Consider the following 144,179-nt stretch of genomic DNA (forward strand, 5'->3'; position numbering starts at 1 on the left):
GTAAGAATAGCGCATCCCTACTTTATACAAACCAAAAATGCATCCAAACACCCCACCCTTCAGCCAACCACTCTACCTATACATTCCCAAACCTTAATCCTATTTTTCACCTAAACCCCCACCAGCCACCGCACCTTCTTCCTTATCCCCCACCACCGATTTTTCAAACACCATGGTAAGGACTCGCCCACGTCATCTCCATCTCCATCTCCACCATGCGACTCGCCCACCTCATCACCCTCCTCTTCTCCACACGACGCCAAACCTTCCCTTCCTTGCAGCTATGTGTGAACGACAATAACTACATGGGGAGTTTTTCTAAACCCTTTTACTTTCACCTATTTTTCTCTTTCCTTTTTCTTTCACATCGAGGACAATGTGTTTTAAGTAGGGGGAGGCATTCTTCATTATTTCTGTCATTTTATCTGCTGATTTTACTGTTGTGTTACTATTTCTACTGCTTTGTGCTCGTTTTTGCCCATGTTTATTTTTTTAGAATATTCTAACTCTTTTCATGCCCAATATTTTTACCAGGACTTGCCCACTATTTGACCTGCGAGCATGATTCTTGTCTACTGAGTTAGTTATGATTTTGCTAAGTTTGATTTCGTCTCTATTGTTTTATTTTTATTAGGCTAAAATAATTATGATTAATAGAGTTAACCCTATCTTGCTTATAGTAAAATTGATTAAATCTAAATACAAAGAGGACACTTAATATAATTGTATGCTAAAATTATGTTCATGACTATTAGGTGGTTGTTGAAACTCATTTTTGACACTTGATTGTTTTCCTAGTCCTCCTAATTAAAATTCTGTTTCATTATAATAAATTTTAATCACTCTGTGGTTATGAGTGTAGCTTAAAAACGTGACTGACTGAGTAACCGGGGTAAGGTGCTTGGGTTGTCATCCTACTTCGCGTCAAAAGGTTGTGTGACGTCTTAGGTAAAACTCCGCTAACTGGAATTAAACAAATTTTTTTAGGAATGTGTTGGACTGAGTAATCGAGGTGGAATGTTTGGCTATCATCTCTCTTCGCGTCAAAAAGTTCGACATGTTCTTAAGAAAAATATAATAAATTAGGAGTATGTTGTGCTGAGTAACCAGGGTGGGGTGCTTAACTATCACCTCTCTTCTCGTCAAAAAGTTCAATATATTCTTAAGTAAAAAAAAAAGAGAAAAAAATAAAAATAAAAAAATAAAAACAAAAGAAACGTATTAATAAAATTGCATTAGGGGACTAAAGGTGGAAACAAATAGGGTGTCTTGATAAGTTTTAGTAAATTACCTAATTTTCGTGAAATAATCCAAATCAATTTTGATTTTTGTATGATTAAATTGGAATACTTTTTTAGATTTACTTATAGAAAGCAAAAGGTTCTCTTTATTTTCATATGCATTAAGCCTGATTTTTATAAAACTTTGGAGTGATATTCCTTTCATGGCAAAAATCTAATTTTCATAGTGGATAGGAACCATACTTGAGGGCAAGCATGGGTTAAGTAGGGGGAATTTGATAATACTCTAGAATGACATATTTTTATGAATTAATTACACATTTATTTTGAGTATGATCCTACTAATTTGAGCTACTTATGGTTTTTTAACTTACAGAGACAAAATTGAAGGCAAAAGAAAATTTGGGGCCAAAAAGCGTGAATTTAAAGATAAAATGAGCTGGAATAGACTAGGTTTAAGTAGGAATAGACTAGGTTTCCTAGTACTATAAATAAGGGATTGAGTGACACACAAATTTCACTGATCTTTTCTGTAAACTCCCTCTCCCAAAAAGCTTAGCCTTTTTTCTTTTCTTTAATCAATAAAATTCTATTTTTATTAAGTTTATTTCTTTTTTCTCAAAAAGCATGAGCCACTAAATTTATCTAGCCAAAGGTTGTCGAAATTCCCCAAAAAAGGTTCATGAGGCTTAGATCCGTGCTTAGCCTTCTCAAAGAGTATTCATTGCTTCTCCGCATTATGGGACTGTCACTTTCGTCCATGTCCCTTCAAAAGTGATCTTTTCATCTTGTGCAAAGGCGACCACTTTGAATGTTTTGGGAAAGTTACACAGTCGATTCGTTAGCTTACTGCGTCAGAGGTTGGCAAGCCTAAGAGACAAAATGGTGTGGCATTCGCCATTGAGAAGTGATGATCTAGCATAAGATGGTCCCACAAGAAAGATTTTTGGCTAGAATCAGGTTCCTCTAAATCATAAGTCTAAAATCTTGGAACTAGTGGTCCTAGGTAGGGGTGAGCAAAATCCAATTCAATTTGAAAAACTAGATAAATTTTTCAAATTCTGAATTAAATAGTTGGAGTTATTTGACTTAATCAAGTTATTTTGATCAACTTGAATAAAAAAATTAAGTTCTTCGGTTTAACTCGAATATGAATTACACAATTCGAGTTATCTGAAAATCTGAATAAGAAAAGACAAAACTACACTATTTTGATAAATGTTTACCTTTTCTAAAGTTAAAAGTCAAAACCATTAAGTTAAAAGGAAAAACTACGTTGTTTTGATAAATGTTTAGTCATTAAGTTAAAAGGCAAAACCATTATATTATTTATATAGTTAAATAATTTTCTACTTTGTTTACTAGTTAAATAATCGGTTCATGTAAACACAAAATTGAGTATAAATAATAGGATTCGTTAACTCGACTCGACTTGACTTGAAATTTTTTGACTCAATTCGATCCAACTCGAAAAAAATTCAAATTGATTTTGGTTGCTAAAATAGGACTCGTCAACTCAACTAACTCAAATTTTTTTGATTCGATTCGACTCGACTTGATCAAATACTCACCCCTAGTCATAGGCGTCCTCTTCCACTATAATTGGCTTATTCTGTTTGAAAAAGATTACCTAAAAGCCGAGGATTGAAATCGAGACAACCGGAGGTTGGAATCTCTCCATAAAGAACTCTCTCTTACTCAACTCTGTCTTTCATTACAATTTTAATTTTAATTTTCATATTTTCAATTCGATCACACTTTTAATTCTGCTTTTTATTTTTATTTTTTTCTAGGTACGCAGATTTTCTTGGGCACGATTCTATCTCGGGATTTCAAAGAATAGGAACTTGTACAAATCCGGTCCCTAAGGATTTGACCCTGCTTCCCTTGTACTATTCTTTTCATTATTTTATAGGGATAGGATATTTTTCGTGCTCTTAACGATCGCGTCAAATTTTGGCGCTGTTGTCGGGGACTAGTAATGTACTAATCTTGTTTCTTTGTTTCTTATGACCAGATCTGCTCCAAGTATTCTTACGTTTGATTTAGAAATATAGAAGATTACAAGAGCTAATATCAAGGAGACAAAGTTACGGAAAAAGAAGTCAGGAGTGGTTGGGACTCAGAGTAACCCACTACCAGAAATCGAAGTTGACAACGAAGTTGAGTCTAGGGTTAACGAAAACCCTACTCAAACACTTGAAAGCGAAAAAGTAGAAGTCAATTCACCAGAAGAAGTGTTTAATGCTAGGGTTAACGAAAACCCGAATCTAGCACATCAACCAATGGCTCAAACGATTTAGCAACTGGCCGAAGCTCCGGCAGAACAACCGCCATTGTGCATTGCGTATCCTACTATGGATATTGATTTTGAACTGAAGTCAGGTTTAATCCAGTTGCTGCCAACTTTTCATGGGTTGCAAAATGAAATTCCCCACAAACATCTGAAAGAGTTTCATATGGTTTGTCTTAGTATGAAACCTCAGGGGGTAACTGAGGAACAAATCAAATTTTGTGATTTCCCTTTTTCCCTAGAAGATTCTGCTAGGGAATGGTTATTTTATTTACCCTCTAGATCTATTACAACTTCGGCTGATCTTTCTCGTTTGTTTCTCAACAGGTTTTTTCCAGCATCACGTGCAGCTGAATTAAGAAGGGAGATCGTTGGGATAAGGCAAAAAGAAGTGGAGTCTCTTTACGATTATTGGAAGTGATTCAAGAAGTTGTGTGCAAGTTTCCCACAACATGGTATAACAGAACAGTCTCTGCTCCAATACTTTTATGAAGGCTTAAAGCCCATAGAGGTGAATATGGTAGATGTTGCCAGTGGAGGAGTTTTGGTCAACATGACTCTTCAATAAGAAAGGGACTTGATATCCACGATGGCTACAAATACTCAACAATTTCGAGCCAATCCTGAGCCCACTAGAAGGGTTCACCAGCTAAGTAATTTAACCTTAGAAGATAAAGTTTATAGACTTACTAATACTGTGAATTCTATTTTTACAGAAAAAGTAAGATCAGCCCGACTATGCGAAATATGTGCTACACTTGAGCATACAAATGATGCATGACCTAGTTTGTATGATGATACTATGGCTCATTTGGAAGCTGTGAGAAATTTTCCTAGGCCACCACAAAGGCGATATGACCCTTACGTTAATACCTACAACCCAGGATGGAGGGACCATCCTAACTTGAGTTATGGGGCCAACCCATGTTAACCAGCCATATCAAAATTGGTTTCCACAATAGCTACGAGATTCAAGTAACTCTCTAGAAACCATGGTCAATAAATTAGCAGCTAATTTCCTTGATTTCCAGCAGCAAACTCTTAATTTCCAAAAAGAAACAAAGGATTTTCAATAGAAAACCGAGGTGTTTATAAGAGAATTGTCCACATCAATTGAGAAAATGAATTCTCAAGGGAAGCTACTGTCACAAACAGAACTTAATCCAAGGCAACACGTAAATGTAGTGATGTTACGAAGTGGAAAAGTATTGGAACCAATTCCTGGCAGAAATTTTGGCCAAGATTTTGCCTGAGAAAAGCCCAAAAATGATGAACAGGTCCGAGCGAAACCTCCATTGCCTAAAATTTAACCTCTATTTCCAGGACGATTGAACCAATGTCGAAAAGGTAAAGAGGATAAGGAGATCCTCGAAACATTCAGAAATGTCAAGATCAATATACCACTATTGGATGCCATCAAACAAATTCCGCAATATGCCAAGTTCCTTAAAGAGCTCTGCACCAACAAGCGAAAATTAACTGGTAATGAAACAGTAAGCGCTGGTGAGAATGTATCTGCAGTATTACAGCAGAAGATGCTAAAAAAATGCAAAGATAAGGGCATGTTTGCAATACCATGCAAAATAGGCCACTTAGGAATCAAAAAAGCTATGTGTGATTTAGGGGCCTCCATAAATGTCATGTCTTTTTTTATTTATGAATTACTTAACACATGTCTTTTGACAAAAATAGTTGCTATCATTCAATTAGCAGATAGGTCAATTGTGCATCCAGAAGGAGTCCTTGAGGATGCATTGGTGAAAGTCAACGAACTTAAATTTCCTGCAGACTTTTATGTAATAAAAATGGATAACATGGTCTAGCAAAAGATGGTCCCACAAAAGCAATAGTTAGCTAGAGTCAGGTTCATCTAAATCGTAAGTCTAAAATCTTGGAACTAATGGTCGTAGGCATCATTTTCCACTATAACTAGCTTATTCTATTTGAGAAGGATTACCTAAAACCCGAGGATTGAACCCAATTAGGATCGAGATAACTGGAGACTAGAATCTCGCTATAAAGAACTCTCTCTTACTCAAATCGTCTTTCATTACAATTTTAATTTTAATTTTCATAATTTCAATTCAATCAAACTTTAAATTCTATTTTTTTTCTAGGTATGCAGGTTTTCTTGGGCACAATTCTGTCCAGCATTTCGAGGAACATGAATTTATGCAAATCCGGTCCCTGAGGATTTGACCCTACTTCCATTATGTTATTATTTTCATTATTTTATAGGGATAGGATATTTTTGGTGCTTTTAACAACCGCATCAGTGTCAGTAGTTTATGAGCATCCTGATGTGTTTTCAGAAGAGTTACCCAGATTACCGCCGATCAGAAAAGTTGAATTCTTTATAGATCTTGTTTCAGGGACAACACCAATATCTCTAGCACCATACAGAATGACCCCTATAGAATTAAAAGAGTTAAACAGCACAATTGTAATAACTGACTGACAGAGGTTTTGCTCGACCTAGTTCTTTACCCTGGGGTGCACTAATTCTGTTTGTTAAGAAAAAAGGATATATCCCTATGATTATGTATTGATTACAGATAGCTCAACCAAGTTACAATTAAGAATAAGTATCCACTACCTCGCATTGATGATTTGTTTGACCAATTGAAAGGTGATATAGTATTTTCAAAGATTGATCTTTATTCTTGTTATTATTAGTTACAAGTGAAAGACTCGGATATACCAAAAATAGCATTCAGAACCAGGTACAGACAATATGAATTTCTTGTGATGCTGTTTCGCTTGACAAATGCACTTACAGTATTTATGGATTTAATGAATAGAATTTCAGATCGTATCCGGATAGATTTGTTGTGGTGTTTATTAATGATATTCTGGTATATTTTCGAGATGAAATTGAGCATGCTGTTCATTTGATAATTGTTCTGCAAACTCTGCGTGAGAAACAACTAAATTGCTAAATTTAGCAAACGTAAATTTTGGTTTCAAGAAATTGGTTTTCTTGGACATATAGTATCTGCTGAAGGCATTAGAATGGATCCAAACAAAACTTCAGCTATTGTTAATTGGAAACCACCGAAAAATGTATTTGAAGTCAGAAGTTTTCTGGGATTAACTGAATATTATCGAAAATTTGTAAAAGAGTTTTCGATGATAGCTTCACTGATGACAAGGCTACTATAGAAAGATGTAAAGTTTGAATGGACTAGTAAATGTCAGCAAAGTTTTGACCGGTTAAAAGCCTTATTGACTGAAGTACCAGTTCTAGTTCAGCCTGAATCAGGTAAGGAATTTGGAATTTACAGTGATGCATTTTGAATGGTTTAGGCTATATCTTGATGCAAGAAGGTAAAGTAATAGCCTTTGCTTCTAGACAGATTAAAACACATAAAAAGAATTACCCAATAAATTATTTAGAATTAGCAACAATTGTCTTTGCTCTGAAAATTTGGTGACACTATTTTTCAGTGAAAAATATCATATATTCACTGATCATAAAAGCTTAAAGTACTTAATGTCGCAAAAATATTTGAATTTGAGACAATGCAGGTGGCTTGACTTGTTAAAAGACTATGACTTGGTTATCGATTATCATCCGGGAAAAGCAAATGTAGTTGCAGATGCTCTGAGTAGAAAGTCTATATTTGCCTTGCGAGCAATGAATACCATATTATTATTATCTGATGATGGCTCAATTTTAGCTGAGTTAAAAGCTAGACCGACATTTCTACAGCAAATTTCCGAAACTAAGAAAAATAATGATGAGTTACAGGCTAAAAGAGTACAATGTAAGTTGACTTCCGATTTAGAATTTTAGATTGGACCCAATGATTATCTGTTATTAAAAATTTTAGAATTTCAGATTGTACCGAAGAATTCGAAGCTTGTACAGAAAATTTTCCATTAAGCTCATAGTGGTAACATGTCTATTCATCCGGGGAGTAATAAAATATATAATGACTTAAAACAGATGTACTGGTGGCCAGGAATGAAACATGATATTTCTAAATTCATATCTAGATTTTTGATATGTCAACAAGTTAAAGTGAAACATCAAGTACCTTCAGGATTATTACAGCCAGCCACGATACTGGAATGGAAATGGGAAAGAGTTACTATGGATTTTGTATCAGGGTTACCCCTATCTCTGAAAAAGAAAGATGTCATTTGGGTAATCGTCGATCGTTTGACGAAGCTTGCACATTTTATTCTGATATGTATGGATTTCTCCCTGAGCAGATTAGCAAAACTATATGTTTCTGAGATTGCCAGGCTACATAGAGTGCCATCTCCATTATTTCAGACAAAGATCCACGGTTCACATCCCGATTCTGGAATAAGTTACAAAAGGCTCTGGGTACACAATTACATTTCAGTATTGCATTTCATCCTCAGACCGATGGTCAGTCAGAGCTTGTAATTCAGATTCTTGAAGATATGTTTCGGTGCTGTATATTAAAATTCGAAGGCAATTGAGAGAAATATTTATCGTTAGTCGAATTCGTATATAAAAATAGTTATCATTCAAGCATCAAAATGACACCGTATCAAGCTTTGTATGGTCGTAAATGTAGAACTCTGTTGTATTAGATTGATCTCAGTGAGAAAAAGATACATAGAGTTTATCTGATCCGTGAAACCGAAGAGAAGGTGAAAGTAATCTGGGATAGTTTAAAAGTAGCATCTGATCGTCAGAAATCTTATGCGGATCTTAAACGAAAATAAATAGAATTTCAAGTTGGCAACAAGATATTTTTGAAAGTTTCACCTTGGAAGAAAGTTTTTCAGTTTAGCCGTAAAGGAAAACTGAGTCTACGATTTATCGGGCCATATGAGATTACTAAAAGAATTGGACCTGTTGCATATCGCTTGGCTTTACCGTCAGGATTAGAAAAGATCCATAATGTTTTTCATGTGTCTATGTTACGAAGGTATCAGTCAGATCCTTCACACTTTATTTTTCCGACAGATATTGAAATTCAGCCTGACATGACTTACAGTGAAGAACCAATCAAATTTCTGGCATGTGAGACAAAAAAATTGAGAAATAAAAAAGGTAGCTTTAGTGAAAGTTCTCTGGCAACGACATGGTATAGAAAAAGCTACCTAGTAACCTGAGGAAACTATGAGAAAGCAATATCCAAACCACTTTACTGGTAATATTTTAGAGGACGAAAATTCTTTAAGGGGGAGAATTGTAATAGCTCGTTTTCAATGAAATCGAAACAGTGGTTTCGGGACCACGAATCCAAGTCTGGAAGAAAAATAATTTTAATATTATTTCATGATCTACATTATGGTAAAAATGTCGTATGAAATTTTCTTAAAGAAAATTTTACCGATTACATGTTTAATTTGATGAAAAGGACCGAATTGCATAAAGTGAAAAAGTTAAATTCTAGTAGCTTAAGGGATCAAATAGCTATGGAATTCAAAATTAGAGATCCTTATATGGCAAATAGACCATTAAGAAGAGCTAGTAGATAAGTATGATGATTCATCCTTGGAAAATTTAATAAAGAAAAGAATGAAATTGGAAAGATAAAAAAATAAAGATGATAAATTAATTAAATAACAAAATAGCATCATTTTATATCAATTTCCCAAATAAAAATGCATGGAAACCCTAGTTATGGGTATTGAGTTCAAACAAGCTATTTTGGCTTAATTAAATCCGGACAAACTGAATATGGAGTTAGATCGAGGAAAAGAAAAAATATTGGATTAGATTTTGCGTACACGTACACTTGTCGAGGTCAGTTTGTGTAACTAAATGGTATTTATATATGTTTGAATTAAATGTTGTGATGAATGGTGTAAATGCCATATATGAAATTTGTATAAATTGCTATGTGTATTTATTAATTACATAACCAACAATGACCGACAAGTATTAAGTCCTGTTTGAATAAATAAAATTTGATGGATACGGGGTTCTCGATTGGCTGTGATCCTGCATGTGTTGCGGACACGCTATAGCTCTTACGAGCGTCCTGATATTTGGCTCTCATGAGCTTCTTGTTAATAACTCTTCGGAGCATCCTGATTAGTTGTGATCTTGCATGTGTTGTGGACACACCGCAGCTCGTATGAGCTTTTCGATGTATGGCTCACTGGAGTTTCCTATTAAATGGTTCTTGTGAGCTTCCCATTATGGCTCTTATGAGCTTCCCGATAATTGGCTCTTCAGAGCTTCTCGATAACTGGATATTATTAGTTTACCTATTAATGGCTCTCCAGAGCTTCCCGATATTGGCTTACTTGAACTTCCCGATATTAGCTCATATGAGCTTCCTGTTTAAGTGCTCGTAATGAGCATTCTCAAATATGAATTGACGGATTACAGATTTGAACACTTCATGTGTTCTACCCGTGTATCCATCGATATTATAAATGCTTCAACGGGCAAAGTTCTGACTTGAGATAACATGAAATTGAAATGAATTATACCAGTATATACCTAAAATATATGGAATTGATGTATGAACACAAGATTTAGAAAGTTTGTGAACATGGAAATTTGATATTTGATGAGCTCATACATGTTTCTTTAAATTCATGTGAAATACATGACTAACATATTTGCTGAGGATATGTGTATAAGCTATTGGCCAAATTGCTTTGGATGTACTTTTTATGCTTAACTTAAATGTAAATGAATGGTAAGTTCATTTCCTGTAATACCCCGAAAATTTTTACAGTAAAATATTATCCGTAATATAGTAAAATAAGGAAATAAAGTGACAAAAAGGGAATTTTTGAGTGATGTCAATATTGAGAAGTATATTATGATATATTAATTCAAGAAAGAACTAAATTGCAAAGATGAGAAAAGTCTTGTTGCACAAGAGTAAATACTCAAAATTTAAGGGGTTGAAGTGTAAATATAAAAAAGTTGAAGGACTAATGGTGCAAATATTTTAAGGGTGGAATGATCTAGAAACCAAGAAAAATTGATGAATTAGGACCAAATTGAATAGGTAAAAAATTATGAGGGACTAAATCGCAATTTTACCAAATTAAGTGATGACTCAAGGATGGAATTCTAAAAGATCATTAAGGGCAAAATGGTTAATTAGAAAGAGAGAGAATTCTAGAATGTAATGATTATGTTGATGATATTTTAAATTAATTAATTAGATAAATATTATTTTATTAATATTTAATGAGATGTTTATTATTATTATATTATTATTTATTTAGTATAAAAGGAAGGAAAGATGAAGAATTATCAACACATTCCCTTTCCCATGCAAACTAACGTAAGATAAGAAGAAGAAAAGAAGTTTGCTTTCTTTACAATTTAGTCCTTCCATCAAAAATTCATTATTTTTACCTAAAAATTGAAAGAATTTCCATAGCCATCAAGAGAGAAAGATAGCAAGGAGATGATGGGGAGCAAGAATATCAAGTTGGATTCAAGAAATCAAAGCTGGAGGAGAGAGAAAAATCAAGTTAAAGATTGAAGTCAATAAGAAAAGGTAAGTACATCAAGATTTCAATATGTTTTTAAGTTTGTTATTATTGATAAAGCATGGAAATAATGTTATAGTAGAGTTTTCTTACATAAGGTCCTATGTTCTTGATATGTTAGTGAAGAAAAAATAAGAGAAAGTGATGAGAAATGGTGTAGAAAAAGAAAATAAGGATGTTATAACATGGTAATTAATATCTTGTACCAAAACAGATTTGGACAGCAGCAGTAGTCTAAATTTGAAAAATCATCAAAAATTTTAGAAATCTAATTATAGAATGAATAAAATATGAAATTAAAGCTTATTAAGTATAGTTTCTTATAGAATAAATTATGTAAGCAATGGAATTCTAAATCATGAGATATGATGAATTTTGTGAGACAAGGTCAGAATGATTTCGGGTTCCCCTGTTCTGAATTTGTAAAATAAAAAAAAATTGGATAAAAATAATTAGGAGCTTAAATTTATATGTTTAGAATCCTGAATGAATATATTTTCAATAGAAACAAATATGAACATTATTCGAATTCTGTACAAGGAGATAATTAATTTTTAGTGAAGAAGGGTCACAACTGTCAGACAGCAGAATAGGGGTAACTTTAAAGAACAAACTGTACTTATTTACTAAACTAAAAATTCTGAAAATTTTATGGTAATAAGATATATGAGTCTAGTTTCAGGGAAAATTAGCGGATCTTAATTTGGAGTCCTATAGCTCCAGATATAAATGATTTAGTGACTATGACACAGATGGACAGCTTGAATATTCATAAAAGTAAATAATAAAGATTATAGATAATGTTACTTACAAGTGTGCTACATACATCAAGGATGTGGAATGAAGAGGAGGAGGAGGAAAACATATATGAATATTCATTAAGCATGGCTAATTTGCATATTTTAGGCTTAGGGACTAAATTGAATAAAAGTAAAACTTTATGGGTAATTTTGTAAAAATGTCAGAAATGACCAAATTGCATGAAATGGATTATTTTATTATTTAAATTACAAAATTGAATGAAATTATTAATTTAGTTCAAGATCGGGGGAAAACATGTTTTAGGGATTAAATTGAAAAGTGTTGAAATTATGAAAAAAATTCTGATATTTTATAGAATTCATGGATTGTTATCAATATATATGAGAATAATAGTTGGAAATAAGGATTAAATTGCAAGAATTTTATTTTCCTGACTCTAAGGATGAAATCATCATTAATTAAAAGTTTAGGGGCAAAATGGTAATTTTGCCTAGAGCATTAATTAAATGCATTAGAATATGAAATGAATGAAAATGATGATCAAATTTATTTATAAAGATCCGGACGACTCAAATATGAGACTTGATCGTGGAAAAGAAAAGATATCAGATTAATGAAATTATAAACACAAACAAGCAATGAGGTAAGTTCTTGTAAGTTGAATTATATTCTTAAATGCTTGAGATTGTATGTTATTTATGTGAATATGATTTGAATGTTCATTGTATGAAAATTTATGAAACATTGATAAATTTGATAAAAGGAGAAGAAATCCCGGTTGAATGAAAGGAAAATTCGATGGATCTCTGAAAAGGAATTGACGGTAAAAAGGATCTAGCCTGGACGGGTGATCTTATCCGATATAGCCCTCCGAAGAATATGTGTAAAATGGATTTAGCCGGACGGGTAATCCGAATTAGGGTCTGAATTTAGCTTTGGATTGGTAATTGGATCCAAGCTCATTAGAGTAATTGTCGTTGCAAGGGATTTAGCTTTGGTGGTAATCCCGACAATACTCTATGAGTTTATATTCTGAGGATTTAGCTTTGAATGGTAATCCAACTGTAAGGATGAGGTTCGTGGGAGTGTGCTCTCTGATATGAAATGTGTAAGACCATGGTTGAAAGATACCATGGCAACCTGAGTGTAAGACCATGGTTGAAAGATACCATGGTAACCTGATATGAAATGTGTGAGACCATGGTTGAAAGATACCATGGCAACCTGATATGAAATGTGTAAGACCATGGTTGAAAGATACCATGGCAACCTGAGTGTAAGACCATGGTTGAAAGATACCATGGCAACCTGATATAAAATGTGTAAGACCATGGTTGAAAGATACCATGGCAACCTGATATGAAATGTGTAAGGCCATGGTTGAAAGATACCATGGCAACCTGAGTGTAAGACCATGGTTGAAAGATACCATGGCAACCTGATATAAAATGTGTAAGACCATGGTTGAAAGATACCATGGCAACCTGATATGAAATGTGTAAGACCATGGTTGAAAGATACCATGGCAACGTGATATGAAATGAACAAGACCATGGTTGAAAGATACCATGGCAACATGACAGAAAATGAGTAAGACCATAGTTGAAAGACACTATGGCATCATGTCAAAGATAAATAAGACCGTGGATGGGAGACGCTCTAACATCATTGAACAATTGATATTCGGTAATATGTATCGGATGACGAATGGTTATATGAAATAATTATGAAGATAGATAAACGAATTAAGTATAAGTACATGAAATATAATTTATGTTAAGTTTGATATAAGCTATTCTTGGAATAAATATACATAAAATATATGGAAATGATGGAGCATGAAATATTGATATAATGAAATGAATGATATATGCTTATGAAGAAACGATAAGAGCATGATATGTTTCATGACATGTACATATATGACTATCTTTGATATGTTGATACAAGGAAATTATGTAATAGAGACTATTATTAAACTCAAGTGCGATATGTCGAGAAAATAGATATATCAATGTTGAATTTATATGAGATATGTGCAAGTAACAATGTTGCTGTTTGATGCTTATACAACTGTCAAACTGTTGATTGAATGGTAATATATTTATTTATATGATGCATTGAATCGGTAAGTTTTTTTTTTTTAGTGATCTGTAAATGGTAGTAATGCTCCGAAACCCTGTTCTGACAGCGGATACGGGTTAGGGGTGTTACATTTCCCGTTATACGAACTTACTAGGCTTTAAAGCTTACTCTGCTTTATTTTTCTCTGTTTTATAGTAATTTAGAAGCTCGTTAGGTTGGAAGGTTGGTAGAGATATCATCACACTATCCATCGGCCCATTTCGGTATATATAGAAAACTAATTTTGTTTATAATGGCATGTATAGGGAAATTTGACCAATGTAGGCTTATAAGTATCCATTGGAATGGTTTGTGATGGACATGGTTGATATGTGTTTGAAATGATTAAATGAAGAAAATCACGTAGGTATGTTGATGTTGGTTTTGAAGTAGTAAGTTTGCTATAAATAAGCATATATATATGTGTATGGTAATCTGGTAAGATTAGATACTTGAATATATGTGATGATATGTCATGCATAAGACTTAGTTTTCGCTTGATTTGGATGTTTTGGTATTGACTTGTGAAAGTGTTAAAGTGTTAATGTAGGTGGATGACAATTTGGGTGAGAAATGTGGCCTTAGAAATGGCCTATTTTCTTCCACACAGACAGAGACACGGGCGTATGTCTCAGTCGTGTGTGACACACGGCCTAGCACATAGGCATATGGTTTAGCCATATGTCTCCTGCATCTTTAAAATTTCAAAACAGAATACCCAAAAATTTTCACACGGCCTATCACATAGGCTTGTGACTTGGCCGTGTGACCACTGTACCTTATTAATACAAGTCAATATGCTCACACGGCCTAGCACACGGACATGTGGCTTGGCTATGTGACCCAATTCAGTGAGCACCCTAATTTGGACACAGTCTGGGACACGATCATGTGCCCTACTTCGAATGCCTACACGGCCTGGCCACACGGGAGTGTGTCCTCTGTACTTTGGAAAATTTTAAAATTTTGCGAAAAATTTTTTGAGTACTCGGTTTAGTGCCGACTTGTTTCTAGTGCATATTTTGGGCCTCAATGACTCATATAATGGACAAAATGATTGATTATGATTAGTTTTCTTATATGAATATTTAAATGATATTAAATATCTATTTTCATTTATAAATTCAAGTAATACTCTGTAACCCTGTTCCAACGACGAATATGGGTTAGAGGTGTTACGAGCGAGGAGACCAATCAGACATATACAATTAGGCTCTAGTAATTGCAATTATATCTAGAAGCATTCTGATAATTCACAATTACTTAATCATGGAATCAGTCCACAAGAAGTACCATGATTGAAAACTCCTTATTGTATACTCTTTATGAAAGTAAATCATCCAACTGTTTTGTCCAATGATCTCATCATATGTGTGCTATCCTCATATGATATCCTTAATTCCTTTGAATTAAATCCGTTCACTCAATGCAATCCTACTTTACCTCATTGTCACCATTGTTTATTCTTAATGATTAATATGATCATTGTCAACAAATGACTATGTTAAATTGCTTGTTCGAGAATAAGAAATGTTTGGCGTAATGTGTGTCATGCATGAACTTTAGTATTGGTTGGATGTTTGTGTATGAAATGCGTGTGTATGAATAATATGTAGAGTTGTAGAGGTCTGACGATGTGTGATTGAGACTGGAGACGGAGAAGGGATTATGATATGTGATTTGTCTCTGGTAGGGCATGTAAATGCAAACTGGAATAGGCGAATGACTTCGGCCTTGCGGGGAAGCACTTGTGTTCGAATTAACAAAGATGATTTGCGGAGGTTCGGGCGGGCTATATAAAAAATGTATATTATTAATATGTCGCTTTGTGGAGGTTCGACGGACTGTACAGAGAAAGATGCGCACCAATAATGAGAGCCCTTTTGAGACATACGAATGAATCCGAGTCCATGGCCATGACAAGATCCAAGAAATTCCATGAAATAGTTCACATTTATGAATCCGCCAGACGTGCCTAGATGGCATAATCCAGTGGAGATTCGCAAGATAAAATCGCGTATATAATCCATATATATATGTGTGTTTGCATCTATATCTCTACAAATATGGGATCCGCAAAATAAGTCCGCCACAAATGAGTTTATTCTCTTGTAATATATTATTATGTGCAAAACCAAAGGTGCGAGTTATCTGTGTGTGTAAGACCGTATATGAAAAATATGAAAATCTGTCATAACTATCTAATATGTATGATTCCACAAATAGGGGATTCGCTCTTAAGAATCTATCTACATGTTATCTGTTTAAAGAGAAGATCACCAAGAATGGGTTCTGTTATTGTGAAACAGAGGCAGGATGAGACAGACCGCCAGATCTATCTACTTGATTGAGATGAGTAGACTTTATTAATCCGTAATGAGGTCTTCCTTATGAATCTGCTGGTATGTTTCATAACGCATGAACCCACATGTTTGATTCCAAAACATGAATCCATGAGGATCGTAATACGAATCTGAGTCTGTTAAGACAAGCTGCTAATAGCAGTTGCAACAGGGACTATTAGCCAAGATCGATCTTATTTGGTTCTATAATTATTGATGCAAGGCGTACTATGGGAATTATCTATGAGTTATCTTTTGCAAGTTCACAAGTAAGAATCTGTAAGGATTTCCTCTTAAGGAAATAGATACATAAGAATTCACAAAAGCAACTAGTAAAGTTAGAATTCGCAAAGATAATCCATCAAGAGATCAATTGCAATTAAATTTGTATTCTAGTATTACATATATGAAATCTCACTAGTTGAAGTTTTATGTGCGCAAGGCTTCGCATAGCTGTACATGAAATCTTTTATTTTCAAGTCGTCAATAGTAGATCAAGTACAATCAAGTAAAATGAATTGTTCTTCAGGGTGCGTGAATAAATAAGCAATGATATCATTAAAGATGATATGCCAAGTACAAGTGAGCCAATTCATGTTATATAAATACTACGCCAATGAGATTGCCGTAACATCCTAATTCAGACATATCAAACGTGAATTCTGAGCCATGAAATACAAGTGTGATAGCGTTGGATAATAAGGTATGAAAACTCACTAAGTTCATTAGAACTTACGTGTGTTGTTATCAATTGCAGGTACAAAAAGAAACTCGATAGTACGAGAAGGGACCAGGCCAGAATCTGCCATGCTCAAACGAACATGATCTTTAGATGTAAAATGCATACAAACTTCAACTTTAAGTGCAATATTAATTTCGGTATTGATCTTGGATTGTATAATGTTTTTTTTACTTATTAATAAGTCAATTATAGCAATCAAAGAATAATTTCAAGTCACCAATCTTTCCTTAGATGATCAATTAACTCATAGAACAACTCAAACAATTAACCATTTCTGATCGAACAATCGTGAGATGCTTTTAGAGTTTAATTCACCAAAAGCCTTATGAATTAAAAACAACTAACTCTAGTCAATAAACTCAATTTTTCATTTAAATTAGACTATTCATTTTTATAGCACAACTCAATCTCATTATTTCAATAAAATTATGTCAATTTGTTACTATTTGTTAGAACAAAAAGACAATTACATTTCTATTCATTTTAACTAACGATTCATCTTAAATATCGACCAATAAACTCAAACTAGAAACAATATTAAGAATAATAATAGGTGTAAAAATCTAATCCTATAAATAGAAGGTTGAAAAAATATGAAGAGTGCTTTAATCTAATAATCTTAGAAAAATTGAAATATCTGACCAGAAAATAAGAAAATTAATCATGAATATCGAAATTAAAATATTCACTTTTAGAAAGGGTCTTCTCATTTTCTTTGGGAGATGCTGAATTCTTCCTTTAAAAAGAAGAGTTTTATCCAAACTTTCTCTATAAAAATGATAAAGATAATACAAAATAAAATCAGAAAATGATAAAATTATCAATAATAGTTGTACAGCCCAAATTTTGCCAGGGCCCATGAACAAAGCCAATCCTAAACCCAGACTAAAAACCCATCAGCCAATTACAAACCCAAAACCCAAACCTAAATCAACTACCCAAACCCAACTAAGCCCAGTTTCAAACCGTAGCCCAATACCTAAAACTAAAGAAAAAAAACAAAAAAACCCTAGGTGCGCCGCACCTAGGTCTGCCAACACCACCTGCCGCCACTCCTCTGTCAGCCACCTGCTCCACCACCATCAACTAACCTGCAAAAATGAAACAAACACGCAAGCAATAGATTAAAAAAAAAGGGCATTGTAAAATGGCTATAAAGGCCATAACATTTCGAATGTAAGGGGGATTTTTTTTAGACAATCAATACAAAAAAAAAAGGAGATTTAAAAAACACAATAGCAAATCCACAAAAGAGATTCGAAAAAAAAACAAAGGTTACTGTTATTTTTTCTTTTCTTCTTTTTTATTTTCTTTTCTTTCTTTTCTTTTCGAATCTATTTTATACATGTTTTCTCTAGTTTATCTTTTAAAAACAGTATATATATTTATATATAAAATATAAAAAATAAAATTTTACCTCGGATGACGTCGGTCCGGTGATCAGATTAGGGAGCGCGAGAGAGAGTGTGAGAGGGCTTTTGAATTTTTTTCCAAAATAGAAGCTGAATGAGTTTTTTTTTAATCAAAAATTAGCTTTTATAACCTAAGCAAAACGACGTCGTTTCACTTAGGGTGTTTTAGCGCCAAAACGGCGCCGTTTGGCATGACAACCCGAGATCCGACCCGCTCCACAAAGGGATCCTCGTGTTTTTGCAACTTTTGGGCTATTTACGCGATCAGCCCTTCTACTTTTGCGACGCGCCACAATCTAATCTTTTTTCTTTTTTATTTTTACCAATTTGCCCCTTTAATTTTGTTTCATTTTTATTTTAATCCGTCGCCTTGCCAGATAAAACACTGCGCATAGTTGCCAAGGACATTTGCTCTTTTGCTCCCTGGAATTTTCAGCGTATTGCGAATTGGTCCCTTATTCCGTTTTTGTTATTTCGAATGCTTACCTGAAGTTTTATTTAGATTCCAATTGAATCTTTTATATCCTTGCATTTATTTTATTTTAATTCTGGACCCTAAATTTCATTTTAACTACAATCAAGTCCTTATTATCTTAAGATTTGGACTCTTTTATTTATTTTATCCCTTTGTTTATTTAGTTATTTATTTTAAATATGATTTTATTTAATGTATTGTTTAAAATCTTATTTATTTATTTAATTGATTTCTCCTTAAATAAAATTCGTATTAACTTTTATTTATTTATTTACTCATTATTTTTAAATTAGCTTTTTATTTTATTTTTGCCTTTGCCATTGTCATTTTACTTTCCTTTTTATTTATCTACTTACTACTTTTCATGTACCTTCAAAATTTAGATTTATTATTATTGTTATTATTATTGTTATTATTATTGTTATCATTATTATTTCATTGTTATAAATATTGTCATTCATGCATATTAACTTTGTGATTTATTAATATTTAGGCTATATATGTTATATTATGCATACTGTGCTATTGTTATTTCAAATCTATGTTGCACTATCCTTATTAGTCACATATGACCCTCTTCTTGTTTGAAACGATTTCTTTTTAAGTATAATTAAATAATCTACTCGTATATCATTTTTAAGTATTTCACCAACTTTTACCAAAATTCATAAAAAGGATTCTTAAAAAAATAAAGGCAATATTCTGTTTTTTTGAGATTCGAGAGATCGTGCCCTAACGTGCTGGGTTTCGATTTTTTTTCGCTTGACCCAAATAACCGAATAACCTTCTAAAATCAAGGTGCATGAGTTTTGAAAATCCAAAGACCGGCTTACACTCGAGGGTTTAAAGTGTTGTGTCCTAACGTATTGGATGTGACATTTTATTACTTTGAGACGAGAAGGTCTTTAACATCTGCTTCGATTTATCTAAATATCTTTGCAAAATTAACATTAATAAGAAGAGGAATCGTATTCTAAATTCTTTTCGAGTTTTTAAATTTCGACATTAAGACATTAATTAATCAATTAGGCACCAATTTTGGGCGTTACGAGAGTGCTAATCTTTCCTCGTACGTAACCGACTCCCGAACCCGTTTTCTCAAATTTTATAGACCAAAATCGTTGTTTTAGTAAATCGAATTGTTTTATTAAAATGACCAAATTTCTAGGTGATCCGATCACACCTAAACAAAAAAGATTGGTGGCAACTCTCAATTTTAGTTTTCTTTTCAAAATATAGACTCGACCCCGTTTCCAAAAAATGGTTTCGACAATAGTACTTATCTTTCAAGAGGATTTTCTAAAAAATTAAATACAGAAGCATTTATCCCAAAATAATCTCCATAATCAAGCTTCCCTTTGTTGTCCACACCACATTGCCTCCATGTTTCGGTCTAACGTCAATTATTATTTATTTATTTATTTATTTATTTATTTATTGAGCAATATGAATTCTTTATAATTAACACTTTTTTATAATAATTTTTTCTCTCCTAACAAACCAATGGTGAAAACTTGTCCAAATAGATAAGAAACTTTATGTGAACCATTTAGACCCCACGAGGCTTGGGTTTTCGTTCAGACTGACCGTTTCCAAAACGCAAAAATAAAGTTTCTTCACTATGGTTATGAAATTCAGAACAGGAGTTTGAAGATTTGTGGCCATTAATATATAAACAAATCAACTCAGGTTAGGTTAGGTTAGATAGAACACATGCTTCTTCATAAAACACTAGACAAACATGATAAGAACAACTTTGACTTAGGGTTGATTTTCACCCTGACAAATATTCACGGGGGGGTGATTGGTAATATAAGAATATAAGATTTAGGATCCTTAATGACGCCCATGGTTCAAGACTTGACTGCTGGAACTTGCCTGATGTGGATATAAACCTGATTTCAAAGACTCTGAAAAGACTAGTTAAATAGAAAATTAATTATCCTAAACTAGAAAATGGAATTTTAAATAGGTACATTAAGAAGAAGGGTGTAAGAGTGTCATACATGGATGCATTCATGTGCCGGATGGAGACGTTTTGCTTCAATGTTGAATTGGGTCAAGCTCAACCAACGCAAGTTTCGTGATTTATCATGAAGCAATTAAATTTGCTGACTGCCTTCCCTCAACTTCATCAACACTTCACCTTAACCATCAACTAAACTTCATTAATGTTTACAACTTTTTCTAAATTTACCCTTTATTTATTCATTATTATTTAAAAAAAAAAAGATAGTATGAAATTATAATTCCAAATCCATTTCCAGTATGAAAATAACAAATTAGATATTTTTTCTTGATTTTTGACACATTTAATTAAATTTAGTCATTAACCTTTCACAAAGAGTCAAACCGATTTTATTCAATGTAAATACCGACTAAAATAATAATTTTATATAATAATTCATGTGTACTTAACGTTGACATATTGTAGTACATTAAATAAGAACTTAGGAAATATCACAACCCACACTACTAATTATTCACAATGTGTTTCATTAAACTTTACATAATCTTGGAAACATCCAAGTATAATTCGTTAAGAGTTACTGTCTCCATTAGATATATCCTAAAAGTTCTACTTAATTTCCCTTCTTTTCTTAAAAATGCTTCATTTTGGATGAACTCTAGGCTATATTGATATGCATGGATTACTACAATTGGGTTAATATTATAAAGTACTGTTAGCCAGCTTTATAAGTTGAGCATGGAGCAAGTTTCGCTACTTTTCACTATATTTGTTGACCAGAGGCAGTGAAAAGATAGTGAGGGCCCTCAAAATCAAGCTGGTCCAATAAGATTCCTTGATCTTCAGCACCTCCATCAATAAACCAAGCCGTGGAATTGTTCTCCGGGGCAAAGGAAGACGAATTGCAAAGAATTGAAACTTCTTGAGAAGATGATGACATACTGTAATTGTCACTTGCAGTACTGGTGATGCTATATTCCATAAGCCCTGGCAGAGTAAACTGATCAATCTGGTCCAAAACCAGCCCTGGATAATCATAATTTTGCTGGTATTTCATGTTTATCATGTAAGAAGACGATGTAGTAGTTGTAGTACTGCCATTAACAAGAGCCTCAGCTTCAATAGGAACCGAAGTGGTAGAGCTGTCGGTGATTGTTAATTCATGATTGTTGCTGTTTTGATCGACTCCACTCTTTGCTGCAAATAGTTTTTTCTTCAGCTTGGTGTTCCAATGGTTCTTTATATCATTGTCAGTTCTGCCTGGCAGTTGGGCTGCTATCAAAGACCACCTAAACCAAGAATATTGCAGTATTGGGTTATTTTCAGATATAAACAAATCCCCCATAAAAATTAGGTGTTGAATTAACACTTGCCTGCTTCCTATGCTACCATAGAGGGAGCATATAATGTTGTCTTCTTCGTCCGTAAATCCTCCGTGCTTGATGTCTGGTCTTAGATAGTTAAGCCACCTTAGGCGGCAACTCTTCCCACAGCGTTTAAGGCCTAAAACATAGAAATTAATTATCACATGAAAAAAAAAAAAGTACATACTTTATGTCCAAAAGGATAGTGTATACTTTGAAAAGAGCTAAAAGTATAATCACACTAATACTAACTGATTCAAATCACCACAAGTAAAATTAATCCATGCAGAAAAATCATGATTGGCGTTAAACCCCAAGCCCCAAAGTTAAAAGAAGAAAAAGACCTGCTTTGCGGGGAAGGGCAATCCAATTGCCACCAGTGCCATGTTTGGCAAGGTAGTTTCTGAGGGTATCATCTTCATCAGGTGACCATGGCCCTCTTTTCACGTTGGCTTTGTCACAGCATGGAGCTCTTCCCATGGAAGCCACCTAGTGTCGTGACCACACAAATTCAAGCAAAGCACAAAGAGAAACTTTGAGAGAGGGAGAGTGAGTGAGAGATTGGGAAAAGGGCTGAGGTGCTTGGTATGAGAGAAGACAAGGTCTTAAAGCTAGCAAGGTAAAGAACTTTAGGGAACTTGACTTATTGACTTGTTCATACATATAAAAAATGAAAAGAAACCAATAGGATATTTTTCTCCGTACAAAACAAATTTGGTTTGTTGGAGATGAAGGGAAGTGAAAGCGGGTGCATGAGAGAGCACGGAGATTTCATGCAATTGTTGTCAGCTGCAGTACAGACTCGTTGGCAGGTTTTTTTCTTACATATGCAGATATCATTCAGAAGACTCAAAACTCTTTTTATCTTTCTTCAACTTTCACGCGGTTTCTGCTTCACCATGTTCCCCATTTTTTATAAAACTAATTTTATATTTGGTAGCCTTTGCATTGCATGTATGTGAGTAATATATTACTTGCACAAAAATTTTACATCTCAGTGCATTGTATTATATTTGATAATTTTTATTATTATTTATGTGAATTTGATCATAATGATAATAAACATTTTTTTTAACTTTTATATCCGTTTTTATTGTTCATGGTTGGAATTTATAATTATTCTCATCAATATTATTATCTTCAAACTTCAAATTTACATTCTCAAAAAACGATTTTCAAGTGCTTCATAAATTAATTATGAGATTATAAAATCAAAATTTTGAACCACAACAAGTTGGGCCGAAATTATTAGTCCAAAGGCTAAGCTTATAGTAGACCTTGCTAATGCAACTGAGATGTTTACCTTCCTATGAAATCAAACCCATTAATCTGCCAAGATTCATCACAATGAAATGAACTCCACCAAACATAAGGTGGCTTAAGTTTAACCTTCGATCGGAAACCTTGGTTCAGCAAGCGCTGGAGTTACTATTCGTGATTCCAAAGGAAGATGGATGGCTGGTTGTCACAAGAAACTTCAACATTGCTAATCTAATTTTGGAAGTTGATGCTACTTTTGTCATTAGCCACATTAATCCAGTTTGCTCAAATTTACTTCTTTCCTACCCTGGTGAATGATTGCAGGATTTTATTGGAGAGTGGAGACCCGACTGCTCCACATTTTCAGGGAGGGAAATTGTTGCACAGGAAAGTAATCCTTGTTTGCTTTGTAATTTTAGTTCTAGGGACTCTTCCAAAGACTTTGTTGTTTATTTTCAGATGCCAAGCTTGATGCTCCATTTTGTTGAAGTCGATATGGCTGGCATTGCAAATTTTAGAACTGCTATTTAAGTTATGAATGAACTGACCCAAAAAAAAAGAAGAAGATGGTTTTAATTAAGGATAAATTACACCTAAGGTCACTGTACTATTCATAATTTATGGTTCGGTCGATTAATTTTAAAAAGTTACAAAATGATCAAGTCACTAGGTTGTTATAATCATTATTGTATGGCCTTATCTATTCATACCACATGCACCAATTGAAAACTCTCATTCCCCTCCCCTTCTACAATTCTGTCTTTTTTTCATGAAACAGTTTTAAATGTTATAAATATGTAAACCAAAATCCAAACTGCTGTCTTCCCCAATCCCTAACATTAACTATCAAATTAACTTGAATCTAAGTTATATTCTTCTACCTAGGGGTGAGCGTTCGATCGAATAAAAAAATTTTGAGTTAATCGAGTTGACGAATTATATTTTATCATCCTAACTTAATTTAAAATTTTCTCGAATTCAGTTGAGTGAGATGGAATTCAAATCGATTCAAATATATTTGTTTGAATTAAATTAAAAAAATGACTTTGGTTCCTTGTAGCTAGTGTCACCTACCGTAATCAAATTTGTTATTAATTTTCATCTTGTCATAATTTATTTATTAATATTTTATATACGGTTTGGCTTCTTTACTTGCTTAGTTACTTCAAAAAAAAAGTTTTTGAGGTTTGGTGGAAGTAAATGTTTTGGGGAAAAGTAAAAAGAAAAATATTTTTGGGGTTTGGGGGAAGTAAAAGTTTTGGGGAGAAAATAAAAAGAAAAAAGTTTTAGGAGTTTAGGGGAAGTAAAAGTTTGGGGGGGGGGGAATAAAATGAAAAAAGTTTTGAGGATTTTGGGGGAAGTAAATTTGTTGGGGAAAGTAGAAGGATTTGAGGGAAGGTTGGGGTGAAGTAAAGTAAAATAGTTTGGTATTTGGTTTATTGGAATTATTCAAGTTATTCGAATTCAAAATTCCAAAAAAAATCGAATTGATTTGATTAACTCAATTAATTTATTTTTAAAAATTCGAAATTCGAAAAAAATTTCAATTCGAACCAAATTTGCTCACCCCTATTTCTCTACTCGTTGATGGGTACTGATCCACTGTACCAATTGTCAAATCATTGCTTGTAGCTAACTAACTGGACCCTTTTTTTCTGAAAAAAGCTTAAAAACCCAATGACTTGTATAAAAACTTTTGAATAGTCCAATAAGTTAAATGAAAAGTTTAGAATTGTTCTATAACCATTTTGTAACTTTTTAAAGTTAAATGACCAAATCATATTAAAATATAATATTACGGATATATTAAAATTTGACGATTAGTATTGTTTCATCTGTTTTATATTAAAATTTAATTAATTCATGACATCAATTCAGTATTTAGTATAGATAATTTGAGGACTAGTCTTGTTTAGTCTGTTTTACAATTTTTGTTCACATACAAATAATTGATTCACGGGCATGGCTAGTTATCAACGTTTCTTTTAAAAAATGAAATCTAAAATTTGTTGAGAATTAGAAATTTAACATTTAAATTGGGATAAAATATATCATAAGTCTTTGTATTTTTTAAAATTTTGTAATTTTATTTTTCAAAATTTAGTATCTTTATTTTTCAAATTTTAAAATTTGTGTTCAACTATTAACATTATTATTTATTAAATTCATGTTCATTTCAACCTTTTTTTTGAAAATCAACTGGACTGATATAAAAAATCAAAGAGTACAAAATGGACTTTCAGCCAGAATTGGGCTTAAGACCATAATGAAAGAAAAACAAAATTAAAACAGCAACAAGGAAGTCCAAGCCCAAAAAACTTAACCCAAAGAATTCAAAATTCAACTAAATAATAAAAAATATAAAACTGACCCTCTGCCGAGTCTTTGTCTTTTCCTATCCACCGCCCAGCTTTTATGATAGCTTTTATGATAGTATCCTCTAAATCTTCTTGAATCTTCTTCATTTGATTCTCTTGACCTCTGTCGTTCCCTCTCCTGATGCCTTCACCTCTTCTCAGCACATTTTTTGCAAAAAATGGGCATTCTTGAATCTTCTTTGTCTGGTTCTCTTGGCCTCCGTCTCTCTCTCTCCAGATAAGTATATCTTGGATGCAGCCCCAACAGGTAATGTCCTTCACTTCTTCTCTGTAATAATCCGAATTTTACGGTTATCAGAAAAGTGTATTTTCAGTCTTCGTTACTAAAAAAAAAAGAATCCATAAATATTTATCAAAAATATTTAAAAAGTTCAGAGTGATTAATTAGAGTTTAATTAAATAAATTTAGCTTAATTAAGGATAATTAGATAAAAATTAAATTGAATAAAGTGTAAAAATTTAATTATAGATTAAAAGAAAATAAAAGGATCAAAATGGCAATTATGCCATTTAGCATAAGTGAGGCAGCATATAAAATAAAAATCTAAGATTTTTACTTATATTTTAATTAATATATATATTAGTAATAAATGATATTAAATTAATTTATTATAATTATATTATAAGATATTTATATGATAAACAAATTAATATAAAGACAAATGTATAGTAAATAAAATATACAAGTGTATGGATAAAAATACATACATTTGTAATACATGTATTAGATATTAAATAGATATTTATTAATTAAATAATTATATTATAAGATTTTATATGATAAATAATTAAATAATGACAAATATATGGTTATAAATGGATACAAATGTACTAATAATATACACATGAATAAATAAATAATACTTATTATTCAAGTATAAATACATGTGTGTATATATAAAAAGGAAAAAAGAAAAAAAAGGAGAGAAATAAAGAAACAAAGCAAACGAAACAGAAAGCAGGGGAAGGAAAGAAAGAAGAAAAGGGAAAATCAAAGGTCTGAAGTTTGGAAGTTTAATAGGTAAGTCAATTGAGCCCTTTTTACTTAATTTTGATTTTTTAGAAGCTTTGGACATGATTTTGATGAAATTAAGTTGATATTTTGAAAGTTATTAGATTTTTAGATACTATTCATGTTGAGTAAAATGATGAAATAAGGGTTAAATTGATAGAAATTCAAGTTAGAAATGAAATAAGGATTGAATTGTAAAGTAATTCATAAGTTTTATGTTGAAGGGCTAATTTGAGGAAATTTTGAAACTAGTTAAATAAGCTGAAAATTTAGTAGTTAAATTTGAGTTGGGATGGAACTTGAATAGAAATAGAGTATGAATTAAGTTAGTAAAATTAATGGAAATTGATTTTAGGACATAATTGTGAAAATGTTGGAATTAAAGTCTAGTGCTGAAATTATGATTTCTAAAAGTTGTAAAGTAGTTTAAAGTGATAGAATAAAGTATTAATTGAGAAAAATCAGCTCAATTGAGAGGCTAATTGAGTAGGGATGAAATTGTTATTTATTAAAGCTTAAGGGAAAAATGGTAATAAACAATTTGCACTAAAACAATATTTGACAGCAGCAGTAGACTAACTTTGAAAAATCACCATAAATTTTATAAATCAAATTAGAAGATGAAAAAAATATGAAATTAAAGATTATTGAGTCTAGTTTCTCATAGAAGAAATGGTGTAAGCAATAGATTTGTAAATCATGAGATATAATAAATTTTGTAAGACAACATTAGAATGATTTTGGGTTCGCCTGTTCTGATTTTGAAAAATCATAAAAAATTGGATAAATATAATTATGGGCTTAAATTTATATTTTTAGAATCTTTAATGAGTCTAGTTTCAATAGAAATAAATGGGAACATCATTCAAATTCTGTACGAGAAGATAATTAATTTTTAATAAAGAAGGGTCACAACTGTCAGACAGCAGAATAGGGGTAACTTTAAAGAATAAAATGTACTTATTGACTAAACCAAAAATTCTGAAAATTTTAAGGTAAGAAGATATATGAGTCTAGTTTCAGGGAAAATTATAGGATCTTAATTTGGAGTTCTATAGTTCCAGATATAAATAATTTAGTGACTATGATACAAATGGACAGCTTGAATATTCATAAAAGTAAATAATAAAAATTATAGATGATGTTACTTACAAGTGTGTTATATACATTAAGGATGTGGAATAGAGAGGAGGAGGAGGAAAAATATATATGAATATCCAGCTAGCATGGCTAATTTGCATGTTTTAGGCTTAAGGACTAAATTGAATAAAAGTAAAACTTCAGGGGTAATTTTGTAAAAATGTCAAAATGATCAAATTGAAGGGAATGAATTGTTTTATTATCTAAATTAGTAAATTGAATGAAATTGTCAATTTAATATCGGGTGAAATTGGGAAAATGGTAAATTACCAAAATGTCCCTAAATCTTGATATTTCTGCAATTTCGCTAGGTAAGTTTATGTAACTTGAATTATATTCTTAAATGCTTGGAATGTATGTTATTGATGTGAATATGATTTGAATGTTTATTGTATGAAAATTGATAAAACATTGATATATTTGATAAAAATGGGAAGAAATCCGGTTGAATGAAAGGAAAATTATTGGATCTCGAAAAGGAATTGACGGTAAAAGGATCTAGCAGGACGGGTGATCCTATTCGATCTGACCCTCCCAAAGAATACGTGTAAAATAGATTTAGCTTGAACGGTAATCCAAATTAAGTCCAATTTAGCTTGGACTGGTAATTCAGATCCAAGCTCATTAGAGTAATTGTCGTTGTAGGGATTTAGCACGGACCGATAATCCCGACAATACTCTATGAGTTTATATTACTGATGAATTTAGCTTTGGACTAGTAATCCCTTTGTAAGGATGAGGTTCATGAGTGTGCTCTCGATATGAAATGTGTAAGACCATGGTTGAAAGATACCATGGCAACCTGATATGAAATATGTAAGACCATGGTTGAAAGATACCATGGCAGCTAATGTGAAATGTGTAAGACCATGGTTGAAAGATACCATGGCAGCGTGACATGAAATGAATAAGACCATGGTTGAAAGATACCATGGCAACATGACAGAAAATGAGTAAGACCATAGTTGAAAGACACCATGGCATCATGTCAAAGATAAATAAGACCGTGGAAAAGAGACGCCAAGATATCTGTTGAACAACTAATATCCAGGTAATATGTACCAGATAACAAATAGTTATATGAATTGGTTGTACAAAATGGTTGTGTGAAATGTTTACAGGAATTGGTCATATGGAAATATATGTATAAAATAGTTGTATGAAATAATTAAGAAGATAGATAAATGAAATAAGTATAGATACATGGAATTTAATTTATGTTAAGTTTAATACGAACTATTACCAAAGTAAATATACATAAGATATAAGGAAATGATGATGCATGAAATATTGATATAACAAAATGAATGATATATGCTTATGAAGAAATAATAAGAGAATGATATATACATATATAATTATCTTTGATATGTTGATATAAGGAAATTATGTAAGTTGAGACTATTATTGAACTTAAGTGTGATATGTTGAGAAAATAGGTGTATCATTGTTGAATTTATATGAAGTATGTACAAGTATACTAACAATGTTGTTGTATGACGCTTAGACAAGTGCCAAGCTATTGATTGAATGGTAACATGTTTAATTATAAGGAGCATTGAAATGGTAAGTATTTAGATGAAAATATAATTTAAGATTTTGCGAAATTTTTTTTTATGATCCCGATTTAATTCCGGTTGGTTTTTAATGTATGTTTGGGGCTTCGAGGGCCCAATAGAGAAACGTTATGGTTATTTTCAAAATATGAATAATAAATGACTGAAAATTATCTGAAAATGTTTAGTAAACTCCGGTAATGCCTCGTACCCTATTTCGGCAATGGATACGGGTTAGGGGTGTTACATTCTCAGCGCTTCTTTAGCAACAAAATGGGCATTCTCATTTTCTGATTTAGGAATGAAATGAAACCCAATATTCTAAAAAAAAAAATTGCTATGGATATCTCTGATTATCGCCCTTATAACTGACTTATCTTGGTTTGCGGATTGACATTTCTTAATAACAGTTCTTGAGTCTCCTTTTATATCCAAAATATTTAAACCCATTGTAATACCTAACTGAATCGCCTTTAAACATGCATGTGCCTCCGCTGCAAACGGAGATGGTGCAGCAGAGATGGCATGTCGAAATGAATCACTGACTTAGAAGCCACGATTTTCCCTTCCGTATCACAAACAATCAAACCCGAAGCAGATCTTGAGGTTCTCCGGTCGAAAGTCGCATCAAAATAAACTGTCACCATCGTACTTCTTTCCATCTATTTATGGCCTCTGTCAATAATGGTAGTAAGTCATTTTTCCTTCACTCCATTTACTTCTGCAATGAAAATAATGACTTTTTTTGAAATATCCCTGCCTGTTGTAATCTTTCTCTCATAGATGAATCTATTTCTATGGTTCCAGATTGACCATAGCCCACAACAAAAAAGGTGACACTAGTCTTTATTACCCTACCTGAAAACCCAGATAAGTCATTCCCACAAGCTTTGAATGTTATTATTGCTTATCCATGCAAGATCTAAATTTAACCATACTTTTATTGATGTAGGACAGTACCTGAAGACGTGGGTGCTATCTTCATCGGAGATGTGACATCGGGGATAACGAGCTTCTACTACAACTTTTTTATTCTTTAGATTAGCTAGAGTTGGAATATAATTCCAATAAATTCTCCAACATGTAATTTTAATTTTTGGAGGGATCTGTAAATTCCATAATTTTCTATAGAAGTTTCTAATCTCAATCTGTATAAAATTATTACTAAGACCTGAATTAGTCTCTTGTAATAATTTATAGGCACTTGTGACTGAATACTCTCCTAACGGTTCTCCTCTCCATACCTGGAAGTCCTCGTAGGTTGTCTCTGCCAAAGGGATCTGCAGAATTTTCCTAGCAGTATCCTCATTAAAGGTACTAGAAACTAAATCTGTGTTCCATATTCTATTATTAGCATCTATCAAATCGGATACTAACTTGACATTCACATTGTTGGTCACATTCTGCAATCTGTCATTTTCAGCTCCCGAAATCCATAAATCATCCCAAACAGAGACACAATCCCCTGTTTCTATCCTCCAACATAATCCTTTCTCCAAAATACCTTTGCCCAGACACTTTTCCAGGTAAGCGAAGGTAAATTCCCCAATTGAGCATTGATAAAATTTGAATTTGGATAATATTTTGCTTTTAAAACACGACTTAGTAAAGAATTAGGAAAATTGACAAGACGCCAACCTTGTTTGGCTAATAATGCTATATTAAATTTATCGAGATTACGAAAGCCTAAACCACCATCTTCTTTCAAAGAGCATAAATCTTTCCACATACACCAGTGAATGCCTTTTTTATCTCAATTTTTCTGCCACCAGTATCTTGCCATAATACCTTCTAAGTCAAAACATAAAGACTTATGGATTAGGAAACATGCCATAGTATAGGTTGGAATAGCTTGGAGAATAGCTTTTATGAACATCTCCTTTCCTTATTAAGAAAGATGTCTTACACTCCAACTATCAATCCGTTGTTTCATTCTATCTTTCAGGATTTGAAACGACATTTTCTTCCTTCTACCCACCATATTTGGAAAACCAAGATACCTTTCCGGATTATTAGAGCTACGCACTCCAAGAACTATAGAAAAAACTGTTTTATCCTCTTCCTGTGTATTAGCACTAAAGAAAACTGTAGATTTGTCATAGTTTACACATTGTCCAGAACAATTCTCATATTCAATCAAAATCTGTTTAAGTGAATGAGTTCTCCTCTCTATAGCTTCCCCAAATAAATTTCAATCATCTGTAAATAACAAGTGAGAAACCTGCGGGCCACTTCTACTTGCCTTAACCCGTCTATGTATGTTACCTTGCATAGCAAGTCTTATAAGATTGGACAGCCCTTCCCCACATATTAAAAATAGGAACAGACTCAAAGGATCACCCTGCCTTAGTCCCCTTGTGGGAAAAAAATTCTCTCCAATGTGACCGTTGAAAACCACTGAGTACGAAACCGTAGAAACACACTTTATTAGAGATTCAATCCACCCTAAATCAAAACCCATACGCTTCATAATTTTTGCAATAAAATTCCATTCAACTTTATCATAAGCTTTACTCATATCCAATTTTACTGTCATATAGCCTTTTTTCCCCGTCTTCTTCAATTTTAAGGTATACAAGATTTCATAAGCCAGCAACACATTATCTGAAATTAACCTCCTCGGTACAAAAGCTCTTTGTGCTAAGTTTATACATATATCAATAACTACACGAAGACGATTTGCAATGACTTTAGCCATCAACTTATAAAGCACATTACATAAGCTTATAGGGCGAAAATGAGTAATATTTGAAGGATTTGGAATGTTTGGGATCAGCACTATATTAGTTTTATTAATTAAACTAATATTCATACCTCCATTTAAGTGTTGTAGACAAAATGAAGTCACATCCTCCCCAATAATTGGCCAGCACTTCTGATAAAATAAAGTTGAAAATTCATCTTCTCCTGGCGCTTTTGTTGGGCCCAATTCTGACAAGGCCACTTAAATTTTCTTATTTGTGTATCTTGCCTTCAATCGAGAATTATCCTCTTCAAAGATACAGCGATCAATTTCTGTCAACAGATGTTCATAATTTCCCCTCTTCTCAGCTGAAAACAGATTCTGGAAATAAGATCTAGCAATTCCTCCCATTTCACGAATCTCTTCAGTTTCTCTACCATCTTCAAATTGCAATTTCCTAATGAGGTTCCTTCTTCGTCGCTGAGTAGTTTGTTTATGAAAAAAAATAGTATTTCTATCTCCAAATTATAGCCAATTAACTCGAGCCATCTGCTCTCAGTATTGTTCATCCTTATCAATCTCAAAATTAAGTTGGATCTTTGTATCGATAAGTTCTGCCAAATTTTCATCATCCCTATCAGATTCCATCAACTCAACCAGTCTAGCAGTTAGCATCTCATTTTTTATCTTTCTACTATACCGAATTTGACTGGCCCACCTATCCAATCATTTTCTTACCTTTTCCAATTTTTGTATCAATTCCCCACCCCAGTTGAATTGTCCCATATAGATCGTACCTCCTCAGCAAATGATTCCTCCAAAACCTACCAAGCTTCGAATTTGAAATTTCTTTTAAGTCGCTCATTAACTTCTCTTTTTGTATTGATAAGAAGTGGGCAATGATCCGAAAAGGAATGTGGGAGATGTTGAATTATTGCCTCAGGAAATAGAGATAGCCAATCATCGTTAGCAACTTCCCTATCCAGCCATTCTTGAATGTTCGTTTCCGGTAAATTTCCTCTTTCCCAAGTAAACCAATTCCCTATATAACCCATGTCCACTAGGTGACAATCTACTAACACTGAACGAAATGCATCCATGCATCTCTCCTCTCTAGATAAGTCACCTCTCTTTTCATGACCGTAAATAATTTCGTTAAAATCCCCACAAACTAACCAAGGAAGCTCCTCAGCGTTACTCAAGTTTTTAAATAGATCCTAAGACTCATTCCTATCTTGCATATAAGGAGAACCATAAAACCCAGTAAATCTCCACTTATTATCTTCATTAGTTTCTTCGATGATCACATCAATATGCCTTTTTTAGAAGCTTCGAAGAATAATAGTAGCATCATCTCGCCAAGCCAAACATAATCCTCCTCTCGAACCATCTAAATTAACATCAATACCATTCTGAAATCCACAACTCTTTCGTATTATTTCCATCTAATTCCTAATTATTTTTGTCTTAATGAAGAAAACAATCTGGGGATTATATAACTTCAGCAAATGCTGAAGTCTCCGTACCGTCCATGGATTCCCCAAACCACAGACATTCCAACTTAAGATTTTCATTGATCCCGGTCGGCTTGCCTTTTGACAACCGCCGATAATATAAGGTTGTTGTTCACCATTTTCCTATCATTTATCATAAGTTTGCTAGAATCATTACTAAAAATATTAGGCATCAATTTCTCCTCTTTGCCGCTTTTTCCCCTCTTCACCTATTAGAATTCCTTCTTCATCATCATGATCCATTGTAAATTGATTTTCTTCTAGTGTTTGCTTTCCATCCCTCTTAGATAAAGTAGATGAGTTCCCTTCCAAGGAAAATCCTAAAGTGGGATCAATATGCGCCCTCTTTCCAAAATTATGCAACCCACCCCATGTTCTCCCTTCAACTGTCCAATTTCCAACAAAATATCCACCCCTTATTCCCTCTTTTTCCTCATGTAACCAGACACTGTTTTGTGTACGTGCTTTTCTAGATTACGCTCTTAAAGAGAGATCCTGTCCCATTTCAGTAATCTCCAATCCTAATGCCATTTTTTGCCTCACAAAAAGAATCACTATGTCCCAAACGACCACAATAAAAGCAAAAAATGGTTAATCTTTCATATTTGAATTTGACATAAGACTTATTTCCATAAAATATAATCTGCTTTTTCCTTTTTAAAGGGTTCCTTACATCCAGTTGAATTCTGACTCGTAGAAAATTCTGATATCCCTTTCCCATATTAGCCCAATCATACTCCAAGAACAAGCCTATGAAATCACCAAGTTGCTTTTCCAAAGCCTCAGAATAAAATCCTGCAGGAACATCATGTATATGAACTCAAAAGGGGGAAAAAATTAAGGGGACTCGTAATGGATCTTCCCCCCATTGTAACGAATGTAGTAATAATAAATGGTTGTTAAAAGTTCATGGAGAACCCTTGATAACTCTCTCCATATCCATAATGTGAAAGAACTGAAACTGAAATATTCTTTCCCCTAAATCCAAAATTCGAACACCTTTAACAGGATGCCAAAGATTTGAAAAGATTTGCCATAGTACTTTTCATGGCCGCAAAATGGATAACACTAGCCGTTAAAAAGTAGCCCACCAGACGGTAACTACCTTCTTGTATCTCTGGATTTGGAAAAAGATGGAATTTGTAAAATCTCTTCCTCCTCTTCATTAATAGATAAGCCAGCAAATTCAGTCTCCATGTATACTGATTCAATTACATACGATGCGAATGAATAATTGAAGAAAAAACGATTGCCAATAACCAAGCCGCCACCACAAAAAACAAATAAACCTAAAACTTTGTCAGAGAAGACAGACAGAAACGTGCTAGAATAGCAGGCTTTTTTTTTTTTTAACTCCTATTATTTTTTTAGTTATATAGTTACTAAACGAGTTTTATTTTTAAAAGTTTAAAATGTCACACCAATAAATTTAATTAAAAAATTATATTAACAATTAAACTTAAATTTTGAAATCTAAAAGTAGAGTATCCAAATTCCTAAAATAAAAATTTAAGAATTAAATTTCAAATTTTCAAAGAATATAGAGACTTATAGCATATTTTAAGTTTAAATCCCTTACTCAAATATTATTAAATGAATGAGCATTTTTATGAATGGATATAGAGTTTGGATGGAAGTGATTTTGAATATGAACAACCAAACTCATTACTTCATTTAGGATTTGGATAAAGTTGGTGCTTCAACCCAATTTTCTGACTTTTATCTTACATCAACATCAAATACAATTTTAATTTAAACATTTAAATCACATTCAATATAATCTGCTTATGGGACGCTTTTAATCTCGAGTTGGAGTTTTTTCTCTCTTCCATGTAGATATAGAGATTATCTTTTCTATTCTCGTAATGTTTGAAACTTTCCTAAAAATTAAATGTGTTCATTGGAGAAAATACGACTTGTATTGCATCAACATATCCATCTCTAATTTACTGATTGATGCTTCAAGTTTAGACTTTATTTCTTTGGTTACTTGTCATATTGCCATCTCAAAAGATTTACAACATGCTTCTTCTTTCGTCCATCAATGATGGATGGATTATGGATTTTCACTACCTTTGTCTATGTTGGGGTGTTTCTTTCGTTTTGGGGGTGGGATTTTCTAACTTTTTTTTTTTTATTGTAACTCATTATTTTCATGTTGAATAAAGCTTGATTTATTTGAAAAAAAAAAAGAAAAGTAAATACACCCTTACAAGATTTCGTAAGAGAAAGGATCACACAAAATCTGTATTTTTTAAGCAAATTTAATTATTTTATTTACAATCTGTTTAGATAGCACGAGTAATTGAATAAAAGTGTAATTATTAGGATTGTAATTACACTCTCGTAATTATAAAAAATTTATAATTTCTTAAACATGTTTGGCTAATGAGTGTAATTACATCGTAATTCATTATATCTTGTTTGGTAGTACACATTGTAATTGCACGATTACATAATTGATAATTTTAAAAATATTAATTACTATAAAAATTATTAGTATGATGAAAATAATTTCTAAACAAGTAATAAAATTAAAATCAAATCATATGTATTATGTTAGTCTAAAAGTAGCTAATGGTATGATTATTGATAAAATAGTAAGAAAAATAAACATTACATGCTATTTTTAGGGTAAACAAAATTCAATTCGATTTAAAAAATTGAAAAAGATTTGAATTTCAAATTATTCAAATCAAATTAATCGATTTAATTAAATCAACTCGAGTCCTTTTTTTAAATTTCGAATTCGAATCAAGTTAAATTTCAAATTCGAATAAACCCTTTTACTTCCCTTCCCCAAACTTCCCTTCAAACTCTTTTACTTTCTCCAAAAACTTTTACTTCCCTTCATAAACACACCCCCCCCCCTCCAAGAACTTTTTTCTTTTTACTTTCTTTCAAAACTTTTATTTCCTCTAAACCTCCCTAAAACTTTTTTCCTTTTGCTTTCCCCAAAATTATATTTTTGAATTTATGTCTACTGTCTATATTATTGAATTAAATTTCATATTTTATACTATTTATATTATTGAATTGTTTAATCACCTTAAATCTTTATCAATTTTTGTTAAAATTAAATTGTTGATAATGTCATAAAATATTCATATTAAAATTTTCTGTTCATATCAATTTTACATTTTATCTTTAAAATAAATTTTATTAAAAATCACATTTTTTACATTTAATATATTTTAATTTCAAAATAAATTGTGACAAAATTAGAAGATAAATGAAGCAACTAAGTAAGCAAAAAAGCTAACCTATATACAAAATATTAATAAATAGATTATAACGAAATGAAAGTTAATAACAAATTTGATTACGATGGGTGATAGTGGCTATAAAAACCCAAAGTCATTTTTTTAATTTAACTCGAACAAATATATTCCATTTGATTTGAATTCCATCTCATTCGACTCGATTCGAGAAAATTTCAAATCAAGTTAGGATGATAAAATAAGATTCGTCAACTCGATTAACTCAAAATTTTTCATTCGATTCGATCAAACACTCACCCCTAGCTATTTTTATCTAATTGTTCTAGTGCATATTTATTGAGTTATTCCCTCTTTAATATTTAACATATGCTCTTTTATCATCATTTGTTGGTCTTTAACCAAGTTTATCATCAGCTAAATTTGAATTTGCATAATTAAGATCATCAAGATTTCTTTCTTCCATATACTCTTTGAAGTATAAATCATTTCAATTCTACCTAATCATTAAAGTTATAAAATTTGCAACATGCTAAGACGATTTAACATTGTTTTCTTTTCTTTCCTTTTTTTTTTTATGTTATGCAGATGTTAACATGAAAAATATTTTTTTATAACAACAAACGTCTTCTGAATCATATTTTGAAACATTAAATGTTTCAGATTAAAAAGTTTGTGAACGGTTTATAGTGCTTGTGTTTAACACCATTCTCTCAAATAGTATCATACCATCATAATATGGTATAAGATCTTTTTTATTTGCATCATTAGCATTGATCTTGTAATATTTGAATCCATAGTCCAAATAGTTTGTACTTTCAATTATAAAAGCTTATACAAACTTAATTTGGAGAAAGATTTATTTTAGATTATATCAATTTTTATAATATGTAAATTAAGTAAAAAAAAAAAAGTAGATAAAATTTATAATATATAACCTTCTTTATAAAGGAATGGAACCTGATGAAAAATGTTGCCATGCCATTTGAATTAATAAGATGAAAAACGAAGGTTAGAGTTGGTGTTATAAGGTGAGTGATCACCAGATACATGTACTCATCATGGCACCATGACATTGTAACAATTTCAAGCCCACAGTTGTGTGTGTATAGACTCCTAGCTTTGTATTGAGAGCTGGGTTCTGATAGCGGAGACCAGAAAACAAATTGGCTGAACTTGAAGCTGGTTTTCAATCTGAAACAGAACATTAGATTCTGAGTAAGGAGATAAATTTACATGGTGCTGCACAATCACTTAGCAATTAGAAACATAAACCCATCAAGGAAAAAACAATCTCATTGATTTATCGTAAAGCAAAAGATCGAAGTTTACCAACAACAACCCATTGTGGCAACTTTATTGAACAGAAAACAAAATGAATAATGTTAGTTATTAAACCACAAAGTGAAAAGATAAGTCATATTTATACAGAAAGGTCTAAATGTTTTGCAGCAAACACCTTGTAATTTCATCATAAAAAAGGATCTCTTTCTCTTTGTCAAATCCCATTATTTCTCATCGGCCAAAGGGGAAATTATTTGATAAATTACATTACACCAACTATGCACAAACTTCAACCCTCAAAACTTAAAGTTTAAACATAGCTGGAATACAAGTAGTTAATCTTTACTATCAACAATTACCAGCTATCAAAGTGAACTTACAAGGAAAAACCCAGAAGCTAATTCAGCAAACTTTCTCAAATCTCTATGAAATATCGAGACCAAGCCCAGATTTAAACTCCAAATTATAATCTGATCTGAGCAAAACCCATGAAGCTGAACATCAAACTAAGAATTAAGATGCAAAGGAAACAGAGAAAAATACCTGGAAAAAGCAACAACCAAAAAAATAAAAAAAATTTAGACCATTTCTCGATTTGTGCATGTCATCCTTTGGCAGGGGCCATGCTAATCTTGTCTGTATCGTTCCAATTTTATCGGATGTCCCCGAAGGAAGAAGCTAACCCTGCTGCTGCGTTTATATAAAAACTTTCACTGTAATGTTCCTAATTGATGTGGGATATATAGTTGGTTCCCAACTAAGTCATGAACTAGCCTACCTCAGCCTAACTAAGTCCAAGGAGTGGGCTTAGGCGTCGCTCAAAACAAAATCCATGGGCTTGCGGTGGTACAGTGGGACCCTTTTATTTAAACATGGGCTGGTCACTTAACCCGAAGGAGGAAATTTTGATGGTTGCATTAGCATAGAATATATAGTTCGGCTTAGATTTCTGTCTAGGTATGATGATTTGCGGGTATTGCTACATCCCAACTCAACTCTGATAGAGCCCTCATAAGTTGATGGTGGGTTCCCAACTATCCAGTTAAAATAATTAAGAAAAAAGTAATCATTTTATGATATTATGATAACTGGCTCTGGTCGGAAGAATGGGGAGAAAAACATGGATCAAACCATATAATATCATAACAAAATCTTACAAAACGTATGCGAGAACTGAACTGAAGGTCTGAAAAGCAAAATATGTGGGGAAAAGCACATCATTGGTTGAGACACAGAATGTAACGCCAACAATGACCGGAGAGGAAACGCATAGCTAAGCTAAGCAAAGAAAAGGTAATGCAGCTAGTGAGCACAAGCAAGAGCCTCCATTTCTAACTTTTTATAGGTCCACATTCTTGGCAGTTCTTGAGGCATGCTGTTGAGATGAAATTACGTATGAGTTCTTTTTTTCGAGTAAAACTCAATTTGAAAAAAATAAAAATTATGTTCAAATCTTAAGTTAATTGAATTGAGCTACTCAATTTTTCTGACTTAATTCGAATTCAAATTAATAAAGTTGAATTTTAACTTGAAAAATATTTTTTGTAAATATTTGTAAATATCCTTAAGTCCTTGTCAATTTTGAAAATAAATAAATTAATTCTCTCAACACAAATTACAAAATTTTATAAAAATATAAAGAAAAATTATTAAAAATATTTAAATATATAAAATTTCAAATTATAATTTTTTAAAAAATTCAAAATGATAAATTTCATTCCTTAAACAAGTAAATTAGTAAATCAAATGTATCATACTAAATTATCTTTGTTTTCCTCTTATTTTTCCTTTAAAGTGTTTACAAATATATTTCACCTCAAATTTTTGTATTCTAACTTTGAATTTAGTCATAGGTTTAAATATGTCAAAAGTTTTGTACTCTTTTAAAATTTAAAATTTAGTCTCTATACTTTAGTTTTGAAACATTGAGTCCTTCTACTTTTTTATTTTAAAATTTTGGTCCTTCCGTCAATTTTTTTCGTTAGAATTGTTGATGTAATGGTTATAAAAAAAAGGTAAATTAACTTTTTAGCCTTTAACATTTACATTTTTTTCAACTTGATCTTTACTCTTTAAAAGTACAAAAAAATTAAAAATATTTTTAAAATTAAAAGCTTTTTCATATTTTCAATAAAAATATAAAAAATGTGAAATTTTAAAAAATTAAAAGAATAAAATAATTAAAATGATTTTAAAAATTATTAATTATAAACTCATTTAGTCATAAAGTCATTCCACTATAGTTTCGTAACTAAGCTCTCCCCAATTACATACCATTACAAAAGCTACTCGATCATAGGTGTGTTACCCTCGTAGGACATCAATAATCTTTTTAAGATAAATTTGTTCTCCCAATATGATTATATTTTATTGCATGGTAATCATTACATCTTCCTTCATGAAATGTCAATTACTATCAAATAGTAATTTAAGTCACTCGTCATAAAGACGAACGACCTGTGGTCATATTTACTTTTCATCTATCATATAATGTCAATTAGAGGATATCATTTACCCATATCTTGGGCTATGAATTCAACTATTGTGAATGATATTACATACTGCAGAAGTTGTATACCTAATGCACCAGCTTTCGGTTCTTTATCTATTCGAACTCAATATTTTACCTACATCAAAGTATACGAGTCATGCATACATAGTCTATCATCCACTTAGGATTAAGGTATGCCACATTATGAACATCACAAGTGAATAAATCCGCAAACAGATTCAAGATCTATTCTACTTGGGCCATGTCTGTTGTACTTTCAATCTAGTCAATCACATCTATGTCTTTATCTTTTGAGAGTCATCTGCTCCAATGGCCAAGACAAAGCATCTCCCCAATTGAACTTGATAGACAGCATATTAGTCTTTCAATCAGTTTGCTCATTTCTGATTAGACTAAGGGCACATGTATGTTCATCTACTAAAATAAGTTTTCATTATGTTTTACGATCTGACCATGTAATACCGCTTAGTATTAGTTAAACATTAGGTGACAAGTGAGTTTATATTTGCTTCTATTTTGCTTTTATTTTGCTTTTCATGCAAAAACCACGTAAGGGCAATATAAAAAGGGTATTAATGTAATTCATGAATAATTTAATTAACCAATCTCTTAAAAAAAATTACAAGTATACAAACGAATATACTACACTCAGGGCACCAGTTTATATAGTGAGGCCAATAATAACAGTTCTTTAAAAGAGCCAATGTACAATGCATACTTGGATAGCCAGCCTATCTTGAGTCATGACACTTTTTCATGATCTCTTTACGCAATTTCGCAAATTAAGGCACATAAAAATGATGCCCTTGAGCATACAACAAATCTCACTTAAGCCAAAATCGCCTCGTTTTCCCTTTTCTGACAAGCTCAATCAACATTTTGATTGTGAAATCATAGGACAACCCCTTTCTAATGTGCTCCATTAGGGAATTATCAGGATGACTGATTGTTGCAAATTCTAGCTTTCGACTTAACGCATTAGCTACTACATTGGTTTTCCCCAGTTTATACTCCATGTTGAAATCAAAATTTTCCAATAAAACCTACCAATGAGCCTATTTGGTAGACAACTTTTTCTAGGTTAGGAATTAACTACTTGCAACATTATTCGTAAATACCACAAACTTGGAACCCATCAAATAATGTCTCCAGTATGCAAAAAATGCACCACTATGGTCATTTTTTTCTTCTGAACTATATATCGTCGCTCAGTATCATTAAGCTTTTGACTCTCGAAAGTTATCGGATGCCCATCCTGCATCATTACTCTCCCGATACATAGTTTGATGCGTCCGTATGCACCTCATACAATTTAATATAATCTAACAAGACAAACACATGCTCTTTGGTCATTAATTGTTTCACCTTATCAAAGGCTTTCTGAAACTACTTGTTCCAATCCCACACCTTACTATTTTTCAATAAATTTGTTAAAGGTGTGGTGATTCTGGAGTAGCATTCAATGAAACATCAGTAGTAGTTTGCCAACCCAAGGAAAGATCGAAATTCTGTTACCTTGGTTAGTGGCTCTCAATAGACAATTACTCGAATTTTCCCCCCATCAATCCGGATTTTGTCACCTCCTACAATGTAGCCTAAGAAAGGTACCTCACGTTGAGCAAATGAGCATTTCTCCTCCTTGACATAAAGCTCATTCTCTCGCAAGGTTTAGAACACTTCTCTCAAGTGCTCCACATACTCCTCAAGTGACTTACTATACACCACAATATCATTAAGATAAACAACCATAAAACGATCTAAAAAGGGTTGAAACACTTTATTCATCAGGGTGTAGAATGTTGATGGAGCATTAGTCTGAAAAATAATGTACACTAAGTGTTTGAGTAAATTCTGTCAAAAGTATTCTATTACTTTGAAGGATAACAACTAAGTGATTACAAATGAAGGGAATGCCTTTATTTCTAATTGAGCTCTCTCAGATCCAATAGTGCAGATCGAATTACATCGATAACCGAGATTAGTTCCCATCTATAATAAAAGAGTCTTAAGGGATTTACAATAATTATTCTGGTAAAATACAATTTACTAAAGTGTTTACATTTTATCCAGAATTGAAATAGACGGACTTTAAGTTCTCTTCCAAGCAAGGGCACAATTCTGTCAGACCAAATGACCTTAAGAAAACATAAAGGTTCAATAAATGTGTGCATCAGTTGTAGGCTCCTTTACGCGGCCTACAACATTAGTAGCTTTGTTTTAGGAAATAATTTAGCCATGATTCAAATGTTTTTTTAATGGTTAAATTGATGGGTTACATGGTTGTTAGTCCTGTTAATTTAGTAGTAGTTGATCATGGTTAAGTTGGCAAGTATGATGTTATGTTTAATCATTTTTCATGTATATAAATAGGAGTGCTTGCTCCGATTTGATGCATCACCTTTCATTTTTAATTCAATCCAATTATTTATTATTCTTTCTCTTACTTTTCTTTCAAATTTTGTTTTCTTAATTTTTATCTTAGATATCATATTATTAAACAGCTCAATTAACGACAGACTTAAGATAAAATTATTAATGTAACATTAAACTATTAAAAGAAATAATATCTATATTTCATACAATCATTTCTCTTTATATAATAGTCTCCTTGCTACTTATATGGAGATAGAAATCTCAATTTCAATGTCTTAAATTAATAGGCTTATGTGATAAAAAGAAAATTTAATAAATTTGTAATTTTTTTAACTTTTCATTGAATAGATCCAACAAACAACCCATGAAAAATTATATTACTTTTATTTTGGTTCTATTAACTTTTGCTCTGAGAATTTTCGCATTAAGTAACTTGATTTGAGAAAAAATATAAAGAGAAAAAGTATATAATAAATATATTTATTAAAATTTATATAAAAATTAAATGAGGTTTTTGATAAAATGATAAAATTAAAGGTTTAGGTTAAAATTTCATTATGTGTAAATTATTTATTTTATATAAAAATAATTTAAAAGGATAAAAGTACCCTTATAAAAATGTAACTTACACTGTAGGTAATTTAATCATTTTAAATTGAGTTGATATGCGATTAACTCATGATACTAACTTAATTAGAGGCTTAATTATATAGCATTGACAATAATTCAATCAAGTTAATTGAATTTGGTTTGGTTAGTTTAACATTTATTCATATTTTGATATTAATGCGAAAAATCATGATTCCTTGATAACTTGTTAAAATAATGAAAAAGATATTTTATCATATGAAACACTTAATCAACTTGTGATTAAGAAGTCCAATAATCGGACAAATCCCCTAGAAGAAGGACTCCTAAAAACATGATGATTGGGATTTGAAGGTTGTAAATTTTACAACTCCAGAAGGCTTGAAAGTAACAAATTGCAAAAGAAAAAGAAGAGCCCAAACACTCAAAACACTCTTTACATCTCTCACAAACAAAAACAAAAAACCCAATATTTTCACTAAGGAAAAGGATAATTTTATTCATTTATCTCTAATTTGAGTGGCCAAACTTTCTTTGCATATGCAATTACATAATAATGTTTAAAAGAAATATAAACTCCTAAGAAAATATTACAAACTTCAACACTCTATTTAATAAATAAAGAATTTAAAACTCTAAAATTATTTAAATATTCAATTTTATAAGTTTTGTAAAATCAAACTCTTAAGTAAATGAATAAATAAACAATATAAAATTCAAAATGTTCAAAATGCTCAAATCCCATTCAAAAGTGGGTCGCAAGTTGGTTGATGTTCTAGATCCTCCTGAGTTTGTATAAAATATAATTTTTTTAATTGGTTAATTTGTGTTATTAGTCTATGTACCTTGCAAAGTTTTTATTAGTCTTTATACTTTAATTTGATTAAATTTATTCTTCGTAGTTTTTGAATTATAGAATTTTAGTAGTGACCCAAACAATAACAATTAAATTTGTTTGGTTAAATTTAATTACTAATCTTGTACTACACATTCAGTTGTTGATGCAGTTCATATACTCCTTGAATTTTGAAATTTCAATTTTAATGCAAATGACAATTGTTAATCTATTAAATAGATTTTTAATGAATAATATGTGAAAATAAATAACTAATTTGACATTGCACATATAAAAATATGTTTATCATATTAGATTAATTTTAAAATAGCAAAAGTTGATGAATTTAAAAATAATAATTAAAATACATGTATTAAATTCACCACTTTTATAAGATAAATAAACTAATAGTAGAATCAATGAAGTTTACCAGTTCCAATTAACATCCAACTGGTTAGTGCGCTCTATAATGTATTCCCAGTCACAACTCACTTCACCACGTATTTCCAGTAGAAAGGGATCCATTTTTACAACACATGAACAGGAATCTTGAACATGCTAGAACGATACATGGATTTTAAATTTCTTTAGCACGTAAGATATTTTTAGTGGGGAACAAGCTCACCAATCATCATATAATCGAAACATTTGACTTTTAAGTTTCTGACTCCACCTATAGCTGTTATTATTTAATTGTTGAGTTTTGAAAATTCATCTTTACTTATTTAATATATGGATTCTAAGTATTTTAATGTCATCTTAAATTACGTCATCAATTTATTTATAAAATTTTAAAAATATTTATAATTAAGATTATTAGGATAATATTTACATATTTTTTATAATTTTAAATGGAAGAATTAAATAATACAAATCCAATATCGTGTTGAATAGTATTAAAATATAACTTCGTTATCACCCCATATAAAATACATCGTGAATATGGTAAAATCTAATTTAAGTTAAGTTTGATCAATGACATCAACTCAATTACTTAATTATGAAATTATTAAATTATTCTCTCATATACAAATTAAATAATATTTTTACGATGACTTTATAGATATAATAAATCAATAAAAATTCAATTATAATAAGATTTGAACTCAAAATATCAATATTTAATTTTACAATTATAAGTAAAACATTAATTACTTTTTTATATTACTTTTAATAAATGTATTTCTTATATAATTTTTTCACCCATCTTGTGTGCGTACCATCAAATTCTGTTTATGTAATCTATTTTTCAAAAATAAAATTAATATTTAATAAATTTTATTATGTTTATCCTTATTATAATATTTCATAAAACAGTAACTGGTAAATAAATGAAAAGTCAATATCCGTAAATCGTTTTCAATCGATTTTAAAAAGAGCAATCCCACACTTTGTCATACGTTCATCTCGCATTTGCATTAAATATCTTCTCACTTTTCCTAAAGCACCAACTAGCTTGTTTATTAGTCAATGTGATGGCACATCAATGACCGTCGTTGCCAAATATATATATTTATTAGGCGTAAATTCTATTTAAATTGAATAATTTACTTAAAAAGTTTATTTCTAAGTATATTTACAGAAATAAATCGATTTCAGCATTATTTATCAGAATGGGTCAGTTTTGGCAAAATGCATTCACGTAGAAACATTTTAGGGGAAAATATCCAACAAATTGTTCCTCTGGAGGAGCGTTATTGCCACGTTAGCACAAAACACGCTGACGTGGACGCGCTTTGCTAACATGACAAAAATACTTCCCCAAAAACACATTTTGTTCTGTGTTTTTTACCCTAACGGCTACTTTTTTTTACCGTTAATTTTTTTTACCGTTCGGGGGTCCAACGGTAAAAAAAGTATAAACCCCGCACCTATTATTTCATACGATATTTCTTCAAATTTTAGCAAAAAAATTTTAAAATTTCTCCCTAAAGCTCTCAAATTTCTCAAAGCTCTCTTTAATTAGTTATTTACTTTATTTTTTTCTAAATTAGTATTACTTTTTTTATAATTTTAAAAATATTTGATCATGTTAGCAATGGTCAGGAAATTAATTCGTCTCAATCATAAACATATCACCGTCGAACAAATGAAAATGATAAGCGTTAATTTTAATTTTTGAATATTATTTAATATTTTTTCATTTATGTAATTTTAATTCATTTGTATTTTATAATTTTTTATATCAGTCTGTAGATCGGGTGTTAAAATGTTATATTCGTAATACGTCTGATCCTCCATTACCGTTGATAGAAAATTACTTAAGAGAAGCAGGTTTTTGGCACGCAACCACTATAAGCTAGGGGTGCAAGTTGGAGCTGAAACTCATCAGCGCATTAATAAAGAGGTGGGGACTCGAGACTCACACATTCCATCTTCCATGCGGAGAGTGCACTATCACTTTGGAGGATGTCTAGTTACAATTAAGATTGCTGGTGGATGAGACCGCACTCACCGGGTTCGTTCAATCTGCTAATTAGGGAACCATATGCTATCTTTTGGGTGTGATTCCAGATAATATTTACGGAGATCGAATCGAGATGGGCTGGTTACAAGACACATTCTCGGAGCTAGCGAATGATTTGACTTAAGTAGAAAGAATACGATATGCTCGGGCATACATCCTTGATATGATTGGAGGTTATTTGATGTCGGACTTGTCACGAAACCTTGTACATCTGAGGTGGTGCTGAAACTCGTTGATTTTAGAGCAGCTGGCAAATTAAATTGGAGGTCACCGTGTTGGCAACATTGTATCGAGAGATGTGCGGGGCGACGCCACCATATAAAGTCAAACTCAGAGGTTGCCTATCACAATTACAATCATGGGCTCAGTTTCGCTTTTCCTTTTTACATTTTCGAGTGAACCACCCATATACATTCCCACTCATAACGAGGTAAAATTTTTATTTGATTTTACAATTATTCCATAAATTTAAAATAAATTTGTAAGATGAAAATTTATTTAATTAGGTGGAACCATCCGACAAGTTATATTGGAATACCTATCGCTCTTGAAGATATACAGCTTCTATTAAATCAACAGTCGGAAGCGCAAGTAAGTATTAAATAATATATATACATAAAAAAGTCGTTTCATATTTAGTATTTAGTATTTAGTATTTAGTATTTAGTATTTAGTATTTAGTATTATGTATATAACTAATATTTTTATCACGTTCATATAGTTTCAATGGACACCATATGAAGATTCGGCAATACGGGCAGTAATTCCGAAAGAATTCTTTCAAATGTTTAGGTCTCATTGGTCAATTATGTTACTGTCAAGATGCACCAAAATAATAGAGTGTTGCGGCAATTTGAATTTTGACAACTGATTCTGAAAAAACCTGAAGTGCTCGATGACCAGCATAAAATCGACTTACGGTAAACAAATATGAATTGGGCGGTATTATTCTCGGTATATTTATTAAAATATGGAAAAACCAGTATGATCATATACCTGATCGTGAACCGATCATCATCCCAAAGTTAGCGTGCGCGTCGGATTACATGTCATAGTTTAGGATCCATGACAAGCCATATTTGCTGTCAGAAGAGTAGAGGTGTCGGCAAATTCGTGTCGAAAAGGAACGACGGGGCCCTTTAAATCCAAAAAAAATGATGGCGGCATGGGCCCATCAACAGCGCCCATATAATCATCGAGCTCAATGCCTCAATTGATGACACCCATAGCACAGCCCCTTCAGATTATGCCAGATGCGTATCATGCCCTTATATGTTTCCTTTTCCCAGTCCTATGCCAGGTTGGAATGCATTGTCTGGTACATCTCTTTTCTCGATGAATCCGACTCAATCGATGATATAGAGGCCATCGTCGCCGGAGAGATCGCACGAGGCACCGTCAGCGAGCTCATCTCATTATCAATCTCCATCGCTTTATAGGATTCAAACATCTCCGCCGTGGGTAATGCAGACACCTTAACATTTTTTATTCTAAGAAGGTGAGTCATCCTTCCAACACCCATAACTGGAGTAACCACAACCTCCACCGGAGTAACCACCACCCTCACTGGAAGTGCAACCAAGAAGGAATCTAGCACTTAGTCGTCGACCACCCCCATATAGCACTGATTCTGATCGGTATATATATTAATTTTTTTTAATATATTTGTACAAATTGTTTCTATATTGTTTCATTTAATAAAATAAAATTTATTTTTAATATTTTAATGGTAAATTAATTTTATATTTTTAATAAAATAGAAGTTCTTTTGAATAAGGCGGAATAAAAATAATGCAATATAGTTTTATTAGAGCAATTATCAACTATTTTAGTTTGGACATGATCGAATTGTATGATCTGAGTTTCTACACCATCCACACAACTTTTATTGGTTCGTTCTTTCCCAGATATCTTTATTATTACGTATTCTACTCGAGTAAGGTCGACCTTTTGGTTTGCGACGTAATTCTCTATCCGATAAAAACTTAAACGGAGCAAGCGATACAGATGACCACTTACGTTCATCTGGGACCGGTGGGAATACGTGTCTCCACATATTGTACATGTATTCTATTTTGTACACTTTGTCGACATATATTATGGGGTCTAAATGGAGATACTAACAAGCTGCAATTGCATGAGCGCATGGATAACGAAGTGCGTCAAACATCCCACAGTCGCAAGTCTTATTTATTAGGTGTATACGATATTGCCCGCCGGTAATACATTGGCTCAGTCTATCAAACTCCATCACACGAAATCATAGTTTGTCGCGATCGTGACATACTGTGTGTATCGTGTTGGCCTACGCCTTCACCTTGTTAATTTCTTGCAATACCTTCCGGAACCATACATGACCTCCTTGCATTTGGCCTTTATAACTCGCTACTCGCTTTGGAAATAGTGTCATCAAACGAAAATATATCTTTCGTACAACCGAGGTTATCGATAAATAACGCGTTCTTTTTAGAATAGAATTTATGTATTCAGCCAGGTTTGTAGTCATATGACCATATCGTAGGCTGTCATCGTATGCTTGTGTCTATTTTTTGAAAGGTATATTACAGAGGTAATCATTGATCGTTAACTGAACGCAAAATCCCCAACATCTCATGAAAACGGTCCTAATTAATCTCGTACCCTGCCAATATAAGTTGATAGCGAAAATTGCATACCAATATTCCATTCAGAATAAATTAAATATTACAAACGAAAGTATATTAATAGAGATTAAATACCTATGATAGTCACTTGCCGTCGTTCAGTCATAGACTGATATTACCCGTAATAGTTAGACACAACGTGCCTTAGACAATACTGATGGTGTGTGTGATCTCATAGGCTTCCCTGTTGCTCAATTGCGGCTAGTATTCTAGTGCCCCAATCCGATATAATGCAGATATCAAGTTGGGGGCATACATGCCTCTTTAACCTAGAAAGAAAGAAATCTCAAACATCAGCTGACTCCCCTAGTGTTATTGCAAATGCAATTGGAAGGATTCTCCTACCGCTATCCTGTACCACAGCTATCAATAGCCGATAGGTATATCTACCATACATAAAGGTTCTATCAATTTGTACCAATGGCTTACAGTACACAAATGCGTCCCGGCATTTCTTAAAGCTCCAGAACAGACGCTTGAACACTTGGCATCCACGGAGTACTCAGTAGTTGTAGCACACAGAGACCGTTTCAAGGTCTGTTATGCAACCTGCAACGTACATCTCCAGTACCTGACACCACTATCAAATCTCATTATATGAAGCGTCCCACCCACTATGCATCTTTTCCAACGCCTTTTGCTTAGCTATCCAAGCCTTACGGTAAGAGGGCATGTACTTCAATTGGCTATGAATACTAGCAATTATGCATGACACAGAAGTCTTAGGATCTGCCTTTAACATCGGTAGTATTAAGATAGCTATCATACCTGAATCCATCTTGGGATGATCTTGTGAAACACTTGTCAACAAAGTACGTTAAATAATATCAACATTAAGTAATAACATTATTATTCAAAAACCCTAAACACCTAGTGATACTATGTCGACAACACAGGTATATGGACCTTTATACTTTTTTCTCCCACAAGCCTGTCATTTTCCTAACAGAAGCCATGATTTTCTATGAACATGTACCGTCTTGCACTGCACACTTGGCCTCGAACTTCTCGGATTTGGATTTAACCACGTTGTAGTTAACCATGTGATTGATGCTATGTTGTTTCAAAGCACCAAGAAAACAATCCTTACTGGAAAACTCCTTACCAACTTCCATGTAACGCCCCTAGCCCAAATCCCTCACCGGAATAGAGTTACGGAGCATTACCGAAGTTACCGATTTATTTATTAGATATTTTATTTCATCTAACATTCATATTTGGAACCAATTAAAATCAATCATATTGTACCTTAAACATACTTAAAATATATTGAAATCTTAAAATAATTCTTACCTTGTCCCATTGATTTTAATCTTTAACTTGATTTTTCTCTCTCCTACAGCTTCTATTTCTTGAATCCAACTTGATATTCTAGCTCCCCTTAGTCTCCTTAACATTTTTCTCTCTTGGTAGCTATGAAAATTCTTTTGATTTTTAGGTAAAAAGGGTGAATTTTTTGTGGAAGGACTAAATTGTAAAGAAAGCAAAACTTTCTTTTTTTCTCTTTTCTTCTAACGTGAAATGCATGGAGAAAGATGGATGGTGTATATATATATTTTTTTTCCACACACACACATATATATAGACTAAATGAAATAATAAAATAATAAAATATATTATTAAAATATTAAATAAATAATAATTATCTAATTAAATAACTATAAAATATCACCAACATCATCATTACTTTCTAAATTTATTTCTCTTCCAATTGACCATTTTGCCCTTTGTGATCTTTTAAAATTCCATTCTTGAGTTATCACTTAATTTGGTAAAATTACAATTTAGTCCCTCATAATTCTTCGCCTATTCAATTTGGTCCTTATTCATCAATTTTCCTTGGTTTCTAGATCATTCCACCCTTAAAATATTTGCACTATTAATCCTTCAACTTTTTCATAATTACACTTTAATCCTTCAAATTTTGAGTATTTACTTTTAGGTCACAAAACTTTTCTCACTTTTACAATTTAGTCCTTTCTTGAATCAGTATGTCATAATATACTTCCCAGTGACATAACTCAATTTTCCTCTTCTTTTCACTTTATTTCCTTATTTTACTGTATTAAGGATAATATCTTACTGTAGAAATTTTCAGGATGTTACATTCCAATTCACCCGAATCCAATGACGACCCTGTACGGTCACGCGTTCGGTATGATAGATCTGGAAACTCCAACACATCATCTGCCAATATATCAAAATTATGCATGTGGGCTGGAGGCGAGTACGCCTTGAATCCCGGATCTTCTTCTTCTTCATTTGAACCCCTTTCAACATCTTCAAGTTCAGATGGAACAAGCTCCGGTTCAGAAAATAATACAACTTTTGCATCATCGGGGTTGGGCTCTCGAGGTAGATCCATATCAGACTCATCATCCAACCTACCATCATCTGAAAGTATGAGGTCCCCTTACCGGTGGACGTCGTAGGGAGTACATCATCCCTTCTTGTAGACGTTTCGTAACATCCTCAATCAGATATGAATTGCCAACCACTAGAAGTTGATGTCATTCCCCAATACGTATTTCCAACATCGAACATCAACCCATCGATGTGCATGTCCCATCTACTGACTGAGTGTCGTGTAGGAGTTGTGTTTTCCATACTGCCACCAAACACGGGCACTTCCATGTTCTGCCTCCCACTAATGGAGTGTCGGGTAAGGGTCATGTATTCTTTTCGAACAACAGTTGATGTTGAAGTCGCAAATGTTTCATTTGGCGATGAAAATTGAATATATAACTCAAGATAGAGTGATCCACTAACGAGATGAGTTTGCACCCTCGCCTCAAAGCTACGATTACCTTTGATATCAAATGAGTCATATGTCACGGGATCAATTGAAGCACAAAATCAATACTTAATAGAAGAAACCCTACTTGGCATCGTTCTGAAGATTTTACGCCTAATTCTTTTACGAAATCTATACTCTGGTTAAAAACCATTTACATTGTGTTTTCTGATAAAAAACCAACGCCGTTCTCGGTGTCACAGACTTATAAAAAATCTTAGGAACTAAGCATGCAAAAATCTTAGGAACTAAACATGCAAAAATCCTTAACCTATAAAAAAAACACGGAGCAAAACGCGCCCCTGAGGGAGCGTTTTTGCTACGTCAGCAAAGTGCGTCCATGTCAGCGTGTTTTGTGCTGACATGGCAAAAACGCTCCCTTAAGGGCGCGATTTGCTGAAATTTTTTTCCTAAAATGCTCCTACGTGGACGCGTTTTTCCAAAGCCAACCCTTTCCAGTAAATAATGCTGAAATCGGCCCATTTCCATCAATATATTTGGAAATGGACCTTTTTAGGTAAATTAGTCATTTAAATTAAAAATTAAATATATATTAATTTTGTAAATATTGATTAATTTATTTGAAAAAATATTATTGTAGGGACGCACAGCGGGCGACGGAATAATAATAAAATTAGCAAGCGAAAGATACTGAATGCATCCTGTCTGACCAAGTTGCTCAATCCGAGTGATGTTTTGTCGGTTGATGACGTGGCTTAATATGAAACGTCGATCATATTTTCTATCACATGTGTTTTTAGGCCCCGTTCGGCACTACTTGTGTGATGGGCTTTTGGCAAAAAAGTGATTTTTTTGTTAAAAGTAATAAAGAACAACCTTCATCTGTACCACTTTTTTCAACTTAAAAAAAGGACTTTTGCAGAGATGAAAAGGAGAAATTTTTGGCTTTTATCAGCCAAAAGTACTTCTTGGCAGTATTTTACTATTTTAACCTCTGCTTTTTCTAGACGTTAGAGGATATTATTTTCCTCTTTTCTTATCTGATTTGTTCTTTGGTTTGTTCTTCTCATCTTCACCTGCTGCTTTAAAAGATTTTTTGCAGAACCTATTTCCTCCATTTTAAGTAAAAAAAGCAAAACCATAACCAATACATGTCTCATCTGCTGTAATTCTTGCAGAAGTGTTTTGTTCCTCCATTTTAATTTTCAACAATATTTTCTTCTCTGGTTTGATCCTCTTCTCCACCACCGGTGAGTTTTTTCTTTTCCTTCTCATTCTTCTCTTTAATTTTTTCGTTCTTATCTTCTTCTCTGCTTCTCTCAGTTTGGGGCTTCGCTCACTCACTCTCTGCTTTATTGAAAGCTCACAAATCTTCCTTGCACTCACTCTCTTAAGCTCAAATCGCCCACAAATTTGGTACTTTTGATCTTGCTTTCCCATATATTTGATTCCAATCGATTGATCGTTATAGCAAAATCTTGCTCTCTTTTTTCCTATTGAATTTTGTTGTTAAGTATGCTTCATACTATTTATTTCTGAAAAAAAGGGTTCTTTTTGGGGTCTTGTTTTTTTTATTAAACTGTTTTAGTTGTTTGTAGATTGAAAGAACTATGTCTGTCTTTTATCTTTATAAAGATTTTGCTTCCAGTGATTGGTTAGTTTTGTTGATAATTTTTTGTTCAAGTTTGGGTAAGATTGTTGAAATTTGGTTTATTTATAGAAAGAAGGAAAGTCAAAAGGTTAGTGTTGCTTCAGCCCAACAAAAAATAGCAGAATGTTGCAAAACAATAGGCCACCATATTAGTTGTAGTCAAATAGAAGACAATGTCTTGAATCTACCAAAGATAGAGCAAAAATTAATCTAAAATTTATCAAAGATGTATGCCCAGATCTTAAAACACCTAAACTAGGATGTAATAGGAAAGACATAAATAATATAAATTATGAGTCGGAAGATTATTCAGATATTAACAAAATAGATAACATTAAAAGAAGTAAAAATATGCTTATAAGAAATATAGATACAAAGATTTTAAGAGAAATAAAAGAAGATATTCTAAAAGAGAGAAATATATGAGGAAAAATACTTTCTCAAAATAATATAGATAATGATAAAAAATCTATAAAAGAATGTAAATGTTTTAGTTGTGGAAAAATAGGATATAGCTAAATATTGTAGGGAAAAAGGTAGGATTAATGAGATAAATATTAATAATGAAATATTTAAAGGAAGAATTTACTGAGATAGTGATATTATATATTTATAGTATAGAATGACAGAGAAGTTCATACAGATAAAAGATAGAGGATGTAGATAAATTTGTACAATTATTAGATTGTCAAGAACAATTTAATCAAGAATCTAAAATTAGAAGAATTACATTTGATATGAATGAGCTAATTAAGTTTGTTGCTAAAGCTAACTTTGATTTATCACCTAAAATTATTTTATCTATGTTAATTATTTCGATACCAATTGTCGAGAAAATTCTCAACATGGCTCGCTGCTTGGCTGCTATCTTCTCCATATTTCTACTCCAACGTAAAGAAATTAATTCTATAAGCACTTTTAACCAATGCAAAATATTTCAGGTTATTTTATTAATCATTAATAATTTAAGCGTTAAACAGCCTCTCTATGTTTTATTAGTATGCTTGTTTTGTCATTGAAGTTGCATGGTTTAATTGTGTTTGATGTTATTATTAGTTGTGTTCTTTTTCTTGGTTATTATTCCGGTCTTGGAAAGTTGATTTTGATTGAGAAAAAAATCTTAGGATCCTATCTTGATTTCGATACACATCTAAAAAATATACTTTTGTGACATTTGATTTTCTTAATTGCTTTCTTGGCTGAAACGAATCGTTCAGTATACACAATAGATGAGTACGTCGGCGATTGAAGTTAGTGGTGAAAAAGTGAAAGCAATGTGGGATAAGAGATTGACAGAAATATTTTGTGATATTTGTATTAAAGAGATATTGAAAGGCAATAGACCTGGTACTCATTTCACAAAAGCTGGATGGTTGAAAATAATGACTAACTTTGAGAAAGAAACAGGCAAGGGTTTTTCACAAAGACAACTTAAAAATAGGTAGGATGCCCTAAAAAAAGAATAGAAAGCTTGGAAGAAACTTAAAGGCGAAGATACTGGTCTAGGGTGGAATCCTATAAAAAGAACCGTTAATGCATCGGATGATTGATGGGAGAGTAGGCTAAAGGTACATTAATAATTCCCTATATTTTTGTTTTTTTCTTATTTATGAGTTTATTGATAATTACTATTATTAAACTATCATTTGATATGTAGGTTGTGCCTGAAGCTTAAAAATTTAGAACATCGGGCATTGATCCTGAATTCGAAGGGAAGTTAGACCAAATGTTCATGGGGATAGTTGCAACAGGTGATAAAGCATGGGCACCTTCTTCTGGTACACTCCGTAGTGATATTTTTGAAGATGTTAACAATGAAATACCTGAAGAGAATGAAGAAGAAAATGTGAGAAATGATGTTCGCATTTTAAATGATGTTCACATTTCAAATGATGTTCACATTTCAAATGATGTTCAAATTGATGGAAACGGTCAAAAAAGGAAAAACCCTGAGATATCAAGTTCACATTTTAAAACTGGAAGAAAGAAATCCTCAAAGCAAATTAGAGGGGCTGCAAGATTGTCTAGTCAAATAGAAAAATTATGCAATGCAGCTGACAATATGAGTCAAGCCACATCTAGTTTGACTCCTGTTATGGATCCATATGGTATTCCACAAGCAGTCAAAGTGCTCGACAACATGTCGGAAGAAGTTCCAGAAGCTAGTCTGCTATACTTTTTTGCACTTAGATTATTGCTCAATAAGGACAAGCGAATTATGTTTTTATCAATTAATCCCAAGATTAGAGCTTTGTGGCTTAAGACGGAAATAGAGGATAGCTGAAAATTTTCTAATCTTCTAGGGTTAGGAGATATCTATTATGTGACTAAACAAAAATCCTAAACTAGTTTTATCAATAGTTATTTATGTTTGGTTTTTGGATATTGAATTTATGTTCTACTTATCTATGTGTAATCTACTTTTATTAATAGTTGTTTATGTTTGGTCTTTGGTTATTGAATTTATGTTCTACTTATTTATACTAAATTAGTTTTATCAATAGTTGTTTATATATGATTTTGGATGTTCAAATTTTTTGGCAGGTGATGAGTATAGTTGAGAATTACAGCAGTGATGACAGTGATGATGAAAGGGAAAAGAAAGAGATTTTACAACGCATGGAATATTTTAATCGATTATTTGTTGTTGCATCTTCTTCCGTACAATTATATTACGAGAAGTATATATTAAAGCAGCCATGCATGAATTCAAAACAGTCAGGTGAAACATGGATTCGAGAGATCCTTGACGGTCACGAGTCACGTTGTATGATTAATTTTAGGATGTCTAAAATGGTATTCACAAGTTTGTAGAGAGTTTTGGAGACAAGATACAACTTGCAAACTTCAAGAAACATATCTTCTAGTGAAATGTTGGGAATTTTTTATACATCTTGGGTACCGGTGCAAAAGTTTCCCAATGTCGAGAAAGATTTCAAAGGTCTGGATCAACAATAAGTCAGTACTTTGCAATTGTGCTTGAAAAAGTTTCAAGGATGGCCACTGATTTAATTGCACCCGAAGATCCTTTTTTTAGCTCAATACTTGAACAAATACGTAATGATTCTAGATATATGCCGCATTTTAAGGTTAAAATTTAATTTTATCTTATTATATTTTTAATATTTTTGGTCGACTTAAAATATGCACGAGACTAATATGATTATTTGTTCAAGATTGCATAGGTGCAATTGATGGTACTCATATTGCCGCTATTCTTCCACCAAATGAACAAATTCCCTATATTGGAAGAAAAGGTATCCCTACTCAAAATGTGATGGCAGTATGTGATTTTAATATGTGTTTCACCTTTGTCATGGCTGGATGGGAAGGATCGGCACATGACACTAGAATATTTCTTGATGCAATTCGATATCCAAAATACAAATTTCCGCACCCACCAAATGGTTAGATATTTTATTTATATGTGATTTTTTAAAAAATAAAGTATAAGTTCTTTAATTGATACTTTTTATAAAAAAAATCTTGAATTAATTGTTTGTTATATTATGACATGTAGGAAAATATTATCTTGTTGATTTTGGATATCCTCAAATGAAAGGTTATCTTGGACCATATAGAGGTCGGTGGTATCATTTACGACTTTTGTAGGGGTAGACAAAGTATCTCGGTAAAGAAGAGGTATTCAATCATTCACATTCATCATTACGTAGTGTGATTAAACGAACTTTTGGTGTTTTGAAAAAAATGGGCCATTTTAAGAGATATGCCAAGTTATAGTTTTGAAAAGCAAACGATGATCGTTGTTCTTTGCAATGACGATACACAATTTTATCCGAAAACATGCGGCCGAAATGATGCGATTTTATGGAATACGAAGATATTAACGGGCATATGAGAATAATATTGATTTAGAAATTGTGCATGGTCGAGAAAGTGATGATGATGACGACGACGACGATGATGGTGATGATGACGGTGAATCAAACAATTCAAGTGGTTTTGAAATGGAATTAACAAGAGATGCTATAGCTTCTAGTTTAATGAATTCACTTTAAATTGTAAATGCTATTGTAAAATTTTAGTATTTATATTTGGTATATAAATATTATCCCTTTTGAAACTTTAATCCAAATATATGTAATATTTTAATTTGTTAGGTTTATATTTTCTATGTTATCTAATATGAGTTTTACAAATGTGTTAAAAGCATTAATTAAAAATAAAAATAATTTTAAAAATAATACAATTATGTCAATATCTAATTACAAAGATTTAATTATTATATTTAAATATTTAAATATAGTTTATATATTCTAATTAAATTTAATAAATAATTAATATTAATTACTTAGAAATATTTAAAATTAATATTATATATTAAAATATTAACAATGAGTTATAATAAATTATTTTTTTATTATTGCTAAAATCTCATAATATTAACTAATTTAAAATTATTTAAATACATATTTGTTCTTTATAATATCATGTCTAAAATAGACATTTTACTTCTTAAAAGTTCTTTTTGACTGCAATACCAAACACTTAAAATTTTCAAAAGTATTTCTCAAAAGCATTTCTCAAAAACACTTTTCCACATTACTTCTCAAAAGTACTTTTCAAAAGCATTGTCAAACTGAACCTTAATTTTATTGATAAAAAGGAGAGGGTGTGATGAATGCATCCATAAACACAGCTCAACCGTTGATTTAAAACCACTCCGATTTTCGCACCGCTAATAAAAAAGGGTCAAATAAACTCGTCGGGCATGACTAGATGCTGCGTCAGTTTGACCCTACTTATTATAAGATACGTTATCCACGTAGTGCTGAGTCAGGTTCCTAATTCCATTCTTTTTTTCCCTTTAATGTTAGGATATATATTGGAGCAATCTTAAGGTAACCACATTCTCATTCTTATTACCTTACAACTTCCCATCCTAACCGCTAAATTTAAGCTTTAAAATATTAAAATAATAATAAGTTAATTACCAAATGTATTATTAAAGAAAGAAAACATTTTTTTAGATAAGATTTTGAGCCGGTTTACGTGTGATCTTATCGGACCAAATCCAGACATTTCAAAGTTGGATAAAAACCGCGTAATACAGTATTGTACACGTGGAATAAAAAGGTTGGAAAGTGAGGTTCACGCTCAATAAAAGAGAGTGAGTCCTTTTGGATTGTTGTCAACGTTTTTTTTTTGGGATAAAGTTAAAATAGCTGGGGAGGAGGAAAGAAAGTGGAGATTTATTTTTTCAGTTGAGGACATAAAACATTCCAATTGACAAGGAAGGACTTTCTTTTCTCTGATTTTGAGCATAAAAAAGTTTTCAATTGAGGACATAAAACACTCCAATTGACAAGGAAGGACTTCTTCTTCTTATTTTGAACATAACAAAGATTTTCAGTTGAGGACATAAAACATTCCAATTGACAAGGAAGGGCTTTTCCAATTTTACTATAAAAACCACCCCTGCTTTGCAACATCACCAACCACAACAACTTGAGCCCTTTCTATTGGTTCTTTTTTGGGTTTTCAGACAGTATTTTCTTGGGAGGAAAATGACTATCCTTATCGAGAAGCCTGAGCTAGGTACCAATATACCATTCATTGTTTTTTTTTTTTTTTTTTTTTTTAGAAAACAATCAGTGATTGCATTCACTTTCTTTTTTTTTTCCTTTAATGTTTAAAAGTGTCTCAATCAGACTGCCAGATTCATGTGGATGAAAGTAAGGAATTGGTGTTGGATGGTGGATTCCCAGTGCCGAAATCTTTGTCAGGAGAAGGATTTTTGGCACCAGAGGTCAATTCATTTGGCAACTCCTTTAGGGATTACAATGCAGAAAGTGAAAGGCAAAAGAGCGTGGAGGAATTCTACAAGCAGCAACATGTTAACCAGACATACGACTTTGTAAGCCAAAAGGCCTAAACATATATATTACACTACCAAGTGAATGGGCAGATTTATTTGACGGGGAAATTTTAATAATGCATGCAGGTGCAAAAGATGAGGGAAGAATATTCGAAGCTGAATAGAATGGAAATGAGCATATGGGAATGCTGTGAATTGCTGAATGAGGTGGTGGATGACAGTGACCCTGACCTGGATGAACCTCAAATTCAGCACCTCTTGCAGTCGGCTGAAGCTATTAGAAAAGATTATCCTAATGAAGATTGGCTGCATTTGACTGCCCTCATTCATGGTATATCATTATATATTTTTTTATCATATTGCATTGTACTTGGAAATTTCTACAGGAAAAAAATATAAAATGTTTTGTGGATATGCTAGATCTTGGGAAGGTTCTTCTTCTACCTAAATTTGGAGGGCTTCCACAATGGGCTGTTGTTGGTGAGTTTATATTATTTATAATCAAGCAAATTAATTTATATAATTATGATGGCTTTTTTCTCTCTTTCTTTTGTGTATTAATGTCAATATTTGTAGGCGACACATTTCCTCTTGGGTGTGCTTTTGATGAGGCCAATATTCATCACAGGGTAAGAATTATGTCATAAATTAAAAAAAGTTAGTTAAGATATAAACAATCAACTAAAAATAAATAAATCTTGTTTTTTTCTTTATTTCTTTTTTTTTTTTCAGTATTTCAAGGAAAACCCAGATTGCAACAATCCCTCTTATAACACTAAGAATGGAATTTACTGGGATGGCTGTGGCCTTGACAATGTTACAATTTCATGGGGACATGATGATTACATGTATTTGGTACGTTTTCTTACAATAATAATAATAATAATAATAAAATTAAGCAAATTTATTTCCCTCTCCTAATTATAAAAATAATAAATTAATGGTTTTGCAGGTAGCCAAGGAAAATGGAACTACTCTACCTTCAGCAGGGCTGTTCATTATCCGATATCATTCACTTTATCGTAAGTATATCGTTTTATTTATTTCATTTTGTAATATGCAATTTATTATATAATCTAAATTATATTTCAATAATAATTATGAAGCTTTACATAAGGAGGAAGCGTACATGCAGTTTCTTAATGATGAGGATAAGGAGAATCTGAAGTGGCTTAGAATATTCAAGTGAGTTTCAATTTTTTTCTAACTTATATATTTTACATTTAATAATTTTATGAAAACCTATATTTAATAATTATTAATTTCACAGCAAGTATGACCTGTACAGCAAGAGCAAGGTCGCTGTGGACGTTGAAAAAGTGAAGCCATATTATCTTTCGCTTATTGAAAAAGTGAGTAAAATTTTATTGAATAAATTTGTGTTGTAAATTATATTTTGTCTCTGAAATTTATATATGTATATATATATATATATATATATGTTTTTGTTTCAGTATTTTCCGGCAAAGCTCAAGTGGTGATAGGTTAAAGAAATGAAAGAAATAAACGGCGGCTTGGTGCTCTTCACTTTCTATGTTTGATCTAATTATGTAAAAATAAATTGAAAATTCTTTCCTCCTTTTGTATACATTTAAATATAAATGGAGATAATATAAATATTGTTCCATCGAAATAATCTCTATTAATTTTATTTGGGTTCTCATCATACTAATTACTCCGACTCTAAATAATTATGAAGCGTAATTTCTCTCAATTAAGAATATTTTTTTATTTGTTTTGATTCTTGATTTCATTTTAATTACTGATTTTTCATATATAATCGATTTAAAAAATAAATTATTATACTTGTTTATTTTTATTTTAAAAAATCATTTTATTTTTCACAAATTATTAAATTGATTCATTTTAAATATTTATTATTCTTATACCTTATATAAATAAATTTCAATTACTTCTATTCATTCCATTTTCAATAAATTTAAAGTCCAAAATGTCATGAATAAATTTTCCATTTATTTGGCTTTCTTCTATAAATAACTTACAATTAAGTTAGCTTAAATCACTCTCCATTTAGTTTAATTTCTAATTTTAAAGCTTCAACTAGGTAAACTATATCACTATTCATTAAATTATGATTAAATTTTATTTTGATCATTCAATCAAATAAAAGTTACAATTTAATCATTAATGTTCTCAAAATTATTTTTATCACCCAACTATTTAATCAAATATGTTTTTTTTAATCTTTGAGGATAACTCACAATATTAACAAAAGTATAAAAATATTGATTTCAATGTTTATCGGTTGTTCCATAATTTTATTTGATTGTTTTATATTTTTCATTAGTTTGTTTTTTAATTTTGCTTCAATTGTTATGCTTGTATTTGTTATTGTTTCGCTTATATAATTCAAATTTCCTCTTATTTTCCAATTCTTCCATAACTATATTTTTTATTTCCATATTTTATTCACATAATTTTAAAAAGTTTAGTTGTGTTTTAATCTTCTCACATATTTGCATAATTTTAATATATTTTCGTACTATATTTGAAATTGATTATTATCATCTACACTGATAATGAAAAGCAAGAATTCAATCTATTATAATTAGTACCACATTTTTTATTTATGTTTTTATTTTATTTTTTAAAATAAAACATCAAAATGCATTCATTGCAACTTAATGATGTGCAATACATATTATTATTATTGAAATAATGTACATAGTTCTTTATCATAATCTAATTAAAGTTGATGTGAAAATCGAATGTCCATAATAATAATGAATCACAAAGAAAGAGAAAAAAATAGAATACATCAATTTTACGTGGAGACCCTTTTGAATAAAATTACAAGTAGAGGAGAAGAAAAATTCACTATCTATTTAATTTAAATGATATAAAAAGAAGAGGTGACTACATTTATTTATAGATTTAAAAACCTTATTCTAATCAAAGTCTAATAAAAGCAATACAGTAATATTCAAACACCTTATTTAAATCAATATGAAATAGAAGAAGTGTGTTTCTATACAGATTTTACTTTAGCCCTCAACCTTTACCTTCACAGATCTACCTATCTTGTCACTTTTTTTTTTTTAACAGTAATTTGAGTTACACAACTCTAACAATTAAAACGACAATGGAAAGCTGATCTAACCAAATGCATTGATTGACTAAAGATAAGTTGTGTGGCTAAGATATGTGCAACGACATTTCCATTTCTACCTGTATGGCATAACTCACAATATTAGCAAAAAGTAGCAAATTGTTGGTGTATATCAGCAACAATGGCTCTTATCGAAAATAGATCATTTATCTAGCTTGAAAGCTTCCTAATGATTGCCAATGCCTCTCTTTAAAAAAGAGCATGTCTGTGTGTCTGTAACCTATATCCGCCACCAATCAAATCACTTCCAGACATGCAAATGCTTCAACAATGAAAGGATCACATACATTCAACACTTTGGAAGCACTAGTTATCAAGAAATCACCATTATGGCCGTTGAACCCACTCCACCTTTATGGGAAGTACTATTAAAATCTCCTTCGAGATTCGCTTTGACCATTATGGGTCTCTCTATTTCTACTTCCCTAAATCGTCCATTCTGTAACAAGGAAGATAAGGGAGCATTACTTAACTGAGTAAAGAACTCCTTGAAAGATCCACTGTTAAGAGCTTTGGTTATGATTAAGTGAATTCCGCACAAAGCCCAACTCGAGCCAAACATCCTTTACCGCTAGGCAGTGTTTCAGTGTCTGCAATGTTGATTTGCTACAATCACTTCCCCTAGGACAAATTGGGGAGGTAACAATATGCTTACGATGTAGCACTTCTATCGTTGGGAGAAAATTTTTATACACACATCGCACCATCAGCCAAATCTTACTAGGTAACTGCATAAACCATCAACGTTTATTGGAAACATCATATTGTTGATTCATATAAGTTAATGATTGATTTGAACTTGTTCCCATATCTATAATTTTCTTATGTCCACTGCTAATAATGTAAATTCCATCTTTGTTGTGTTGCCATACCCTAATGTTTGTTAAATTAGCTCTGTTAAGTGGAATGCGAGTGATCAGTTCAACTTCATATTCACTAAACAACGCAAAAACAAGGTCAAAAGTCCTACATATTGTTTCCTAATTAATTAAGTCACTAACCCATGTCACAAAGGAGTTGCTCTGATTATTAGATTGAACCCTACAAGTGGGAATTCGGGATCCATTTATCCCCTCACACTCTAATGGTAGAACCATTACCTACTACCATCGAACACTATCTTGTAATGAGTTTCTTGTGCCCCATATGTTATACATGTGTAAGAAAGGTTGGATCCAATATTTGTAGGTAAAATATATTCATTTTCACAATAATATTTAGCTTTAATATCTTACTAAAAAGGGAATTAGAGTTGTAAATAACCTCCATCCGTATTTGCTTAGCATTCTAAGTTGAAAGCCATCATGTCCTTGAAATCAACACCACTCCAACCCTCGGGGATGCATAGGCAAACCACCTTTACCAATGTATACCTTTTATCCATTTCCACCGGTAGTTGCAGAGCAATCTATTAATCAAATTAGAAACTATAATTGGTAAGCAAAATAATCCATATTATATATGGGAATAACTTGAAGAACTAGTTTTATAAACACTTGTTTTCCACCCTGGGGAAGATAGTGCACACTCTATGCTTTCATTTTAGCACTGATTCTACCTATAATTTTGTTAAATGCTTGACGTAACACCCTTATCCGACCCCTTTGTTGGATTCGATTATGGGCGTCACCACTGAATCGGGTTAATGTACATATTTAGACATTATTTTAAAATCGAATTGTATTACCTACTTATAAAAAACTTACAAAAGAAGTCAAATTATTAAATAAAGTTCGTTGTCTCAGCTTTAGACCCTAATGAAACCATTTTGTTACAACATATTCGCCTTTTGGTGAAGTCTCAATGGTATTCCCTCTCAATGTGCATAACACTTTCCAGATGAATTTCCTTGATCTCACATGGTCTAGTTTGGTCTCTTCTCGAACTCTTTACCCAATTAATCCTGCAATCACAAGTCATACTCTTGTAAGTTCGAATGAACATAATAAATTTCTAAGTTACACAAAACATGTCCCACCTTATTAGGGTTCAAATAAATAAAGCACAACCAGAGGAGCCCCTATAGCAAGGAGGGATTTTGAAAGATGAGCCTCCCGTTATGAGACTGACCATTATTGGCGAAACTACAAATGGTTTTTATGCTCCAGCTTTTCTCTTGATGAATCTCACCTTGGGCAATCTTTACTGTTAGCCCAATTAAGTTCTCTATTACATTCAAGCTTGTTTCTTCGTTACTCGATGAATATCATACACAAATATGAGCCAATCACTAACATTCAATTGCTCTTGGTAACCCTTCATTAGGAAGTGTTTCAAGCTTTTAACACTCAAGAATGGAGCGAAAGAAAAAAAGAGATTCTCATGCCACAAGTTAAGTTTGGACTTAATAGTAATATATTTTATGCTTTATTTAGTTTTGACTTAATTCAAAATATGGATATAAAATTTTGTCTAAATCTATTCATATTTACAAAAGATACTTAAATTCATTTTAGGTTGACTCATATTATTTTTATTTTTTAAATATTTATATTATTTTAATTAATATTTAATTATTTTATATATTTTATTGAAAATTTTATATAGCCATTTTATATTATTTTAATATTTACATTAGAGTAGTATTAAATATTTAATATATGTTTATTTTAATATTTTATATTTTGTATAATATATAAAAGTAACTTAGCCTATTCAATTCTAGTTAGGTTGGTATCAATATTATTACTTATGCAAGAGGACATGGGTTTGAGCGCTTTGAAGTACATTTATCCTCCTATTGAAGAGTTGGGGAGAGACTATGAGTAATTCTAGACAATTTGTATAAAAAAATTATAAACTTAAAAACAGGCTTAATTTTTTTTGTCTAAATTCATTTTTCGAACTTAATATTTTTACCTAATCCTCCTAAATATCGGACGAGTCTCCAAAATTAGACAAATAGTCTAGCCCGTAAACAGATCTAATGAGAGATGTTGAAAAAGAAAAAGTGAAGAAGGAGAGAAAATAATTTAATTTAATTTTTATTTATAAATAAAAATAAAATAAGTGAATTTTTAATGAATTTGGAAAAAAAAAATTGAAATGAGAAAAGTTGCAAAACTTAAAAGATAACAACATTGAATGGAGTTGAAACTCAAGTGTTACGTGGCAACGGTGAAGTGGGAACAGCTAACAAAATTTGAAAAAATAAAATGAATTGATCTTATCTAGTGATGAAAGACCATTCCAATCAATTAATAAATTAAATTACTGAAAACCTTCACCACCTGGCGAACAATTAATCAAACATGAATATTGGGCCATAGGTTCAGGCCCATAATGGCCTCAAGAAACCATTGAACTGACACGTGCCACCACGTGTCTAATTGTTCTACTTTCCCTATTGTCATTTCCTTTTCCATATACATAATTCCAGAAATAACCTCAAAACTTTCACATGTTTTCAGTTCTACCCTTCGTTCCACTTCAATCCACACTCTTCTACTCATAAGTGATGATTCCATTGCAATTTACTACACATTTTTACAATTAAGATTGTTTCTAGTAAGCCCAATTTGATTTTTCTCTCTGTAATGAGTCTTCCATCCTTTAAATGGCTCGATTTTCTTGTTATTTTTTCCTTTTACTCTTCATTTTCACCATAAACCCTTGTCTCGCCGTTGTTCAAATTGATGAATTCTCGATCATCGACTCGGACCTCCTCTCTTCTCACGGTGACTACTCTCCGCCTTCTCCTCCGCCGCCTTCCTTGCCGCCGCTTCCTCCGTCTCTTTCGTGTGAGGAAGATTTAAACGGAATTGGCTCACTGGACACTGTATGTGAGCTCAATTCCAGCTTCAGTTTTGACGGCGATGTGTATATAGCAGGAAACGGAAGCTTCCACGTGCTTCCTAATGTCATTTTGAGTTGCCCTATGAAGGGCTGCTCAATTTCCATCAATGTGAGTCGTGGGGAATTCAGTTTGGGGCAGAACGCCGGCGTATTTACCGGGACATTGTTTGTTTCGGCGAGGAATGCGAGTTTTTCTAAAGGTTCAGTGGTAAATGTAAGCAGCTTAGCCGGTCAACCCCCGGCTCAGACGAGTGGAACCCCTTCGGGGATTCAAGGTGCGGGCGGGGGCCATGGTGGAAGAGGCGCAAGTTGCGTGTCGGATAATATGAAACTGCCGGACGATGTGTGGGGAGGAGATGCTTACTCTTGGTCATCTTTGGATAAGCCTTGGAGTTACGGGAGTAAAGGAGGGACGACTAGTAAAGAAGAGGATTATGGAGGGGAAGGTGGTGGGAGGATAAGGTTAGAGGTGGAGGAGGCCATTGAAATTGGAGGGAGTTTGTTGGCAAATGGAGGTGATGGTGGTGTAAAAGGCGGTGGAGGCTCAGGTGGAAGTATTTATATCAAGGCTCATAGAATGTAATTTAATTTGTTTTCCCCTGCTCATCAGTTTTGTAGGTTTCACGTGAGTTGAACTTTAACTGCTATGATGATATAATTGTTTTGTGTAGTTGATTGATTTATGATGCTTTAGTTCGTCTTGATACTGATTGTCTTCAATTGCCGTAAATAACTTTGCCAAATGGTCCCCTTTTCTTAAGTATAGACTGAACTTTCTAAGCATAGTCAACACTGATACATTTATGCATTTATTGCAAATATGACATTGTATTTATTTTGTCGTCAAGGATGTTGTGGTTATAAATTGGGAGGTCAGGATGCTTCATCTGAGAAAAAGAGTGAGGATGAAAGTAAAAAAAAAAAAAAAATGAGAGGAAGTCAAAGTAAATTCAAAGTTTAAAGAAAGAAGATGCATAAGGCTCTGGAGGAACTTATGGCATTTTTAGAAAAGAGAGAGTGTGAGTGGATGTCTAAGATAAGGACTTTCAGAATTTGGCTACAAAGTTCAGTGATGATTTAAGTTACAGTTGGAATACCTTTGCTGGAATTTTCAAGCCTGCAGTTTCTAGAAATTAGATGAAATTTATATGTGGACCAACATGTTGAGAAATCCTATGCTTTTTCTCCCATACTTGTGGTTTTGAAGTTATTGTATGCTCCTTATTTTGAAATTGATTGTAGAGTTTGTTTCTCAGAATGTCACTTAATTCGGCTTCTTTACTGTTGTTTTATTATTGAAATATGTTTTCTGTGCATAAATTAATAATTTTATCACTTGTATCTGGAGAATCAGATCTTCATCTGTTACTGTATGATCAGCACATAAAATCGATTTTCTAGCAAATGTAAAGGTCATGTTCTCATTTACTCTATTATTAAATTCTTGTTAAACTCTTTGTGGTTGTGATTCTTCTTCTATCCGTTAATGTACTTTCATCTCTCTTCAAGAGGAAAAAGATGATTGTATGTCCGATTTTGCTCCATCTCATGTTTAATACTTGTATCTTCCTGCAGTATTCTCCTTTGGGGTATTTGTAGTGCATATCTGAAACTCTATGCCTAAACTTTTCATAAGTAAATGGATTATGGGTTTCCTAATGACAATCTTCTTATCTGAAGACAGGACTGGAAGCGGCTGGTTAAGTGCGTCTGGGGGGAATGGATTTGCTGGAGGTGGTGGTGGAAGAATTTCGATTAATGTTTTTAGTAGGCATGATGATACAGAATTCTTTATTCATGGTAGGTTTTCAGTTTCTATGTAAATTTCATATCCTTAAATAAATTGCATAGTAAACTGTGTGCCTATTTGATGATTTTAAGGAGAAGTTACTTGGTGAATTTTGCTAAATGGTCATTGTTTAGAATGCAGTAATGTGAGCTTGGGTTTTCTTCTAGTATCCTTGTCTACAAACCTCAAATCCTGTCTGTAATATTTGCTCTGACCAGAAGATGTAGTCTAATATCTTGTTATCTCCACTATGTCATCATTTTTGCAGGAGGAAAAAGTTTTGGCTGTCCCGATAACTCAGGTGCTGCAGGTACATATTATGATGCTGTTCCTCAGAGTCTAATTGTTAGCAACCACAACTTGTCCACAAATACTGACACACTTCTAATGGAGTTCCCTAAACAACCACTTTGGACAAATGTGCATGTGCGAGATCATGCCAAGGCTTCTGTTCCTTTGCTTTGGAGCCGTGTTCAGGTCATTGAAGAGCTAAATCTTGTTTTTCTATTTGAATATACTCTATGTTTATTGCCTTTTTTAGTTGATACATGATATTTGTTCCCAGATAACCATGTTTCGTTGGCTTATATCCTTCGAAAGCATGCATTGATGCAGTTGTTCTCTATCAGGAGTCATGTCATCTAATTTAAAATTGGTTTCTGTTTATCTCATCTCTAAAAGGTTAAATTAGAATTAAATTTAAATAAACTAGATGATTTATCCCAAAATAAGGGTTGAATTGGCTGTGGTAGCTTGAGTCAATTTTTGAAAATTAAATGATTAAAATGGTGTAGGAATCAGATTACATCACCCGATCCTGATGTACCATGTTGGAAACCAGTTGAAAATCTTAATTCTTATGGGTATGAAACTTAGATCCTAAACAGATAATAGGAATACTTGTCAGACATTGGAGTGGACACTAAACCTGCATCCCGTGACACTAGATCCAATCCAAGTTAGTGTAACAAAAGTTGAGAGTTACACTCACAGAGATCAGAGTGTGCTATATTTCATAATTTTGACTATGTAATTGGTCATATAGGTTAGGGGACAAATTCGCTTATCGTGCGGTGCAGTGCTAAGCTTTGGTCTTGCTCATTTTGTTTCGTCTGAGTTTGAATTGATGGCGGAAGAACTTTTGATGAGTGATTCAATTCTCAAGGCAAGTAATTATTACTTATCTACTCTAATTGAAAGCATTGCTTAAGGCAATAATACTGGGATCTGCCTTATCTATTTGCCATGTAAAATAGCTACAATATAGTCTGTCATTAACCACCGTGTTCTTATAGTCTTGAGGATAGTCTTCACCGTTCCTTCTTTCAATTCAAAATGATAGATATATGGGGCTCTTCGTATGTCTGTCAAAATGCACTTGATGTGGAATTCGAAAATGCTTATAGATGGTGGTGCTGATGCTATTGTGGCAACATCCTTGCTTGAGGCCAGCAATTTGGTAGTTCTAAGGGTAATTAACTGATAATGTTTTTTCATTTAACAAAAAACCATGATTATATTGCTTCGAGGTAAGATATGGTGATTTCTGGTTTTCAGGAATCTTCTGTAATACATTCTAATGCAAATTTGGGAGTTCATGGACAAGGATTTTTGAATTTATCTGGACCAGGGGATACAATTGAAGCACAGCGTCTGATCCTCTCATTATTTTTTAGTATTAAAGTAAGCTGAATGCTTCCTTTAGTTTGATACATGCATAGCCTTTTAGAATCAGACTTTCCCAGTTCAGGTTTGAAGGGTCTGGCTAGTCATTTTGGTTACATATAGGTAGATGGATAATGCGTAAAACAAAGTGTTCTACAAAATTGACAGCTATGGGACCCAAGTTTGGGGATAATTTGATTTAACTTTTTTAGAGGTGGAAAACTAGCGACTGCTAATATTTGAGATATTTTCCCTCTTTTGATTAATGAAATTTGAGAATTGAAAATGTGTTACTTAATTGACGTGGCAGTTAATTTCTACATTGGCATTTAATCTTTCCATTTGCATTACTTATTCATGTGCTAATTCTTCCTTCCTAATATGAAGGTTGGACCTGGGTCTATTCTGCGAGGTCCCCTGGAAAATGTCAGTGACAATGATATGTAAGTTATTGATCTAAAAGAATTGAATGCTTCCGCCATTATCTTGTTAGGTATTTAGTTTTGGTAACTGGCAGGGCACCACGGCTTTACTGTGAATTTCAAGATTGCCCTATTGAATTGCTTCACCCACCTGAGGACTGCAACGTGAATTCTTCCTTATCCTTCACCCTTCAGGTCTTCAGTTAGCCAGTTTGAAATCCAAGTCATCTTTGTCAGATTATAGTAAATTCGGCTGTGAAGGTTTTGTGTGTTCAACTTGTTAATGAATTGTTGGATTGGAATGGCATTGCAGATATGTCGTGTTGAAGATATTATAATTGAGGGCATTGTAACAGGATCTGTTGTACATTTTCACTGGGTTAGAACTGTTGTCGTCCATTCTTCTGGTGAAATTACCACGTCAGCTTTGGGTATGGATTATACCTAATTTCTGTTTAAAATTTCAATGTGGATAGTTCGTTATTTTAATGAGGAATAATGTTAGACTGTTAAAGATTCAATTATTTGCCCACGCATTCTGATTTGGACTGCTCTAGGATGCACTGGTGGGGTGGGTAGGGGAACAGTACTCAATAATGGTCTTGCTGGAGGTGGAGGGCATGGTGGCAGAGGTGGGAAGGGATATTATGATGGCAGTTTTATCGAAGGTGGTGTTTCTTACGGAGATGCTGAGTTGCCTTGTGAACTTGGTAGTGGTAGTGGAAATGATAGTCTTGCTGGTGCAACTGCTGGTGGTGGAATAATAGGTAAGCTTCTGAATCTATTGAGGTTCCACTATTGTTATTAGTTACTTTTGTTGTATTTAGATGTGATAGAGCATGGAAAAAGGCTTAGTTGGTTGTTGCTTTTATATTTTAGATGACCTTGGTGAGTTGTCCAAATACATAATTTTCACCTATGTTTTAGCCATAGGGGTTGATTCCAGAGGCTTGAGGTTTGAATTGCTCCCAGTGGCATATGTATCTTCTGTTGTGAGGCTATAGTATATTTTACTGCTCTTTGGTACATTGTTCTACAGTTATTTAATCAACATCCGGACACAATTATTCCACATTATTTAACACCTATATACCTTTTCTAAGGAAATTTTTTGCATCACTTCTAGTATCATAAACTTCAATTTTTTATCTTTTAATATAACATATTCGTTGTAGTTTTATATTTTTGTTCTCTGTAGATGGGCTACCCATTTCTTTTTGACTTGCATAAAGTGACCAAAAGCAAAAATTTCTTTACACCAACTTCGATTCATTATGAGAAATTGTATTCAAATAAACTTTAACGGTCCTTTTTTAAAACAAAACATATATATATACATCAATCACTCAAGTTTTCCTTTCAATTACTATGATTAGCAACCTTAGTTTGATTCAGTTCTTTGCTCGTCGAAATCATATTCTGAGTGGTGGATATGTTGGGATAAGTTGAATTTAAGTAATTTTACAGAAAATGGTCGATTTTCGTCCCCCCTCTTTACAACAAAGTAAAGGCGAGTTATTTCTGTCAGTTTTTTCGCACATCATTGAACTTGGGAAATTGTTTTGCTGCTATGCTGTGGTGACTTCTACTGATGTAAGTTTGGTCCAGTGATGATGCTTCTATTAATATTTTGCTCATTTTTTGCCTGAACAGTAATGGGTTCACTGGAGCACTCACTCTCAAGTTTGTCTGTATATGGTTCCCTTAGAGCTGATGGAGAAAGCTTTGGAGAAGTTATCAGAAAGCAAGATCATAGTACCATTTCAAACATTGGTCCCGGTGGTGGGTCTGGTGGAACCATCCTTTTATTTGTTCATTCAATCATGCTTGCTGCTTCTTCTGTTATCTCAACTGCTGGAGGACATGGCAGCCCAAGTGGTGCTGGTGGTGGAGGTGGTGGACGAGTTCACTTTCATTGGTCAGATATCCCAACCGGGGATGCGTACCAACCCATAGCAAGTGTGAAAGGAAGCATTAATACCAGGTTTGTATCAGAGACATGTGGCTTGCTTCTTATGTTTTGCATCTGATGAATGATTAAGCCAGCTCTCCTATCCAACACCAACCACCCTGGAGGTCTTCTTCTCGTCACTTAAGTCACATAATAATTGTTTACGATTGTTGAAATTAATTTGGTAATAAAGTGAAGAAAATTTAAATGCATAATCTAATTAGGCTGGAAACAACTTATTTTATACTTATATTCTTTGAAAATCTGGATGCTAATAGGTGGTGATCATTCCCAAATTCATTTGCTGTGGTATGTGACCTGCAAAGCAAAAATGTTCCTTAATTCTTGTTCTGTTCTCAGTTTAACTAAGCACTGAGCAAAGGCAGATAGGTTACTGGCTTATATTGTCCTTCAGATGGCCCAGAAAATACAGGTCTTTAAAAGTGTGTTTGAGACATGTGGGCTTTAGTGTTATGGAGTATATCATGGAATGCTGGAGGCAGAAGAAACAAGGAGGAATCAAGGGGTAGTTACAATTTGCTGGCAACTTTGAACTTTTGTGATCACATCTCGATGAGTACTAGTCACAGAGGCGCTTCTGAACCTTTGATAATTAAGGGACCTCTTAGTTTTTATGTTGTTACAAAAGGACCTCTTCCTGGGCTGTTATGTTCATTAACTGATAGGACAGCATTTCTTGTCATCAGTGACAGAATTTTCCATTTGATGCTGTAATAAACTGGCAAGGCTTTCAGTTCCTTGCTTGCCGATAGGTGATTAACTGTGCTAGGTTGTGGATACTTGGTGAAATTATTCAGATTGCTAGTGCTGTTTGCAGGGGAGGCTTTGGCAGAGGTCAGGGTCACACTGGAGAAAATGGCACTATCACCGGAAAGGCCTGTCCTAAAGGGCTTTATGGTATCTTTTGTGAGGTAGATTTGCAAATTAATGTCACTTTATTTGGAGTTTGGACTTGTTTAAGTTTCTAACGAAGTTACCTTGCCTTCATTTTGGAAGGATACAAAGATCGGTTTGCTTGAGAGAACTTTCAGTTGACATAACGCTTTATCCGGTTTACCATATTACAATTTTCTTCATGAAATGTATATTTCCAGGCTTTGGAAAATTGACTTGTTCAGAGCTTTGCAACTGTTTCTAAATGTTATATGGTCACCTGGATAGTGTTAAATTTCTCCTCGCATACATATCTTCCAATGATCAATGGTAGAATTGGTTATTTGTTGTCACCTTTCATCTGGTTTTCTTCACAATTTTAGATTGTCTGCTGCAGGAATGCCCCCTTGGGACGTTTAAAAATGTCAGTGGATCTGATAGAGTCCTTTGTCATAGTTGCCCAGCTGATGAGCTTCCAAGTCGAGCCATATATGTTGATATTCGGGGTACGTTTAACTTTAGCTGCTTCTACATGTGGAAGGATGGGCATCTCTCATTGCCTGCATTAATGTGGGCTTTTCCACATATTACTCTGAAAATTTAACAGTGCTTTTGCCGGGTTTTGGTTTTTCTTCTTGCATTGCTGTCAATAATACATGGCATTTTGATCCTTGCAAAGTTTATGATTCTTTTTTCTTCACCTGGATAATAACTTTTGTTATTGGTCCCAACCTTATGTTTCTCAATAGGTGGTGTCACTGATCGCCCCTGCCCTTACAAGTGCATATCTGAAAGATATCATATGCCACACTGTTACACCGCACTTGAAGAGTTGGTATATACCTTTGGCGGGCCATGGTTTTTTGGTCTTATTCTTTTAGGCCTCCTCATCCTTTTAGCACTAGTTCTTAGTGTTGCAAGGATGAAATATGTTGGTGGAGATGAATTACCAGCTCTCATGCCTGCTCATCGTGGCTCTCAAATAGATCACTCATTCCCTTTCCTAGAGTCATTGAATGAGGTTTTTTTTCCTTAGTTTCTTCCATGTACACTTGATGTTTTATCTATCATGTTGATCAAAATACAAACCACTTACTAAATAGTATTCTCAAGTATCTAATTGTTATATCCACCAGGTTTTGGAGACAAATAGAACTGAGGAATCCCAGAGTCATGTTCACAGAATGTATTTTATGGGATCAAATACATTTACTGAACCTTGGCATCTTCCTCATGTTCCGCCCACACAATTAATTGAAATTGTGTAAGTTCTTATTTTTGCCTCCATGTGTGATAGCTTGTTGGTCAATTTTCACTTTAATAATAATCTATAATTACAGTTTTTGTTCTTCTGTATGAGCAGCTGTGTAGTGAGCTAACTATTTCCAAAGTATTGTAGGAACTTGGTTTATGTAAAAGAGTTTTTTGAATGTCATTTGCATGGCAGGTATGAGGATGCCTTTGAGAGATTTGTGGATGAGATTAATGATTTAGCTGCGTATCAGTGGTGGGAAGGATCAATCTACAGCATTCTTTCTATTCTTGCATATCCACTTGCATGGTCCTGGCTACAGCAATGCCGGAAAAGGAAATTGCAACAGCTACGTGAATTTGTTCGATCTGAATATGATCATTCTTGCCTTCGTTCTTGCCGTTCACGCGCATTGTATGAAGGACTTAAGGTACCTTGTTCCATTATATTCTTAAATTATTGTATAATTTTCCTTATGGATATTTTTGGCTTGTTATATGTTGGTGTAGTCTGGTTTTGGGGTTTAAAATAGAAACATATGCTTTTGCTGTTGGATGTTTATGGATGCAGTAACTGGATGAAGCTGATGGAAAATTAAACAAGACTTTCTATTGATTGAGATTTGATCTTTCCTGTTGGAATCTTTTTTTTCTTTAAGCTTAAGAAGTGCTGTGTCCTTTTGTTTCATGCCAATGGAACTGAAGGTTTTAACACTGGTCCCCATTGTGTTACTCTGCAGGTTGCTGCAACTGCTGATCTGATGCTTGCGTATGTGGACTTTTTCCTTGGTGGAGATGAAAAGATAGGTGACCTTCCTTTTCGTCTTTATCAAAGATTTCCAATTTCTTTGGTTTTTGGAGGAGATGGAAGTTACATGGCTCCTTTTTCTCTTCAAAGTGATAACATTCTTACGAACTTAATGAATCAGGTTTGTCATTAAATGGTTGTTTTGTGAAAAGTTTTTGATAGTTTCTTTTAGTGGTTGAGTGCTGTTGTTGGTGCCTATTTTTGCCTCTTTCTGTTTTGCAGTGTGTTCCACCAACCATGTGGTATCGACTAGTGGCTGGTTTAAATTCTCAGTTGCGCCTTGTTCGCTATGGACATTTGAAACTAACTTTTGGCCATGTTATTAGCTGGCTTGAAACACATGTAAACCCTACCATAGTTGCATATGGTGTACGTGTTGATCTTGCATGGTTTCAGCCAACATCTTCTGGTTATTGTCAGTACGGACTTGTGGTATCTGCCACCAGCAATGAGAATGTGCAGTACTGGACTGAAGGTCAAGATAGATATTTTCCTTCTATGGAGCAATTAAGGTATCAACTGTTTGATAGTGTTTTTCTGCCTTTAAGTTCAAGTATAAAATTTGGGTTAACTTTCATTGTTCTTTTTCTAATGGGGAGGGAGCTATTTGCAGTTGGTCTGGTGCTAGTAGGGGAGACTCAGGTGGTCGTCCAGGAGCTAGTGAATATTTAAGGATATTTGGAGGGATATTGCATGCAAAAAACTTACAAACACTTAAAATGAGGAGGGCGATTTGTTATCCCTTTTCACTTATAGTTTGCAATACCAAGCCTGTTGGTCATCAGGTTCATTTTTCTTCATTGCAGACAAATAATTATCTTTCCTTTCTCTCACACATTTGGTTGAAATTTTTGGAGAAAATCCTGACTCGTCTTCCTTATTATTGGCAGGATCTTGTCGGTTTGCTTGTCTCTATATTACTTTTGGGAGATTTTAGCTTAGTTTTGCTTACTTTGCTACAGATGTATTCTATATCACTGTTAGACTTCGTTTTAGTTTTTTTCATCCTTCCTTTTGCAATATTTCTTCCGTTCCCGGCTGGTATCAGTGCCTTGTTCAGTCATGGACGAAGACAATCAGCTGGCCTTGCACGTGTATATGCACTATGGAATATCACATCGTTGATCAATGTTGTAAGTTGTTTCGAGGTTATTTTAGGCTATTTCTTAATGTTCTTCGATGCATGGCTTGGAAAATAATGGTTGATGAAAGCGCATGTAAATGCTAGCAGCGAAATAGTTGTGCATCCAGCAATTCGAGAAGGTTATGCTGTTTTTGCTGTTCATATCAGATTGATAATGAGTGCCATTAAGAACATTTTGCAGCTAGTATAATTTTTCATGTTACTTTGCACATGGTGCGGTTAGTGGGAGTGATGTCATAATCTCCTGATTCTTTGGAGGAAATGTCAGGAAAGTTGAATGAATGACTAGTATTGCAAGTGCTTGTTCACACTGCTATAGTTGATTTATGAGACAAATTAAAGGGTTTATTTTATAGACAGTCAATATTGCTCAAACTCACAAGTTACTTTCAAGCATTTGTCATCCTGATTATTTCTGTAATTTGCGACAGATAACTGCCTTTGTGTGTGGATTTCTACATTACTGGAGCCATTCAAGCAGGAAACATATGAGCATTCAGTCATGGAATTTTAGCATGTAAGTATGTTTTATCTGTTATTATGGCTGTGGGTTAACTCTAGTTAAGTTATATTTATTATTAGTATTTTTACTGGTGTGGTGTGGTGTAGGGGTGATAATGGATGAAGTGTTTAATATTATATTATGGTATGTGGGTGTGCAGGGATGAAAGTGAATGGTGGATGCTTCCTTCTGGATTAGTTGTCTGTAAAATAATCCAAGCAAGACTTATTGATTTCCATGTGGCTAACCAAGAAATTCAAGATCACTCTTTATATAGCACTGATCCTGATGTGTTCTGGCAATCTTGAAGTAAAACCGTTCTTCCTTCTTTCTTTCCCTGAATACTTGAATCATAAGTAAAACAGCATTTAGGAAACCCATTTTTCTTTCCCCAATTTGGTGTGATGGATTTGAGTAGTGGAGGAATTTAAGTATGAGTGGCACTTGAATTTTGTAAATGATAGATACTTCTATATATGATTTATTTTCATATATATGCACATACACAACATTGTAAGAATCAATGAACCGAACCGTTGTTTGATACCCAAATCAATTAACGTGATTAAGATTTTTATTTTATTTTAAGTTTGCATACATGGGAAATGGAAGCCTTGATGATATATTTTATTTCATTCAGTTACATGGGTTGAAAGATGGGCGTATTCTAGAGGGAAACCAACCCAGATTTTCTTTCATCATCATTATGGCAGGGTTATTTAGATTTTTGATAGATTTTGATGTATTTAAAATAATAATTTTAATATTGTAAACATCATATCTGTATTAATAAATAAACACCTGATCAGGAAAGATTAGTAGAATATATATATATATATATATATATATATATATATATATATTTTACGGATTTTGATGTATTTAAATAACATTTTATATTTTTACATTTTTTTAAATTTTGATAATAATATTATTAATTTCAACTAATTTTTTCAATTATGGTATTTTTGTAATTGTTGAAATATATATTAGATTGTATATATTTTTCTGGATTTTTATATATTTATAGTTCTATTTATATTTTTAAAATGTTTATATTTATTTGATAAAAAATATATTTTTACAAAAGGACATCACGTGACGTATATGTTTTAAGTATTCTTTTGATATTAAATTGGGTAAAATAAAATTTAGGCACTAATATAAAAACGGATATATTGCAAATCGTGAATTTATATAATTATTCTTTTAACCTCTCTAATTCAATGCTTAATTTTTTGAGGTGAAGGTTGAATGAGTAATAATTCATCAATTAACTAATAATTATTAATTATTATTTAATTATATTTTTATAACATAAATTTACATCATTATCTAACCTTATGAAATGGAAAGAATTAAAAACGTCGTAATTTTTTATTTTCTGAAATGAGACTAAAAGTACACTGGTAAATGCTCAATTCTATACAAAATAAATGAAAATCCAGAAATCTATAAATTGTACAAGTGTTTGGTTGGAGACTTAATCTCTCAAACATGGTTATTTAATATGGTATGTTATTTTATCGTAAGTACTTCCTAAAAATTTTAAAATTAAAAAGAATTATATTATTTTATTATATTGTTTGAACTTAATAAGTATTTAAAAATAGAGTGCGTGTTCTCTCAAAATTAGTAAATTTTTTATTAAATTTATGATTTAATAAAATATAAAGACTTTAACCTCCAATTTTAAATTTTTAAATTGATTTTTAAATAAAATCAGGGTATGGTTCTACTAATTCAGTCAACAAATCAACTCCTGAAAATTTCAAACTCTGAGCATGACATCTTGTTAAGCAAACATCCCTTTTAAGGATATAGCCACACAAATCAAAAGATTGACGAAAAAATTAAATTATTAAATTACGTTTTAATCATTCAACTTCAAAAAATTATAAAATAGTCATTGAATTATTTAAAAATTTTCATCAAGTCCCTGAATTATTTGAAAGTTTTTATTTAAGTCATTGAGTTGTTATTTACAAAAAATATATATATCTAGGAAGCGAGTTACAAGCGACAATTTGATGATTGGTATGGTGAAAATCTGTTAACGAGTAGAAGAACATACCTTAGATCAAGTCTATCTGACTTAATGTTGAAAATTAAAGAAGAAAATTGTTTGGATTTTGACCTGTAGATTCATGACGTTCAAAGTTATCTCATAAAAAAACATATAAGTTGTAGAAGAGAAGGGGAATGAGAGACACCAAGCAGTGCGAACAGAAAAGGTCATACAACAACGACATAACAACCTAACGACTTAAATAAAAAATTTTGAATAGTTTAATGAACATTTTTGTAACTTTTTGAAGTTGAGAGACCAAAACATAAATTTATCAATAGTCTACTCGAATCAAAACTTCGTTACTCTCGTTACACTCAAACTGTTCAATATGAACATGTTCAAGCCCACAAACACTTTATAGCCAACCTTTCACCTGAGGAAGTATGATTGTTATACCAGATTGTAACCACATCTACGACCTAACACTAAAGCAGGCTACAACACACAAATTCCTAATCCCACAAGGCTCGAAGCTTAGCTAGTTGTTAGCTAGAGAGACTGCCACTTAGGATGACAAAGTAGCTACCTAGGATCAATAGCCTTGTAAGAAAGGACATTGAGCATTCAAGGTCGTCCAACAAATTCATAACTACGTAGACTAGCAAACCGACATGGCCAGACAAGCGTTGAAAGAATATTTCCTTGAATAGCCTAGATATAAGATTATATGTGAAATTCGAACATCAAAAATGATAATGAATCGTAAAGAAAGAGAGAAAAATAGAACATACAGATTTTATGTGGAAATCCTTTCGGAAAAAAATCACGGGCAGAGGAGAAGAAAAATTCACTAACTATTGAGTTTAAATGATACAAGAGGAGAGGCGACTACGTCTATTATAGGCCTAAAAACCTATTTCTAATCAAGGTCTAATAGAAGCAATGCAATACCCCCGATTGCAACCCCGGTCCAATTTTATGTTTAATAGGGATTTTACCACCTTTTTTTTTAACCAGGAATTTAGATCAAACAATCCTAACATTATATGTAACTAGTTACAACCCCTTTTTCACTATCTACATTCTCAGTTTTATTACTAGCTTAAGCTCTCTTGCTTTTCGACTAGACATTTTATTTATCTGAATATTGGAGGACATTTGGAATCACAAACTTTGACTCCCCTTAACTCACATTTATCTAACATAAACATCCCACCCCAAAATCCAATCAATGTACCTCACTAAATTGTTTTCCAATTGGATCCAATCATGTACCCCCAAAACTAATATTCCAATCTATTACTATTACATTTAAAATGATAAATAAGTATATGATATTTGCATTAAAAAAAAAGAAGAATTAATAGAGCAAACCACACATACCGGTCCTAACAATAATTAATAGAAAAAGGATATCCAAATTATTCCCTTTGTTTTTCTGAAAAAAACCTCATTGTAAGTGTCGTTGAAGGGAGGTTGGGTCTTGGATCTTCAGCAGAAAGTATTGTTCATTCAGGATTTTGTTTTTCTTTAGGGAGCACATCGATTGATGTAGATGCGACCTACAATCTCACAAGAGAAGTGTAAATATTGTTAGAAATTAATTATGGAAAGTGCATTTGCAGGGGACTGAGCCCTCAACCAAGGCAAGTGCAAATGCATAATTGATTCTTAACAATACTAACACTTCTTCTGTGAGCTTTCATGTCTTATCTGTTGGAAAATATGCTCATATTGTAGTAAATATGTAACTATTTTCTATGTATTTGTGTAACGCCTCCTTACCTGAGACCGTCGCCGGAGTCGAGCACGAGGCATTACTAAACTTATTTGAGCACTTAAACAAATTCGAACAAGCTGTCCAACTGCGTCACAGTTGCTTAAAAATTCATATCTCGAGTTCTGAAACTCGAAATCCAATTCCATAAATTTTTCCTTAAACTAGACTCATATATCTATTTACTAATTTTTTTTTAAAATTTTTGGTCAGGCCAATTAGTACAGTTTATTAGTTAAATTATCCCCTGTTTCAGGGTTTGACTGCTCTGACCTCTGTGTATTATGAATCAGATATCTCCCTGTACAGAGTTTCAATGACTATGCTGTTTGTTTCTAATAAAACTAGACTCAATAAGGAATCTGTAAATATAAATCATGACTTCTAATTATCTTTGTACAATTTATGGTGAATTTCCAAAGTTAAAACAGGGGATCTAGAAATCGCTCTGGCCCTGTTTCACAAAAATTTAAACATCTCATAAAATATAACTCATATACCTGTTTTGTTCCATTCATATGAAAATAGACTCATAATTATTTAATTCCATATTTTATTCATCATCTAATTATATCTATACTATTTTTAATGATTTTTCAAACTCACGTCACTGCTGCTGTCTTAATCTATTTTATGGTAAATTTTACCTATTTCATGATTTCCATGGAATAACTAGCATTTAGGCATACATAACACCAAATATGTCATTGATTAGCCATTCCAACAGCTAATCATTATCAAGCATTTCCATACCACTCAATAACTATATCATAAGACTATATACACAAAATGATTATAATGCTATACATGCCATGCTCAAAATATACAAACTGTTATACCAAGATGATACACGGATAGTGTGAGCGAGCCTCCGACCGTTCCTGATTTCCGAGCTGGCTTGTCAAAACTACAATGAATGAAAAGGAGGGAGTAATCATAAATGCTTAATAAGTTCACATGCAAATAGCAAACATAAAACATAAACTATATAAGCAAATAGCAAATAGCAAGTAACACAACTATATAAGCAAACATAAAACATCATTTTCATAATCATCACCGAGACATTCATATCACATTTTCATTTACAATCTTACCATATTGTTGTTATGTCGAGTTTTCAACCCGAGGGTTAAGTACAAACCTGTTCAAAGTATTCATTTCACGACACTTACCAATACGTCCCTTTCATCTCTAGTATTCCTCCATTTGAGTAGAATTTTACCCGTTGAACACATCGGAATATAATTCGGATACATGGAAAGTTTGCACATAAGTGCCACATATGTAGCCAAGCTACCATGTAACCCGCCTATAAGCGAACTCGGACTCAACTCAACAAGCTCGGGCGTTCGCATCTATAAGTGAACTCGGACTCAACTCAACGAGCTCGGATGCCTAGTTACATCTCTCGAACTCGGACTCAACTCAACGAGTTTCGGACATTCGCATCCATAAGTGAACTCGGATTCAACTCAACGAGTTCGGATGCCAAATATCCTAGTGACATGTCACTTGTATCCTAATCCATTCCTAAGGTTCAACGGGACCTTTTTCCTAATCATGTGTCTCAACCATCTCCTATGGAATGTCGTCTGATACTCGGTAGTATTTCACATTTTCCAAGTATATCACATAATTTGACATATTATCAAACAATTATCACGAGTATAATATTTCATAATAATTATCATATCATTTAAATAACATAAAAATATTTAAAATAATAACTATGTTACCAGCATTTACATATGAACTTACAGGTGATTTGTAGAAGATATTGAAATTTAGGGACTATTAGTAACTTTTTTTTCTCGTTCTTCTTTGGATTCTTGATCTATAATATAAAGTATTTCTACTCATTAGCATTTATTTGACTTCTATTTCAATTCAAAATTTATGCTGTTTAAATTTTGAAATTGCACTTTTACCCCAAAATTTGAGCTTTTTACAATTTAGTCCCTGCTCATTTCACCCATCAATTGAACTAATTTTTTTCTCAATTAACATTTTATTTTATCATTATAAATTATTTCACAACCTTTGATATTCTGAATTTCAACACTAACATTTAATTCACAACTTTTTCACAATTAGGTCCTAAATACCATTATCTATCAAAATGACTTAATAAAACAACCTTAATATGAAATTAGAACTTCAATTTCATAATAATTCATCATATACTGCCCTTACTCAGCCAGGGTAACTTCCAATTTCACCCACCAAATCAAAAACTAATGAATTAGATGATTGGACCTAATTGCAAAAGTCTTAAAAATACAAAAAATATAAGAAAAGGGCAAGAAATAAACTCACATGCAGTGAAATTGTGCAAAACCAGCTTAAAATCTCTCTCCCATGGCTGTCTGGCCGAAATTATGAGAAGAATGGCCTAGAAATCTCTTTTCAATTTCAATTTATTTGTTTAATTTTGTAAAATTTACCATTTTACCCTTAGTTCACCTGATTCCAAATTTTTTTCTTGCTTATGCCGCCTCATCCATTCCCTTTAGGCTAATTTTCCTTTTAAGTCCTCCCTCATTTAACACTTGAGCCATTTAATCATTTTATCAAGTTTTGTACCTTTTTCAATTTAGTTATTTTTAATTAATTGACTATCCAAACGTTAAAATTTTCTAACGAAAACTTAATACTAACTTATTTACACTCCATAAATATTTTTAAAAATATTTATGGCTCGATTTATGAATTCGAGGTCCCGATACCTCGTTTTTATTCTGTTTTGTCTACAACTTCCTATAATACATAATTTCATTTAATTCAAAATTATTTCTAAAACCACACTTAATATTTACTTACTAATATCTAAACTCACATGTCAGATTTAGTGGTTTCAAATCACTGTTCTGATATCACTAAAATTTGGGCTGTTACAACTTGAACGATGAATAAATAAATAAAGTTAATTTTACATTTCACTATTATATCTTTTGTATTTCTATTTTTCATGTTTTGCATACATAGCGAAATTGTGACAAACAAATGTTAGCTCATTGATTGCTAAGTTGAAACTAATGATAAGTGGCACTCTAAGAACGCTTATATTGTGAGAAAGACAACTTACTTCAGTAGATAATATAAAACGAGTTTATAATCCCGTAAAAGAATAAAAGTGAGTATGTGATTCAAATACTCAAAAGGGTTATTATATTGTTTACAATTTCAATTGTGGAGATAGCTAGCCTTGGCTATCGGAGCAGTTGACTCCACGGATAGAGACATAAATGTACTCATTGGAAGAATGATACATTAGACTAGACCCAAGTTGAATTAATTATAAATTCGTTTGTGAACTAATTCACTTGTAACGTTCATGTGACTTGCCTAAATCTTGAATTAGCCACTGATCATGCGTATGTAATTTATGTGCTTTGATATAAGTAGAGACTTATTCTCTAAAGATGATCGAGCTGATAGCCGATATCTTGGGTAAATGACTTGTGTATGGCATGATTTTACTAGCTGTAATGGCCTAAATTCAAGGTTATCGGAACAGTGGTTTCGTAACCACAAATCCGATTTAAAGAGAAATTTATTTCAATATTTTTGCTTGAAATTTTATATGATAGGAAAATCGTATGAAAATATTGATAGGAAAATTTTATCAATTTAGTGATTAGTTAGAAAAAGAAATTATTGAAGAAATTGGGTAAAATAAGGTATCGGGACCTCTATCTCGTAAAACCGAGTCAAAAATAATTTTATAAATATTTATGAAATGTTATTAATGTGGTATTAAAATTTCGTTAGGAAATTTTAATGTTTGGGTAGTCAATTAAATGAAAAGGACTGAATTGTAATAGGTGTAAAAGTTGCTAGAGTGATTAAATAGCTTATTAGTCTAATGAGAAAGGATATAAAAGGCAATTAGACCCAAAATTTATTTGGGCTGGACGGTAAGGGTATGAAATCAGCAGAAAAAATTGATAAATTAAGGGTAAAATTGGAATATTGCAAAATTAACTAAATAAAACTAGGACTAAATAGGAAATATCTAGATTTCTCTTCATTTCTCTTCAATTCCAGCAGCTAAAAAGGCCATAGGAGGGTTCTCTAAGCTGGTATTTCATAATTTTTGCACCAAGTGAGTTAATCCTTGCCTTTTTCTTGTAATTTTTGTGTTTCTAAGACTTTTACAACTAGATCCTACTATTAAATTCATTAGTTTTTGATTTCATGGGTGAAATTTAAAGTCACCATGGTTGAGTTCTGTAATTTTATGATGAAATAGAATGAAATTAAAGCTTTAATTTGTTTATGAGATGATTTTATTAGGCAATTTCAATGGAAATTGATTTTTGGGACCTAATTATGAAAATGTTTGGAATTAAAGTCTATTGCTGAAATTCTGATTCCTAAAGGTTGTAAACTAGTTTAAGGTGATAGAATAAAATGTTAATTGAGAAAAATCAGCTCAATTGAGAGGCTAATTGAGTAGGGACGAAATTATCATTTATTAAAAGCTTAGGGAAAAATGGTAATAAACAGCTTGCACTAAAACAGTTTGGACAGCAGCAGTAGACTAACTTTGAAAAATCACCAAAATTGTAGGAATCGAATTAGAAGATGAAAAAATATGGAATTATATCTTATTGAGTCTAGTTTCTTATAGAAGAAATATTGTAAGCAATGGATTTGTAAATTTTGAGATATAATGAATTTTGTGAGACAAGGTCAGAATGAATTCAGGTTCCCCTGTTCTGACTTTTAAAAGTTATAAAAAATTGAATAAAAATAATTAGGGACTTAAATTTATATGTCTAGAATTATGAATGAGTCTATTTTTAATAGAAATAAACAAGAACATCATTTGAATTCTGTATAAAGAGATAATTTATTTTTAGTGAAGAAGGGTCAGAACTGTTAGACAACAGAACAGGGGTGACTTTGAAGAATAAACTGTACTGATTGGCCAAACCAAAAATTCTGAAAATTTTATGGTAAAAATATATATGAGTCTAGTTTCAGGAAAAATTAACGGATCTTAATTTGGAGTTTCGTAGCTCAAGTTATAAATAATTTAGTGACTATGACTCAAGTAGACAGCTTTGAATGAACTATAAATAATAGTTGAATTATAGAGAATGTTGCATATGAACATGAAATGTATTAAATTGATAATTAAATTTATTTATTTAGATCCAAAAGATTCAAATCTGAAGCTAGATCGAGGAAAGGAAAAAGTTTGGGATTAATAGATTTTCTTGTTTACAAACAAGTATCAAGGTAAGTTCATGTAACTTGAATTATATTCTTAAATGCTTGAAATGCATGTTTTTGATATGAATATGATTTGAATGTTCATTGTATGAAAATTTATGAAACATTGATATATTTGATAAAATGGGAAGAAATCCCGTTTGAATGAAAGGAAAATTCAATGGATTTCTGAAAAGGAATTGACGGTAAAAAGGATCTAGCCCGGACGGGTGATCCTATCCTGATATAGCCCTCCCGAAGAATATGTGTAAAATGGATTTAGCCCGGACGGGTAATCCGAATTAGGGTCTGAATTTAGCCTGGACTGGTAATTCAGATCCAAGCTCATTAGAGTAATTGTCGTTGCGAGGATTTAGCTCGGATGGTAATCCGACAATACTCTATGAGTTTATATTGCAGGGGATTTAGCCTGGACTGGTAATCCCGCTGCAAGGTTGAGGTTCGCGGGAGTGTGCTCTCTGAAATGGAAATGTGCGCACATGAATATGAATTGACGGACCCGGAATTGTACACTAAAAGTGTACCTCTGAAAATCCATCGAAATTCCGATAAATTCAACGGGATAAATATGAAAAATAATAAGGGAATGAAAATCATGGTATTGATGAGTACATCAATCATGGTATATATATATATATATATTATTGATACATGGAAATTATTGTACTAACTTGAATGTTGAGTTTGTGCATGTTAGGGTAATAATGCATTGAATGGATATATGAATGTTTATTATATTGTATTGAAAATATTAGGTAAGTATAATTCTTGTTACATGAGCTTACTAAGCACAAAGTGCTTACCCGTTTTCTTTTTCCCTGTTTTGTAGTGTTAAGAGCTCGGAGGTCGGATTTGGTCGGAGACACATCACACTGTCAACCTCAGGATTTCGGTATATAAAGAAACTTTATTTTGGAAATCAATGGCATGTATAAGCTAACAAAGTAAATGTTAACGTGAAATGAATGTAAAGTTAGCCATTATTATGGTTAACAAACCAGTTATAGATATGTGATGACGTTATCTTATATAAATGCATGAATCTATCATGAAAATATGTTGAATTGAAAAAAAATTTAATTAAGTAAACTCCGGTAATGCCTCGTACCTATTCCAAGCAATGAATACGGGTAGGGTATTACATTTATTGGTATCGAGCTACGATTTAGCGGTTCTAGGACCGATGTAGCGATCACTGGGATTAGCTATACATGCCATTTAAATTATTATTAATAGTGTGATATCTCCTGACCATTTAAAATATGTTTTTCTTATAGTAATGTCATCCGACCGAGCTCAATCTGAGGAAGCTGGGAGTCATACTCCGGCTTCAGTACAAAGAGAACAAACTAGCAGTAGAAGGCCCGAGACAGAGGGTCGAGGGGAGGAGGCAAAACAACCTTCTTTCAAATGATGAATGAATGGTTTAATCAATACTTAAGAACTAACCCTATAGTGCACAAGTTTAAGCTCCCCTCCCGCTCCTTCACGGTTCGAGATCCCACAAGGTACAGTCTTGAATCATCGGAAAAGGAAAGCTCCAAGAGATAAAATTGAAAATATGGGGTAGAAGAATTTTGAGCAAGCAGTTGATGATGATTTGAGCGGGCTGAATTCGGTTAGAAAATACTACTCGGGTTCGAAAGAATTATCTTGTACACCGAAGAATGTCCGAAATGTGCCGTCTCACTACTAAAAGATACTGACTTACCATTGGTGGAATACTAAAGCTTGTTGTTCGAAGAAGAAATTACATGGGAATTCTTTCGCATCGAGTTCGAAAAAATATATCACCAGAGGTTCCTTGACCGAAAAGAAAAGAATTTCTTGAGCTAAACAGGCAATAGATCAAGATTCGAATATGAAAGAGAATTTGTTTGATTGAGTAAATATGCTCGAGAATGGGTACAGTCAGAAGTTGAAATGTGCAAACAATTCGAAGAAGGGTTGAATGAAGACATTAAGTTACTGATCGGAATTCTTGAAATTCGAGAGTTTGCTACATTGGCAGAGAGAGCTTATAAAGCAGAAGAATTGAGCAAAGAAAAGAAACAGGCTGAGAGGGAAGCTCGAATTTTTAGTAAAAGACCGATGGGAAAATCCCAGTTTTCTGCTTCAAAGAAATTGAAGAAATATCAGGATCATTCTACTTCAGCCATTGGGCATTCGAGCAAAGAACGAGGTTCTCAACGCACTAATCCAAGGCCTTCTACTCCATCAGTGACCAGTGTTGGCAGTGTTGGCACTCCTAAACCGAGATGCCAGTACTGTAATAAAGCTCATTTTGGTGAATGCCGATTTAAGAGTGGGGCTTGTTACCGATGTGGTTCTTTTGACCATTTCCTCAGAGATTGTCCAGAAAGGGTTGAAAAAGAAGTTGAACATATATCGAAGCCGAGTAATCTAGTTTCGAGAGGCAGACCACCTCGACCATCCGGTAATGTTAGTGGTAGTCGAGGAGCTACAAAAGATACTATAGGTAGACCTGAGGTACGAGCACCTGCTAGGACATATGCCATTCGTGCCAGAGAAGATGCTTGACACCGATGTTATTCTTGGTACATTTTCTTTACTTGATCCGATATTCTGCATTGATTGATCCCGGTTCTCACGATTCATATATATGTGTTAAACTTGCAATTGTTAAAATTTATCTGTTGAACCTCTGAATTTGAGGTTAAAGTCTCGAACCCCCTGGGCCAGTCTGTGTTAGTGGATAAAATTTGTAAAAATTGTCCACTGATGGTAAGAGGTTATTGTTTCCCGGCTGATTTGATGTTACTGCCATTTGATGAATTTGACGTGATATTGGGTATGGATTGGTTAACCTAACATGATGCGGTAGTAAATTGTAAACAAAAATATATTGTGTTAAAATGTCAGAATGGTGAGTTGCTCCGGGTTAAATCTGATCAGACAGAGGGGTTATCGATATGATTTGATAATGGCGACATGAGGTATGTCAAAAGGGGTATGATGCTTACTTGGCTTATGTACTCGACACCAAGGTATCGAGTCAAAGATACTGAGCGTTCGATGGTATGTGAATTTTCGATGTGTTTCGGAAGAATTACCAGATTGCCACCGAAGAGAAGTGGAATTCTCTATAGATTTGATTCCGGAACTACTCCGATCTCCATAGCTCCGCTTCGGATGGCTCCTATAAATTAAAAGAGTTAAAGACACAATTGCAAGAGCTTGTTGATGGGGTTTTGTTCGACCGAGTCATTCACCTTGGGGTGCTCCGATTCTGTTTGTGAAAAAGAAAGATGGGTCTTTGAGATTGTGTATCGACTACCGGCGACTTAATAAAGTAACCATAAAGAATAAGTACCGTTACCGGATTGATGATTTATTTGATTAGTGAAAGGTGCTACTATGTTTTCAAAGATTGATCTTGATCGAGTTATTATCGCCACGGGTAAAGGAGTCGGATGTGCCAAAATAGCCTTTAGAACCGTGTACAGGCATTATGAGTTTCTAGTTATGCCGTTTGGGCTAACTAATGCACTGCAGTATTCATGGATTTGATGAACCGGATATTTAGACCGTACTTAGCAGATTTGTAGTAGTATTCATTGATGATATTTTGGTTTATTCTCGGGATGAAGAAGAACATGCGAACATTTGAGAATTGTGTTGCAAATTCTACGAGAGAAGCAGTTGTATGCTAAATTTAGTAAATGTGAATTTTGGCTTCGAGAAGTGAGCTTTCTTGGACACATTGTATCTGTAGAAGGCATCGGAGTAGATCCAAGTAAAATCTCACTATTGTCAATTGGAGTCCACCGAAAAATGTATCCGAAGTTAGAAGTTTCTTGGGTTTAGTGGTTATTATCGGAGATTTGTACAGGATTCTCTATGATAGCTTCTCCAATGACTCGATTATTGCAAAAGATGTAAAGTTCGAGTGGATGATGAATGTCAACAAAGTTTCAACCGATTGAAAGACCTATTAACGAAAGCACCTGTATTAGTGTAGCCTAAACCGGGTAAGGAATTTGTTATTTACAAGTGATGCCTCATTAAATGGTTTAGGTTGTGTTTTGATGCAAGAAGGTAAAGTAATAGCCTATGCTTCAAGACAACGTAAACCACATGAAAGAAATTACCCAAGACATGATCTTGAATTAGTCGCTATTGTATTTATTTGAAGATATGGCGGCATTACTTGTACGGTGAGAAATGTCATATTTATCTTGATCATAAAAGCTTGAAATATTTGATGACACGAAAGATTTGAATTTGAGACAGTGGTGGCTTGAACGATAAAGGACTATGATTTGATTATTGATTACCATCCGGTAAGGCTAATGTTGTAGGTGATGCTTTGAGCCGAAATCTCTGTTTGCTTTTACGAGCTATGAATACCGGTTATCATTGGTGATGATGGTTCAATCCTAGCTGAATTGAGAGCTAAACCGACATTTTTACAGCAAATATGTGAAGCTCGGAAGAATGATAAGAAGTTACTGAGTTAAGCGGGCGCAGTGTGAGTCGGTAATGATTCGAATTTGATTGGTTCGATGATTGTTTATTATTCGAGGTAGGGTATGTGTACCTCGAATTCAAAGCTCATCTGAAGATTTTACGAGGCCCACAGTAGTACTATGTCCGTACATCCGGGAGTAATAAAATGTATAATGATCTGAAAAAGATGTCTTGGTGGTCGGGAATGAAACGTGATATCTCTCGAGTTTGTATCAAGGTGTTTAATATGTCAACAAGTTAAAGTTTGAACATTACGTACCTTCTGGGTTACTTGACCAATTACTATACCGAATGGAAATGGGAAAGAATCACTATGGATTTTGTATCGGGCTACCTTTGTCTCCAGGAAAAAGATGCTATTTGGGTGATTGTAGACCGATTGACAAAGTCACTCACTTTATTCGATGCGTATGGATTATTCTTTAGATAAACTATTTGAATGTACATATCCGAGATTGTCGGGTTACATGGAGTGCTGTCTCCATTATATCGATAGAGATCCCGATTTACGTCTCGTTTCGGGACAAATTGCAAGAAGCCTTGGGTACTCGGTTGTATTTCAAGACTGCATTTCATCCTCGAGACGGATGGTCAATCGGCGTGTAATTCAAGTATTGGAAGATATGCTCGATGTTGTATACTAGAGTTTGAAGGTAATTGGCGAGGTATCTACCTTTGATTGAATTTGCTTACAATAATGATTATCGATCTAGTATTAAAATGGCTCCGTATTAAGCTTTGTATGGTAGAAAATGTAGAACACCGTTATATTGGACTGAGCTCAGTGAAAGGAAGATACATGGGGTTGATTTGATCCGGAAAATAGAAGAAAAAGTAAAGGTTATTCGAGATAGTCTAAAAGCAGCTTCCGATCGTCAAAAATCATATGCCGACCTTAAGCGAAAAGAGATTAAATTTCAAGTCGGTGACAAGGTATTTCTGAAAGTGTCTCCTTGGAAGAAAGTTCTTCGATTGATCGAAAGGGTAAATTGAGTCCAAGATTTATCGGCCCTATGAAATCATAGAAAGAATTGGACCGATCGCTTATCGATTGGCATTACCACGGAACTTAATAGAATCCATAATGTTTTTCATGTATCTATGTTACGACGATATCGATCAGATCCTTCACATGTTATTTCTCAATGAATTAGAGATTCAACCGGATATGACTTACGGTGAAGAACCGGTCAAGATATTGCACGGAGACAAAAGAGCTTAGAAATAAAAGATAAATTTGGTGAAAGTATTGTGGCAAAAGCACAGGATTGAGGAAGCAACATGGGAACCGGAGGAGGCAATGAGGAAACAATACCCAAACCTCTTTCTTGGTAAGATTTTCGAGGACGAAAATCCTTAAAATGGGGGAGAGTTGTAATGGCCTAAATTCAAGGTTATCGAACAATGGTTTCAGTAACCACAAATCTGATTTAAAGAGAAATTTATTTCAATATTTTTGCTTGAAAATTTATATGATAGGAAAATCGTATGAAAATATTGATAGGAAAATTTTATCAATTTAGTGATTAGTTAGAAAAGAAATTATTGAAGAAATTGGGTAAAATAAGGTATCGGGACCTCTATCTCGTAAAACCGAGTCAAAAATAATTTTATAAATATTTATGAAATGTTATTAATGTGGTATTAAAATTTCGTTAGGAAATTTTAATGTTTGGGTAGTCAATTAAATGAAAAGGACTGAATTGTAATAGGTGTAAAAGTTGCTAGAGTAATTAAATAGCTTATTAGTCTAATGAGAAAGGATATAAAAGGCAATTAGACCCAAAAGTTATTTGGGCTGGACAGTAAGGGTATGAAATCAGCAGAAAAATTGATAAATTAAGGGTAAAATTGGAATATTGCAAAATTAACTAAATAAAACTAGGACTAAATAGGAAATATCTAGATTTCTCTTCATTTCTCTTCAATTCCAGCAGCTAAAAATGCCATAGGAGGGTTCTCTAAGCTGGTATTTCATAATTTTTGCACCAAGTGAGTTAATCCTTGCCTTTTTCTTGTAATTTTTGTGTTTCTAAGACTTTTACAACTAGATCCTACTATTAAATTCATTAGTTTTTGATTTCATGGATGAAATTTAAAGTCACCATGGTTGAGTTCTGTAAGTTTATGATGAAATAGAATGAAATTAAAGCTTTAATTTGTTTATGAGATGATTTTATTAGGCAATTTCAATGGAAATTGATTTTGGGACCTAATTGTGAAAATGTTTGGAATTAAAGTCTATTGCTGAAATTCTGATTCCTAAAGGTTGTAAACTAGTTTAAGGTGATAGAATAAAATGTTAATTGAGAAAAATCAGCTCAATTGAGAGGCTAATTGAGTAGGGACGAAATTATCATTTATTAAAAGCTTAGGGGAAAAATGGTAATAAACAGCTTGCACTAAAACAGTTTGGACAGCAGCAGTAGACTAACTTTGAAAAATCACCAAAAATTGTAGGAATCGAATTAGAAGATGAAAAAAATATGGAATTATATCTTATTGAGTCTAGTTTCTTATAGAAGAAATATTGTAAGCAATGGATTTGTAAATTTTGAGATATAATGAATTTTGTGAGACAAGGTCAGAATGAATTCGGGTTCCCCTGTTCTGACTTTGAAAAATTATAAAAAATTGAATAAAAATAATTAGGGACTTAAATTTATATGTCTAGAATTCTGAATGAGTCTATTTTTAATAGAAACAAACAAGAACATCATTTTAATTCTGTATAAAGAGATAATTTATTTTTAGTGAAGAAGGGTCAGAACTATTAGACAACAGAATAGGGGTGACTTTGAAGAATAAACTGTACTGATTGGCTAAACCAAAAATTCTGAAAACTTTATGGTAAAAATATATATGAGTCTAGTTTTAGGAAAAATTAACGGATTTTAATTTGGAGTTTCGTAGCTCAAGTTATAAATAATTTAGTGACTATGACTCAAGTAGACAGCTTTGAATGAACTATAAATAATAGTTGAATTATAGAGAATGTTGCATATGAACATGAAATGTATTAAATTGATAATTAAATTTATTTATTTAGATCCAGAAGATTCAAATACTGAAGCTAGATCGAGAAAAGGAAAAAGTTTGGGATTAATAGATTTTCTTGTTTACAAACAAGTATCAAGGTAAGTTCATGTAACTTGAATTATATTCTTAAATGCTTGAAATGCATGTTTTGATATGAATATGATTTGAATGTTCATTGTATGAAAATTTATGAAACATTGATATATTTGATAAAATGGGAAGAAATCCGTTTGAATGAAAGGAAAATTCGATGGATTTCGAAAAGGAATTGACGGTAAAAAGGATCTAGCCGGACGGGTGATCCTATCTGATATAGCCCTCCGAAGAATATGTGTAAAATGGATTTAGCCGGACGGGTAATCCGAATTAGGGTCTGAATTTAGCTTTGGACTAATAATTCAGATCCAAGCTCATTAGAGTAATTGTCGTTGCGAGGATTTAGCTCGGATGGTAATCCCGACAATACTCTATGAGTTTATATTGCAGGGGATTTAGCATGGACTGGTAATCCCGCTACAAGGTTGAGGTTCGCGGGAGTGTGCTCTCTGAAATGGAAACGTGCGCACATGAATATGAATTGACGGACCCGGAATTGTACACTAAAAGTGTACCTCTGAAAATCCATCGAAATTCGATAAATTCAACGGGATAAATATGAAAAATAATAAGGAATGAAAATCATGGTATCTTGATGAGTACATCAATCATGGTATATATATATATATATATATTATTGATACATGGAAATTATTGTACTAACTTGAATGTTGAGTTTGTGCATGTTAGGGTAATAATGCATTGAATGGATATATGAATGTTTATTATATTGTATTGAAAATATTAGGTAAGTATAATTCTTGTTACATGAGCTTACTAAGCATAAAGTGCTTACCTCGTTTCCTTTTTCCCTGTTTTGTAGTGTTAAGAGCTCAGAGGTCGGATTTGGTCGGAGACACATCACACTGTCAACCTCAGGATTTCGGTATATAAAGAAACTTTATTTTGGAAATCAATGGCATGTATAAGCTAACAAAGTAAATGTTAACGTGAAATGAATGTAAAGTTAGCCATTAGTATGGTTAACAAACCTGGTTATAGATATGTGATGACGTTATCTTATATAAATGCATGAATCTATCATGAAAATATGTTGAATTGAAAAAAAAAAATTTAATTCGTAAACTCCGGTAATGCCTCGTACCCTATTCCGGCAATGAATACGGGTAGGGGTATTACACTAGCAACAATGAAATTCATAGCTCAATTAAGGAGTTAACGACATCCTCTCATTGGTATTGTGTGAATTAATAAATATGAAATGTGACCACGAGTTGCTTGTTCTCGAACGAGTAATTTATCACAATCATTAGTTGACAGTAATCGTATTAATCATTAGGAAGACACAATGGTGACAATAAGATAAAATAAGATTGTATTGAGTGAACGTGTAACGCCTCCATACCTGACCTGATTGCTGAGTCAAGACATTAGGATGTCAAATTCATTGCCGAAACAACTACTGAAAATTTCAGATCAATTTATCATATTATTTAATTAATGTAGATTATTAACTCATTTTAGTAATTACAATAGAATTAATTATGAGTTAAATGAGCTCATTAAAACATCCACAGTTGATCAAAGGCTAAATTGTAAAGTTCATAAAAAAATTTGAGCTGTCATCGCGACATTGGGGTTTCCATGTCGTGACATGGCGAACTTGTCATTGTGACGTTGTCTCCATTTTCCTACAAGTTTCATGCTTTATTTTTTTTTATTTATTTTATATCATTACTTAAACCGTATTCAGCTGTCATAACCGCCACTTCATTTTACATATCATCCACTTACATCTATTTCTAATCTCAAGTCCTCATAAAAAAATTTTATTCAATCAAAGATAACAAAGTTTATAAAATTAACATAAATATTAAAGTTTTACAAATAAGACCATTAAGAACTTGCACTTTCAAAAGTAGTTTACCCACTTTATGTATATTTCATATTTATTTCTAAATTGTGACAATCAATTAAATTCTTCATAAAATTTTAACCAAGAATTCAATATCACATCTATTAACAATTATTCACTTATTATTTTATCAATTCGTTTAAATATACTTACATGTAATCTTTCCATCTCTTACAACCATTTCAAACATTTCAATTTCATCTACTATATATATATATATATATATATATATATATATATTCATATATTTTCCTCCTCCTCTCCATTCCACATCTTTTATGTATATATTTATTAGAATTTTTAGCTTTTAGTATATAACATTATTATATGTAATATTGTCTATAATTCCACTATTTACTTATATGTTCATATCAAAGTTGTCTACTTGAGTCACAGTCACTAAATTATTTATATCTCGAGCAACAGAATTTGAAATTAAGATCTGCTTGATATTATTGAAACTAGACTCAAATACATTTTTATCATAAAAATTTAAAAATTTATAATTTAGCCAATCAGTACAGTAAATTCTTCAAATTTGTCACTATTCCGCTGCTTGACAGCTTCGACCTTTCTTTACTAAAATTTAATTATCTCTTAGTACGAGGTTTGGATGATGTTTTCATTTGTTTCTATTGAAAATAGACTCATTAAGAATTTAAAAATATAAATTTAAACCCATAATAATTTTTTTTACAATTTTTGATGATTTTCCAAAGTTAGAACAGGGGAACCCGAATCCACTCCGACCTTGTTTCACAAAAATTAATATATCTCAAACTATAAAATTCTGTTTCTTTTAGCATTTCTTCCATATGAAACTAGACTCAATAAGCTTTAATTCCATGTTTAATTCAATCTCTAAATAAATTTTTATAATTTTGGTGAATTTTAAAATTTAAGTCACTGTTGTTGTCTAAACTGTTTTAATGAAAATATTTTCTTTTCCATGGTTCTTTGCACTATCTTTCATTCAATCAGACATAATTGTCATACTTTTGATTACTATACAATTTAATCACTTATGTTTATGTGTAGATTACATATTCATTTCTTAATCTTAGTACTTTTCACCATACAAATCACATTCTCTCTTACCAATTTAGTGTTTTAAGTCTCTATTCGTCATCAAATACTTTCTATTTCTAGTATTTAGATTAAATACATGTTTCATACATCTCACTCAAAACATCTTTAACTCAATCTATTGAAATACAAGTAGGTTTAGTATGAAACTTACCTCTTTTGTCAAGAATTCCTTCATTTCTTCTTCATTTCCATGCATTTCTCATCTTTACCACTTTTCTTCCTTTTTTCTTCTTATTTTCTCCACTTTCATCTACTATTTTCTTGCTTCTAAATTGATGAAAATATTTTCTAAAATCTCTACCTTATCTTCTCTCTTTAATATTGTCGAAACCATTTTTTTGAAAAAGAGGAATAATTGACTTTTTAAAACGAAAAGTGGGAGTCGCCACCAATCCTTTTTATTTAGGTGTGATCAGATCACCTGGTAATTCAATCATTTTAACAAAAATCTAAATTTATTAAAACGATGATTTTTGGTCTACAAAATCCAGAAAACGGGTTCGGGAGTCAGTTACACACGAGGAAGGTTTAGCACCCTCGATATGCCCAAAATTGATACCTAGTTGATTAATTAATGTCTTAGTGCTGAAAATTTGAGAACTTTGAGGATTTTAAAAGTACAATCCTTTGTCAAAATATTATTTAATTAAATTTTTTTGAGAAAATGGCGTATTTACGTTAATCGAGGAAAAGAACCATGTCCCACAAGTTAGGAGACAATATCTTAAATCCCCAAAACGAGGATGAACACCGAAAACTATTTATTTTTGAAAGATATTTGATTTTCTCAATTTTTAAAAAGAAATCATACTCCGTATGTTAGAATACGATTTTTCCTAATATCGAGATTATTTTAAAAACTTTTTAAAATACTCGTATGTTTGGATTTATCGAGAAAATCGAAACCCCGTAAGTTAGGGAGCAACTTTTCGAATCTCAAAATACGAAATATTACTTATTTGAAACAACACTTTATTGAATCGGAAAAATATAACGCGATTTATAGTAAAATGTAAAAGCAAATTATAGTGTTAATACACGTGGCAACATAACAATAGGTGCAATAATACAAGTAACCGTAATAAGGGCAAGTATATAAAATGAAATAAAAACAAGGTTAATAATATAAAATATAAATAAATAAACAAGTAAAAACTATCAAAAGTTTGAACAAATAAATACCAAAAAATGAAAAAAAAAAATAAGTAAGCAAATAATTAAACAAAGTATAAAATATAACAAAATAAAAATGACAACAATGATAATAATAATAATAATAATAATAATAATAATAATAATAATAATAATAATAATAATAATAATAAAGAGCAGCAAAAAAAGTACTAAAAATAATATTAACAGTAATAATAATGGTAATAATAAATAATAGTAAAAATAATAATAATAATAATAATAATAGTAAAATAATATATTAAATTAGTTAATATAATAATAATAAATAAAAATAGTGATAAATATATAAAATAATAGTAACAGTAATAAAATAAATATAATATAATAAATATAATAATAACAATAAGAATAAAAATAATATCACGTTACTAATGATAATAATAATAATAATTAGTAATAATATATAATAATAACGGTAATAAAATAATAATAGTGACAATATTAAAATAATAATCTTAAAATAGCAAAGTAACTAAAATAAAAACTAGATTGAATTGAAAACAGGAGTTTTGGGGCAAAATCAGAAAAAAATAAAAGAGAAAAGGACTGAATTGAAACGCGCACTCAACATGGAGGGACCAAACTGGAAAATATTCCCCCTCCAAAACGCATAGCTTAAAAAAGGACCGAATTGAAGTGAAGTCAAAATCATGGGGTAAAAATTAAAAATAATATAACCTCAATTGTAAGTTACAAAAAAACAGAGGGGCTAAATGCGCAAATAGACCTTCCTTAAAAAACACACGAATCCCAGGGCTAAGGCTCGGGTAATCGGGTCAAGCCCCCCAAAACGACGTCGTTTTGGGCGTTTGGGGAGCTGATCAAAATGACGCCGTTTTGATATTGTTATTTAAGCCCAAAATTTTTTTTAACTTTTTTTTAGCCTTCTTTTTTCAAAAAAAAAATAAGGAAACCTCTCTAAAAATTCTCTTAAGCCTCCCCACGTCCGGCTTAAACTCCAGTGCCGGACCACTGTGGCGCACCGACGCCGCCGTATATCGGTAAAAAATGTATTTTTCTTCCCTTTTTATTTTTTTACATCTTAATATATATAAAAGATTTTAAAAAGAAAATAAAAAAGATATATGTATGTAGTTCGAAAAAATGAAGAGGAAAAAAATAAAATAAAATAAAAGAAACAAAGAAATACCCTTTGTCGATTTAGATTCTGTCTTGCTGTTGCTTCTTGATTATTTCAATGTATGGGTGTTCATAAAAAAAAGACTATTTTTGTATTGAGTTCGTAAAAAAAAAAACAATGAATATTTGTGGCTTTTAATAGCCATATTTACAACCGTTTCTATTGATCTTTCCACCACTTTTACAGGTACGTGGGCGTAGATGGCGTGGGCGCATGGTGGAGAACGTGGGTGGTGGAGGCGTGGGTAGTGGCGGCTGAAGCGTGATGCGGCTGGTCAACGGGGCTAGGTTTTTTTGCTGAAAAGTTTTGTTGTTGTGGGCTGTTTGGGCTCTAGGGTTAGGTATTATTTTGGGCCTATTTGAATTTGGTTATTTTGGGTTGTAAGTTTGGTTATTTGGGTTTAGAAATTGGATTGGTAATGGGTCTTGGGTTCGGGCAAAATTTGGGTCATACAAATATCTAAGGAAATTTTCAAAACTTTTGGGTAAAAAGGTAGCTTTTCACGGAAAATGACTAAATTGAAAAGAAAAGAAAACTTTCTTTCTCATCCTTTCACTCACGTTGGAAGGAAGGATGATAAATTTCTTCATCCTTCATTTCTTTCTATACTACCATTTTCTAAATAAAATAATAATAAATATCTAAGTAAAATATTAATAAAATAATATTTAACTAATTAATTAATTAAAAATCGCCAAAATATCATCAACATCATCATTACATTCTAGAATTCTCCCTCTTGCTAATTGACTATTTTGCCCTTTATGATCTTTCAAAATTTCATCCTTAAATAATCACTTAATTTGGTAAAATTGTGATTTAGTCCCTCATAATTCTTCACATATTCAATTTGGTCCCTGCATGCCAATTTCATATCTTAGTAAATTGGATTATTTTCACTTTTGGTCCTTCAACTTTCTCATTTCTACACTTCAATCCCCTAAAATTTGAATATTTACACTTGAGCCAAAAACTTTTCACATATTTACGATTTAGCCTTTACTTTAAATCAATATACTAAAACCTACTTCTTAATTATTATAATTATTATTACTATTATTATTATCATTTTAATACTCCTCAATATTCTCTTTTATCATCTTTATATCATTTTCTCATTTTACCGAAAAATCAATTATACATTATTCAACTTATTACTACTTTTATTATATATCAATTTTAAGGATGTTACATTTATACTTGTGCCATAGAACTTTTGCATATTTACACTTTAGTCTCTTCCTTAATACATCATGTCATGCTTCTTTATTTAACTCTCTTTTGATATATTGCAACTTTCATTTTCTTTGATCTTATACCTTATTTCGCTAAGATTTTATCTCATATTATTTACGACCAATGGGGTTTTGAGGATGTTACAGAACGAATTTAACTCAAAGGAATCAATGATATCATATGAGGGTAACACACACATGGCGAGGTCATTGGACAAAGCAGTTGGATGAATTGTTTTCATAAATAGGATATAATAAGGAGTTTTTAATCATAGTACTTTTTGTGGACTGGCTCCATTATTAAGTAAATTGCGAATTATTGAAACAATACTTTTAGACATAATTGTAATTGCTCGAGCCTAATTGTATATGTCCGATTGGTCCCGCTGCTATCTCAACAAAAGCTCGAACGGACTGCATTTGAATCAGAAAAAAATTCTACGACTTTGGAAATAATTTAATTGAGTCAATTTATTCAATGTGGAATTAAATTAGATGATTGTGTGAACTGTTCAATTAGAGAATTTGATTAAAGAATTATCTTGAAAAATTAATTTGGAAAATTTTAGTGATTTTTGAGAAAATTAATTATAATCAAGTAAAATTAAAATAATCAAATTAATTAAAATAAATATGATATTTTTGAAAATTCATTTTCAAGTCAGAAAATGGGCTCGATGAGTAATTGAATTTAAAAATTGGATCTGAGAACCAAAACCCGAGACTGAAACCAAAAAGCTGGTTGAACCAGGCTTTGTGTATGAAACTGGGCTGATGATCCTACTAGAGCTAGACCGGATCGATCGAGCCGTCATTGGCTTAAACCAAACCGGTAGCAGTTGAACCAGCTAGGCCCATTTGGGCAAAACGATGATGGTTCGGGGTGCTGAGGGAGTCGCGTCGACATTGGCACCATTGAGCACGGTGGTTGTGACGACGATGGTTTGACGATCAGCGAATATTCGGCGATGGTGGTTAGTGGAAAAATTAGAATCCTAGTGGGACTCTACAAGGTAACTTGATTTTAAATTAATTTTTTCAAAGATAATATTATTTTAATGAATTTAATATTAAATTTAATTCAATATTTATCTAAATAGTATTTTATTAATTGAATATTAATATGAAATATTAAATTTAATTTAATATTTATCTAGATATTATTTTATTAATTTAATATTAATGTGATTAATTCTAATTCTAATTGAACTCTTTCTAAATTCTCCTTTTATGAAGAGAGAAATTTCAAGAAATTATTCTCAACATTATTCTCAACATTATTCTCATACACTTGAATTTAAGAAAAGTTTAGAGAGAAAATGCTCTAAAGAAATTATTTCAAAAATTTTCTAGAGATATTCTTGTTATTTACAACTTGACCCTAGAATTAGAGAAATTATGAAATTGCCCTACTAGTAATTTTGTGAAAATTTTTCTAATTCGAAGTGAGTCCATACTCGGTAGATGTGAGCTTGAGGATAACGAAGAAGACTACTCGGTCAAAGCGTTCATACTAGACGAATCATAAATGCACGATTTTAATTAAGTGTTTATTACTTTAGATAACACTACTAAGTTCTTATTTTTGAAAAAAAAAATTAATACTCTGGTTTTCCCGTAAATTTATTTTCCATTGCATTTTTTGAATCTATTTCCTAACAATTGGTATCAGAGTCAGGTTGTGTTTTATCTACAAGTATAAATAATTAATCAAAATACATTTCTCTTCTTCTTGAATGCTTCGATTACATAAAAAAAATGACATTTTTTAGATTTTATGCATGTTTGGAGTTTTATATGAGAATGGATGCAATATTATATATTTGGTATATAATTGTTATTTTTGTCAAGGTTCTGGTTTTTAGGAAATAGACCGTGCATTATCATCTTCATGTAGAACTGTTTTTTAATTCATAGAATTTTTGTGAGTCAGAAATGAACATAAAACTTAAATGTAATTTTTTCAAAAAGAGTCATTGACGATGAGAAGATGGAGCGATAGCGGTTAAAGACCTAAAGAATGATTTGTAGTGAAAAACTATGCAATTTTGTTTTTCATTTTATTTCTAGAAATAAAACCATGAAAACTTTGACCGACAATTTTATTTTAATTACCCATATCTTTTTATATCTTTTTTATAATTGTTTATAATATTTATATTATGTTATATTATAACTGTGATATATATATATATGTATAAGATGATCAACAGTTGATTGATTAAAAAAATAAAAAGTGTGGTAATGTGAAAATACATGTGTTTTATTGTTTCATTCACTTTTTTAGGTTATTCGATTGGTATGAGAAGTGTGGTAATGAGAATGTTAATGAGACGGTGCATGTCTAGGATTGACTTTGGAAAGGAAAGACTTTGTTTTTAAGTAGTCAAATAAGACTCACCTCCCTTTCCTGGGACCTTACTGGTGCACTGTTCACATTTACTTCTTTGGTTTTTCCCTTAAAAGAAAAATTGTGGAGAATCAATTTTTTTTTATGATTGATTTTTGTTAAAGAATGAATGGATGTGAATATTATTAAACTATCGTAGCATGCCATGCATATATTGGAAGCATGCCATATATATTAGGTAAGAATGTCACAAGGACTATTGTATGATCATTCTTGAAATCTGAGATTGAAAAAAAAAACCTTGCATGTTTTTTAAAATATTAAGTGGGAGAAGGTTCCTGAACAAGACCTAAGTGCTAACATGATAAAGTTTCGAGTCAGTTCCTACCTTGGCCCTACCCCAAGGTAAACTTTATCACGTGAATTCACTAGATGGGATCTCCTATTAAGGACCACTATTCATGCACAACTTTCAGTGAGATTATCCCAAGATGACTCACAATTGAAAGCATGTTCATGATAGGTATTGAGTCTGTAACGCCCCTAACCCGAATCCGTCACCGGAATAGAGTTACGGAGCATTACCGGAGTTACCGATTTATTTATCAGATATTTCATTAATCCGATATCTTTTCTTTTCCACGTTCAAGTCTCGTATTCGAGTCATTCGGATCTTTATAAAGAAATTTGATCGTCGTTTTCATTTATTTCATGTTGTAATACATTCAACTAATGCTCTAAACAAAATTACCATTTTACCCCTAAACTTTTAATTAATGACGATTTCATCCTTAGGTTAAAATAAAATAAAATTCTTGCAATTTAATCCTTATTTCCAGCCGTTATTCTCAAACAAATTGATAACAACCCATGAATTCTATAAAATATCAGAATTTTCCATAATTTCAACACTTTTCAATTTAATCTTTAAAACATGTTTTTCCCTGATCTTGTGCTAAATTAATAATTTCATTCAATTTTGTAATTTTAAATAATAAAATAATCCATTTCATGCAAATTGGTCATTTCTAACATTTTTTTTACAAAATTGCCCATAAAATTTTACTTTTATTCAATTTAATCCATGAGCCTAAAACATGCAAATTAGCCATGCTAGCTGAATATTCATACATATTTTCCTCCTCCTCCTCTCCATTCCACATCCTTAATTTATATAACACGCAACAAGTAACATTATCAATAATTTCACTATTTACTTATATGTATATTCAAAACTGTCCATTTGCGTCATAGTCACTAAATTATTTATATCTTAAGAGACAAAACTCAAAATTAAGATCTGCTAATTTTCCCTGAAACTAGACTTACATATATTATTACCATAAAATTTTCAGAATTTTTGGTTTAGCCAATAAATACAGTTTATTCTTTAAAGTTATCCCTGTTCTGCTGTCTGACAGTTCCAACTCTTCTTCACTAATAATTAATTATCTCATCGTATGAGATTCGGATGATGTTTCCGCTTATTTATATTGAAAATAGACTCTTTAAGGATTTTAAACATATAAATTTAATCCCTTAATTATTTTTCCCAATTTTTGATGATTTTCCAAAGTCAGAACAGGGGAACCCAAAATCATTCTGACATTGTCTCACAAAACTTATTATATCTTATGATTTACAATTCCATTGCTTACACCGTTTCTTCTATAAGAAATTAGACTCAATAAGTTTTAATTTAACATTTTATTCATCCTCTAATTTGATTTCTAAAATTTTTGGTGATTTTTCAAAGTTAGACTATTGCTGCTGTCCAAAATTGTTTTAGTGCAAAATGTTGATTTTCATTTTGCCCCAAATTTCACAGTTCATACAATTCAGTCCTTACTTAATTAACTCCTCAATTAAGCTAATTTTATCAGTTAATACTTTTCCTAGAAATTATAAGTTATTTCATAACTATTGAAATTTAGAATTTCCACATAAAACTCTAACTTCAAACTCTTTACAATTTAGGTCTCAAACATTCACTTTCTATTCAATTCTTTCAATAAAATCAGCATATAAACAATTTAAAGCTCTAATTCCATGCCAAATAATCATATACTTCCAGCACATATTCATAGAAACTTTCAATTTCTTTCATAGAATCAAGAACTAATGAATTCAACAAGTGGACCTAGTTGTAAACGTCACAAAAACACAAAAATTTCAAGAAATAATCAAGAATTGAACTTACTTGCAGTAAAAATATGAAAAAATAGCTTAATGGAACTCTTCCATGGTGTTTTTTCTGATGAGAATGCAGAAAAATAAAGAGAAATCTAGATAATTCCACTTTAGTCCTAGCTTTATTAAGTAAATTTTGCAATTTTCCAATTTTGCCCTTAATTCCCCTTATTTTCTTGCTGATTTCATGCCCTTACCGTCCAGCCCAAATAGACCTTGGGTCTATTTACCTCTTAATACTCTTTCTTTTATCGTTTAAGCTATTTAATCATTTCCCACAATTTTGCATTTGATACAATTTAGTCCTTTTTGTTCAATTAGCTATCAGTACTTTAAAATTTCTTGACGAAACTTTAATACTAACTTATTAACATTCCATAAATATTTATAAAAATATTTATGGCTCGATTTAAAATTTTTGAGGTCTCGATACCTTATTTTCGATTCTAATTATTTTAATATATATATTTTTTAGTACACTATTCACTATTTCAAAATTTTCCCTAACTTCACATTTAACTTATACTCACTAAATTAATGATATTTCCTACTCATTTTTCGAATTTAGTGATCTCGAATCACTGTTTCGACACCACTGAAAATTAAGCTGTTACAGAGTCAATGGTTACACACTTACAAATGAACGCATGTTCGTGAAAGCTGTGCAACTCTTCAATGTTTGATATGAATTTGTTGCGTGTCTAAGTTCTAAATATTTCAATACTTTAATAGAAACATAGAACGAGGAGAAAGGGAATGCGTGCTTCAAAATGCGTTTCAGAAGATGTGTTTTCGTTGAATAATAATGAAATGCTCTTTGGTGCTCGAAAACATGTTTTATAGATCAAATAATTTCATCAAACGGGTGCTTCAAAGGGTATTTAGTACTTCAAAACATGCTTCAGATCTTACTCGGGATTCCCGAGATCAGGGTGCTTTTTGGCAGATTTTAGTGGAAACGGTAAGAAAACTCGTCTAGCTGGGCGAGCTTTCTTGCTGATATGGTAGGAAAATGCGCCTAGCTGGACAAGCTTTCTTACCATTTCCACTAAAGTCTGCCAAGAAGTACCCTGATTTTAGGAATCCTAGGTAAGATTTGAAGCACAATTTTTAAATATTCGATGAAAACGCTAGTCCTGCGACACATTTTCGACCACGAGGATTTTTTCCTTTACAATCTCACCCTTCCCCCGCGGCTATAAAAGGGGGGCTTCCTCTCCATACTCCATCATCCCTAAACTCATCATCTCTCTCGACCTCCATCCCTCCACTTTACAATTTTACTCACTTTTAGTTTTTTTCCTTGGTTTAGTTATAAAAATTTTTGTTGCTAATAAAATTTCCAATTTGAGGTATTCTTGAGTCGTCGGTGATGTGATATCGCTTCGAGACACACATTTTATATATCTTTCCAAGATAAGACCATTACCTCAGAAACTTATCTTGTGAAAGTCAGGTTTTGGGGTGATTTTGCTTTATACAGTCACGGGTGGAAGTCTACGTAGAGGTCTCGCTTGATAGTCATTATAAGGTTATGGATCGGAGTATAATATGGGAGCTAGTTGATGATCATTATGAGGGCATGAGCTCAAACTTTTCGGATACCCGAAAATATTGCCTTATAAATACCATACAGAAGTTTTAGGGCATAATTATAGGGAAAAACTATGAGGCTTCTCGCTATAATCGGCATAATTTTTCTCTCCATTTCCACGCAACCAATATCTTTAACCTTTCTTTTTATCTGAGGGCTAGCACCGCTGTGGACGTAGGAGGACTCTCAGGCAGATAGTGACTGGTTGCGATGTAATAAATGTGATACTCTTTTCGGAGTGACAACGATTTTTGCTACTAAACAGCCTATTAATAACTACAACTGCTGCAGTGCCGACCCGAGTTTGACCTCTACTGTTCCGGAATATCCTCTTTCTGCCTAAGAGCCCTCTTGTGTCCACCTCAGTGTCAGTCTTCGGATAAGAATGAAAGGTTAAAGATACTGACTACCTGGAAATAAAGAAAAAAAATTACATTGACTACATTGGAAATCCCTCCGTTTTCCCCTATAATTATGACCTCAATCTTATGTATGGTATATATAAGGCATCATTTGTGGGTATCCAAAAAGTTTGAATTCGTAACCGCATAACAACCGTCACCTAGCCCCTGGTTATACTTGAACTCGTGATCGCATCACGGCTATTGACTGGGACCTCCACTTAGACTTCGACCCGTGACCGTATCAAACACTGCCACCCCGAAACCTAACTTCCATAAGATAGGTTTCTAAGGTAATGATTTTATCCCAACATGACATATGAAATGTATTTGTTCTGAGACGCATTATCACATTCCCGACCCTTTAAATCTACCTATAATCTTTCATAGTTTCACTTATAAAACCTTAACCCCTAATTCCTAACAAAGAAAAAAAATCCTTACTCTAACCCTAAAAAAAAAGCTAAAGACAAAGAGAGTGTGTATGTGAAAGCGCGCTCTAAAAAATAACCTATTTCACTATATTTCAAAAAAATAAAAGGCCTTTGGGCCAATTAAAAAAAATCAACATATACTACTAATTTAGCCAACAATAAATTTAGTTTTTAATATTTATATATTTTTAAATTTATTTTTTTCCAATTAAATTTGATTTCAACTTATAAAAAGTCGAATTTGATCATTAACCATTCAAAAAGAATTGATGTGTTGCTTTTTAACGAAAATATTGACTAAAACAATTAGCATGAAAATACACATGTACTTCATGTCTTATTTTTTTGATTTTTTACTTTCTTTTATTTTTTGTTTGAAAATTTTATAATTTTTAAAATATTTGTAGATGTGAAACATAAAATAAAGACTTAATATATAGAATGACCATTGAACTTGATAACATTTCTCATATTGGCCCTTGGACTTTTTCTGGTTTACATTGGTTCCTAAGGTTGGCATTCGTTACATAGATTTGTTCCTATACTAACACTGTTTGTTTTTTTTTTAAAGAATTTGTGATGTGGACGACCATGGGGCTAACATGTGGACAAATAATGAGACGACACGTGGATTCATCTTAAACGATTTTTAATTTTTTAAAACCTTAAAAATTCATTTTTTTAAATTTTGTTAAAATAAAAATAAAAATAACAAATTTAGTTAAAATTTCAAAAAATAAAAAATAAAAATTTAATAAATAAATAAATTTGGTTTAATTTTTTAAAAAGTTACAAGAAAATCGTAAATATTTTAAACATTAAAAAAAAAATTGACCAGTTAGCGTTGGTTAACTCATTGTTAAAATTAATCAATGTTGGTTAAGCCTAGTTAACTTAGGTCAACGCTGATCAAATTTTCATTATTTATTTTCATTTTTTTGTAAATTTCTAAAAATTGACTTATTTATTTATTTATATATATTTTAGAATTTAAATTTTTTATCTTTATAAGTTGAATATTTAAAGAGAAAGTTTTAAATGTTAAAATTTAAATTAATTTTTATTTTTGTACATATTCAATTTTTTGAATTTTTATAATTTATAATATCTCTTAAAATTTAAAAGATTTCTAATTTCTTTTTAAAATTAAGATTTTTTTAATTTTTAAAAATGATTAAAGATGAATTCAGATATCGCCCTTGTGCTTGTTTATGCCATCAAAAGTTTCAAAAACAAAAGGTGTTAATGTAACGACTTTAAAACTAATATGATAAAAAAAAGAAAAAGTTGAGAGCTAATGTAAAAAAGTTGTGAAGTTCAGGAGTCATCTAAGATAAATAATATAATATTTACATGAAAAAGAACAACTGAATTGCGACATTAACATATTTAAAAGATAATATTTTAATCATCATAATGGTTAAAATGAAAATGAGAGTCACCAAATTTAATTAAAAAAATAAAATAAAATAAAAGTGTTTAAAATTATGATTTATATTTAATAAACATTAATCCTTCAGGTTTGAATTAGAGCTGATCATGGCTAGGCGGCTCTGCCTACCAAGGCTCGCCTGAAAAATGGGAGGTTTGGGTAAAAATATAAGCTCGAAAAATGGGCTTGGGCAAAAAACGAGGTCTGTTTAGAAAGCGGGCAGGCCTCTGTAAGATTTTTTTTGGGGCCGGCCAAACCACCCGGGCCAAATTATATATTAATATATATTTTTGTATTTTATTTTTAATTATTTTAAATTTTAATATAACTATTTTTTATTATATTATTAATTTGTGTATTGTTTTAAGAATTGTTTTAGTATTATTTTTATTTGTTTTAATATTTGTTTTATGTTTTAAATATATTTGATTTATTATATTTTTAAATTTTTTATTTAATAAAATAAAAAATTTAATATGGGCCGGGCCGGGCCAGATTCGGGCTTAGTAATTTTATTTCCGGTCGGGCCTAGCCCGGGCCTAATAGACGGGCCTAAAAATTTGTATGGGCCCGGCCCGGCCCGCCCATGATCACCTCTAGGTTTGAAGTAGTAGTGAGTGTGATTGGTGTGAAATGTGAATCCAGCCATTTGAGTTTCCAGTATTTATAATTTATTGTTTCTTTGCTCTTCGTATTCTCATCTCTGTTTACAACAATCATTCTCTGCACCTTCTCTTTAAATTTGCTTAATTTCTCCCCTTTTCTTTTACTTTGATTTCCACTCTCTTCCTTTTTTACAGTAAAAGAAAAGCAAAGCTTCACCTTTATTTTCTTTTTTTTTGAATCCCCTTCTCTTTTGTCTTCTTTTATTCGGAAAAAGAAAAAACCTTTGTTCTTGTTCATTTCGACTTTGAAAAAGAATTTCTCATCAAGAGAAGACGATGAAGAAGAAGCTCTTAATAAATCTTGTGGTTTAATCTATTTGAGGTAAGTTTTGAGACATGAATCTCTTCTTTAATAATTTCGAGGTGATATAATAAGTGTAATTTCTAGAGTAACAATTACACGAGTGTGAAGTGGAGTCTGTGAAGATATCAATTAAGCAACTCAGTCGAAAATTTTGTTTATTTTCATTTACAAATTAAATAAATTCAGTGCCATATTTCCTTTTTCAATTCAATCCGATTCTCTTTTATCTGCCTCAACTTTTTAACAACTTCATTATTATTATTTTTTGGTTCACAGTTTCATTAATATCTTACAATGATTTCAGTGAGGTTCAGTTTGGTTCTTAGACAGACATTGCAAGGAAACGTTTAAAGTGTTGGACTGTTGGTAAGTTTCTATATACTTTCAAAGGAATAAAACATCATTGTATCATTTTTGTTTTTTCAATTCTCAAAGGAATAAGTTATGGGTTTGTCTCTTTGCTTAGCCAATTAATTTTAAACAATATTTTTGTTTATTGATTATTAGTATTGGTTTAGTGGCAAATGACTTGCATTGCTTTAATCCTTGTTGATATCAGGTCCCGAGATTATTCAAATATATATAACAAAAGGAATATGTATTATTCTCACTCGTTTCTTTCTACTTTCCTTCAACTATTTTTCATTTCAGATTTAAGAGTTGGAGCATTTTCTTTGGAGCAGGCAGAGCACCCTTTAAGCATCGCTTAATAATACATCTTCATCTTAATCATAAGTAGTGAGTCTCAACTTTTTCATTACTGTTTTTGAGTCTCATTTTTTTAGGCATTTAGTGCATATTGTCTACCATTTTGCTTAGGCTGAGCAGAATTGTTATGTGAATTCAGACTAACGACAATGCCCGAGTCTTTCTTTATTGGCGCTGCTACTAATGCCATGGGAACACTGATGGTAGACTACTTGGTGAAGCCAATAGAATGCCGCGTTCGTTACTTATTTCGTTTCCATATGATTGTTCAAGAGCTCCATGAGCAGCAAAACAATTTGAATAGAGAACAAACTCGTATACAAGAAGACATCAAGGAGGCTAAACTGAATATTCAAACACAAGTGATTGAGAAATACGTAGAGGACTGGTTGACGGATGCAACAAATGCCTTGAATAATGTACAGAATTTGGAAGCTAGAATTGAAGAAAATAAGAGATGCTTTCATTGGTGTCCTAACTGGAGTTGGCGATATCAGTTAAGTAAGAGCATGGACGAGGAGATATTAGCCATTATTAAACTCGTAAATAACTCCAAATTTGAACGAATTGGGCACTGCGCTGAGCTTCCTGGTTTAGAGTTCTTCACATCTAAGGGTCTTGTAGACTCCAAATCTTCAACTACTGCTTTCAATAAGATCATGAAGGCCTTGAAAGATGCTGAAATCAACAAAATCGGAGTATGGGGGATGGGAGGGGTAGGTAAAACCACCTTAGTCAAAGAGGTAGGCAATAAAGTCAAAGGATTTGGTCAGCCTATAATGGTTGTTATATCCAAAATTCCAGATATAGGCGAAATTCAAAAAAAAATTGCAGATGGCATTCACTTGAAATTTGAAAAAACAACCAAAGATGAAAGAGCAAAGGAGTTATGGTGTAGACTGAAAGAGGGAAAGTTCATCATAATCCTCGATGATTTGTGGAATGAGTGGAATGATGATGAAGATTTAAGAAAAATAGGGATTCCATTGGTTGAAAATGGGAAGGGCTGTAAAATCATTTTGACAACACGTCGTTGGACGGTATGCAAATCTATGGAATGTCAAGTTACTATTCAAATTGATGTTTTGGATGATGATGAAGCATGGGCTCTCTTCAAAATGAATGCTAACCTTGATGAAAACGTTTCAAGGAATATCATTGAGGAGGCTGAGAAAATTGTAAAAGAATGTAATGGTCTACCTGTAGCGATTGTAACACTCGGAAGGTCTTTAAAAGGTACTAAAACTCAGAAAGGATGGGAACTAGCTCGCAAAAAACTTGAGAGTAGTAGATTAATGGAAATTGGAAACATTGAAGAGGAAGAAAAAAATGCCTATATGTGTATTAAGATGAGCTATGAGTACTTGAAGAAGGAGGTGACCAAGCGATGCTTCTTATTGTGTGCTTTATATCCGGAGGATCACTCAATTGATGTGGAAGACTTGGTGCGATATGCTTTGGCATTGGAGTTATATGGCAAGGTTGACTCAGTTGAAGAGGTGAGGGTTCAAGTCTTGGAAGCCATTGATTACCTCAAAGATTCTTGTCTATTATTAAAAGATACGCAATGGTACGATCACCTTTCATGGAGCTGGTATTTTTAGTATTTTAATAAGTAGAAATGTCTAAAACACTAGGTAGAATTATCTAGCTTAGTCCACAAGCTCAATGAAACTCAAACAGACCCTCCTTTGGTTGAGCTTGAGAAATATTCTTTATTTATAGATAATATATTTTAGTTTTTAATTTTAAAATATTTTCAAAATATTAAAATATGAATATATAAAATATGATATTTTACTAATGGTTAAAATATTCTCTAAGTCCCTATACTTTTGCACATTTCGAATTCAGTTCCCTACTTCTATTTCCAAGAATTTAGTCCCTTACTTTTTGGATTTAAAATTCAATTTCAATTGCTAACACTGTTAAAAGTTTTCTGTTAAATTTATTAAGGTTACATTTTGAAATACAAAATACCAAAAAAAAAAAAAAAAAACTCACTTGATAGTCATGAGATATAAAAAAAAAAAAGACACAATGAACTCAAATTTAATAAAAGAAATAACAATTGGACCTGCATTTTTAAATCTAAAAGACAAGAGGGATTAAATTCCTGGAATTTAAACTACTATTTTTTATATTTTTTTGTAAGGACTGAAGTACAACAATTTTATTTGGGTGGGGGGCAAAACGTAATTTTTCCATTTTATTAGTTTATAATTTTACAATTTTTGCAAGGACTAAACTACAATCTTTCCATTTTGGATCCAAATCCCCTACCTGCCTCCACCCCTGTCAGCTCCCTTGATTGTGATTCATCGGAGGTATAAACTTGTTAAGAAAACAACATTGGTAAACAGGACATCTAGTTCTACCTATTAATCCTGCCTGTCCTTTGCTAAGACAAAGTTTTCCACATCTTTGTTTCCAAGATTTTATATCATACAAAACATAACCAAGATATATGCTATAGGTAAATTTGATATTTTGCTTTTGCATTTTTTATTATTTTTTCCTCCTATTGTTCCTTTTCTTGTTCTTTAACTTTTAAATTTCTAAATATTGTATAACAAAAAATATTTATTCCACATATTCACTTTTGTTTTGGCTTGATTAGGTACATTAAGTTACATGATTTAGTCCGTGATGTCGCTCTATGGATTGCATCCAGAGAAGAAAGTGGATTTATGATCAAATCTAGATTGGAGTTACTAAATGAAAGCTTTGAACCTTGTAGAGCGATCTCATTGCTGAACATTGAAGAAAAAAAACTTCCTGGGAGATTGATACCTTCGAACCTTGAGATCTTGTTGCTTAAGAACTGTGATGTTCAAGGTACATGTTTTCAATGGATGAAAGAATTGAAATCATTAAGTCTTACAGCTGACAAACATTGTCCTGTGGGGATGATTTCCTTGTATGCTCTTAGTTCTCTACCAAAACTTCGTGCTCTACGTTTGGAAAATTTTGAGGACTTCTCATTCCTTAGAAGCCTAAGGACACTTGAGGTTCTTAGTTTGCGTGGTTTAGGATTCGAGGGTTTGTCAAATGAATTATGGAGGTTGGAAAATCTGAAGATATTGGATTTAACTGATTGTACATTTCGCTCCAGATTTCCCCCTAACGTCATTCAAAGGTTATCAAAGCTAGAGGAGCTATATCTAAAAGGTTCAAACATTTGTGAGACAGTTGTTGATATACTTGTCCAGATAAATTTCTTATCTAGGTTGACTGCATTATCCTTGAGGTTATCATTAGATCATTTTACGGGTGACGTTGTGTTTCCTAAATTGGAAAGATATGATATATCCGTAGTGGATCCTTATAAACTTAAATGTGATCTTTTTTCCATTACGGAAAAATCCTGGAAAATTAAGGGACCGATTCTTTTGAATGTAGTTTCTCTCTTGCCTGAGAATTTGGAGTCTTTTGAAGTGTTAGATGACATAGATAAGTTTCTGGAATGCTTGATTGATAAAAGTTTGAGGCTCTCAAATTTGAAGCTGTTATATTTGCATAATTTGTCTAACTTGAGTTGTATTGGGGAATTGCCAACCCAACATGTAAGGCTTGAAGGTTTAGTTGATTTGAGGATAACAAATTGTCCAAGTTTGAAATCACTCTTCCCACTTTCTCTTGCTCAAAGTTTGGTGCTCTTAGAAATCCTTGAGATAGCTAACTGTCCTAGATTGAAGCAAATAGTTACAGAAATGGAAGGTGATGAAGAAAAAATATCTTCAAGCATCAATTCTCATAATTCTTTGGGTTTCCCAAATTTAAGGGAACTCTACATAGGAAACTGTTATGGTTTGGTGTATATTTTTCCAACTTTGATGGCACCGCAAGGGCTTCCACTACTAGAAAATCTTGCTATTCATCGTTGCCCTCAATTAAAACAAGTGGTCAGACCTAGAGAAGGAAGGGTGGAAAATGATGTTGTGCTCCAACAACTGCAGTTTTCGAAACCTTTGATGCAGTTTTCAGTGTCGGCTTGCCCTTTGTTAACTGATTCATTTGTTCATTTAGACGTTGAGAAGGCTTGCTTCAAGGTACTTTCTTTTTCTCCTTGATTTTGTTTATTCACTTAAGTTTTATGCGTGTAGTGAACACACATTTTGGTGATATGTTTACTCTAAAGCACATACAAAATCAATTAATCCTTAGTTTAATAAGTATTTATTACTAACCGGCACATATATATAATTTCTTTTTTAATTATGTCATGAATTATAATTAGGAGGTTCGATTATCAACATTCAAGGAATCATTCAGCAGTGCAAAACACCTTGAAGTACACTATGCAATTGAGGATCATAATCTCGTTCCGGATGCAAAGGGAGATGGACTAAATGGATTAACGTCCCTTCAACTCAGGGATTGCAAGGATCTTGAATGCTTGGTTGATATCACAACGGGGAATGGGCCAACTTTTGCATTCACTAATTTAAAGAGATTAAGTATAGAAGATATGTTTGGTTTTGAAACCTTATGCAAATGTCACCACCCTCCACAAGGTTTCCTCCAAAGTCTTAAGGTTGTAAACATAAAAGGGTGCAGAAAATTAGAAATACTCTTCTCACCTTCGATTACTCAAAGCCTAGTGTTTTTAGAAGAACTCACGATAGAATTCTGTCGTGAATTGAGAACCCTTTTCTCGGTGCTGGAAAATGATGGTGGAATAAGATCAAACAGCTGTTTTCCTCCTTTCTGCTTGCCGAAACTGAAAACTCTTTACATCAGATTGTGTTCAAAGCTAGAATATGTTCTGCCAATCACTTTGGCTCAAGGTCTTCCTGCTCTTGCATCGATTTCGGTCTTTGGTTGTGATGAATTAAAGCATGTATTCAGCATGCCAAAAGAACAAGATGGAGTTGAACTTCATGGTATCATGCTCCTTCCTAGTCTACAATATCTACGACTTTCAGGGTTAGAAAACTTGACTAGTTTTGTCCCAGAAAACTTTTTTATCAAGGCACCAGCTTTGAAAAGCTTAGAAGCTTACGAGTGTCCTAAAGTGATGAACTTCCACATTCAACAAGTTAACAAGCAGCTGACATTAAAGGTACATTCCTTTCTCTTTTTCTTTTCTTTATTTGATTTTCATTCTGTTGATTAGATATTAAAATGCGTCTTCAAATATTTTATCTTAAGCCAAGTTTATAAAGATATTTCTATTTTCCACATAAATATTATTTTATTTGATTTTTCTAATTAATAGCAAAAAATAGTTATGTGTAGAAAATTTTAACTGTTTATATAAAATTGAATGTTCTAAACTATATGTATTTTATTATGATTTAATTAACATATATTTTTAAAAGTAATTAAAAAGGCCAAAATTGAGAGAAATTGATTGCAAAATCAAGAATAAAATTGATGCTATTCTTTCAAGTCATGTACAGGTAGCGTGCTTGTTCTTCTAGTTATATGATTTAATTAATGACTCAATTGGTATCCCAATCTGTTATCATATTAGTATCCAATATCTACTTGGTTCCTTCATTATTTTTGTTTTGTGAATTTTCATTTGTATTTATGTGATGAATTATGATTAGGGGAATGGATTATACGTATTCAAGGAATTGTCATGCAATACAAATCTTATTCCAGATGTACATTCAAGACATCTAGATGGATTAACTTCCCTTGACATTTACCATTGGTGGGGTGGTGAATGCCTGGTTGATAAATCACAAGCAAAGATGGGTATCTTACAAAACCTTAAAGATTTGAGAGTTAGTTACTCTAGTATGTCTGAAGTATTCCGAATTGATGAAGGCCTTTATAATAGAGAAGAAAATCAAGCACCACAACTACTTTTAAATTTGGAGCAGTTGCAGTTAAAGCGTTTACCATATTTGAGATGGATAGTTCAAGGCCCCATCCATTGTGTCAATCTCCAAAGCCTAAAGGTTTTAGAAATAACCCATTGCAACAAATTGACATCTATCTTCTCAATATCCGTCGTTCAAACCCTAAGGTCGTTGGAAGAACTCAAGATATATGATTGTGATAAACTAAAAAGTGTTCTGATGGAGTTGGAAATTGACACTGAACCGAACAAACTTTGCTTGCCAAACTTGAAAACTGTGGAGATAGTGAAATGCCCAAGTCTAGAATATGTCTTCCCACTTGCTTTGACTCAAGGTTTTCCTCGTCTACAAAAGGTACAACTTGTTAAATTAAGAAACATGAGAGGTTTTGTTGCTGGAAATAATTTTGTCCAAGCACCAGCTTTGGAAATTTTAATTATCAAGGAATTATGTTCAGCATTTACGAATTTTGTCTTGCAAAAAGAAGTTAACAAGTGTGATCCATTAAAGGTACTTTTTCTTTTACTCTTTCTCTTAATTCCTTAGTTTTTTATTTTTACTTTAGATACTTGTGTTATTAATCACGTGATTATTCCAGTGTATTTTCAATTTCATTTTTATTGGTTATGTCTACCGCAAAGAATAAATCATATAGCGTGATTTAAATTTTTAAATCATATAATATGCTAAAATTTCTATACTGAAGTATACTTCTTAAATGAGGTGATATCATACAGTAAACTTGCATTTCATATCTGTTTGAATTTTATTAAATCTAATTTTCTTCAAAAGTATAGAAGAAGAGTCCTGTAGGCACAATTTATTAAAGACTTTTACATGATTTTACGTAAAAGAGTCAAATATGAGAGTGCTATACGTACTCAGTTGATATTATAATGGAATAACACTTGCCCTTGCTTTTATGCAGGAGTTGACCTTCTGTACGAAAAGTATAGATGGTGAAGATGTCGAGCCATGCAATATGGTAAACACTCAGTTGAGACAAAGATCAACAAATTTCGAATATATGACCCTAGGCAACTTTGAACAACTGTTTCAGCTTCAAGGTGCATATTTCATATCAAATCTAGAGAAAATGCAGCTTTCTAATATGATTTGGCTACGAGATATTTGGAAAGGTCCCATCCATTTTGAAAGCAATCTTAGAGAACTAGCAGTTTATGACTCCAATTGTTTGACATACATCTTTCCAGCGACTTTCATTCCACATTTTCCACATTTAAGTATTCTGAAAATAAAGGCGTGTGAGAATTTGAAGCAAATAATTGCCAATGATGACATTTCGACATCATCGTCACAAGGTCCTCAGTTGGAGAAGAAAATGGTATTTCCTCATATAAAGCAAATAATACTTGAAAATTTGCCAAGGCTCGAGAGGTTCGGTCTTGCGGGTTATCATATGGAATTCCCATGTTTGGATTTGCTTGATGTTAAGCAATGTTTCAAGATGATCACAAGTTTCACTGTGGATTATTTAACATTGACTGTGCATGCTAAATCTAATGAGGTATTTATCCACTCTCTACTCTTTACTTAATTTTTTACGGGTGCAAAAATGGTTTCCATTATGTTTCAAATATATATGAAATTGAGTAATTTACCCTTTATTTTTATCTTATTCTCAACAAAATTTCATTTGCCATGAAATGAAGGCATCGCAGCTAGATGATTTTAATCCCTCACCAGAAGTTATATTCTGGGAAAAGCGTAGACCCACCTTACTACCTCAATATGTAGAAGAAGCTGAAAAAGTTTCACCACTGAAGTGAAGAGCATTCCATAAGCATACTTGAGCTTAAATCTCATCTCTATTATAGTTAATTAACCAGGTAAGACATGATCATTCACCTTCTCATCTGTCTTATTTTTCTTGTCAGTAATGTTGGATATTGTGATGTCATGACTGTGTGCATGTAATCAATGTGTTTAGAAAGGATGAATCTAGGGAATCTAATAGGCATTTAACTAACATGCATGAATGTATTTATCTAAGATGCATGTATGTACTAGGTATACATTAATTATATTAGATGTATGTATTGAAACTAATAGTCACATACAACAATTATATAAAGGTTGTAAGCGACGAAGCCCTTGTTAGAAAGTAAGAGAAAGAGAATATGATATGAATAAAGTATTCATTCCATGTTGAGTGTCTTTTCCCTTCATCATTTCCAAAATCTCTCCAACAAATTGGTATCAAGAGCTAGAGATTCTTACAAAGTGAGTTTGTGAAAATAAAATTAATCATGACTTCCACAAGCATAATCTATAACAATGTTTAAGTTATTGTCTTAGATGGTGAAAATTATGATTTTTAGGCAGTCAAAATAGGTAGAAAAGTGAACAACATATAAGTTAGACATGTAAAATAAGATGTTATGATGAACTAATGGATTAGTGCTGTCTTTTCCCTTCATCATTTCCAAAATCTCTCCAACAAATTGGTATCAAGAGCTAGAGATTCTTACAAAGTGAGTTTGTGAAAATAAAATTAATCATGACTTCCACAAGCATAATCTATAACAATGTTTAAGTTATTGTCTTAGATGGTGAAAATTATGATATTTAGGCAGTCAAAATAGGTAGAAAAGTGAACAACATATAAGTTAAGACATGTAAAATAAGATGTTATGATGAACTAATGGATTAGTGCTACGTGATAGTGAATATTGAATTTCGTGTTAAATGACTAAACTAAAAAGTACGTGAAAGTTTTATGTGTTATTATTTGATAAGTGAAAAGATGTAAAGAATATGAAATATAATGTGTATTGTGAATTAAGAATTTACTAAATAAAGTTTCTTGATTATTGTAAATGAAATTAAAATTGTTCTTTAAATTGTGGAAAAATAAAGACTAAATTGAAGAAATGCAAAAGTGTAGTTAAATTGTGAAAATCGTGAAATCAATACTAATATGAATAAAGATCATAATTAGTCATGGAATGGAAGTGTAAAGAAAATGTTCTTAAAAGTTTTAATATTCGAAATTATATGTTCGTATAATATTAAATAGTAAACTAGAATGAAAGAAATGTGAAAGTAATGAAATCAAGAAAATCGTGGAATAAAGTATTTGTGATTAATTATTGTAAATTCAGTTATTTTCGAGCGCCTATATGGATTAGCATTGAACTTCGTAGATATAGTTGACATGTCATAGAAACCTGAGTGCTCATGTCTTATTCGTGATGTTAGTGATATTGCACTTTGGTGCCTCAAGTTTTATTATGCACTTTGGTGCCCTGTTTCCAGCACTTTTGTGCTTCATGTATCGTGACATGTTCTTTGTATCTATCTAGTTCAAATGTGCCTATAATGAGCTAAAAACGTCATCGTAAATGATTTCCAATAAAGGTTTCATTCCTGTTAATCCGTGAAATGATAAAATTAGTGAATTAAAGTATTAGTGAATTTTGTAAATATGGAATAATTTATTGATTATTAAGATATATTCATGAATTATAATAGTAGTAATGTTTGTGTTAAATAAAAATAAAAAATGGTAAGATCTAAATTCATGGGTACTTATTAAGCTCTTACAAGATTAATGTGTTTTTTTTCAACGCGTAGGTGAAAGATTAGATTTTAGTTCTCGTTCGAAGTAGCGATCTTGACACATCTCATCACTTCATGAAGACTTGGAAGAAAAGGGATATGAAATAAATTTCATGGTATAGAGTATGACATGTACATGGATGAATTAATGACTTGAAAGAAAGTGTCTAGTTGTTTTAATATATGAGTTTAATGTGTTTTGAACGGTAAATATGAGGTATTACATAGTTTATGAGCTTTGACTATTGTTTTGAATGATCATGGATAGTTTTGGTATGGTCTAGAGGAGTTTGAAAACAGAATTTTCAGGTCCTCTGTCCTAGGTCTCGAGACATACTAAATGTGTTTCGAGACACAATAACTTCAAAGCTAAAAAAGCTACAGTATCAGGGTCATGTCTCGAGACATTGGATTTTATCTCAATACATAAGCTCATTTGTTTTGAGACATACACTCATTTGTCTTGAAACATGACAACTTCGAAGCTAAAGTTCTACAGTAACACGACATTATCTTGAGACAAACCTGGGCTAAAACAGACTTGAAACGAGTTTGGAATGGAATTAAACTTTATTGTTAGTCTAAATATGCTCTAAAAAGTGTAATGTGATCTTGATAAAGGTCTAAATTATAAGTATATGATATTGTAAAGAATATTCGGTGCCAAATGTAACATTCATTACTTGGGTTTCTTGGGTAACGGATGTTACATTTATTATTTTTATTAAAGTATTTTTATAAAATTATATATTCAACACCCTTAACATTAAAAGTAATTTTAGTAACCTCATGATTTTTAGAATTTCTTTTTAATTGTTAATATTTATTAATTATTGTTAAATTTAGTTAAATATTTTGAATTTTTTAAAACAAATTTAAGAAACTAAATTTTTCTAATAATTTGTATACAAATTTTATTTAATATATTTTAATTTATAAATGCAATTAACTTGTGCATTGCACGTTATGCAAACTAGTTATTCATATAAATAATAGTATAGATTGTCCGACACTTATATATTCATATAAATAATCAACTATATAGTTCCCTCCAATATCCTCTCAAGAGCTTGAAACTTGTGCAACCAAAATTCATCGTGAGTTTTTTTATCACATAAGCAATGATTATAATTAGGCTTAATTCAGTAGGAGGTACCTCTCGATTGGAAAGGGGGATATTGTTATACTCCATTCGCGACAAGACACATGACAAGTCTAAGAGATTTCTAAATTGCCATTAGTGAGCTAGGAGGACACTTGTGAACTCACTTTTTTGGAGGGACTATTTGGACAATAGATGGCTCAATTTTCGTTGGGAACATGGAATCGTTTGGTCACTAAACATTACGTAGACTCAATTATTTTATCCCATCAGAGTTAGAGCGGAGGACAGGATTTGCCCTGTCACAAACATTTTCGTCTCATTAAAGGCATCCCTTCATGTGTTCCTTAATGATGTTTAGATGGCAAGTCTAACACATTAATGTCATATTGCATGGGACCCTTGCTTATAACTATTCTTAAGAATGATGAAGAGAAGATCTACCCTTCAAGAATGCTAAGTTATACTCTTTCAAGATTCTCCTAGCCTTCGGCCTTCAAACTCTTTCCACCATCATTCTTCATAGCCTTTAGCTCTTTGTCTTGATTGGGTGAACCAACCTTTTCAATGACTTTCTCAACCGTCATTCTTCATATCACTTTCTATTTCTTTAACATTATCATATTTTACTTTCTTTTCTTTTAGTTATGTTGAAATAAAATAAAAAAAGAAAAAAATGGTGACATTTAACCGTATGAGGTGACCATATATTGCACGATAACTAAGTACCAAGTGCTTGAGACGAAGGAATTGAATCAATTAACAATTATTTACATACATCGTATAAGTTATGTCCGGTACAGTGAAAGAACTTTGGAGAATATTGAATTCAATTTAGTTATTTTTTTTTAATTTACCAAAAATTTTGACAATAAAGAATACTAACACCAGTGTTGATAAAAAGAACAGGGAAGTAGGCAAATCAATGGTCAATCAACAAATGGTTCAATATGAGGTGATGATCCCTAAAACTAAGTTGCAGTGGATCCAAAGGTTAAACAAAAAGGTCCAAGCAGTTTTTGAAGAAGAGGGTTTCCCCTGCAAAGCTGGGTTGTGGAGTGGATTATCGATCATCATTCAATTCAACACCATTGATGATATGGTCTCAGTCCAATCAAATAGACTGGACTTTCTTTCAGCATTGGTTTGATTACTTGTAGCCATATGAGCTTGAAGATCATTGTAAGAACAGATGAATTTGGGTTGGGTTGATGGAAGTGGCATTGCATGTAAGTCAAAACTGATGATGTTACAAGGGAGACGAGAAAAACCAATGTAGCACGTATATTAATCATAGTTGATAAAAACTGATGATTACAGTTGTATTATTGATGATAGAAGCCAGAAATTTTTTTTTGAGAGAACAGAATTATGTTGTATATTTTTAGAACAATAAAAATGTAATTTCACTATTATAATAGCGTATAACTTTATAACTTTTAAAGGATTAAACTACTTTTTTTTTTATATTTTTGGGTCAAAGAACAATTTTCCCATTACTTATTTAAACTTTTAGAAATTATAAAAGTTTAAAAATATATTTTTTTATTTTAAGGAGATTCGGGCCTTACCAAACCCTAAGTCTGCCAATCAAAATTAAAAGTCTTTGTTTTAGTTGCACATATATTAACCAAAAGATACATATTATACATAATAAATTTATACTTTGAAAATTTCAAAACCCTGAACATAAACAAGTTACAAGTAAACAATTAAATATTGCTAATAAAAATAAAGTTAATATGTAATTCATTATAATCACTACATATATATTAAAATATTCTTGATCCCAACATGAATACTCAACATATTTCACAAAATATCCAACATTTTTCACAACAAATTTATTTATACTTAAATTTCAAATATTCACATATCTTGATATTTCAAAAAATTACTTACTTTCTTAAAAAAACCCTAAACCATAGTATTAGTAATAAACAAACAATATTTTTAACATGCATGCATTTTTACACAATAATTTTATCAATTACATAATTAATATAACAAAATAGTTATTAACTAGAATTTACATATTATATAAGACAGTTCTTTTTATAATTACAAAACCTTGCAAATCAAATAAATGATAAATAATTTAATAATCATATATTGCTCATAAAAATAGTATAACTATCTAATTAATTTAAATTAAATTTAGGAGCTTATCTAAATTTGAAAATTTTCTCTCAATCCAATTTGAAAAAAAATCAATTTTTTAGAAATTTCTAATTTTTATTTTATTTCTTAACTTTTTGAGAAACTTTTTGGAAATTTTTTGAATTGTGGGAAGAAGTTTTTTTAATGAAGAGTTGTTTTATTAGGAAGTATGTGAGATTTAGGGTGAGGAGGGTTTATATAGTGGTTTGTGGGAGGGTGATAGTTATTAGGGTTAGTTGGGGGTTAGTCTGTTTAATGTTTGATTGTTGGGGGTTGTAAACCCCACACCCGATCCAAATGTGTGATGTCACATTACGTTGCCGAAGTAACTTAGACTATTTCAAGTAATTTAATCAAACAAATTGACATTAATTTATAATAATCCCATATAATCACAATTATCAACATAAACATGATGATTCAATGTTATATGATTTTGTAAATAGTGTTATAGGTTTGCGTTCAGTCAAAAACAGAGTTAAGATTTGAATCAAAACTCGATTCATAAAATTTCAACATGAGGTCTCAAGACAGGTCTCCATGTCTCAAGACAAACTACAAATTAGTTTTAGAAATTTTGCTTTGATTTTGACACGTCTTGAGACATTGAAATCTATGTCTCGAGACATAGCTTTTCAAGTCTCAAGATAGGCCTCCTTTGTTTCACAATTTTAACTTCGGTGTTTAGATGTTCCCTTGTCTCGAGACCTGGAATAGGGTAAAATTTATTTAGGTTTAATTTTTACCCGTCTCGGGACAATGGGGTACTTGTCTTGAGGTCTACAATTTATTGTCTTGAGACTTATTCAACATGTCTTGAGGCAATTACCCTTGAAATGTACCATTTGATCTTTTTTGTTCATGCTATCTCGAGACATAACCAAAGTGTCTAGATACCATCTTGCCAAAATGTCAAAAATGCAAAATTTCCAACAAGTAATTGATGCCAAAACACTTCTTAAATCATATCAAACTTGTACCAAGCTAAAACATGTCCAATTGACAAATAAGAACATGATAAATATCTTAAAGTCATGTCATTTCACATAGTAAATGGATGGTTGAACTAACTAAATACATATTTAACTATTTAAACCAACAGCTACCAACACAACGACCAATTTAGCTTATATCAATTTAATGCACACATACTTAACTTGTATAATTGCATTCAACTCCTAAAGATCATATCATAAATTCCAACACAACTAACCTAATTAAACTAACTACTAACTTATGCACAACTAGCCATTCAACAAAAATTACTCCATTAAATCTCTCTCTATATATACCAAAAGATAAGTAGAATCCAAAATCACTCAACTAATCTCCAAGGCATGCATCAATAACAAATTTACAAATCAAAATGACATAATGACTTCAAAGCACTTCCTAATGACTTAAGTACATGCCACTTATAATTTAATATAGGAAAACATTACAACTGATGGCTCAGCTGAGCGCTGATGGCTTGGATATTGAGAAGATCATGAACAGACCAAAACCAAAGATAGGACTGCACATGAAAACAAATAAAATTGTATGCTACGTATTGAATACACAGAAATACTAACAAACTTTGAATTCAAATATAAAAATATTAAGATAGTAACACAAAACTAATACGTTAGATAAAAATGTTAATAACCTCAAAATATCATTTCGATATGATTATCGTCATATATTATACTCATAATGACCTTTCATAAATAGAATCAACATAGTATTTGTAACACCCTACTCTTGACCCGATTGTCGGATCTGTAACACCCCTAAAATCATCATGCTAAATCTGTAAAGTGTTATACTCGTAATATGTATAATTGATTTATCGAGTAAATGAAATAAGGTACATCAATGTTAGTACAGGAAGGTATTGGATACTGGAGAAAGTTGAAAAAAAAAAGTACTACATTGAAAAATATAAATATGAGGTATTGATTAAATTGTGAAAAAGTGAAAAGTTATGGGATCAAAGTGTGACTATTCAAATGTTGAGGGGTTTGAATATTCAAAAGTTGAGGGGTTAAGTGTAAATTTAAAAAGTTGAATGACTAAAAGTACAAATAACCAAAAATGGAAAGCACATAAATGGAAATATAAAATTTGACCAAGGGCAAAATGATCATTTAGTAAGAAAGATAATTTTAGAAAGAAAATTACCAAAATGCCCTTGAATTTGTGGATGAATTGTGGTTATTGGATTTGCTTAGCCTTGATGTGTAAAATATGAGCATTTGGATTGTAATAATGATGTTGGTGATATTTTATATTATTTAATTATTATTTTAATAATATTTTATTAATTAAATTAGATATAAAAGGATGAAAAAATGAAGAAATTTATCCACTTTTTGTAATGCCCTCACGCCCGAGACCGTCGCCAGAGTCGAGCTTAAGGTGTTACTAAACTTAATTCATTAATTTAACAGCTCAAACAACTTATTTTTAAAATTTTCAGACAAGCTGACCAACTGCATCACAGTCGCTTAAAAATTCATATCTCGAGTTCTGAAAGTCGAAATTAAGATCCGTAAATTTTCCTGAAATTAAACTCATATATCTATTTACTAATTTTTTTCTAGAATTTTTGGTTGAGCCAATTAGTACATTTTATTAGTTAAAATCTCCCCTGTTTTAGGGTTTGACTACTCTGACCCCTATGTATTACGAATCAGATATCTCCCTGTACAGAGTTTCAATGACTATGCTGTTTGTTTCTTATAAAACTAGACTCAATAAGGATTTAATAAATATAAGATAAAACTCCTAATTGTTTTTGTAAAATTTATAGTTAATTTTTAAAGTCAAAACAGGGGATACAAAGATCACTCTGACCCTGTTCCACCAAAACTTAAATATCTTACAAAATATAATCATATACCTGTTTTGTTACATCCATATGAAAATAGACTCATCAAGCTTCAATTTCATAACTTACTCATCATTTAATTCCATTTCTACTATTTTTAGTGATTTTTCAAATCTACATCACTGCTGCTGTCAGATTCTGTTTTATGGCAAATTTTTACTTTACTATATATTTTCATGGATTAAATAGCATTTTAAACATACATAACATCAAATATGACTTAGATTGGCCATTCCAATGGCTAATTATTTACAAACCCTTTTCTTGCCAAACCATAGCCATATCATAGGATCATTTACACAAAGTGAGTATTTTGCCATACATGCCACATTCAAAACACACAAGCCATTTTACCAATTTAGGCCTTCGGATAGTGTGGACGAATCTTCGACCTATCCTGATTCTCAAGCTGCTTGTCAACAACTACAATGAATGAAAAGAAGGGGGTAAGCATAGATGCTTAGTAAGTTCACATGCAAATAGCAAGTAACATAATCATGAAATTCCACATAAAACATCATTTGCATAAACAACACCAAGACATGCATGTTTCATTTGCATTTAATATCTTTCTACGATTTCATCATACTAAGTTCTCAACCCGAGGATTTAAGCACATATCTGTCAAATTTTCTCATTCATCACACTTACCAATATGTCACCTTCGTTTTAGGCATTCTTCTCATTCACTTAAGATTCACCCGTTGAACACATCGGAATATAATTCGAATACGCAGATTTCATGAACGTAAGTGCCATACCCGCAGCTAGACAAACTCAATAGCCTGCAGAACTTATGTAGCCAAGCTGCCATGTAACCCGCCCATAAGTGAACTCGGACTCAACTCAACGAGCTCGGACGTTCGCATCCATAAGTGAACTCGGACTCAACTCAACGAGTTCTTAACTCAAGTATCCTAGTGACATGTCACTTGTATTCTAATCTATTCCTAAGGTTCAAATGGGCTTTTTCCTCGATCTCACATCTTTTCCGTCTTCCACGGAATATCGAAACCGATACTCGGTGATAGTTCATACTCATCAAGTAATTCACATAATTACATATTATTATAGTTCATACTCATCAAGTAATTCATATAATTACATATTATTCAACAATAACCACAAAACATAACATTTCATGATAATAATAAGCATCATATTATATAAACAACATTAAATTGCTCGAAATGACAATTATGTTACTACATTTACACATGAACTTACCTCGATACAAAATATTAGCAATCGAGCCTATTCTTCGTAAACTTTGTTTTTCCCTCGATCGCGACTTGAATCTCGTTTCTCTTGATCTATAATGCCAAATTAATCTTGTTTAATATATACATTCATCAAAACATCATTTAATACAAACTTTGGCAAAATTATATTTTTGCCCCTAGGCTCGGGAATTAAACTTCATCCCTTATTCTTATGTTTTATGACATGCTGATCATTTTTCCCTTCTATGGCAACATCAAATTCACACTCTAACATGTACTTATGACTATTAGGTATTTTTACCGATTAAGCCCTTTTACTCATTTTCGCTTAAAACCGAGTAGCACAAGTTGTCTAACATAATTTAAAACCTCATATTATATCATAAAACACCAAAATACACAAATTTCACCTATGGGTATTTTTCCAAATATGAACCTAGGTTGAATTATTGCTAGCATAAGTTAATTCGAGCTATCGGGATTTCAAAAACATAAAAATCATTAAAAATAGGGCATGAAATCACTTACTATGAAGCTTGAAAGTTGAAGAAACCCTAGCTATGGGGAGAGGTAAAATTTGGCAGCAACAATATGGAGAAGATGATGATTTTGTGTTATTTTTCCCATTTTATTTCATTTAATATGCAAATGACCAAAATGCCCTTACTACTAAACTTTCCAAAAATTCCATCCATGTCCAATTTTTGTCCATAGACTTAGAAATTGGTCAAATTTCTATTTAAGACCTCCTCATTAATATTCCAAAGCAATTTCATACTAAAAACTCCTAGAATTCAAATTTTGCAAATTATTCGATTTAGTCCCTAATTTCAATTTAAGCACTTTAGGCATAGGATTTCATCACGAAAATTTCACACAATCATGAAATCATATCATAAACATCAAAATAATTATAAAATAATTATTTCTATCTTGAATTTGTGGTCACGAAACCACTATTCCGATTAGGCCTTAATTCGGGATATTACACTTTTCCATCATTCTCACCTCCATCCATGAAGAGAAGAAAGAAAGTTTTCTTTTCTTTTCAATTTGGTCCTTTTTCACCAAAATTCATTATTTTCACCTACAAATCAAAAGAATTTTCATAACCATTAAGAGGGAAAAATGATAAGAAGACTAGGGTGAATACGAATATCAACTTGGATTCAAGAAAAATATAAGTTGGAGGAGAGAGAAAGTCAAGAAAATGGTTGATATCAAGGGAACAAGGTAAGAAATTCAAATATTTCTTATAGAATTTATGTTTAATTGAAGTAAAGACATAAGAAAATGATTTTAGTGGGTTTTGATTATGTATTTGGTGTGTTCATGAAGTAGAAAAAGGGAAGAAATGATGGAAGTGTTGGAAACAAAGAGAAGATGGTGACAAAAGTGAGGGAGGAAGAGAATCAAAGGCAAAATAATGAAAATTTAACAAAAGAGAGGTAAGTACTTCAAGAATTTTACTATACCTATTATAATCCAAGTATAAAATATCCAAGTATAAAATATGTGAAATTGTTATATTAGTAGTTGTGTGATTAACTTAAAATATTTTTGTTTTATTTAATTTGAAATTGATTAAATATAGTGAAGATATCCATTTAATTTAAATTTCAAAGTGAATTAATGTTGTGTAAAGAAAATCTGAAATCGTTGATTAAATTGTAAAGTGTATATAATATTATGAATAAGTGCTTGAATGAAGTGTTTTATGGTATTGAATTAAATTTAAAGTGATATTGAAGTGGATTTATAGTGATTATGAAATTTCATATTGTTAAGGACTAAACTATAAAATATTCAAAAGTTATTATATGTACTAAAATATTGTAATAAAATGTTTAAATGAAGTGATATATATGGAAGTGAAATGTATTCTAAAGTGAGGATAAAGTGATTATTGAATTATATGTTAGCAAGAACTAAAATGGAAAGATTGTAAAGTTAAGTGTAGTGAAATTAATGTAAAGAGGAATAATTTGCAAAGAGCGTAAAGATTAGAAGTGTGAAACAAAAATACTTGAATTGAGAGTTTGAATGAAGTGTTTGTGATAGTGAATTTATTTCTAAGTGAAATTAAAGTGATAGTTTAATGAATATTGATTTTCATGAAAATGAGGACTAAATTGTAAAAAATGTAATGTTTTAGATGCTATTAATCAATAAGTGATAGCGATGAAAATGAAAATATAAATGCCCAAGTAGACAAGATATAAACATGTTGGATATAGATGGAATGTCATTAGGAAACTTTTAGTGCACATAGTGACAGTGACACTTATTTGCAAATCAGTGATCGTGGTTCTTCGGAGCATTTCAATGTTCTTTCTGCATATCTTTCTTGTTTAGTTGAGTCTACTATGAGATAAATGAAAAGTGTTAAGTGAAGTAATTAGTGAATCGGTAAGTGAAATATGGTAAGATTGTAAGTAGACATGAGCATTTAATGATCATTTAATTAAATTCATCGTGTTATATTTAAAGTATTAACATGTTAAATTTAATTAAGGAAATGGTAAGTTTAATTCTTGATGTACTTACTAAGATTTTATAAACTTAACGCGTTATTTCTCAACATGTAGGTGGTAGAGGCTTAAATTGAAGCTTTAAAGTGAAGATAAAATGTCAACTCATCACATTACATCTCAAATCTTGAAAGAGGGTATGGTGTTGATCTTTTGGTAATAGTTTATGGCATGTGCACATGTTTAAACCAAGTATGTACATGTAAGATTTCTAATGGAATCATTTGATGGACTTTGAACACCTTGTTAACTTTGCAAACTTAGCTATATTTGATTGAGTCTTAAGTTGAATTATGTGATGCTTGAGGTTGGAAATAGGTATCTATGAATGGTATGTTGGTTGAATTGGTTGAAAGGTTTTATATGGACATTGTTTTAAGTGCTGTGAATTGAAATATATTGATTTCATGGAAACAGAACACATGTCGTGACATCGAATTCTTCAGGTCGTGACGAGACATAAGTAATAAGTGACCCTGTGACCTAGTCACCTTGACATCACGATGTCAATCCGATAGATGAAAACTTTATAATTTAGTCCTTAATCAACTATTGATCATCAAAAAATCTTTCAACTCATGTATAGAGCTCGAAAATGTTTATAAATCATGTTATAAATGTGTAATGAGCTTAAAAACTTGAATAAAAAGTTGAATCGATATGTAATTATTTGTAGTTGTTTTGAAAACGAATATGATATTCTGGTACCTTGACTTGGTAGTAGGGTCGGGTACGGGGTGTTACAAGCTCTAAGATATCAGATGTCATATTTGTTGCCAAAGCAACTATAACTTTTAATTCAACATTCGAAGACAATTCGTGCAACCGTTTGAGTTTTAAAACTTTTATTCACATTAATTATTCAAATTTGGGTTATAAATAGGCTTATGAAAGCCCTTATGAAACTTCAATAACAAATGAGGGACTAAAACATAAAAATTAACTAATTTAATGTTGTTATTGTGACATCGAGTGACATCGAGTGGGTGAGTACCGCGACACTAAATGAAATAACTTGATGTCGTGACTTCAATATGAATGAGTCGCGACCATGAAAATAGCAATTCGACATCGCAACTTCGACAAAAGAGTGTCACGACTTCAAGGACAGGGAGCTTAATGTTGCAACACGTATAAAGAATGTCGCTATTGGAAAATATTTGTTTTGAAAACAGTTTTCTTGCACAATGAAAATAAAAATTTTGAAAACTGAGCAGCTTTTTGATATTTATAACAATAAAACCCTTACTGAAATCACACCTGTGTTTTCAGCTAGATAGGTCCTTGTTGTTCCCGACTTTCAACCAAATGACTTTCGCTATTCTCATACCACGAACTGCTTCGAGTGTGGGATCGAACGAATTTGAATCAAACACTGAACCAAAAATAGTTTTTCTTTACTTTCACTGGGAAATCAAATTCTCTCTCAATAGAAACCGACAGAATTGTTATTCCGGAAAATAGAATTAAAACTTCAGAGAATAAACTCTAACTATTTTTAGGCAGAATAACAATATCTTAAAATTGTATATTTAGCCCTACCGGTGCCATCTATTTATATGAAGAAGAGGTGCAACCCTTGTTGAATTGTAGAAGTCTATTAAATAGAAAAATGAACTTTTAGTTTAACTAGGATTAGGTGGGGCAACAATCCTACTTAAACAAACTAGGGTTTGCCATCCATTGCTTTAAACCTGAGGGGCTTTTGAGTCTCTTCCAAGTCGGGTCCAATTATAAGTATTTCCTAGGCATTTAACCTAGTACTTTATTATTCAATCCAACCCAATATTTGTTTTTCTATTTCTCAAAATAAAAATCTCAGATTAATTTAAATAAATTAACTTTCCAAATAAATAATTTTCTCAACCCAATTTTGATTCTGTTAAAATTATAAAGACTTTACCGTAAAAGAATCTATGAGAAAATATATTTAATATTTCTACATTCAATGAATTCACCATGACCAATAAATTTATTTCCATTTTCGATCTTCAATTATTCGAAAAATCATAAATTCATTTTCAGGTCATTTTCAATTTCATTTTCGTTTAAAGAAAACCACATTCATTTCTAAATCTTTCCTATTTCTCTAACTTTATCATTTTGATTTCCTCAATTGTCGGTATGTGAACACCGAGGCTGAGAAATCAACACTAACGCAATCAGAATATAAAGTGGTATTTGCAAGTGTGACAAGTCAATTGTAATATTTCTAATGTTCAATGGAACACCGGAGTATTCCAAGGATCGAACCCATAGGATTTGGCGATTAAGTGGTTTTTAAACTTCAAACATGCAATTAAATGAGTCTAGTTAACTACTCACTAAGCAATTATATTATGACAAGCCATACAAGAGGTTAATTACACACTTAAGGAGTTTTTTTTCTAAGAAATTTAGGATTTTAATTTACGTTTTTAGTAATTAGGCCTTAGGAATAAAAGTTAATAAAAATAAGTGTTTTCAACAGATTTTGTAGGTGTTGTGACCCAATAGGTTGACATGGGCCTTAGGTTGTGCTAATTGGTTCAATTAAGTGTGTAGGATGGAGATATAAAGCCCAATTGATGTGGAAGCAAAGTTCGAGTGATGCACAAGCTTCCCAGGATGTCAAAGCACCAAACAAATGACACAAGGTATAAATTGGTGTCCTATCGTGGCATGCAAGGGTTGTGGCACAACACACATAGACGTGCTCCTTAAGTCTATCAAGGTTATTTTTGTGCACGCAATCAAACTTATACGGAGACCTAGGACCTATCGAAGACCTAATTTGGGCTGCCAACACCACTATAAATAAGACATTAGGGGATTGATGTAAATAAGTCTTCTTAGATGCCTTAAAAAACCCTCGTAGTTTAGAAGTAATTGTAGTTTATTTTCTTTTTGCCTTTTCATAACTTTCTTGTTTTTCTTCTTGAATCAGTTTTGGTTCAAGAGTTTATTTATATTATTAAAGTATTTACAGTTTATGTTCTTTTGCATTTATTTTATTTTGTTATTCCAATTATAAGATTTACTTCTCCGTTCCCCATTCGATATTCAACCCACGATTATTCAATTCTCTTTTCTTCTTTGAATCGATCTTGTCTTTACATTGTTTATTCAATTGAGAGAAAGACCATGACTAACATGAGTTACAAAATCCCTTAGGGGAGATTAATGAGTGGATGGGGATGTGATTAACAGAGGATTTAGAGTTTCTCGAGATGAATTAGTTGGTATAAATTATGTGTTCTTAAACTGTTAGACTTGACAACCTTAATAAGTTACCATAGGCTAGACGAGGTCAGAGATAAGTCGAATCGAGTAAATCGTAATTTATCTTGTTTGAGAAAGTTGGGTTGGGAGATAGACACCAATCAATTAACTAATTAGAGGTCAGGATATAATACTTGGTTAAGCAATGACTAATCCACCCTAGAACCATAATCTAAAGTTAGTTGCAAACCCTGAAAAGAGTTAATCTTTCTGATTGGTTTATTGATTTATTTCGTTATTTATTTTTCTTTATTTATTTATTTATTTTTATTCCATCAATTTCTTTTATGATCTATCATAATATAGGAAATAATTATTACTACTTAAACTTATTGTTGTAAAATTGTATTCATTATTTATTCAATCCTTTCTTGGGTACTCAGGATACTTCCAAATTATTTTGTTGTACAAACTATATTACAATTTGACTTGTGCACTTGTCGACACCACCACTCTTAATTCTTATATTTTGGTGTGATATTTAAACTATAAATGATAACACGTTTATAGGCAATCATTTAGTTACATCAAACACCTAATGTCTTATTTATAGAAGTGTTGGCAGCCCAAATTAGGTCTTCAGCACATTCTAAGTCTTCATGTATAGTTGATTGTGCAAATGAAAATAGGCTCGGTATTCTTGGGCAACATGTCGACCTGTGCAATGCCACACGATGTCTATGGCATGACATGACATGCAACTTCCGCCTTATGTTGTTTGTTTTGTGCTTTGACGTCCTAGGAATCTTGTGCATCACTCAACCCTTACTTCCACGTCAATTGGGCCTTTAATTCGTCATCCTACACACTCAATTAAAAACTTTGTATTACCTAAAGACCGTGTCGACCTATTGGGTCACAACACTTATAAAATGTGTTAAAAAATACTTATTTTATTAACATTTAATCCTAAGGCCTAAATACTAAAAATGTAATATAAAATTCTAAATTGCATAGAAAACAACCTCCTTAAGTACGAAATTGACCTGAATTGACTACTACATTTGACGACATGTCAAATTGCGGACATTGCTTAATTTTATATATTTCTGGTGTGGTATTTTCTAGTCAAACGTTCACACATTTGGCAACAATCAAAGTAAAAAGCTAATTTTATGCTCCTTAATCAATTTCTCATTTTTGAGCATATTTTTCAAATTTTCTCTTTTCACTCACAATGCTTTTAGCTCTAACCATGTTTTTTATTTGCTCGCTTTGCTTTTGACCCTTACATTGCTTTTATTCGCTCATATTTTTAATTTTATGCACATTTTGTAAGAGTCTAGACATGCCATAATGAACCATCTCTTCACTATTCACTCAATTCATTTTTAAAACCTCCAAATTGTTTCTATCTAACCCTCAATGTTTGTGCCCTAACATCCATTTATAGTGTATTTCAATATTAAGGACTGTGAAGGGTCGAGTTTTCAACTCACTTTAGGCTTGAGGTCTAAAAAAAAGTAGGTTCATTAGAAAAGGATAATTAAAGGCTCAAGTCACAGGAACTAGGGATAACGTAGCATATAGATTGGTCGTTTAGGCTCTAGGCTCTACAAATAATGTCTTAGGTCATCCTTAACATTTCAGTGATTTCAAAACCAAAACATGTCTTTAATTATTTCCAAGAAAATGTTGAATTCTAATGCATATATGCTTATCCCGAGTTTAGGGATTAAATTGAATAAAAAATAAAAAATGTTTGGCTTTGTATTTGAATGAGAATTGGATGAATTCTGATATTGTTCCATTATTTAATTATTAATTGTAGCAAAAAGTGACGTTGGATTGTCGCAAGAGAAAGGAAAAGTGAGAGTCGTAGATGAGTTACCATGACAACCAATTTGTACGTTATGATTCGAGATCAATATAGTTGTTTGCTTATTCATTTTAATTGCATGATTAATAATCGAGGTCAATATATAATTGTCGTAGGAATTGATTCGTTGTGATTGATATTGAATATTGAGAAATTGGACTGAATTGAATAAAATAGAATAAGAAAAATATAAATTGATAAATATCTTATATTATGAATTGATGATAGAAATGGTACGAAAAATGGTGTTGAATATGTGATGATATGAATTTGATATAAAAAGTTATATGAATTTTTTGCGTTAATAATATTAAATGATATTGAATATCGATAATATGGACTGAACTAAATATAGTATAAAAGAGTGTGATATTATTGATATATGATATGTGATATGAATTATGCTATATGCTATATGATATTTGATATTTATATATGTTTATGAATTGATGGTGAAATGAAATGAGACTATGATATAAGGATGATTGATGCCTATGTGAACTTAGTAAAATGCTAGGACACAGTTGGCATGTCATTAGGGTCATATGCGGGCTTGTGTACGGGTTAGTTAACAATGTGGAAATTATGATATATTATTTAGGGATCCAACATTAGTTATTGATCATTGAGTATTCACTGCCTCTACAGAAACCTTTGTGTAGTGGAGGGATGTATTTGAATATGTTTAAATATGTGATGCTTACGGGCTTTGTACTACGATGCCTTGGTGCAGTGTAGTTTATCTTCATACAAGCTATCTTGGTGTGGTGTAGCTCACCCACGTGTTCGAGTTTATTTTACAAGGGTTCCATTGGGCTAAACGTTAAATTGAAATTTGAAATCAGAATATGAAACGTGTATTGGTTAAATGATATTCGCAATCTTTTGATAATATAGAATGATATTACAAAAGTATGTATGTGATCTGTAATTATTGATAGCATGTGAAAGACCATGCGAGCCGATATACAAGCCCAGATGGCCGATATGAAGATATAGCGAATCAATAGATTCGATACGGAAACGGGATAATGATACATTACATAGAATGAATTAAAATGAAATTGAATGTATTAATGCTAATAGAAAGTAAGGTTTGATATTTTATCTTGATAAGATTAATTGGTGAAAATTTAGATTAAAATATATGCATGATTGGTAATAGTTTGATAACATGATGTGTATAAATTAGATTGTAATTGATGCCATTGTGTGAAATTGAAACACTTGATATGATATAGTTAGAACGTGAACTTGCAATGGCATATATTTATCTTGTTACCATGCCAGTTATATGGCTTGAATCATGAAAGTATCACTGAGTGTTATCACTTAGTGTATGGTTTGTTTATTCCGTGCGTAGGTATTAAGGAATCTTAAAGTCTTGAGGAGTGATTTAGCATCCAAACCGCAGTTCTCGACTCGACAAAGTTTGTGTAGTCCCTTTTTCATTTTGATATATGGCATGTACCTAGGATTTTTGAAGTTGGTTTTGTATTGAAATGGAAATTGAAATTTTGAATTGGCATTGTGGTTTAAATCAAGTTACAATTTGTTTAATATACATATATGCACATGGCATAAGTAGGTTGAAATGGTTAAATAGTCATATGTTTTGGATTTGAAATGATGATTTGTCTAATATAAATAAATATATGCATATATGGTGGTAATGATCAAAGTTAAGCATATAAAAGTGGTTAAAAGTGTTGAAATAGTTGAATTGTGATATAGGTTTGATTGATTAAGTGATATGAATTAGTACCAATTGGACCTTTTGAAAATAGGTTGTCACGTAGCAATGTTGGACTTTTAGCGTTGCAATGAAGTGAAGTTAGTGAGTTACGTAGTGACTTGAACCCCTGAAGTCACGACGTAAACTCGATAGTTTGAAAATTTTACAATTTCGTCCTTATTCGACCTTAAGTCATATTAAGAGCTTTTGTAAGCTCATACAAGGCTCATATATGGTTGTTTAACATGTTGAAATGAGGATTTAATATTAATAATATGTCTTAATTGTTAAAATAAATTGTATTTGATCGTAGTTGCTTCTTCAACAAATGTGACATCCAGTAGCTTAGACTCAACAATTGAATCAGGTATGAGGTGTTACATTAACAGTTTTCTTGACTAAATTACTCGATTGTCCATTTATAAATTTTCCTTTAAATACGTAAATTTTTTTATTCTTAATTTCACTGAATTGGTTTACAAAATTTGATTCTGAACTCGCACTTTATAACATCGACTAAAATAGAATCACTACAGAAAAAGTGGTGGGGTATTATGTGGGCAGGGACGTGTCTTGTTCCTGACATCCCTGCAAGGTGTGCAAGCCTCGAGGAGGCCCAAATTGACACCATGGCAAGAACAAGACACATCTTTAGTCACTTAATATCTGGATTTTTATATAATTTCAAGGCCGATTCACCTTTAGCAATTCTTATTTGAGCCTTGGAAAAAAAAAACTGTTGAAAACATATCATCACTGTAAATAAAAATCAACCTATATCATTTTGGTATATATAAATAATATTATTTGAATGAAAATCCTTACTAACTTAAAGCTCAAAGTCCTTATTTTATTTTTTATTAGTTTTTCTACGCATGTTCCTTGTTTTATATATTTTATATAATATATCACTACCGCCTAATCCTACCGAGAATTACTAAAAAAAATCCAAATCAGGATATATTTTATGTTTCATTTTCAAATTTTTTTGGAGTAAATAATTCAACTCAAAATGATGACATCTCTCTACCAGTGCCACCCACCTAACTTCTGCAAAAAAAAAATCTCTTCCTTTTCCAGTGGAAACAAGGGATTCATGTATGGGGAGACATAACATGGAAGCTCCTCTTTTAGATGAGAAGAACAACAACAGAAACATTATTCGGAACACTGCTCTCTGCTTCTTCTTTCTTCTTTTAACCCTTTCAAGTCAGTTCCTTTATTTTTTTTCCTATTTTCTTGCATCTTGCTTTTAATGTTCCCATCAAGACTGGTTTTCTCTGTATTGTTTTTTTCTTTTTGTTTTCTGTGTTTCCAGGATCGATTTCCTTGCTTTTGTCCATTTATTTTATCAAAGTCAACGGTTTTCTGTTACTTTCTGTTACATGAGAATTTAGAAAAACCAAAAGAATACTTCCATATTCATTTGCTCGACTAATGTTTATAGAATAATACCCAAAGTTTCTATATTTTGTGACTCTCAGTGAATAGTTGAATGACTTTGGGATAAGATACATTTTCATTTGCTAAATTTACAGCAACGGTTTTGTAATAATAACTTCTATTACAGCCTTATGAACCTGAAGGATTCTTTCTGATCTGATACGATATGGTTATTGTCAGTTGCACATACGCCAAAAGTTACCATTTAGCAAAGGTTCCTGCTGCAAATCCTGGGTTCATATTTTTCAACAAATCCTGATTTGCATTCAAGAATTCCTTTTTAAGTGAATATACTAAGATTATTCTTGTTTCATATAGTTTATAATCATGGGTTTCTGCTTTATTTGATGCTGGGATATGGTGTGTGTTTCTGTTGTAGGCCTGATATTCAGAGACGACTTTAGCTACTTGTTGGTTAAAGGAGGAAACAAGTACAATGAAAGGGTTGAAGTTGGTGGCCCCGACAGCGTCGAGTCAGATCAGGGCGTTGTTGCCGCTGATGATGCTCGTTGTTCTAAAATCGGTGTCCTTATGCTCAAGAAAGGAGGGCACGCGATGGATGCAGCGGTGGCAACGGCATTGTGCGTTGGAGTCGTCAACCCAATGGCTAGTGGAATTGGAGGTGGAGCTTTCATGGTGGTTAGGTCTTCATCGACTTCACAAGTCCAAGCCTTTGATGCCAGAGAAACAGCTCCCTTAGCCGCTTCACAGGTTTCCAATTCTCTCTTTCAGTTTATATTATTTCTAAGACAAGTTTATCGATCACAGGTTCAATTTTTGTCTTGCTTATGCCTGTTGGTAATTGTTAACGCGCAGAACATGTACGAGAATGATATGAGAACCAAGTACTATGGTCCATTGTCAATGGGAGTTCCTGGTGAAATTGCTGGCCTTCATGAAGCTTGGTTGAGATATGGTCGATTAGATTGGAAGACACTATTTGAGCCTGCAATAAAACTAGCTAAAGAGGGATTTCTGATTGCTCCTTATCTTGGATTAAGTATTGCTGAGCACGAGCTGCTGGTCATGAATGATCCCGGCTTAAAGCAGGTGTTTGCACCAGAGGGGAAGCTGTTACAAGCAGGTGACAAGTGCTATAATGTAGAGCTAGCCCACACCCTTGAGGAAGTGGCTGAACAAGGACCAGGGGTTTTATATAATGGAACTATAGGAGAGAAATTGGTAAAAGATGTGACACAGGTTGGTGGGATTTTGACAATGGAGGATTTAAGGAATTACAAGGTAGAGGTTACAGATGCAATGGCTGCAAATGTGATGAATTACACTATATATGGGATGCCACCTCCTTCAAGTGGAACACTTGGGCTGTCTCTGGTGGGTAAAATGTATATATTAACTTCATTTTTCATGCTTTAGACCCTAGTAGCATTCAAACTTCAAGTCTTTCTAAACATCATGACATGAAACAGGTTTTGAACATCTTCGACAGCTATGGAAGTGCCGATGCAGCAAAGGGCGTTCTTGGAGTGCATCGCCTGATTGAAGCATTGAAACACATGTTTGCTGAAAGAATGAACTTGGGTGACCCTGATTTTGTTGACATTACCAAATATGTATCTGAAATGCTTTCTGTTACTTTTGCAAAGCAAATTCAGGAAAAGATAATTGACAACGCCACTTTCCCTGCAAACTATTATATGTACAGGTATGCATTATAAACAAGGTAATACGAACAAACCTTTAGAGTCTTTACAATGAAGTTTCTGAGCTTTGTAATCCTTTCCATTGCCAGATGGAGTCAACTCAGAGACCATGGAACTAGCCATTTCTGCGTCGTAGATGCAGAACGTAATGCCGTATCGATGACCACCACTGTAAATTACCCTTTTGGAGCTGGAGTATTATCGCCTTCCACTGGGATCATTGTTAACAATGAGATGGGTGATTTCTCAGCACCAACAGAGATATCTCCAGACATGCTCCCTCCTGCTCCTGCAAATTTTATTAGACCAAACAAGAGACCTCTATCTTCCATGACACCACTTATTATTACCAAGGTTTACAAAATTAAATGCAGCACTTACGTTTTAGTTGTTTCAGTAACCTTCTGATGTCTTGATCTGTTTCACTAACCTTAGTACCCGACTGGCAGGATAATCAGCTGGCAGGAGTGATTGGTGGCAGTGGTGGAATGAACATAATACCAGCAGTAACCCAGGTTTTCCTAAATCATTTTGTATTGGGGATGGAACCTTTAGCTGCAGTTCAACATCCAAGGATCTACCACAAGGTATGATTCCATTGGACTGGATAGATAGTAATAATAGGTCATGTAATTGGTATTCTTTGTATTTGAAAGAGCATCCAATGAAGTTCATCTTGGTTTGCTGCAGCTAATACCAAACCTAGTTTATTACGAAAACTGGACAGTGATTGATGGGGATCACATCGAGCTTGCAGATGAGACAAAGATTTTCCTGAGAGAGAAGGGGCATGAGCTGCGGGCCAAGTCAGGTGGGGCTATCGTCCAGTTTGTTGTTCAAGCCCTCCAGAAAGACATAGAAAGGGGCCGAAAATTTGGAAAAGATTCATATATATTTCATGGAACATTAACTGCTGTTAGTGACCCTAGAAAAGATGGAAAGCCAGCAGCCGTCTGAATAAGTTGAGAAGCATTCAAGCAATAAGCCGTTAAAGAAAATTAAAATGCAAAGCTTTGTATTCCCTTTTCTTTTGTTTAAGGTGCAATGTATAGAAATGAAGGATGAGGTGTTAGATGGAGCAGGCTAAGTAGTTGCGGACACTTTCGGTGAGACGAGTCTGTTCTAGCTTCGTCACCGTCAATATGAAATTTCTTGTATGCAAGAACCAAGCTCCATTATTTTCCTAAATTGTCAGTATGAAATTTCTTGTAGACAAGAACCAAGCTCCATTATTTTCCTAAATTGTATATAGATTTTGTTATGTGCCAATGGCAAGATATGGGACTTGGATCCCACATAAGAAAATAAAGGATTTCCTAGTGGAGTTTATATTTGGATCCCACATAAGAAAATAAATGATTTCCTAGTGGAATTTTTATGGACTCTCTAACTTCAATAGTTAGTTTTTGGGGTGTAGTTCTCCAAATATCGTATCAATTGGCATTAGAGTCATTCATCATGTATCTTAGTTGTAATCGTGTGGCACGGGTGGTAATGTCGACGTTGCAGTATTTGTCCTAACTCGTGTCGATGACAAGGCTACTGAGCATGATGGATTGCCATGTGCCAATTGCAAGGTATAGACTTGGATCTTGTATAAGAAAATAAGAAATTTTCTAGTGGGGTTTACATGGACTTAGGCCAACCTCAATGTTTAGCTTTTGGAGTGTGGATCTCCAAAGGTCCATATCATTTTTTTTTTAAGATAAGTAAGAATTTTTATTCATCCAAAATAGAAAACAATTTTTTTTTGGTACATAGGAGTGGTCCAAGACCACTTTAATGCATAACAGGTGTAACGACCCGATAATTAGGGGGTACGGAAAGTATTGTTTTGGGACTCCGCTTTTGTAAATTGGGTTCGTGAATATTTTCTTACGAACCTATAATAGAGGCAAATTAAATTTTGAATAAGTAATTTTCAGGAATTAGGAGTTATTAAGGTATAAGAACTAAATCGCGTAAGTACTAAAAGTTAAATTATAAATTGAAATTAATTAAAATGACTAAAGTAGTAAATACACTACTAATTAAATGTTGATTGACGGTGGTGGGTTGGGCGTCTTAGAAATTTATTAACTAAACTATTAATTATATGTTATTAAATACAATATATAAGAATAATAATTTAGTGGAAAGAAAGAGAAAACTTTCATTTTCTTTTTCATGCAAACTTTTGAAGCTTAAAGGGAGAAGAGCTCACGAACGGCCATAGAAATTTTGAGGTTTCAAGCTTAAGTTGGTTAGTAAATTTAATCTCTTTTCTTATAATTTTTATATTTTTGGAATCCCAGTACTTAAAGCTAGCCATATTATAATTTTTAGTATGGTTTAAGACTGAAGATGCTACCATTTTTGATTAGTTAGAGTTTTAGGGATTAAATTGATAGATTTTTAAGTTAGAAGTGAAAAAGGACCAAATTGTGAAATTTTCAAAATTAAGGGGTGAAATTGAAAATTTGGAGCTAAATTTAGCTTAGAGTGGAATTAGTATAAATTTTTGAGGTTAGATCTGGATATTAAATTAGTGTTGGTTTAGGGACTAAATTGAGGATTAAGCAAATGTAGTATAAAATTTGAAATTTAATGAGAATTGAGTTGTGTATTATTAATCTATTTTATTCCATAGCGAACGTTGTTCTGGAATCCTCGAGTAAGAAGGGGAAAAACAAGGTTGACATTGAGTAGCTCGGAATATATGGTTTGTGTTTCTATAATCTAAACTAAATTATGAATTAGTGCATATTGAATTGTTTGTGTATGGTAAGTATTTGGGTTGAGAACTCTTATACATTTTGGGTTGCATTGAATAAAATAATAATTAAAATGATCCAATTATAAAAATCGAGAAATGGTGTATTTTTATGACTGTTGATTTGAATATATGTATTGAGAAAATGTAGTTGCTATCAATTTGAATATATGCTTATACGTAATACTGTACATATATGAATTGAGAAATTGGTTGTATTGAAAAGTAAAATGAAACCCTATTAACTGTTCCAGGCTAATTCGAATATCGATGGCATGCCATAGGATAGGAAGAGTATAGGGATTGCTTCAACTTTGAGTGGATGAGGCACTGGGTGCCAAATTTGCTTCGGTTTAACCGATGAGACAATGGGCATCAACTTATTATAGTGCTGAGCGCGATTATTTGCTACAGAATTATCCAATAAGGCACTTGGTGCCAAATTGGTGTGTTGGTTGGATCCGTGTATCCGTCCAAGTTCGAGTCTTATTAATAGGGAAAATAAATGATAAAAATTGATGTGTTTGATACTAAAAAGACAAAGGATGAGAAATGGAAATGAGATGTGAAATGGAATATTAAATTGGTAGATTTTGTTGAGAATATTGATGAATTATGAGCATTGAATTCATGAATTGGAAATGAAGATGAATTATGCCATTATATGAATTGATTTATCAAATGCCTTATGAAATGTTGTTGTCATGTATTAGAACTTGCAAGATTAGTTGGATGTGAACAAGGAACGAGTAAAATTAGTATTATTGCCATGATATATTATATAATATTACTTATTTGTATTTTTACATATTAAGTATTTATATCTCATTTTAATGTTCAAATTATAGAAATACCACCGAGTTATACTTAGCGTACGTGATAAACCATAATATATACATATTTTTATCCCATGCTTGGCATATTTTTGATGATTTATTACAAGATTTAGTGAATTTGATGCTCCTAATCCTTTAAATTCATGTTTTATACTTAGGTGAGCATAAGAAGGTGAAAAGAGCAAGAAACGGGCCAAAAACGGACAAATTGGGCCTAATTCAGTATTTCACACGGTCTAGGCACTTCCACACGGGTAACCCACACGCCCGTGTGTCATGGCTGTTTCAACATTAAACCAAGTTAGAATTGCACACGGCCTAAGCACCTTCACACGGGCGTGGCACACGACCGTGTCCCTGTCGAGCCAAAGTCTAATTCTATTCGGAAAAAGGCTAATTTTGGGCTATTTTGGGTATTCCAAAGTCTATATAAACACCCTAGAAGAGGATCAAAGGGGAGACGCAGAGTAAAAAGGAGAAAATACTCAAGGACAACCATCGAAATCAGCTCGGAAGCAAGATCTACTTCAAGACTGAAGATCTCCATTCAATTTCCTTAGAAGTTATTTAGGTTCTTTATGTTTTGTTGTTTTCCTAATCTTGAGATGTTTTCCATTATTATGAACTAAACTCCCTAAATACCTAAAGGAGATGGAACCTATGACGGATCTTATTATTATTTGAATTTAATGATAAATACTTGTTCTTATTCTTAATTGTGAGTTCTAATTCTTGCTTTAATATTCCAGGATATTAATTCAGGTTTTGATGTGCTTATTCAGTGAGAAAAAGTCCCTGTTTAAGAGTAAATCCTCCATAATTAAGCGGAGTTGCATGCAATCCTAGAGATAGGACGA

At 32.2% G+C, this 144,179-nt stretch overlaps 5 protein-coding genes, 2 long non-coding RNA genes and 1 other non-coding gene across 19 annotated transcripts; 5 read left to right on the forward strand and 3 right to left on the reverse strand.

Annotated features, from left to right (window-relative positions):
• Positions 1 to 21,199: 21,199 nt before the first annotated feature.
• On the reverse strand, positions 21,200 to 23,071 carry LOC108485978 (transcription factor RAX2-like). Its single transcript, XM_017789812.2, has 3 exons — positions 22,521 to 23,071; positions 22,186 to 22,315; positions 21,200 to 22,101 (listed from the first exon to the last, which is right to left on the reverse strand). The coding sequence occupies exons 1-3, from the start codon at positions 22,654 to 22,656 to the stop codon at positions 21,576 to 21,578; spliced, it is 792 nt and encodes a 263-aa protein (XP_017645301.1). The 5' UTR covers positions 22,657 to 23,071; the 3' UTR covers positions 21,200 to 21,575.
• A 3,313-nt stretch (positions 23,072 to 26,384) lies between these two features.
• On the forward strand, positions 26,385 to 31,102 carry LOC108484486 (uncharacterized). Of its 3 annotated transcripts, none has more exons than XR_008283872.1 (4): positions 26,385 to 26,835; positions 30,029 to 30,212; positions 30,330 to 30,836; positions 30,946 to 31,102. It is a non-coding gene; the product is annotated as an uncharacterized LOC108484486 (long non-coding RNA). The 3 variants fall into 3 exon arrangements; XR_008283871.1 differs by having other exon boundaries at positions 26,386 to 26,835; positions 30,038 to 30,212; XR_008283873.1 differs by having other exon boundaries at positions 26,386 to 26,835; positions 30,041 to 30,212.
• A 6,796-nt stretch (positions 31,103 to 37,898) lies between these two features.
• LOC128294143 (uncharacterized) lies at positions 37,899 to 39,038 on the reverse strand. Its single transcript, XR_008284408.1, has 2 exons — positions 38,765 to 39,038; positions 37,899 to 38,131 (listed from the first exon to the last, which is right to left on the reverse strand). It is a non-coding gene; the product is annotated as an uncharacterized LOC128294143 (long non-coding RNA).
• Positions 38,794 to 38,896, reverse strand: LOC128294605 (U6 spliceosomal RNA). The gene has a single exon (XR_008284913.1). It is a non-coding gene; the product is annotated as a U6 spliceosomal RNA (small nuclear RNA).
• Positions 39,039 to 59,481: 20,443 nt separating the features above from the next.
• On the forward strand, positions 59,482 to 61,540 carry LOC108485480 (inositol oxygenase 2). Of its 2 annotated transcripts, none has more exons than XM_017789328.2 (10): positions 59,482 to 59,624; positions 59,726 to 59,943; positions 60,031 to 60,235; positions 60,325 to 60,384; positions 60,481 to 60,533; positions 60,637 to 60,759; positions 60,857 to 60,926; positions 61,011 to 61,089; positions 61,175 to 61,256; positions 61,359 to 61,540. In XM_017789328.2, the coding sequence occupies exons 1-10, from the start codon at positions 59,594 to 59,596 to the stop codon at positions 61,383 to 61,385; spliced, it is 948 nt and encodes a 315-aa protein (XP_017644817.1). In that variant the 5' UTR covers positions 59,482 to 59,593; the 3' UTR covers positions 61,386 to 61,540. The 2 variants fall into 2 exon arrangements, with proteins under 2 accessions (XP_017644817.1, XP_017644818.1); XM_017789329.2 differs by having other exon boundaries at positions 59,491 to 59,624; positions 59,738 to 59,943.
• A 4,863-nt stretch (positions 61,541 to 66,403) lies between these two features.
• LOC108486288 (uncharacterized) lies at positions 66,404 to 77,843 on the forward strand. Of its 8 annotated transcripts, none has more exons than XM_053029751.1 (22): positions 66,404 to 68,041; positions 68,514 to 68,629; positions 68,887 to 69,095; positions 69,664 to 69,783; positions 69,961 to 70,089; positions 70,176 to 70,301; positions 70,671 to 70,726; positions 70,801 to 70,900; positions 71,019 to 71,136; positions 71,263 to 71,472; positions 72,359 to 72,689; positions 73,495 to 73,588; positions 73,948 to 74,056; positions 74,300 to 74,571; positions 74,687 to 74,814; positions 74,998 to 75,232; positions 75,542 to 75,730; positions 75,832 to 76,121; positions 76,223 to 76,394; positions 76,500 to 76,742; positions 77,185 to 77,270; positions 77,416 to 77,843. In XM_053029751.1, the coding sequence occupies exons 3-22, from the start codon at positions 69,006 to 69,008 to the stop codon at positions 77,561 to 77,563; spliced, it is 3,246 nt and encodes a 1,081-aa protein (XP_052885711.1). In that variant the 5' UTR covers positions 66,404 to 68,041; positions 68,514 to 68,629; positions 68,887 to 69,005; the 3' UTR covers positions 77,564 to 77,843. The 8 variants fall into 8 exon arrangements, with proteins under 8 accessions (XP_052885711.1, XP_052885713.1, XP_052885712.1 ...); XM_053029753.1 differs by having other exon boundaries at positions 66,404 to 67,893; XM_053029752.1 differs by having other exon boundaries at positions 66,404 to 67,848.
• A 31,637-nt stretch (positions 77,844 to 109,480) lies between these two features.
• LOC108486412 (uncharacterized) lies at positions 109,481 to 120,135 on the forward strand. Of its 2 annotated transcripts, none has more exons than XM_017790465.2 (10): positions 109,481 to 109,836; positions 110,095 to 110,184; positions 110,470 to 110,556; positions 110,666 to 112,096; positions 113,147 to 114,578; positions 114,767 to 115,591; positions 116,085 to 116,852; positions 117,271 to 117,870; positions 118,016 to 118,192; positions 119,940 to 120,135. In XM_017790465.2, the coding sequence occupies exons 4-9, from the start codon at positions 110,676 to 110,678 to the stop codon at positions 118,130 to 118,132; spliced, it is 5,163 nt and encodes a 1,720-aa protein (XP_017645954.1). In that variant the 5' UTR covers positions 109,481 to 109,836; positions 110,095 to 110,184; positions 110,470 to 110,556; positions 110,666 to 110,675; the 3' UTR covers positions 118,133 to 118,192; positions 119,940 to 120,135. The 2 variants fall into 2 exon arrangements, with proteins under 2 accessions (XP_017645954.1, XP_017645952.1); XM_017790463.2 differs by having other exon boundaries at positions 110,123 to 110,184.
• Positions 120,136 to 137,417: 17,282 nt separating this feature from the next.
• On the forward strand, positions 137,418 to 140,953 carry LOC108484181 (glutathione hydrolase 3). The gene is made up of 7 exons (XM_017787877.2): positions 137,418 to 137,836; positions 138,450 to 138,781; positions 138,887 to 139,405; positions 139,501 to 139,736; positions 139,824 to 140,088; positions 140,184 to 140,321; positions 140,425 to 140,953. The coding sequence occupies exons 1-7, from the start codon at positions 137,728 to 137,730 to the stop codon at positions 140,689 to 140,691; spliced, it is 1,866 nt and encodes a 621-aa protein (XP_017643366.1). The 5' UTR covers positions 137,418 to 137,727; the 3' UTR covers positions 140,692 to 140,953.
• Positions 140,954 to 144,179: the final 3,226 nt, after the last annotated feature.

This window comes from Gossypium arboreum, chromosome 6 (assembly GCF_025698485.1).
Source record: "Gossypium arboreum isolate Shixiya-1 chromosome 6, ASM2569848v2, whole genome shotgun sequence".
Classification (NCBI taxonomy): Eukaryota; Viridiplantae; Streptophyta; class Magnoliopsida; order Malvales; family Malvaceae; genus Gossypium; species Gossypium arboreum.

Bases quoted from the DNA above. Each gene is read 5' to 3' on its own strand.
- LOC108485480 (XM_017789328.2), top strand. From the start codon at position 59,594: ATGACTATCCTTATCGAGAAGCCTGAGCTAG. The intron at 59,625-59,725 runs GTACCAATATAC...AATGTTTAAAAG, and splicing joins TATCGAGAAGCCTGAGCTAG to TGTCTCAATCAGACTGCCAG. The intron at 59,944-60,030 runs GTAAGCCAAAAG...TAATGCATGCAG, and splicing joins TTAACCAGACATACGACTTT to GTGCAAAAGATGAGGGAAGA.
- LOC108486288 (XM_053029750.1), top strand. From the start codon at position 66,591: ATGGCTCGATTTTCTTGTTATTTTTTCCTTTTACTCTTCATTTTCACC. The intron at 67,409-68,513 runs GTAATTTAATTT...ATCTGAAGACAG, and splicing joins TATATCAAGGCTCATAGAAT to GACTGGAAGCGGCTGGTTAA. The intron at 73,589-73,947 runs GTAGATTTGCAA...TGTCTGCTGCAG, and splicing joins TTTATGGTATCTTTTGTGAG to GAATGCCCCCTTGGGACGTT.
- LOC108484181 (XM_017787877.2), top strand. From the start codon at position 137,728: ATGGGGAGACATAACATGGAAGCTCCTCTTTTAGATGAGAAGAACAAC. The intron at 139,406-139,500 runs GTGGGTAAAATG...GACATGAAACAG, and splicing joins GAACACTTGGGCTGTCTCTG to GTTTTGAACATCTTCGACAG. The intron at 140,089-140,183 runs GTTTACAAAATT...CCCGACTGGCAG, and splicing joins CACCACTTATTATTACCAAG to GATAATCAGCTGGCAGGAGT.
- LOC108485978 (XM_017789812.2), bottom strand. From the start codon at position 22,656: ATGGGAAGAGCTCCATGCTGTGACAAAGCCAACGTGAAAAGAGGGCCA. The intron at 22,316-22,520 runs GTCTTTTTCTTC...TCTATGTTTTAG, and splicing joins TGCCCTTCCCCGCAAAGCAG to GCCTTAAACGCTGTGGGAAG. The intron at 22,102-22,185 runs GCAAGTGTTAAT...TTCTTGGTTTAG, and splicing joins TATGGTAGCATAGGAAGCAG to GTGGTCTTTGATAGCAGCCC.
- LOC108486412 (XM_017790465.2), top strand. From the start codon at position 110,676: ATGCCCGAGTCTTTCTTTATTGGCGCTGCTACTAATGCCATGGGAACA. The intron at 115,592-116,084 runs GTACATTCCTTT...AATTATGATTAG, and splicing joins ACAAGCAGCTGACATTAAAG to GGGAATGGATTATACGTATT. The intron at 116,853-117,270 runs GTACTTTTTCTT...GCTTTTATGCAG, and splicing joins ACAAGTGTGATCCATTAAAG to GAGTTGACCTTCTGTACGAA.